Here is a 125,522-nt window from a genome sequence, read left to right as displayed (position 1 = left end):
TCATCCAATGTCGGCCTCATCAAGGTCTTTGTCTTGTCATTTTCCTTACTACAGAATTTGCTAGAATTTGACGGCTATTTACATTCGATTTAAAAAAAAAAACTTTTGAAAAACAGAAATATCAGCCTCAACCAAAATGAGTACTAAAAGGGCGCAGCCAGTAAGAAACAGTTGTTCCTCACGTAGTAACCTTGTCAACACTGACTTTCAGCGACGGTTCGCGCACCTTTCTTCTGCAAACACTGGAACTTCGCCACATCTGCCCGAGTATTGTTCTTTTTCTGCAGTGTAGGACCATCAACCCATTTCCTGTCGCAAGGCGTGGAGCACAATGCGTGGTTCATTGTTCATGTTGTTTCCATTGACACTCCGGCTGCATGGTGTTCGTTTGGCTGGCACATATAATCCCCAAATCTGAGATGTCACTTCCAGACACTTTTTTTTTGTTTTTCCTTGATATTTATTGATTTCATTCAAATCATTCATTAATCGGCCCATTCTGGGTGTATTAACATGAACAAAAACCAGTACAAATACAATTTAAAACACGAACAAATCCATTTTTCAATTTATACTGCAAATAATCTATCTTCAACCTAAATAACTCGGTTATGAATCAATCCTACTCACACGTACACACACACACACGCACACACACGCACACACACACACACACACACGCACTCACACACACACACACACACACACACACTACACAAAGTAGAACCCGAAATCTCCATTCTTTATAGACCCTTAATTTTTCTGTGAAGATCTTGCTGGAGAGTAGATGCAGTACGCATAATTATATTAGCATCTGGTAAAGTTTTGAACAAGCACTCGAAGTAATTAAATGGGTTTGGCATCTCATGAATATCATACCATCGATTAAGAGAATTTAAGATCTCAACAAATGTTGCACAGGACCAATGGTGAAGTAAACCACTGGAATCACGATTTTAACAAAGGACCCAAAAGAACCAAACTTCGACACGATAAATAGGCACTTTTGTCATGAAAACTGTTTAAATGCTTATCTTCCAAACCCCATTTCGTTTCCCTATTACAATGATTACTTTTAAGTACCATCAACAACTCCAGTAAAATACCTGTCTCTCCTATCTCTCCCTCTCTCTCTCTCTCTCTCTCTCTCTCTCTCTCTCTCATTATATCATGCTTGTTATATAAGAGTCCCGCTCGTTCGCACATGGGCGAAAGAGGGACTGAAATGAATACTCATCACAGAATAAAATCATTAAATAATGATTTATCAGAGAATGGGTAATTCGTTCCATTCATTTTGTAATATTTTCATTTTCAACATACAAACAATCAAGTAGGCTGCTATAACTATTCGCGTATAATCACATGATATTATGTAACTGGGTAATTCCATGCACCATAACTGACATTACAAGGCAGAATTTTAATGAAATTGGTGGAAAGCTTTTCTCTCAAATTGCACTTCTTTTTTTTTTTCACGCAGCAAATGAAAACGTTTTCGGTACATGACGTAACGCAAAAAAAGAAAGGAAAAATCAACATGTATAAGAGTGAAAATGAAATATCTCACGTCCCTGACTATTATCATGTTTACAGTTTATGTGTTTCATTTGACATTCATTTTCATTCTTAGAAACACCTGTGCGAAATAAGAAGCAATTTAAATATTTCCTTTAAGAGCTTTAACAACTTTGACGTTACGTAACTGACGTTAAACTTCAGGATTTTTACGCATACAAAATTATGATTGAGATTAGGTTTGTAATATTGTATAATTCTGACTTTTCACAATGATTTGTTTGATATTGAATCATGCCTTGGTTCATCGATTACAGATACACAAGTGAAATTAAACATATTAGTCTATTTTCTTTTTATTCTATGAAAGCTTGATAGTAAACATGTCCGTAACTGAATGACTATACGTAACTGACGTTACACATATTATATACTTTTGCTTTATAATTATGGTGTTTACACAGAGTTAATTTGTTTATCTATTAAACTGGTGCAGTAAAAGCCATACACTGACAGCTATATACACACGACATCATTGCTTCGTTTGCTACAGCTATCTTTACTATGGAACGTTTTTCAATGTGTTTGTTCGTTTGTGTGTGTGTGTGGGGGGGGGGGGACAATGATCTGCCCCCCCCCCCCATTCAACAGATAGAATTAGAGGAGGTTTCTGTTCTTGTTAATGAGTTAATAGGTCAATGACATGATTACATGGACATTTTTTAATGTAACTATATTGGTCTTTTATTTCGTTAGATGGTATTTTGTTATACATTGTGGGCCTGCGTTATACTTTGGTTATTTTTGTTGCATTTTCTGCTCCTATTACAAGTCAAAACAAAATACAATTACATCGTAGAGAATTGAATACAACATAATTAAATCACAAAGGAGCATAAAAAAGTACAGTCTTAGGTGATATACTACAGCATAAAACATTAGGATGGTATTATGAATCATAAAAGGCAATGTATAAATCATGTGTTATTAAAGGATGAGGATTACTTCAGCCTTCAACTTTTTGCAAGATAATTAGAAACCCTCCACCCCCCCCCCCCCAGCCGCCACTGAAATGTTAAAAAGTGCATGCTATTCTAAAGGTGCGATCACACATCGCCTGTTTAGATGGCGGTTCATGGCGGTTCGGCAAATCGTCGTGCTCCGCCAAAGATCGTGTTCACACCGTACACAAACCCTGGTCATCCGTCACTCATCCACCATAAACCCCGAGAACCGCGGAGAACCGCCAGAAAAATCAAACATGTTTAATTTTTCGATTTTGGCGGTTTGTAATGGACCGTGTTCAAAACGCCGCCCACCGTGTAAAGAACGGCTCCTCCGTGTTTGCACCGCAATTAAGATCCGTGATAATACCGTGTCAACACCGCCATAACTTTTCATGCAAAAATAAATGTTGAACATAAAAGAGAATAACGCCTCCGGCGATACTTCGTGGCGGAGCAATAAAAAAATGGGAAAAAGCAAAGATGAACTCATAATACTATACTAGATTGGGTAAATATTGTATTGAATGCTAAAGTTTAATTACTTTTTTTTATTTTAACACATAGAGTAAAACAGAAAATTTAATATTCAAAAAGTTGGTAGGTTTGTTGAATAATACATCAGTTACTCTAAAAGGCATGTGCATAATTTTGTTACAGCTTGATAGCTTAAAAGATGGCCAGCTACGTGAACCTGTTCTGCTTTCGTGATTATGTACTGTATGTCTTTTTGTAAAAGTACATGTTGATACAGACATGTTGAAGCTTAAGAGAGTAGAGGGAAAAGCGATGTTGAAACTTGAAAAAAAAAAACAACCACCATTATTATGTTACGTGAACCTGTGAATAAACAGGAAACTATGTAGATATGATATATTCTTCTTTGATATGTACGGCTTTTTATTGACTGTTGTTAGAGATGAAAACTTAATTAAGAAAGGAAAAAAAAAGAGATGTTGAAACAAGCAAGTACTTCTGCATCACTTGATATGTAAATCTGCAAGTGAATAGGGAATTTGTAAACTATGTTGGATTCTGCTGTGACATGTATGTCTTTTTAATAACAGTTAATACAGATATTTCAACAGTTAAAAGAGAGAGAAAACAGCATGTTGAAACTTGAAGACATTGCTTATTGCATCACTTATGTCAATCTGTATATACACAGGATGTTACAACGTTTAGCAACTTTTCTTGAAATTCTCTTTTTGTACCTAACTAAGCAATACCTCCTTGTTGTAACCCATTGAAGACGAGTGAAAGGGCTCTGATTGCATCCAACTACAATGGCTTGGTATGGACTCCTCCACCTTTCGGGGAGATCCGTGTTACTACCGCGCCGTGTTCAAAACGTGTTGAGAACGTAGTCACATCGCGTTTAAGTGCTTTCCGCCATCGTTGGGACACGGTTCACGGCGGTTTGAGAACCGCCATGAACCGCCATCTAACCCGGCGATGTGTGATCGCCCCTTAAGGGAAACTCCAAGTTCATTTGATGAAAATTAGTTTTGAAATGGCTGAGATATCAAAAAAAAAAAAAAACAAAGAATAACAACAATCCTAATAAAAGTTGGGTCCAATCTTTCATTCTATAGGATTGATTGACAGTTTGGGATATCTCAGCCATTTCAAGACCAATTTTCATCAAAATAAACTTTGAATTCCTCTTAGAATTTTAATTTAATTTTCGATTTTGTTTCTAGGAGTTAATAGACGAAATATTATGGCGAAAACGTATTGAGTGTGTCTCTTCCTCAGTGAGGAAAACAATTGGAATCATATTTAGACTTAGACAACTTGTGCCTAGACAAATCTTACAATTGTTATAAAACACCCTTATCCTCCCGCGTATATGGACTAGAAGTTTGGGGATGTACATACCACTCATATCTTCAATCTATATTTTTGTTACAAAAGAAATTAGTGTGTGCAATCTGCTTCAAAGGACCTACATGTAGGGAGCATACTGGCCCTTTATTTCATCGTTTACAAATGCTAGATGTTTACAGACTACACCAATTTGTAATTGGAACTGTAATGTTTGACCTAATTCATTATACTTTACCGCGGGATATCTCCGATTATTGTTTTAAAATTGAACATAATTATGATCAAGGTTTAAAAGTAATGTGAATTATAAATCAATAAAAATCAGATCTAATACAGGTAAAAACGCCTTGTCATAAGACCCAGGCAGTATAATTTGGAGAGAATTTCCTCATTATGTAAAAAAGATAAATAACGCTTTTCAGATATCATTGCGAAAGTATTTGTTATCAATATAATTATAGTAAAAATGATCGCCTATTATGAGAACATGTAAATATGTACATGTACAAGATCTCAATTTCATGAAATAAATGAAACTTAAAAAGATTAATGTATCATAATTCTTCTCATTTCAATGGAGCTTCTGCCGTTCTGTTTGGTCAGTTTTGTTGTAATCATTAAAAAGAACTTAAACTCGGAGCAAAATTTAACCCTAGCACGCAATATGCTGATAATCGTATGATAATCACCATCTCAAGGTGATATTTCTGTGGCAATGGGCGGGGCTTATAAAAACAATGTGATTGTTAAACTTCAGCTCTTTTAACCTTGGGGGGGGGGGGGGCTGTTCGAGACGATGACTTCCGTGGTATAATGGTTGTTGCCATTATTCTATATACCAACACACTAACTTACAGTATTTGGCTTAGGGTGCCTGGAAACCACAACAGTTACTACTGGCATGTCCAATCTTTTGGATTTGAAACAGCACGATCTGAATTACTGTGTGTTATACTGTACATTGAGACCTAATTCGAGCAGGGACTATACGTATTTCTTGCTGTCATAAATCCACAGGTGTTGCCCATCACGACGACCAAATACAGCGCATCAATTTTGGAATGACGGTGCAAATTAATGACGTCGTCAGGAGGGTCAGTGCACTTTTTTTTTTTTAGGTCGATCCCATCCACATTGTTTAACGTAACTGAACTACTACATTATGTGAACTTTCAGGGTTATTTTCTTACCAATTCGATTGGATAGCCTGAGAGACCTAAAGAATTCGATCTCCAGGTGTCTGAACATTATAGATGGTTCCGAGAACACGGGAAAGGGAGTTTTGAGGGGGCAGCTTGCTGTGTCTTTGTACGAATTCAAAAGATGGCAGTAAAGAAAAGCAACACAATCAGTGAAACTACAGTAATTAGAGTCCACGACGTTTTTCATTATTGTTAAGTGAGATATTGAACAGCAATTTGATGTGTTAAACGTCGGTCGACTACAAACCATTCTGTCTAGAAAAACTCCAATTGAAATCTAAAAAAAAAAAAAATGCTTTTCATGATCGCAAAAATATTTCATATAATATCATAGCTGAAGGAGCGCTAGTTGTTAAAGACAAAAACGAAATGGTCAGCGCATTTTTGAATTGCCAGAATAAAGTCGATCAGGCAGTGTTTTTATGGTGGTCAAAAAACAGTTCCAATACATTCGATCGGACTGACTAACAGCAACAGAATCGATATCTCTGGAGCATAACGCGTATACTACGTATACACACGACCACGTACAGAGACGTTTTTCATACTTCTTACTCCATACTTGCAGTATTATACACATCGCGCACAATCCCTATTTATTTGCTTGTTTTGATTATTTTACTATCTGTTTGTGTCTGTTAACATGTATGATCATAACATTCAGTTCGTGATTACAGCAGGAATACAATACCCTAGTGATGGCTGAGAAGGCTATGACATGAGTACCAATCATAAGAACAGGCAAAAAGTACATAATATCAGACCGATATTAGACCTACATTGTATATCAATAATCATTGTAGGCTTGGGACCACTTCACCTAACTTTTGTCGGGTCAATAAAGCAAGTTCAACTTGCATATCCTGGCCCGCACACAGTAGTTTCTGGTTCGAACTGGTTTTCTGTCTGGGGTCTTGCTCGGCCAAGATTGGACGAACTTTCCAATAACAAACCTTGTTTGACAGTGACTGGAAATAATTGTATTGCTGAAAGTCGTCACATCCAATAATATTGAAACTCTATGCGAAACACGGTCGGTCGGTCTTTCAAACACAATTGGGATCGATGTTACTTTAATACACCAATTTCTGACATTTCACATGATGTCAGTAGCCAGAAACAAAACTATGTTTTTACACTAAATGACCTGACCATCACATTTTGTTTGCAGTGAAATCTTTGCATGATGAGTCAAGTTTCTTTGCTTTAATGCTCATACTATATAATTGGTGACAACTCAGGGATAATACAGTATGCACGCAATCTACTGCAGTTTCAATGTTATCCGTCATGTATGTTACTGAAGTTATTATGATTGTATATTATTGTTTTGTACAATTTTGCCACCAGGTTATACAGGTATGACTGTAGAAATAATTAATCGAGTTGTAATAGCTTTTGAAATAATTGCAAAAATATTGTATATCATTTTGTAAAATTTTGTTCAGTGATGAATAATGTAATAGTTCCTATACAATCATGACAATGAAAGAAGAAACAATAACAACAAAACCAAAATATGCTACAGATTGAATTAGGCCCAGTGAAATTTGTAGTCATGCCTTACTACAACATTTCTTTTCATCTAAATTCTCTACACGAGCCATCAGTAGTCAAAAATAATACAGTAATCTATTTAGCAAGTCGAAAGCTCCAAAGCAAATTAAAGCCAAAAACAGGAGACAGAATCGAAAGACAGACATACACAAAGTGACTGGCGCCCTCTTATGGTGCTGACAAGCAGCCACAACTCTACGCGGATCATTGAACTCTTTAGGGCTCACACGGGTAAATAATTCCCCATAGAGACGTGTGTTAAAATTCAAATTTCAAAAAATTCTGTAAAATAGCTGGGAGAAATGAGGTGTTTCATCTTCACTAACCTGAATAAGTGAGATATTACCTTTCATCCATCAGATTGCCAGGGTGGGTTGTTCTGCTCTAATTCTGTCCAGGGGTCCGCAAAGCCAGACTACGAGTTCTTGTCACTCAAAAAATCACCTATTTTCCGTACACGTACCCAATGAAATATAGTCCCCTCAAATTCCATCAGAAAAGCTTTCATCTTCCAACCAAAATGCAGTTTGTAGAGGAATTCATACTCAATATCTACAGCTATTCAGCTTTTTGCCAAACTACATCATTGATTTTTAATTAATTTTTTTTCTTCATTTATTTTGGTATCTTTGGTACGAATTTGTGAAGGGGTCTGGGACAGTCCATTTTATTTACAGGTGTGAGCCCTTTAATTCCATGATTGTGGGCCATCACCAAAGAGATTTTTCTCCTCCCCTGGGGAAAATCTCTTTGGCCATCACAGGCTACAGCACGAAGTAAAAGATTGAAAAGATTGCGCGCTCTCTTATCATAAGAGTGATAAGACACAGATGTACACCCAAATGTTTGTGTTTCATAATTTTCGTCTCGAATATTAATCTCCCTTCTTACAATTAAAGACTCTGTAGTCTCAAACCCATGCCACGTCTTAAAGGAATTACACAATGCAAAAGCATGTTGACTTAATTGTGTTGATTCTAGATACCATCAAATTACCTATGTATATACATGTACTTTGAATACTTATGTGGTCAAATAAAATTAATGTCTAAATACGTGCCATATATTATCGAATGATAAATATTCTTCTTTATTTCTTCAGTAACATCATGTGTCAATCATTGCTAAAGTATCATAATAATGGTATTTAAACAACGACATTATAATGCACCTTCCCCACCTTGCATGTTTCTACAGTGTTACTAATAATGATTATGATTTTTTTAAAGATATTATACAGTGAAACATCCAAGTTCTGTTCAGTCTAGGGGAAGACGCATTAATTACAATGTCTTTTGTTAATCATATACTTTGCAGTGATTGACATTGCAGATAATGTCACTGACAGAATTTTTGGTTTGGAAGGATTTTTGCTGGTCCATCCAGATAATCTGAAGAAAAACAGGGAAAAACTTACTACCGGCCGGTACAAAATATATGGCCCCTATCTTTGATAAGATCGGAGTATTCTGAATCCATACAAGTCGACATGCATTTGCATTGCAGAGTCCCTTTGAGAGTGATGTTTTTGTATGCAGTGGAGTCGGAAGAAGACGTCTGGAAGTGCGGTGAAACAATACCAAAAGGAAATATCTCAACAAAGGGAACGACTAAAAGGAAACATTGCCATGCAAGGACAATGTCTTTTGTATCCAGAATTGCCGAGTTCTGTTTTCCTTTAATTTACCACTGCATGCATGGACTTTGAATAATTGCTTCTTATCAAGGTTGACTGTACTATTACTACTACTACTTCTACTACTAGGCCTACTACTACTATACTGCTGCTACTATACTACTACTACTACTACTACTCTCACTTTTACTATTCCTACACTCCTCCTCCTACTACTACTACTAGCATTACCACCACCACTACTACCACTACTGCTACTACTACACATGTATTACCACAGCTGTACTATCTACTACTACTACTACTACTACTACTACTCCTACTACTACTACTACTACTACTACTACTACTACTACTACTACTACACGCGTTTTACTACAGCTGTACTATCTACTACTACTACAATGTGCTAGGCTACTACTACTACTACTACTACTACTACTACTACTACTACTACTACTACTACTCCTACTACTACTACTACTACTACTACTACTACTACTACTACTACTACTACTACTACACGTGTTTTACTACAGCTGTACTATCTACTACTACTACAATGTGCTAGGCTACTACTACTACTACTACTACTTCTACTACTACTACTACTACTACTATACTACCACTATATTATTACTACCTACTACATTTACTTTTACTACAACATCATGCATCATCAAATCAGACAGGACAAGATATAGGACTGCAATACCCATTCTTGGAACAAATCATTTAATTTTTAATGGAATATCGACACATCTAATATACATTTTACCGAGACAAAGCAACAGGTCATAGAGGAACTGTGCAAAAACAAACACAAACATAAAGGAGTAAAGAAAGAGCAGCACAACAGATGAGTACAAATCGAAACATTTCACAATATTTATCTCAACTTTTCACATATACTAGTAGTAGTCATACATTTTGGCTTTATTCTCACTTTCCAGTAAAAGTAATGACAGATATACCCATTATGGATTCCCATGGTTTGACCTCCAGTCTTTTTTAATTCACTCAAAGGCGACACAACGAACAATAAATGCATAATGGCTGGTACGATTCCCCTGCTGTATTGCAAGATTCTCCCAACAGGTTTACAGTATATCAGCCTTCTCGTCAGTGTGAGTCCACAGGTTCGCACGATTGGTAGTTTTCTTCAGAAAATCACTATATTTTATGTACACCAATTCTAATGACAACACCGTGTACTTTGAGCCATTTATGAAATATGGGGGAAAAAATTGCTGAAACTATATCATTTTTACTTAGCCAAGAAGAGAATCATCGTGCAATCATGTCGGTATTTTCCAAGTTTGAGTGCATCCATTGAGTCATTTCAAAGGTATGGAGAAAATAGTGTGATTTAAGCATTAGATGGTGTAATTTGAGCATTTCAACCTGGCCTTTCACTCCCAAGACCAAAGACTTTCTAAGAAAATAATTGCCAGACAATGCATGTATAATGTTCTAAGAGTTCTAAAATTTTCAAGATAGGGAGGAAAACATGAAGTTTTAGCATCTTCACTTGAACTTCAACCCTTGACCCCATAGCCCAAACCTTTTCTCAGTCGGGCAAAACATGTATGTGTAGGTCCTTGCTTAGTTTCATGAAATGGAGAAACATACATAGAGATAAAAGATGGAAACAAATGCACATTCAGGGAAATGTATAGGTAGATAGATAGACAGACAGACAGACAGACAGACAGACAGACAGATAGACAGACTGACAGATAGACAAACAGGTAAGGCACATCTGGAATGGCAAACATAAAATACCTTTTAGTCTCAAGGAGGCAAATGTATTCTAGCGACAAGTTCTTTGATTACAATAGTATAATATGTCAAGTTGTGAAATTAACTAACAAATGAGTTTGAATGCAAACAACAACATAAAAACACAATTTTCAACATTTCTGAAGTAAGGTCATCATCAGATAGAGAAAAATTTAATCTTTTCAATTACATATATCACCATTTGCATAACAAAAAACACTTTTGAAGATATCATTAAAATCATCTCATAGACTTGTATTTTCATTGTCTTTCTTTTCTTTTAAGCAGCTTCAGTGTCAAATATCTCAAGTTGATAAAAAAAATGGATATATCGGTCATTTAAACTCTTCAAATATAATTCCGGTTGCACAAGCCAAAAACTTCTCAACCACTGTGATAAAATGCTACAGATGTCACATACATGCAATGTATTGGTCCCTGTATGTGGTGGGTGGCTTTCAAAAAAAAAATGAAACACAAACAAACCAACCCAAACAAACAAACTAACCATATTATTTCCAACCTGAGGAGTCATTGTCTGCACTTCTCACACAACCATTGCTCCATTGTCTAGTCGAAGTCACAAGCCCCCCAATGCCCAATTCCCATGTACATGTATTTTAGTGTTTTCATTCAACTCACACTCTCTCATCCGTTATTCTTTAGATCTGCAAAGGACAGTATAAAAGGTTAGGTATATCAAGGGGTGGGGGGGGGGTGGGTATTGTGCATACTCCATGATTAACCATTCATAGACCTGTACTATCTAAATATGACCCCATTTGTCTGTTGCACAATATTTCTCCACTTCTGGCGACCTCTTCCAACCACCGAGACCTCATTATTACAACAGGGAAGCTCTGCATGTGCTCTCAGTCCTTGCTTTCTGCATCATTAAAATGTGATAATACTGCAAATTCAGCATTTCCAGTCATGTGCTAAACTCCTTTCAATTCAAGAAAGGATTAGGATTGTCCTGATAAAAATATATATAGCACCTGACTAAAGATGTGCACCATTCAGAGTTCTCTCCCTCCTGTCTATACCAAAAAATCGCCATAAAAAAAACTTTCAGTATGAAACAAAGAAAAAAAAATAGAAGAAGTAGACGACTAATGCCTCTCCATCCCTATTGACCGATTCGGGTTCGTTGAGGGCAGCAGACATTTTATGGCACTGGGCGCAGCCATGAGCTCAAATTGCGGTGTCTCAGCCGACCCCCCCTGCTCTCCCCCACCCCACGGGCAACATATTTATCGCGCACTTGTAACAAAGGTTCGCGCACTAAGCAAGCATTCGCGCACTCAGTACGAGATGCCCATTGGCTAAAGCAACCATGCATCAGTTTTTCATTCTGCGCGCGTGAGAGGGGTGGGGAGAGAGGAGGGGGGGTCGGATGATACACCGCAGTAATGGCGCTGCCCATGCCAAAAATACACATAGCGCGTCACAGAATCGGTCAATACCTCTGCTGAAATGATTTGCAAACAAACTGTTCTGGATTCAATAAACATTATTAGTACAAAGCTCTATCTAAACCCTTGCATTGCTGTGGAAACAAAAACAAAACAAAACAAAATAACAAACAACAAACAACAAACATTCTGAAAGAAACATTCTAATCTATTTTTTTTCCACAGTTGCCTGGATATATACAATACCTGGTAGGATCTTCTATAAATTTTGCTCACAAGGCTGACAAACTACACAAATATATTCATGTAAAGCTTTTAACAACAAGATACAGTGGGAAGTCCTCTAATCAAATGTGAAGGAATGCATGGACCAGGCAAAATCATCATCTTTTATGTCAATGACTTTAATTTGCCAGGACAAGCAATTATTTTTCATTCACTAGAATCTGAAACTTTCTGAAATTTGGCATAAACCCAACTAAGCTAGTTATGACATTTTCTGCAAGATCAAAATCTTGCACAAACTCAAATACCTTGTTGCAGTAGCATTGATATTATACATTGATGTTATAACATGAAGGACAGTCACATTCACACAAACAACTAGAAATGTCGCTACAGCGACTGGTTATACCCCCGCCAAACAACATTTCATAAGCTTTGGTCAAAACAACATTTCATAAGCTTTGGTCAAAAAACTGAGGATGTAGTTAAATCCGCAAGATCTTTCCTTGATCTTCTGCCATTAATATGCCGTTACCATGGCAACGTACTTTCAGGTACTGTCGAAAAATGCGTCTTGCACATCTACAACCAAAGGCACACATCTGTACCAAGTTTCATGGAAATTGGGCAAAAACTGAGGAAGTAGTTTGCAACACAAAATTTTCCATCATTTTGGCTCATAATATGTGAGCTGTTACCATGGCAACATACTTTTTGTCACTGTCAAGAAATGTGTCATGCTGACCTATATCCTAAGACAAACATTCAATATGAATTCCATGAGAATTGGAAGAACACTGATGAAGCAGTTTTGCCATGAAGCATTTTGCCCTATATTTTACCAATAACATGCCGTTACCATGGCAACGCACTTTTTGCCACTGTGGAAATATGTGTCTTGCACATTAACATATTCAGATGAACATCTGTACCTAATTTCATAAAAATTGATCAAAAACTGTGGGAGGAGACGCAAGATTTGTACCCATTTTTGCCCATAATATGCCGTTACCATGGCAACGTACTTTTGGGTACTGTCAAAAAATACGTCTTGCACATCTACAACCCAAGGCACACACCTGTGCCAAGTTTTATGGGAATCGGTTGAAAACTGAGGAAGTAGTTTGCGACGCAAAATTTGCAACAGACCGACCGCCCGACCGACCGCCCGACCGTCCGCTGATTCCTATATACCCCCTTCAAACTTCGTTTGGCGGGGGTATAAAAATGTAAAAAGGAACTTCCATTCACTTCATCCAATAAGAATATCTTTGAATGTCTAACAAAAACAAATCACAATACAATGTACATGTGCTTCTAAATGCTTAAACATATTTCTCATCTGTGATACCTTAAAATCATATTACAAAGACAAGCTAGCTTTCCGAAAAAAAAGAAAAGAAAAGAAAATTGAGTAGAAGTGTTCAGAGTAGCACACCATACTGATCACTTCTTGTAACTATTGCATTGTCTACAGAATGTTAAAACATGAATGCACATACAATCAATGTCGCTTTGAGATGAATGAGTTGCACAAGTGGAAGTAACATGATGTGCAGGTCATATACACACGCACACACACACACACACACAGACACACAAAAACACATGTGCACACACACTTTCACTACCACAAACACACAATTTTATGAGATACAAAGGTGACATTAAGTTCAGCTTAGCCCGACAATTGGTGCCAATTATTCTTTGTTAATAGACTACAAGGTCTTGCCATGCTAATTCCTGCAGTTTCATGTTTTAGATATATATATATATATATGCAAGGTGCTTTCTCCCACAGATTCCCTCCATTTTACAGGTGGAGGGTGGGGGAGGAGTGCATGGGCAAACAAAACACCACCAACACCATTGTATTCCCTAAAACAACACCACCAAACACTCCCATGGTAGTCTGGAAAGGAACAAAATGTACGGGCGGTACCGATGAGTTCAGCCAGTTGCCAATATAAACATTTATAAAGCACAGTTAGCCCATGGTTACATACACAAATCCTGTGTTTGTGTAGAACAATGGGTCACATGGCTATTCAGAGTTTGCCAGCCCGCGGACGGTCAGGATCCTGCTTTCGTGCGGAGGTCATGCGAGGTCACTCTTTCGACGCAAGATCCGGAGGATGAATTGCCGTGCCTGGGTGTCTGCCAGCCAATCAGCTCCTTTCCCTATCCCAGATGTCCGCTCATAGTGTCTTTGTGACATACACACCACGCTTCTCTACTCCATGATGTAGGTCCTACCTACTTCAAGCGCGTGACAATGCATCCAATCGGTTTTAATGACAAGAAGCTGAACAGCAAGGAGAGAGTTTTTGAGATGGGATTGGGGTTTGTTTCTTGGTGAAAAGGCTCACAGGAAGGAAACAAATTGACAGAAGGTTGTATCAATCATGATTTTCATCAGAGAAAAGGAGAGATGTACTGTACCACTGATTTCCAGTTGCATATATTCTTACTTTTTCCACAAAACTGACATTTTTCCTTTTGGAGTGGGATGCCCTTCCAATTTTGCAGATGCTAGAAAGGAAGGAAGTCTTACAATTTTTAAGATAATCATATCTGATGCTTTTCTCAACTGAAAATCCTCTGTCATTATGCTGCCCTGATAAAGAAAGTTGTGGGTGCAAAAGCTGAACCAACTAAGATAAATGTATTAGATGCTTGGGCTCAAAATAAGAATTAGACTTTCGATCAAATAGAAGATCTTAAATGTGATATCAAAGTTATCTCTTGACTAAATGTTGAAGTCTTTGTGAAGCATGTTACTACATACCGTGTTCTAACTGACCTAGTGTGGTTAATTCTGTAAATATTACCACCTAAAAATGCTGTTTATTTTGTACACAAACAGTTCACTGTTCATACCTATTGTTTGGCCTGCTTGAACTCTTAACCGTTGACTATCTTAAAAGGTTTCTTTCTTTGTTTTTTTTTTTTTAATCTTTTTTCAAATGTTTGTGTGGTAGTTGGCTTTATCACTGCAGAAATTACTTTGGAAACAAAATGAGAAATATCACATATCACTGAATAGCACAGCACAGAGGAGTGAAAACTTATAAATACCACAAATCAGAAATTCAGCGCTTAGCAACTTCTATCTCATCTACATGGCAACAAGACACAAATATAACTAGCAACACTATGCATGACACTGATGATACAAGTACAGGGGAATTCCCGTATTGGAGTGATTATGTGGAATTGACAACTGTTTGTAGACTTAGCAATGGCAACTAAACTGTTTACATTCATTACAATGGTGAGTATCTCCCTTATTCTTGGGCAGTAATAGTGCTGATTCATTATGACATTACATCAAGACAATTTTGCATAGGATTACATACATGTGCAGCAGTGGGTCTGAAAAATACTAACAAAGGTCGCATGAAGTGAGAAACACCATAGGGCAGTGACAAGTGAAATCCATAATATTTTTGGTGACAACACAAATTTCCTCCAGTGCAGTTCAAATGACTGCTTCTTACACATACACATGCTTAGCAGCAACAAGAGTGTCAGACAGTACACGGCGTAACCCTTTGACTGTGACCTGTGGCAGTGTCCCATACAGGCGGTTCATGGCACATAGGATTCACGCATGCAAAGGATTATAACTGCCCTCTTTTCAAGTCTCCTCCTTTGCACTGGCCAAATGTGCTGCCTCTATTACACAAACCCCTCTTTTGAGAGAATTCCACACACCGAAGCCTGGCCGCCAGTACCAAACCAGAAGACGCAGCTGCTGGAGGCACACAAGAATCTCATTTGAAAGTTAGACATCTCCAGAGATTCATCCAACATGGAGCCACACCCAAGTGCGGAGGAAAAGAGCGCCCTCGTACTGTTGGTGAGGATCCTCCCACTTGTTTCAGCGCGCTCTCGGCAGGTGCATGTGGCTCCCACACGCCAAATTGCACGCAGGTTCCCAAGTCCAGCTCTACATCTCAAAGAGTCCGGTTCAGTATATTATGCCACTGGCCCTCAACCAAGGCAGAGCAGATGGAAAACAAATGGAGATGATGGAGCTATGCTCCTCCAATGCCCCAAAGTGTCACGCCTTCTCCGGCAGCCCCTTTCTGGATGTGCTCGCGACTTCGCCCGGGCTGGCGGGCAGCTTAAATGTCTGGCTCTGTATCTTCTCGTTGATTTCTGCCAGGACCACTGCGTAGATGAAGGCCTTGTCCGTGGGGATGTTGGCGTACATGTCAATCTCCTTGTCTTTCTCCTTCTGTTCTGTAAATCCAAACATCCAATATCGCTAACAATGAGTGCTTGACTTCAAAGGGTGTGTACAGTTCTGGTTGAGGTGAGGATTTAGTTTTTAATGTTTTTGAGATATTCACAAACCACTCTATAAGATGTCAAAGAGCATGCAATTCTAAGGGGTATCAACAGTTTATTTGATGAAAATCAGTTTTGAAATGGCTTAGATACCCAAAAACAAGGTGAAACAAAGAGATCCTAATAAAAGGCGTGGCCTGTTGCCTTTTATTATTATCACTTTTTTTGATATCTCAGCCATTTGAAAACCAATTTTCATCAAATAAACATTGAATCCTTCTTAAAATTACAAGCTCTTTCATATTTCATAAGAGGTTTCTCGTTATCTCATTTAGGAATATTCAAAACATGAATCCCCACCTCAACCAGTACTGTACAGTCCCTTTAAATCAGAAAACTTCAGATCAAATACTCAAATATCAAACATACTGGTGAGTGAAGAAGCAATTCTAAGAAAGGGCAATTTGAATTTGATTTTTCAATTTTGTTTCTTGCTTTGTTGAATTTCCATTATTGGTGAAAATTAAACAAACAAACTGCTGGTAATGTCAAACTTGCTGACACATCTAAATACATCTAAACACTAATGCTGTTAACCACAAAGTATTCAAAATGGCACTCGTCTTGAAAACGCCTACAAATAGAAATTCTATGATTTTCAAAAGTTGTATTTCGCATTTGGAGCATCAAAACCTTGTATCTCAAAAATACAAATTTTTGCTTTGTTTGTTTCATTTCCATCTGAGAATATGGCTGGATAGCCCATATATTCAGCTGAGATAGCTGGTCTTCATGGAGTCCAGTTGGATGTAAGGCGGGACCACTTCATCGGGTTATATACCTACCCTGCTCTTTGCGATAAACAAATGAAGCGGGATCTTTTACATGCATGAGACTCTTGCTTGTGCTTGTGACTTTCTCACACATGGAACCTCCATTTTATGTCCTATCTAAGGGACAGAGTGTTTTGCTTCTTACTAGAGGGGAAGGTATGATTACACACAACATTGCTCAGTGCAACCTAGGAACAGAACCGAGGTCCTTTGGATAATGAGGCAGATGCACTATCGACTGAGCTAACTCACTGCTCACAATTACAATACAATACGATACAATTTCTTGTCTTCATCAATTCATTAAAAAGATCAAAGTGAAGATTTGATTGAAAGACAATGGGAAATTTTGAAGACAGTGACACAATCACTTCATCCCATTTACATTACATTTACATTGTCAGTGACGGATATCGCTATGTGGTAATTAAACCGTGTGAACGGTTCATTCTGTACCATTTGGTCAAATCTGGCGAATATTTCACTGTTTGTTTGTGTAAGTTTTCTGCACTTGTTCATAGAGAGTTTTTTTTTTTTTTTTTTTTTTTTAAGCTGAAAGACAAAAGATAACAGGATACAGTTTGAAGGTATGCCTACTGCTCTTTCACTGTTTCATTTAAAATACAAAACCATTAAACATGACATAGAAGTAAGTATACAGAATACCGATGCCCGACATACCAGCACTCGTACCATCTTTGTTTTTATTCTGTGACCCCTTCGGTCGACCCCTCTTCACTTTCTTCTTCTTCGACTTGTCATCACCTTTGTCCCCTGACTTGGAGGTGGATATCTGCAGAAACAAACAAAAGAAAACAACAAAGCAGACAGATTCATTAGAACACCAATAACAACAGAGAACCACATATCACACTAAATGCAACATTTGCCTCAAGGTAGAGAAATGTTGCTTACCCTTTGCGCCTCTAACTTGCAGAATTGATTACTGAAGCAAAAATGGATAAAACATGCACACACTAAAGGGCACACATATTCTTGACTTTGAACTCCATAAAAATTTTGATGGGTGATTATGTCAGGATATCAATCATTTTGATCACCTTTTGTTGAAAGAAAATCATATTAAATGTGGCTGAATGAATGGAAATAGATCAGACACTCCAATTTTTTCTAGTCGCAGATTGACTTTCTGCCTTTACTGATAGACCAATGTCTCTTAAAAGCCTTCTATTGTGTCAAAACCCAAGTGCACGCATTAAAGGGAAGGTAAACCCAAAGAACAATGTGGACTGAGTGAAAGCAGCAACATTAGTAGAACACATCAGTGAAAGTTTGAGGAAAATCGGACAATCGATGCAAAAGTTATGAATTTTTAAAGTTTTGGTGTTGGAACCGCTGGAGGAGGAGACTACTAGAGGATATGACGTATGAGTGGACAACAATACAAAGAAAATATAAAGGAAATTCAACAAAAATTCACTTTTCTAGAATTATAAAAGAGCAATGGACCAACCGCTTTCAGAAAGCAGGGGGAATAATTGCTACTCTTAACATATGTCAACATCAAGTTGATGGAATTTGTAATTTTCATGAAAAATGGATTTTTGCAGAATTTTCTTTATATTTTCTTGGTATTGTTGTCCACTCATACGTCATAATCTCTAGTAGTCTCCTCATCCAGCGGTTCCAACATCAAAACTTTAAAAATTCATAACTTTTGCATCGATTGTCCGATTTTCTTCAAACTTTCACTGATGTGTTCTACTAATGTTGTTGCTTTCACTCAATCCACATTGCTCTTGGGGTTTATCTTCCCTTTAAATCAGATTATGTACCAATAAAAAAAAAAAAAAAGTGAAGTCAAACACTTTGATATCCACACTATGCATGCACCAGGACTGTTGACAGAATGAATATTCTTGTGTACTTTGAATCCTAATATGTGAATGCTGATCAAAGAGAGTGCAAGTCACCCTATTTAGGAAAGTTGCGTAACTTTAAATACACTGCAATGTTTTTAATTTGCTTATATGAATTTGCATCAAAGGATTTGCTACACTGGCATTTAAACATACATTATATTCATATTCAATGTTGTTAATACACAACATAATAATTGAATGCACTTAAAAATTCTCGGATATCAGAACTGTTACTACGCTACAGAAAAATCATACACTACACTACCTCATCGTATTACATAACATAAAATCCTGTCATATAACACAACATCCAGTCGATCTACTACTGAAAATGGCAAGAGAAGCTGTGACATGGTAGCACTAGTCATGCATGAAAGCAGAGGTTGCTGTTCAGCCATCCTTATCAACTGATATTAAAGCTGCCGTGGTTTGTTACACACAGGTCTACAATCTCACAAGACACATGGATACCAGCCAACAACCACCCAAGCTTGCGATCAGTGTGTAGCAATTTAAGTTGACCGGCTTTCCGTAACCTTTACTCAAATAGCTTGGAATACCGTGGTGATCTGGTTTAAAAAAAATAAAAAAGAATAATGATTGTTTCCTACCGAGACTCCGACACTGGAATAGTGTCTTTCATACCTTATCATTCCTTGTGGTTGCTAAGCAATGACACAGAAAGAGGTATCCCATGTCATGGCTGTACAGCATTACACTTAACACTTACAATCTATTGTATTCATTCATTCATTCATTCAGCTCATATCTATGATGAAAAACACACTTATCATGCTACCACTCACAAACACTCACAAATTATTTAGAAGACAACCTTTTGTCTCTAAGCAGGCATCATTTCAACAAAATTACACTGTACTGTATGGCAAACATAAAACACAAAAAAGAAAAAGGTGTGCAAAGGTTTTGGTATGTTTCATGCAAGTCATATCCGCATCCACACTGGAGACTCCTTTCTCTTCTCAGAATACCAACCCGCCGTAAATGGTTCTCAAACTCGCTGGCACTGTAGTAGTCTGGTCTCTCTCTTCTAACACGCTCCGTACGACGTCTCTTCACGCCTGTCCCATCATCATCTGGCGAGAATAAGCATAATATAATATGCAAGATGCGTAAAGTAACTTCCAATTACATCTTGCCATTTCATAAAAGCAAAAAACAAACAAACAAAAGCAGGACTATTTCAACACATCAAATTCTGTGATTTGTCAGCTTAGAGGTGTTAACTTATGTCAACACGTGTACATGTGTTTTACAAATTGGGTCTTGTAAGACAATTTCGGGAGTGGTGGAATTTGCAATCACGAATTATGTATGCTAAAGCATTTTCATGGCACCAAGTATTCAGGGGGAAATTTGCCAAAACGCAGTTGGCAGTATAGACTATGCAACATGTATTTGGCATACTGCACACTGTCCTACATTCAATCGTAAAAGGAAAGCAAAGTAGTGCAGAATTCTTTTTTCTTCATTATTTTCAAAAGAAACAATTTGTATGCAAAAAAGAGGCCATGAATAAGGAAGCTGTAAATTTTTGCCTGAAATATTTGGCAAGCAACTCCAGAAACGACAAACTTCAGACTCTATTGCACTCTCTGACTCCCCAATAAACTTCTCAGCAGGACATCTGAACTGTAACAGTGAATGCATCTGAACAATTGCTACATGCACATGTATACACCACGCTGATCACACAATGGAATCAGTCACTCTTCTTCTCATGAGGCAAACGGGATCTATTGACATTTTAATCTATGCATGATCAAAAGATCTTTGCAAAGAATCTTAAAGAAGGGCAGGAACCATTATTAAGAAAAGAACAAGAGGCCTGGTGGCATGGGGCTCACATGACAGGAGAGGGGTTTCACCTCAAAGGGCACAATATTAAAGCCAAGATTTGATGAATGGACTTTCCAGAACAGATATTGTGCGCTAAGGCCAGGGATATGCAATGTGCACATGCTCACAGACACAGGCTACAACAACCTGTGTAGTATTTCTCCACAGTGGGCATAGCAGCAGTTCTGATCATGGACCCAATATACATGGACATTCATTGTATCGTTAATTAATCCATGCACCTGTGCATCTCAAAAGCACCACAAAGATATTCTTAACATGCTTCACTGCTTTGATCCCATCATTGTCGCCGCCAGCAAGCCAGGAGAAGAACAAGACGGAGGTTTGAGAAATCTAAAACTATATGCGCAGAAGAAAATAACTCACAAAAACCAAGTAAAGTGAATGTGCACTTGTGGTGTATGTTAGGAAATCATGCCTCAAACAATTTCGCTTGGGAGAAGCAGGCAGTTTCTAAAAGAAAGCTAACATTTTGACAGAATGATTATCATTTGTGATCTCAATATTTCACTTTTCTGCAGCTTATTCCAGAGCAAAAATGGATGATAATGGTAGAGAACAGGTATATCTTGCCATTAGGCAAGGTCTTTTAATATATGTGTGCGAAAATGTTTGAATCAGCAATTACCCATCTTTTGACACAAAATTTGTCATGTTCTCAGGTTTTGCTGCTCCTCATCATCTGTATTTATTCAAAGACATTTCCGTCTGAAAAAGGCACATCAGCGAAACAAGACTGAAATGAGGGAAACGATTCTTTTGTTAGTGACGATACATGATCACACAATCGTTATTGTCCAGACACCTGAATGTACTCATTAAGATGCACATAATCATGTGTTGGCGACGATGATTACATCAAAGAAAGACTGCCGTGAACAGTCCATGTATATTAGATCCATGTTCTGATAAACCTGTGACTCCTGTGAGCTACAATGTACCATGAGATGTGTCATCTCATTCACTAAACTTACAAATGTACCGGGTCAGTGTTAAATTACCCGTAATATGAAAAGAAACACAGTGTTGGAACAGTATCTACAATGTATAATCACAGGATTTGCACATTATCACTCAAGATGAACTCATCTGGATTAAGAATAATTCATATGATCGAGGTTTACAAAAGCGTAATTAATCTTATTCAGAAAGACCACGTCATAAAGCTCCCACCAATATACATTTTAGAAATCCAGTCCACTCTTTTGTATCCCATAGTGTGGATGAAATGAAAATAAGCTAAATCATAAACATGAGTCAATTGCTGCTTCACAAGACAACAAGGTCTCAATTTTGAAACCAATGAAAGGTGACAAAACTGCTCCTGTTGAGTAAACTGTAATCGATACAAGTTCTTGTTTGCTGAGTAAGCAAAACAGAAAGTATCAGATGGAGCATATAATGTTTTTTGTGGTTTCTGTTTTGAAGTCATACCATATCTTTACTTTCAGATTGGATCTAGTGGTCATCAGTGTCATAACAGTTTTGGTCTATACTAGATCTTGCATATATACTCCATTCATCACAGATATGATGGTTAGGGTAACACATCACACAGTGAGACATGATTTTTTAAATGGATCTTTCTTCTGACTGTTTTGTTTTATTGTGTATTCATTTTGATTTGCTTGTTTGTTTTGTTTTGTTTTGCTTTGGCCACGGTTGTTCTACATTAACTCTGCTGTGAATAGATATAAGGAAATACTATTTCTATTTATTGCACCATGATTTGCCTATGGCTTATCATTGAGAAATTTTATCATATTGATTAGTTCAATGAGTCATGTTTGCAAATCAAACATACACTGTAGTAGCAAAGCACCAATATTATATTTCATAAAAGCATGCTTCACAAAATTTTCCTTTATGATATTAGGATATGACATGAGTTGAAAATTATAATCTTAACTGTGCATCATAGTTTCATTTGAAAAATTAGAAAAGCATTCTGAGAGCGCAGACCTCCGCCAAGCAAGTCATTTCCACCCCAACTCACATGATGAAAATTTTCCAATTTTCCAAAATGGATACCTTTTGTTTACGTCATCAGCTTCCAGCTGCGCAGCACCTCGCCCTAGCAGAGAACGCGCTTTAGAGCGTGTATGCCAACCTCAAATATGCACTGCTTTAACTCCCACGTTCACTGACCCTATCCGCAAAAAGAAATGAAATCTTTCAAAAATCCATAGAAATTCCCAGATGACTACCAAAATTCAGTCAGCTGTTCCTTGAGTCACTGTCAACCTTTTCTGCAAGTTTCATCCAAATCTGTCTACAACTTTTTGAGTTATTGTTCACACAGACAGACAGACAGACAGACAGACAAACAAACACTGATGAAAACATATTAACCTCCTTCCTTGGCGAATGTTGGAAAATCATTATCAGATAAGACCTTTTGACCCTGCATTTGAAATGTAGTTTGGAAGTCTTTACATTTTTATCTTTGTATAAAATGAAATAATAGATACTTATAAAAAGAGAGACCTAGTTAAACAAGGAACAATTCACATACCAACAAATTTCTCATTTACAATCTAAGTACTGTAAAAGTGGATATTTTCACATGAATTAATATTCGCACTCAGCCCCGTAAGATCAATTTTGCATAACTACTGGGACATATGGCATGCAAAAATATTCGCATGCTTTTATTCTCACGCTAGCTTCTGGTTCTACGAATTGCGCACAAATTTCCACACCTTATATATTTCCACTTATACAGTACCTTTTTTTTTTGTTAAAAAACTGATTTGGAATAAGCATAGCAAAATGAATATGTACATTATTGGTATAACAAAAATAACGTGAATGCATAGTGATATAGTGCATTACAATCATCATAATACACGCACTCATACTAGCATTATCATCTGTATGAATGACCCCAACCTACATTCACAAATTAGGAAAATTGTACCATATCAAGGAATAACTACCTCCATCTGCTTTTGACTGGATCAATCGTTTGCTGAAGAATGAATGGCCACATCTGCACAATTTGCAAGCCACGGGTACCTGAGTAAAGACAGAAATCATTTTGATCATTGCCAAGATGAAGAAAAAGTACATTGTAGTTGTAGTATTGCCTTGTTTGATAAAATTTCTTTAATGAGCAAAGTGTGAAAGAGAATTAAAGCAGACCAGTTCCTTGAGTTCATGCATAATAAAAGTGACAAAACAAAAGTGGGCCTCTGCTTTGACCTTCATTACATTTCACTCTCTTATTCTGTCCAGACATAAAGGGTAAGTCCAGGATGGTTTTCATAATTTCACATCATGTAATACATAAATTGACAGCTCCATTGTATAGATTTGTAGAATTTATTGTGGTCCTCGAGCAGATTTATATCAATACTCTGAAAAACCAAAACATTACATTGAACAAGGATGATGACATAGAGGCTCACATATATGTCAGAAATATAGTAGTTAATGTAATCTCATTACACCTTCTGTGTAAGATTTATGCATGCTTTCTTGCTTCCTTGAGCCCCCACACATGCATTCCTAAGGTGACGCTCTGCCGTGTCACCATCCTTGTTCATTATGATTTGCTATCAATTTTGAAAACATTCTTATTCCTCATCCCAAACACTATAAATTCTGAAACTCTGTACCCAGTACAACCAATATAGTTAATATAGTTGTTTAAATGTAAAAGTCTGAAAAAAACCCTCCGGAGCTCTCCTTTAAGCATGGCATTACTACCTTGTATGCAAGTACCAGGTATGCTGAAACACCCACAGATTTTTTTTTTTTTTTTCAGCTGTCTGAGTGTATGAGGAAGATCTAAACAAACATAAGTACATTATATGTGATTTGTGATGAGTATGAATATTGCACACACTTATAAGTGCACTCACAAACTTAACACTGAAATATTGTGCACGCGTACACTTGTAAACTTGTGTTAATTTACAGGTCTACACAACACGGAGATCCATGACACTGACTAATGTGATCTTACGGTAAACACTGAGGTCAAAGTTTTGTCCTCATTAGACATGGCATTCAGTTCCTGTGTTTTGCAAGTCTTTGAAAAACTGCATACAAAGGTCGTTGCAGTAGGAAATTAATATTACTGCCTCCCCCTTCCTTATGTAGGATATTGCAATATGTTGATTACATAATCAGGACACCCCCCCCCCCCCCCCAGCTTAATACTGGTTAGTGATAGGGTTAGGGTTAAGATTAGGGTTAGGTTTAGGTTTAGAGTTTGGGTTTGGGCTGGGATCAGGTTCAGATTTAGGAGTAGAGTCAGGGGAAGGGGCAGGGTCTGGGTAATTGCTCAGGGGAAAGTTATCCTCTACAGAACATGTTGATTAATTGTAAACTTGATATTTTTGTGCGAGTAATTTTTTGCACTTAGCCGGGTGAGATGAGCTTCACATGTTTTTAATTCTGCGGAATCAAGACACGAACTACTAGAACATACAGCAAGCAGAAATATTTTCAGAAGAGGTTTCTCATTATCTCATCAAAAAATGTTAGAAACCTGAAATTACACGTACATTGTAGGTCTCAACCAAAACCATATGCTCCCTTTAACCTGACACATGTGCCATATGTGTGATTTTGGTACTATACGCTCATTTACAAAATGGAAATAAAGTATTCTGCACAGGTCTATGTAGGCTTACAATGCTCTACACTTACCACTGCTTAATTGAAATGACTCAGGAGTATGACCTTTGCCCCAATTAAAAACTATCCCCAATAAAAGATGTCAGAAAGCGAGTCATCTGTATTCTACACAGAAGTTCAAAGGATGGGCCTACACACCACACCATCACTTGCAAAACCTACAATTTGATTAAAAAAAAAAAAACCAAAATTATCAACAAACTCAGAATAATTACATTGTATGTTCCTCTTCATGAATTCATTAAAGTCAGATATTCTGGCAAAAACCTTTCCACAAGGAAGCTTGGACAATAGTCCAGGGTACTAATATCTATATTGTATTATGTACTGACAAATTTATGAAGTTTTCTATCATGACCTTGCTACTCAAATCACCAGTTTATACTAAATGCATTGCAGTTCTCAGATATACAAGTTTGTATGCATTCCTTGTAACTATTTTGGGGTAAGTCTCTCCAGCAACCTTTGTTTACAAATAAAGTAAGTTTTTGAAATTTTGGTGAACTAGTTTAGATTTCAAAACAAATGAGTCCTCTATGATTGCTCAAATGAGCATTAGCAGTCATGGTAATGTACTGTAAAGTTCATCTACAACTGTACTTTACATGTAGAGTTTTCTTCACTGGTTTTGCAAAGGATTGCAACAATCAACGAAATATCTTCTTTTTCCATATGACTCCACAAATAGTTACATGTAGTGAAAGGCAGAACGAGCAAGAATTCTACTGAGTTACTACTCTAAAACAGTTGAATTCAAGCCTTTTCTCATGATGTTGTATTATACCATTTGGTACTTGAAATCAGAGTTTTGGTCTTGATATACACTAAAGTGTGAACTGGTACACACTGCATCAAGTGACATATATTTAGTAATTGATTCAGTAGAATTACACATTACCAGTGTTTCAGGGTGTTTGATATACAGAAGACATTGTATTTTGTTTTATCCATATTATAACCCAGTGATGTGAAGAAGTAAATTTGAGCAAACAAACACACATACACCTGTATGTACAAGTGTAGGTCTACAATCAACCTTGCCTAAGTTGAATCTACTTGGACTAAAGAAATAGCTATGACTTAGAGAAATTTTGACTTATGAGGAATCAAAACCAACAGAATATAAAGAGAAGAGAACTTGAAAAGACCTTTGACTAGTTAGAAGATGATTATTGGACTTCAGCATGGTTGACTGTATATTAACAAACTGTGTCGGACTCCTGAGGTGAAAGAAATTACAAACTTACAGTTTAGATAATGAATACTCAAGATCTTCAGCACAGAATGCCAGAATGTGCTTTTCCTTCACTCATCCATACTATTTGAGCCATTTTCTGTGCATTATAAAGAAATTCCTAAACTGATTAGATTCTACTAGCATAAGTTGGTAATCTCTCTTTTCTTTATGTATCATTCTCTCTAATATATGTACCTCTGCAGGGGGTCATTTTGAGCAAGATGTTTCTGTCCAAAAACTAGCTATTTTCACTGAACTTTGAAAGGAAACATACATTGGAATGCTGTTTGAAAACACACACATACACACACACAAAATTCATGAATATTACACACTATTTTAATGCCTTTTTTGCCCTAGTGACAGATTTTGATACAAACTAATGTGATATTATTTAACTTTTAAAATTCTATCATATTTTTTTTTTTTCTGTTAAAGGGCTGGAAGTGGAAGAGTGAGGTGGAGTTTACCAACTGGACCAACACTACAACAGACACACTAAAATTCTGCCTCAATATGCATGCACAGCACAGTGCAGTGGAACAATCTAATTCTGAACTCTGCTACAATTTGCATTCATCACTCATGAACATGAACAGGCTACATCACAGGGATCAGCAAATGCACAATGTGAATGATTTGATAAATGACACTACCATGCATTACCATCACTGTGGTTTTGTTGTAATCACAAAATATTCTGTTTTCTCACTTCTTTTTCCATACCGGGGACTACCGGTACGTTATTCACATTGACATGGCTTGACACAAATTAAATCATTTACACCCTGCACTTCTACGAACTTCTACGAAGATACTCAGCAGGATCCATAAGTCAGGATGTAGTGCTGAGGAGTTGAATTTAGGTGCTCATTTGCAGTGCATGCTTGTTGGTGCATTAAAAATATATGGTGCGAGTAAAAATCCAGTTCCTAAGTCTAGATGCTGAATGGAAGAGCTCCCTTGAAGGCCTCCAATGAAGTGGCTTCAAGGGCGTTTTTAGGAAGCCCATTCCAAGCAGTTACTGTGCGTGGAAAAAATGAGTTCAGATAGAGTTGGGTTCGGGTAGGAATTGCAAGCAACTTGTTTGGGTGATACTGTCGTGTGTTGCTAACAATCATGGGTGATGTGTAGTGCTGTGCATTGATGGCTGCCATGTTGTGCTGAATTTTGTACATGAGGAAGAGGCTAGCAGCATTTCTTCTCCTCTTCAGGCTTTCCCATTTAAAGGACAAGTTCACCTTCATTAACATAAGGATTGAGAGAATGTAGCAATATTAGTAGAACACATCATTGAAAGTTTGAGGAAAATCGGACAATCCGTTCAAAAGTTATGAATTTTTGAAGTTTTTGTGCAGTCACCGCTGGATGAGAAGACTACTGCAGTGTATGGTGTCACATGCGTACAACAATATAAGGAAAATATAAAGAGAATTTCACAAAATTTCATCATTAAAAAAGTACACATTCCTTTGACTCGTTACTGACATATGTTATGGGTAATATCATTGCCATTGCCTTTAGAAAGAGGCAAGTCAAGTGCTCTTTTATTAATGCGAAAAAAGTGAAAATATGTTGAATTTTCTTTACATCTTCTTTATACTGTTGTACTCATATGACATCACGAGCCTTAGTAGTCTCCTCATCCAGCGGTTCCAACACAAAAGTTTTAAAAATTCATAACTTTTGCATCGATTGTCCAATTTTCCTCAAACTTTTGCCGATGTGTTCTACTAATATTGCTGCATTATCTCAATCCTTATGTTAATGAAAGTGAACTTGTCCTTTAAAGGGAAGATAAACCCCAAGAGCAATGTGGATTGAGTGAAAGCAGCAACATTAGTAGAACACATCAGTGAAAGTTTGAAGAAAATCGGACACTCGATGCAAAAGCTATGAATTTTTAAAGTTTTGGTGTTGGAACCGCTGGACGAGGAGACTACTAGAGGTTATGACGTATGAGTGGACAACAATACCAAGAAAATATAAAGAAAATTCTACAAAAATCCATTTTTCATGAAAATTACAAATTCCATCAACTTGATATTGACATGTTAGGGGTAGCATTATTATTCCCCCTGCTTTCTGAAAGAGGTTGGTCCATTGCTCTTTCATAATTCTAGAAAAGTGAATTTTTGTTGAATTTCCTTTATATTTTCTTTGTATTGTTGTCCACTCATACGTCATATCCTCTAGTAGTCTCCTCATCCAGCGGTTTCAACACCAAAACTTTAAAAATTCATAACTTTTGCATCGATTGTCTGATTTTCCTCAAACTTTCACTGATTTGTTCTACTAATGTTGCTGCTTTCACTCAATCCAAATTGCTTTTTGGGTTTACCTTCCCTTTAAGTTACACGGACACAATCAGCCTGTCTTTCTAAATTCTATTGAATCTTAGTCTCGTCTCGTCTAGTATAAGTGGTGACTATAAAAATGAGAACGTCCAATTTAGACACTAGACTCCCAAGTAGACTAAGAATTTAAACAGAATGACAGGCTTCAATTTGGTAAACAAACAAATGCAAATGGAGGAAGCAAGCCAATACAAGACTCAAAAGTGAGAGAATTGCTGTTTGCTGTTTGTGGCAAATTCTCTGTTTTTACAACACATCACATTCATCACTCCTGTCAGTGACACCTCTTTCTTTCTTTCTTCTTTCATTTCTTCCGTCAGCCATAGGCGTAGCTGTATGCAGCACCATGTATGCATAATATATTCATACCAACAACACATACCGCTCAGATCAGGGTCCGATCAGACTTGTATACAGGTACAGGTATGGTATTACCAGACAGCATGGTAATTCCGGACATGCACATTTTTGCGTACTGATGACATTCAGTACGTGGGAGACTTCATAGAATAGCCTCACACAACGTTGTGTGGACCGAAATTGAAAAAAAACGTGACATAAAAATGTAAAAAACGCGAAGAAATTCACATTTTACCTCAGATTTATAGTTGACTAACCCACACCTCGTCATAGTTAATATTCATGCATGTTTAAATCACATTTCGTCACTGAAATTCTATGAAATCCCACTCAGCTCACATACAGGAAAAATGCTGAAGATTATAATAGAACAAGTTCACTGATCGATACCGAAAATTTGCAACTATCGTCCTATATAGACCTAAACACAAACGATGCGGAAAGTTGTGCGCTAAGGAAGGGGCCCGCAAGGCCTGCAACTCGTCACCTGCCCTCCCATAGACAAAGCATGTACAATTCGAAAGTCGATTTTTCTTAAGGTTTTATCACGTGAACTGTTTCAAATGTTCAAGATAGACATTTTATGTAAATTTTTTTCGTAAAATACGAAATTTGAGCCTCATTTGCCGATTTTTTCTTTGTCGTCCGCTCGGTGAGAATGTGTACGGTGATTTGTGGGATGAATTGTGATTCTGGTGCAAGGACAAGGTGCGAAAGATGTCGATTTTTCCATTGCGAAAATTGTGTCCGGAATTAAATGCGATTTTACACCCCGCAAAAAGACAACTTTTGGAGAGGGGTAAATTTATAGATCTAAATTTATTTGAAGTCTATTTTCCAAAAATCGGAGAAAATAATTTTCATAATTTTGCCGGTTTTTTAATTTTCAGGAGTTTGTGAATAATTCGTGCTATTTTTGCCCGAATTTTCGTCCACTAAGTACCGAATTGAGAGCCACGAAAAAAAAAGCGTCCGGTGATACGATCAACTCTCCTACGTAGATCGAACAGAGAGAGAGAGAGAGAGAGAGAGTGTGTGGAGGAAAGTACCTACAAGAAAACGAATATATGGGACTATTCTATTCATTATTTCCTAGTAGGGTTCAATGAATTGAAAGACCAATCGTCGTGTATTAGAGAGCGCAAACAACCTCAGTTAACTTTCAAACAAAAAGCACATTTCGTCTTACCTGGTTCTCGCAATTTGGACACTGCTTCACAACCATCTTTTTGATATTCTTGATTCTCGTTACTTTGCCCATTTTCAAAACAGAAGTCCGTAGTTGTAGCGTACAAAACAAAAGCCACGTAAGAAGCTCGAGTATGGGAATGTTCAAAATACGCGTGAATAAATTTACATACGATTGTACACCAAACATATTAGGTCATGAATATGCATGTTGTCATACTTATAATGAATATTCATATCATAGTGTCGTATGTAAACCCGAAGCTATGGGGGAATGTCATTCAAATCAAAATACCTCTGTAATTTCAAAAACTTAAGCCCTTATACCAAAATGACTTTTGACTTATTCATACACTGTACTAAATGTGGACCACATGATAGACCACAGATAGACCAGTTTGATTTCATTCAAAGTTTATACCATGGTCGGCGCAGCCGTGGGGGCCGTGGGGGCTCGGGCCCCCTTTCCCTGTGCACCATACAAAGGAATACATAAGTTGTCATCACGAGATGAGCTGAGGACATTTTTTTATTTTTTATTTATTTATTTATTTTTTTATTTTTTTATTTGTTTTTTTGCAAGATGAGCCTTTTTTTTTTTTTTTTTTTTTTTGCTTGTTAGCTCATGAAACCCGGAAGTGGGCCCCACACTTTTGAAAACACTGCGCCGGCCCTGTATACATATACTATTTATCCATGTCCTATAAATTTGATTCCAGTAGACTGGTACTTATATTAACGCGGTTTGAGTTGAAACAGTGATGGACAGTCTACTACAGCAATTTCTAAATCCGGCAACAACGGACCTGGAAAAAAAAAAATTGGACTGAACCTAACGATAACGTAATGACATTGTTGTTGTAGCGGCAAGAAGTATTATTGCCATGCAAATCAGTTACCAAATAGGGGTCCCATCCCTTGGCCAATTTCAAGTAAGGTACAGTGTTTTAATAGGTATGGCACCCCCAAAATTCCTTAGATAATCCCTCTGAGGAGAGTTGTAACATCCACACCAGCAATTGGCACATCATCCTTTGTGAGGCAAGGACCACTTGCACCCCAGCAGAGATGTGTAGTGAAAAAAGTCTGTGAAGTCAGGGACGGATAACAGTCGGTAAAATTTCTTTGTATTTGAGATTTGGATGATCAAAGGAAGTTGCATGAAACAGCAAATGTTATATTTTAGTCGATATCATTGTCTGTATATAGTACATAAAAGTGCCTCACGCACAGAAAGGTTACATAGCAGGGGATAGAATAAGAAGAAAGACATCTCGCAGATTGATATGATTCTTTCAGCCTCTCTCTAGTAAATATTGGTTGAATATATGAGTGATTTAGCTGCTATATCTGTTTGCAGATATATAGGCAGAATCAAACGCTATGTCATGTCTTACGTTGTTGCAATGAAGTGTCCTATTGTAGAATGGATGTAAGTCTGCTTCGGATACTATATGAAAATTTAATGTGAATTGCCTTTGCGGGAGCAGAGTGTAGTATAACGAGTGCTGTGTGATCAGATCCTAGCTGCAATCTTAGCTTTAATTTTTTGTGTGAACATGACAGCATGAGTCACAGTGCACTGTGTAGCATGTAAGAACAAAGAGAATACGATGCCCAGAGTTTGATATATACAAGTTCAGGTGTGTATGGGGCAGTGTAGGTGGACAATGTCATTGAGGAGGCAGTAAAACCCTCTGTACATAAATCGAAACTAATTTAGCCTTACAGACCCAGTTGCAGCATACATTGCTTGTGGAGTTGTATTGATGGCATATATCTTACAATTTAACTTACGACGTAGTTGTGGTATAATGAAAGGATTCTTCATTATACATTGTACATTTTATGAGGATATAAGCTCAGATGTAATGAAGAAAAGAGGAATTTTTACTTTTCTATCACGTTATGGGTCTGTGATTTAGAATAGTGCACCTCCTACAGAAGTTGTGTAGGAGCATCTGTATGTGCCTCTTTCAATGTTTGGGTTTGTAGCAGGGCAGGAAGGGATTAGCTCACTACAAAGAGAGGGCTGAACTTATAGGCTCTTTGTTTTATCACAGTTTTGCCTCTCTCTCCATTTCCTTCTGTATTGCACTATATGTAGTGTACTGTGGAAGTTGTTATCTTAAAGGGAAGGTAAACCCAAAGAGCAATGTGGATTGAGTGAAAGCAGCAACATTAGTAGAACACATCAGTGAAAGTTTGAGAAAAATCGGACAATCGATGCAAAAGTTATGAATTTTTAAAGTTTTGGTGTTGGAACCGCTGGATGAGGAGACTACTAGAGGATATGACGTATGAGTGGACAACAATACAAAAAAAAATATAAAGGATATTCAACAAAAATTCACTTTTCTAGAATTATGAAAGAGCAGTGGACCAACCGCTTTCAGAAAGCAGGGGGAATAATTGCTACCCTTAACATTATGTCAATATCAAGTTGATGGAATTTGTAATTTTCATGAAAAATGGATTTTTGTAGTATTTTCTTTATATTTTCTTTATATTGTAGTCCACTCATACGTCATAATCTCTAGTAGTCTCCTCATCCAGCGGTTCCAACACCAAAACTTTAAAAATTCATAACTTTTGCATCGATTGGCCGATTTTCTTCAAACTTTCACTGATGTGTTCTAATAATGTTGCTGCTTTCACTCAATCCACATTGTTCTTGGGGTTTATCTTCCCTTTAAGGGCTTTTTACACTTGTAAATTTTTGTTAGTCCCGTACCAACGGTGGGGCTAAGGGGGGGGGGGGGGGCTTAGCCCCACCGTTGGTACGGGACTATCCTTAGCCCACTTTCTGTTAAAACTCGTTTTTGCCAAAGTGGGCTAGCCCCACCGATAATCCCGTACTATCTGGCCCTGCAAAATAGCAGTGTTAGCACCGCAATTGCGGTGCCAAGCAAGTGAGTGTAAACAGAACGAAAAAATAATCCGGGGCTAAGCGACGGAGACGAAGTCCGACCCCCACTGACCAATCAGAAACGAGGTAATCAAGGGCTGCCGGTGCGTGCGTGTACGTGTACAGTGCACAGCGTAATCATAAATATTCATAGGATTTGGAAAGTCCGGGGCTAAGAAATACGAGTGTAAAAAGGTCAGTTTTCTCCTTAGCCCCGGACAAGAGATAGTACGGGACTAATTGGCCAGTGTAAAAAGTTGAAAAAATTGGTACGGGACTAACGATAGTCCTGGGTCAGAGAAAGTCCGGGGTTAAGAAACACAAGTGTAAAAAGGGCTTAATTTATGCAATGCTGGAAGAATTCAATTCAATTCAATTCAATTCAATTCAATTCATTTATTTTCATACTTCTCATTTATGAACATTACAACAGAAATCAAACAAGTTCTTTTACCTTGTAAACAATGTGCAGAAAACAAACAATATACATGGTGATAACACAATATAGTTACATGTAATGATAACTGGTCAAAATCGAAATCGAAATCGAAATGGGGTTGATCAAAGAAGCTTGCAGGTTTTGGCTGTTAATGGTAGTGAAAGAATACACTAGCCGGGTTCACACGTACAAAATAGCGGGATGACGATCGCGATCCACATCCCGAGTTTTTTTGCGAGCGTCCACACGTACCAAATTAGCGGGATAGCGATCGCGATCGGTATCCCGCTAATTTGGCGAGCGTCCACACGTACCGAATTATCCCGCTAATTGCCGATAGGGATAGCAGCAAAGCCTGCAAACTGGGTCACACAGCGCCCTTCTCTATCACTACCTGCGCGCACTTCCCTTTGTCCTTCGCAGAGGCCTCGCTGTTGTGATGTGCGCATTGCATGATGGGATATAAAAACTCGAGATTCTAATCCCGACCGTTCACACGTACCAGCGCGGGGCCAATTATCCCGCTAATTGACGAACCAGCGCAAGATTTCTTAGGATTAGCATCGCGATGCTTATCCCGCTAATTTTCGGGTTTTTTCTGTCCACACGTGCAAAAAACTCGGGATGACGATCGCGATGCAAATCTCGAGATTTGTATCCCGCTAATTGGTGTACGTGTGAACCCGGCTAATGACTCAGTTGAGCCAGGAGTATTTAGGATATGTATATACTGTACAAATTGTATGTGCACTGTTGAATAAGGTAACAGAATTAGTTGAATTGAAGAAGAAACAAAGAATTGTAACAAAGTACGAAGAATGTTCACATGTTATTATGTATTTGTACTGTATTTTCTGTTCACTTGCAGTGAACCAGGCTTAGGTGTAGCCGATGCATACACATGCCAGCTCGACGCTGCTAAAGAAGAACGCCAATAAAGATGCTATTAGTGTTTGAATAGCAAAGAAATTGGTGCCTGTGATCATTTAGCCTTTTGTCAAGGCCCTCTCGCTGTATGGTGAAGAGAGACCAGCTGAGTGGGGTTGCGTGAGGCTCGGCTGGGCTCGCTTCGCTCGCCCATTACAGCGAGAGGGCCTTGACAAAAGGCTAGTGATCATTGAGCTCGTCGAGTGGAGAGTCTGATTGGTGCACGCGTGCGTTTGTCATGGACTGAATCTTAACCACTTCTGGGCCCTGTTTCATAAAGCTGTTCGTAAAGTTACGAACGACTTACGAGCGACTGGTGATCAGTTCTTATGCCGAATTATGGAAATTCTGATATGTGTAGCACACAAGAACTGATCACCAGTCGCTCGTAAGTTGTTCGTAACTTTACGAACAGCTTTATGAAACACCCCACTGGTCTGTGTAGAAGGTTCGTCTGAGTGCGAGATAACGCTACAGTTGTTATATCTATATCACGATTTTTCTTCTTCTTCTTCTCCTTCTCCTCCCCCCTCCCCCTGGGACCCCCTTCTTCTTCTCCTCTTCTTTTATGATCCCAAGATACTGATATCATCATTATCATAATCTATTATCATTGCTATTACTTTGTTATCATCAGGTATACAGGGATGTCAAGTTCAAAACATTTTTATGAGTGAGATTTTCATGATTCGGCATCTCGGCTGGCGAATGTGCGCGCGAGCGAGGGTGTGAGAGGGGTTTTTCCACCTGTGGCCTCCCACGGTAGGGAGCTTTTTCAATTCTTAGCTCTTAATGGTGCGATCAGGTGCATACTTAAGTGACCATATATCTACTTATTTTTAAATACAAAAGGAAAATATACCTTCAATTGCAACTATCGTTTTAATATTTTGAGCTATGCTCATTATTATAGGCCCAAGTTGCAGACTTCGCCCGATGCGTGAGAAAAATGGGTGCCATGCGTGAGATCGTGAGACGGCCCCTAAATGCTTGAGTCTCACGCAGAATGCGTGAGACTTGGTAGCTCTGGGTATAGTTGTAGCTGGAATCCAAGTCCTCCCGACCACCATTGCTCTTACGATCATGTCATATTGTTAAAGAATTGTAAAGCTATATGGAAAGTTTCAGTTTCAGTTTCAGTTTCAGTTCAGTTTGATTTTATTAACTTCATGTCCACTTGTACACATATATAGAGATACACAAAAATACACAATAAAACTGACAAAATCGGGGACTTCTAATCTAGACATACAGATACACAAAGGAAATGACATCCCTCTACGTGTGACCAAAATCATATTTCGAGGTATACATGCAAGTTGCGGAGACCGTCATCAGTAAGCAATGTGCTTGACTGAGATGACGGCCTCGGATACCATGAGGTTGGTCCATGATACATAAGAAAGATCGAATGACTGGAACTAAAGGAGGAACGACAAAAAAAAAGTCACTTCAGCCTATAGTTTTTTATGTGCAGTGGATGGAGTTACTATGACAAGACGAATACGAAGGACAAAGAAGGGGATGCCTGAAGTAGAGAGAATGGCGAAAAGAGATTAGTGTTTGAAGGATTGGAACTATCTTCTAATCATATTCAAGAAAAAAAAAATGATTACCTATAAGGAATTCCATGTATTGAGAATTCGAGCTTAAATAGTAAAATGAGCAATAACATTGGAGATATTACTGAAATGTACAATGGATTAACAAGTGGGATTATTACCACTGATTACTAGAAAAACATTTTTTTTTTTAAAGATGATTTAAAACTGCGAAGAGAAACACTGATGCGTCTATAAGATCCTCAGACAATGAGTTTCAAACACCAGGTCAATAATGTCTTATGGATTTTTCTGCTATAATAAGTTTGGGATTTAATCAGCTGCATTACGGGTAGGATATTGGTGAATGGTGGAGTTTGAGATAAATATATCTTTAAACATTGCAGGAAGGTTTGGAATTCTTAGTGGGTCCGGGCCACGGGGTCAAAGCGAATGTTGAGTCCTGCCTGCATGTCATGTAAAGTCAGACAATGATTATTATGGGATTTTTTGGTTTCATATTGTGTTTTCTTTGAAATCGAACTGCATTCAAAGATGAGGTGATGATAATTAGGCACTCTAAATCTTCCTATAACCTACGATTTTGTAATGAATTCAAAACAATATAAAAAATGTACAGATATTTTTATTTGTGTTGTTTTGTGAATGATGGAACGGACAACAAAACAGGATTTATACTAATGACAACCAAGTGCAAAAATCAATGTGAGAGATTATTATACATGACCATAATCACCTCACCTTATTCTATACTTTTATGGCTACTTATTGGAAGTGGTCGGTGAAAATATGCATAATTTTGATATTCCTTAATATTCTTATCTTAACGTTCCTTTAGATGATCAACTGAATTTACTCTGTTCATCTGCATGAATTGTATCTATTTTGCAAGATGTAATAGGCCTTAAAATTTACATGTGGTTGCAGGACTTGACCCTCGTCTCATTCAGCACTTTCCACCTCCCTGGTTTCGATGTTGTTCGGTGCGTAAATAATCTTAATGAAACAAAACAATTAAGACACGACCAATTAGGCCTAGTTATCAACAACACGCCTCTCCGACCTTGTTTTGCTTATCACTTGTTTGTTGGTTTGTTTGTATGCTTTTATAACTTTTCTTTTTCTCCAAGATTGAAGAGTCTGTTGTCAGCTAAAAGCTGCCCGTGTGTGTGTGTGTGTGTGTGTGTGTGTGTGTTTTCCCCAAAAGGTCGTACATGTATACATGATTCTAACAAGCAGATAAACTCAACAATTAACGTTACCAAGTTATTAAGTTATTAAAGGGATGGTACAGTATTGGTGGAGATTAGAATTGGGCTTTTAACTTTTTGCGAGATACCAAGAAAACACTTATGAAATAGTACAGAGCATACCATTTTAAGAGGAATTCAAAGTTTATTTGATGAAAATCGGGTTTGGAATGACTGAACCATCCAAAAACAAAGTAAAACAGAGCGATCGTTAAAAAAGTGTGGGTCCCACACTTTATTAGAATCATTCTGTTTTGGATGTCTCAGCCATTTCGAAACCAATTTTCATCAAATAAACGTTGGATTCCTCATGGAATTACATGCTCCTTCATATTTCATAAGAGGTTTCTCATTTTCTCATCAAAAAATGTTAGAAACCTGAAATTAGGTCTCAGCCAAAACTATGACGATCCCTTTAACGTTAATAAGGTGTGTATCTCTTGCAGGTAACAGTCATGGGAATTAAAAAAAATCATGCACTCTCATAACATCTATGCCAATAGGTGGTCTTAAGATACGAGACTCTTTCACAGCTATGATTCTTCGATGCTGTACATGCAGTCACTGACCTGTTATTAACTATACATAGCACATAAACAGAAGAGCCTATACAGTTTACCAAAAAAAAAAAAAATAGTGGTGTGGTGTGATGTAAGTGGCCTTCATAGCAGGACATACAAGAAATCCAACCCCAAAATAGATAAACTCTTTACAAAAAGAAAGAGAAAAAAATCCATACAGAAGGTTAAATAAATGAATAAAATCGGATAAGAAATAGGGAGTATATGACATTTTGAAATTTCACATTTCTTCGGAAAACATTTCGTGACCAGTCCTTATGAATATTCAAAAGAGTGATTTATTGATGTCGTGCCCTCACACTTTTTTTAAAAAAAATGTATGTCATAATAAACTGATATTCGGGAAACTGTTACTTTTAGGTTATACAGGTAAAAACAAATTCCCACACCAAAATGTAATTATCAGAGTTAACATTTGTCCTTTTTTTATTTTGAGGCAAGTTTTATATTTATACAACTGAAATATGGGATTTTCTTCATTTATGTATATGAAATAAATGAGATGTTGCGAGAGCATGACACCATCAACTTATTGATTTGAATATTCAAAACGACTTGTCAAGAAGCGTTTTCCGAGAAAAAAAAAGAAATTTCAAAATGTCATAACTAGTATTTCTTATCCGATTTCGATCGTTTTTGTAATGTTCTGCACTGGATTTTTTTTTCTCTTTCTAATAAAATTGATAAAATTTTTGAGTGGTAGGGCTATTTGTTGAGGTGAGGATTCAGCCTTTAACAAAGTAAACTAAGACAAAACGATCCTATAATGAAAAAGGTGCATGGTTCCCACCACCTTTTATTAGGATTGCTTTGCTTTGGATATCTAAGTCATTTTAAAACCAATTTTCAAACGCTGAATTCCTCTTAGAATTATCATGCTCTTTCATATTTCATAAGATGTTTCTCATTATCAAAAAAGGAAAAAAAAGGATCATCATCAAAAATTGTTAGAAAGAAACCTGTAACAGCGTCTCAACCGAGCTGTACATCCCTTTAAAGAGTCTGAGCCAAAAAGTGAGTTGCAAACTTCATGATTTTAGTCTCTTTTGAATGTGCCTTTTTCTACAAAATGAGAGATCATTACGAAATAAAGTAACGTCGTTGAAGGTTCACTCCTTTCACAACTTTATATCGGGGGCATCATAATTCGTTTACTCCCAAATAACTGGGATGTCAGTAATTTTGTTACTGTGTTCACCAGTCTGTGTATATATATAAAAAAAAATATTATTTCGTTTACAAGACTGATGGCGCTACCTGTTTAATAATAATAATAATAATAATAATAATAATAATAATAATAATAATAATAATAATAATAATAATTGAATTCGAACTCTCTGAAGAAAAAACAACAATAAGGTCGAGAATCTTGGAATATGACAGATTCTCAAAGAAGAAAGCTACCAGCTCTCAATTCAGTAGACAAACGCAAGCTGATGGGACATGTTAGGGACGTTAACGAAGTATTGGACACCATCGATACCACATGCATAACAGACACAGACGCTCTACTTTATGCTGCAGCCAAAGTTGTAACTGAAGATCTTGGATTTAAAGTGCATTCTAAGCAGAAAGTTAATAAAACTGAGCCATGGTGGAAAAGACGGCTGGAGGGACAAATAACGGAGATGAGGGCTGCTATAAGTAAACTGACTGAGAGCGAAAAGAGGCACTGTAAGAAAATCAGAGGACTATCTCAAATTGAGAAAAGGTACAACGTAAAAGAAAAAGGGAGGACTGTCGTCATTGAAGAGCTCAAGCAGCGTGTGACGGCGAAGGCTGCCAAGGTAAAACGATACCAGCAACGTGTAACGCAATTCAGACAGAACAAACTCTTCAAGACGAACCAGGAGAGATTATATGAGGAATTGAGTGGTACTAGAAATCCCCAGGAGGAACATCCAGACCCAGTCGAATGTCAACAATTCTGGGGTAAGATTTGGGGTAATCCAGTTGAACACAACAAGGATGCACAATGGCTAAAAGATGTCAAGAGACAGCTCAAGCATGTCGAGAAACAAGAAAACATCTTCATTGATACACAAAAAGTGAAGAAACAACTGAGCAAAATGCCGAACTGGAAAGCAGCAGGACCAGACGCAGTGCATGGATTTTGGATCAAACATTTCACGGCAGTCCATGAGAGAATAGCAAAGCAACTACAGCTTGCTCTAGAGAGCGGGGAGGTTCCCCACTGGATGACCACAGGCAGGACGGTCCTCATCATGAAGGACAAATCCAAAGGTAATGTTGCCTCAAATTACAGACCCATAACTTGTTTAAACATGATGTGGAAGTTAATGACTGGCATCATAGCGAATGAGATGTATTGCTTCATTGAAAGGAAGGACTTATTCCCTGTCGAACAAAAAGGTGGGCGGCGAGGGTGCAGAGGAACTAAAGACCAACTACTAATTGACAAAATGGTGATGAGAAATTCCAAGAGAAGGAGGACCAACCTGTGTGTAGCCTGGATCGATTATAAGAAGGCTTATGATATGGTGCCTCATTCGTGGATCGATGAATGCTTGCAAATGTTCGGACTTGCAGATAACATCCGAGCTTTACTGACAAATTCTATGAAGGCATGGTGCACAACCCTCACATCGAATGGCAAAGATCTTGGTCAGGTGAGAATACAACGAGGAATATTCCAAGGGGACTCACTGTCACCTCTCCTCTTCGTTATATCACTCATTCCACTTACAAGCGTTCTGCGAAATGTATCGGCCGGTTATGACCTCGGAGGAAATCATGGCTCCCTCAATCATCTGCTGTTCATGGACGACCTTAAGCTCTTTTGTAAAGACGAGAAGCAGTGCGACAAGCTAGTTCAAACGGTTCGTCTGGTCAGCAAAGACATCGGCATGGACTTCGGCATCAACAAGTGCGCTACCCTGGTTATGAAGAGAGGGAGACGAGTGAAGAGTACAGGAATACCACTCCCCGATGGAAGAATACTACAGAGTTTCAGGGGCGGATCCAGGAATTCCGTAAAGAGGGGGCGTGTTTACAAAATTAAAGGGGGGGCGCATGCACCCCTCCCCCTATTTTTTTCTTTTTATTTCTTTTGTTTCAACAAAAAATAAAGGGGGGGGGGCGTGCGCCGGTTGCGGTCCTCCCTGGATCCGCCCCTGGAGTTTGGAGGAAGGAGAGAATTACAAATACCTCGGAGTGTTGGAATCTGATGATGTCTCGAATAGTGCTATCAAAGTGTCTGTGACGAAGGAGTACTTCTCACGTGTAAAAAGTGTACTAAAATCACACTTAAATGGCGGACACGTGATCACAGCTCTAAACACCTGGGCGGTAGCAGTTTTGAGATACACAGGAGGAGTGGTCGAATGGACGAAGGCGGAACTGGCTGGTATGGATCGGAAGACAAGAAAGATGCTCTCGATCTACAAAACCCACCAAATGAGTGCTGATGTCGACAGGTTGTACCTGCCAAGGAAAGAAGGAGGCCGAGGGCTCGTGAGTGCGTCAGATTGCGTTGAAATGGAGCAAATCAGCCTCAACAATTACATAAACAGCAGTGAGGAAAAACTCCTTCGAGCCGTTCTGGTTGAAAGTGGAAATAATGTAAACGCCATTGATCCACTTACTTTCAAAAGCCAGAAACGAACAGAAAGATCTGCAAAGTGGAGAGAAAAGCAGCTGCACGGGCAGTTTTGCAGAGAGACGGAGAACATCAGCAGTAATGACACATGGTTATGGCTGAAGAAAGGAGAACTGAAGAAGGAGACAGAAGGACTGATCATCGCTGCCCAAGAGCAAGCACTAGCTGTCAACAAATGCTCTGAAAGCCAAGATACAGAAGAGAGATGTGGATGCCACATGCAGGATATGCCGAGAAAGAGACGAGACAGTGCAACATATCGTATGTGGCTGTAGTAAATTGGCGCAAAAGGAGTACAAAAGACGACATGACAAACTGGCACAAGTCCTTCACTGGGAGCTTTGCAGAAAACATGAAATACCATGTGAGAGCAAATGGTATATGCACGAACCACAGAAAGTTTCTGAAAATGATCAAGTTAAAATCCTGTGGGATTTCGATGTTCAAACTGACAATGTCATCCAGCACAGGCGTCCGGATATCATCGTCGTAGAAAGGGCTCGACAGATGTGCACAATCGTCGATGTCGCGGTACCGGGAGACAGCAGAGTAGCCGAGAAGGAGAAGGAAAAGATAGAGAAGTACCAAGACCTTGCCAGAGAGCTTCGCCGCCTGTGGAATATGAGAACGAAGGTGATCCCTATTGTCGTTGGAGCACTCGGAACAACGCCAAAGCAGCTGCGACGGCACTTGGACGATGTTGGTGTGCCAGATCGAGTGCAAACGCTCCAAAAAGCAGCATTGCTGGGGACGGCACGAATCCTGAGAAAAGTACTGGAAGTCTAAGGTTCCAGGATGGAACTTGACGTGATATTAATCTCCAAGAGATATCTTGTGAAGATAGAGATAATAATAATAATAATAATAATAATGATAATAATAATAACAATAAACATTATTATTATTATTATTATTATTATTATTATTATTATTATTATTATCATTATCATTATTATTATTATTATTATTATTATTATTATTATTATTATTATTATTGTTTATGATGACGTTTATTGGTGCTTTTCTCAGTCTGTCAACCTCTTTTATGATAGGCATGCCTAGCTCGTTTTTTGTCGACACTTCGGGATTAATACACAATCATCAAATACAGTGTATCATGAAATATAGTAGCAAACTTGATCCTCGCAGGGAGGTGATCAACGCACTCATCTTGTAGTTTGCAGGCACAAACCCTTGTTGGTCGTATAGGAGTCTGCATGCGCCAAGACTAATACACGCACCACTACACTGTTGGGAGAAGTTTCAGCGAGTAGGCCAGGCCACTGAACTATTTATATCTGTGCACAGGGCCTATGGGACAGTGCCAAAGTGGTGCATGTAGTAGTCTTGGCGCAGACTCCCTTACGACCAACAAGGGTTTGTGCCTGCAAACTACTCATCTTGCGAGCACGTGATCGGTAGTTCTGCAACCAATCTAACAGGTGCATTGTGCACTTTTATACAGTTCACTATACTAGTCCCGCGTCCGGGGACTGCACCTGCAGCTTAGGCACCGAGCTGACTGAGCCGAGCCGGGGACACCGCGCCGCAGGTGCCTACCCGTACCCACGTACTCACAGTATACATAGCTTGTTTCATAGGTAACATCCCCAGATCATTTCTCTATCTCCATTGCAAGCTCCGATTCTTTGCTCATCTCGGCTGTTGGTTCGATATGGAGGCCAGTGCAGACGATACGTTTTTGTATTTTGGATTTGGAAGCAACCTTTTGCTCGAAAGAATTAAGCTGAAAAATCCAACAGCGGTTTTCGTTGATGTTGCGTTTTTGACGGTAAGGGAACCGATCTACCCATTGATATATGTATCAGCATAGATGTATGACACCACCACCAGCTTTTTCCAGGTGACCGGGGCTGGGGTGGCGGCAGGCGTGGGTCTCGACACCACCAGCCAGCCCAGACAAGCTGGGGTGTACGTGTTCGTGTGTGTGGTGACCGGGTGCGGGCAGTGATGTCTGGAGTAAAATTTATACCATCAAGTTTAATACATAGTGAATAGGGTCTATAGGTGGTCTAACGACAGTAACGTTAGTAATTTATCCTGGTTGGCTCTCGGGGTGCCCGGGTTTGCTTCACGGCATGTGATACCATACACATACCATACACCACATATCAAACACGCTTTGACAGATTCTTCTGGCAATGCCAATGGCCCTAACTACACGCGGCCGCTGTCGCTGTGCTTTGCACAGCTAGTTGTCTGGTCAGCTCAGGCTAGCATTGGCCCATGCCATTGCCATGCCAATCAATAGCATAATAAGATGGGGTTGGGTTATTTTGTTTAGTTATAATGATGTGGCATGTGGAAGGGTTTCAACCCCCAGGGCCAAAGTCAATATTTTGATTTTTAGTAATTATGAGTGATATGGAAAGACTAAAACGGGATGGGGAGCAAGCTTACTGTCTGCGTAGGTAATACTTCCTTCCATCCATGCCAGTCTCATTTTTCACTACAAATTTCCTGTGATAAATATGCGGCCTCAACTGGTCACTAATGGTGTCGCCCACAATGCCACAAATCTAACTGCTTGGGTCTCATGTTGACGATTTAACTTCAGTCTTACATTGTAGTGTAGGTCAACATGAGAGGCAGTATCATTGAAGTTGGGTTATTTTCCCCTGATTTTATCTGTATTTGTGCAGAATAGTGACCTCAATTTTAGGGTTTTGATATTGCCATGCAAGTGCTTCAGCAGTTTGAAAAGATAAAGAAACTTTCTGAAGTATTTGCATTTCCTGATGCAGTGGTATGACTACTCTCCTTGTTGCGAATGATATGGAGAAAAACAAAATGTGTGATGTATGTGTATTTCATGTAGCCAAGCAGGTGGTGGGTTCTCATTCTATCTTGAAATGGTCTTTTGCACAGATAAAAGGCAATGGTTACTTATAAGCGAAATTCTCCTGAGAGATTACGATCAAATATGTGAGGAGCATCCTTCAGTCTGTCAGTGTCAGATACACCAGTACAAGAAGATAAGAAGCCATGCCATCAGATACTGGTTGTATAATGTTCTCATGCAAGTATTTGCATTCTCTTCTCTCTGGTCTTTTTTTTTTTTTTTTTCCCCTGATGAAGAACTACAAGCTTTGCTTTGGCAACACCATCGGCAGCAGATGGCACGGAGGTGCAGCTAGTATCATGGAGAGTGAGGGGGACACCGTGTGGGGCGTTGTGTGGCGCTTGAAGCAGACCGACCTGCCCAGTCTTGATGAGTAAGAACAGATGCCTTTTCTGACACTATCAAACACAGGATATCAAAGTAGGACTGAATCCCCTTGTATTTGTTATCAAATTTACAGGCAATTCCTTTGTCGCATATTTGATGGCTGCATGATAAAGTCTCCAAAATTTTCATTGTCTTTAGGAAGTTAGAATATCACTAAAAGCAAACACAGCACACCATAATTCTAAGTTAATAATAGATTTTTAGTTTTTGTTTAAAGATCAACTTGAATTATGTGTGAAATCCCCTAATGGACAGCAATGGGGATAGAGTTCTTTGTTTCAGAGAGCCACAACATCCAAATTGCAATTGATTGACAAATTGCCCTACATCGACGTAATATTAAAGCACTGGATTGATCAGTGTTTGGTAGTAGCCATGATGAAAAATCATGGGCGTACATACTCGAGCAGGATTCGAACCTACATCCTGATCACCGGACAGGCGTCATCTCCACTAGACCACCGAGCTTTCGCCCGACATCAAGTGTTGGTTCAGTCAACACTTGCTGTCGGGCGAAAGCTCGGTGGTCTAGTGGAGATGACGCCTGTCCTGTGATCAGGAGGTCGTAGGTTCGAATCCTGCTCGAGTATGCACGCCCATGATTTTTTATCATGGCTACTACCAAACACTGATCAATTCAGTGCTTTATTACGTCGATATAGGGCAATTTGTCAATCAATTGCAATGAAAACATCTCGACGGAAGAATTTCATGAATTTGAATAACATCCAAATTGTTAGAGCATATAGACTTTTGCATTCCTGTAGATGGACCCACTGTCTTTCACTCAGTTACAACCTTGTACAGTCCATGTGTAATTTTACAGTGTAAAATTAGCAGAAATTACTGACCACAGTGCCTATAATTATGATGAAGTGTATGATTGACAGAGGTGGAATATGTGTTGATGAGCAAACCTATCAAAAGCAAAACCAAAGCTGAAGGTAGTGAAAACAATAAACTCAAATTCTACATGTGAATTTCACTTTCTGCAAGTTCATTGCATAAATATACATTCAACACACACACACCTGATGCTTTCTTTGGTCATTATGAAATTAAAAGGACTAACTGTCAAAAGAATTGCTCCTGATAGCAGTAACATGAACACTTTATTTCCTGTCTTTTACTGTTGTTTTCTGTTTTGTTTTGTTTTGTTTTTTGCTTCCAGATATGAATTCATAGTTATGGTAAAAAGAATTGGAATGAATACAGATTATTTCTGCATGATTTTTGGAATTGAACATATAGCAGACATTTCACATCTTGATTGAAATTTCTGCAAATGTTTGCACAAAGCACTTCACAACTTAACATGAAATATATAGTAAATAATTTGCAAGATAAGGTTCTAAGCAAAAAAAAAAAAAAAAAAAAAAGTCTACAGATTAACCTTTTTTCTACATTCATTACATTGCAATGCATATCTCTGAACTTCAAACATTTAACTATTTATCCCTAATTGCTAATACGTGTACATATGTACATTGTATCAGTGCTAGCTGGTTTTGTGTGAATAAATGGATATATTATCCTGCAGGCAAATACAGTATATCAAACTTTTCTTTAATTCTACTGCTTCTCATGCTCTTTTTATGTACCTTTTGTGAGAAGGTCTTTGTATACCACTTGAAAAGAGTACCAGTGTAAAATATCAAAGGTTATAACGCCAGAAATAAAAATGTCAAGAGTGATAACATTAACTTAGAAAGGTCGAATTGAATATGCTAGTTATGAAATTGTTGAGGTGATAATGTCCAAGTTATAGAAAAAACATAACATCTGTCTAAATATTTCATTCAAATGTCATTACCATTGTACATATTCAATCATGAATAGTATTTTCATTTGTGCTGCTGTTATGATTAACAGTGAAACACTAGCTGCTACCTTGCATGAGTAATTATACTCTGCACCGCAAGCTCATGCAAAATCAATTGATTTCCTAAATCTTGCTGGCTGCACTGACTTTTTTCTGTGCTTATTTCCAGTCAGGAGGGAAAAGATGAGGTGTACAATAGACTCCAGGTCACTGTACAGTCACAAGAGAGAGTGAAGTACACCTGTTGGACCTACCAAATGATTCATCTCATTGAAGAGTTGCCCTCGCCCCAGTACCTCTTGGTAATACGGAAGGGGGCGGAGCAAAACAAGCTGCCTGAGGATTACCGCAAGTGGCTGTATTCCATTCCAGATAATGGCTACGATGGGGATGTGGAGATCCTCCATGCCCTTGATATATGAAAAATTTTCCTGCCGTGTCAACTCATTACACTTCAGGGGATACTTAGATGAGGTTACTGGGATCTTTCCACTGGTGACAGCTGTAAATGAACTCTTCAGCTCCGGGTGACTGTTTAAAAACTGGAAAAGGAATGAGAATGCAACCTTGAGAAGGTTCTTTCCATTTAGGACTATTAAAAATTGTGATATGTGTGACAGCAGATATGTGTTTAGGGTAGAAATTGGTTATTGAACTTTTGCCTTTAAGTCTGGAACAGTTTTCTGGGATAAGGTACTTATCAATTCTCAAAACATAGCATTCTTATCAATTTAGTCCTTAAAAGTGATACTTTCAAATCATTGGTGATGATGGCTACCACTACCAGTCTATAGCAGTCATCGGCTTCTACATACAACCACTAATACTGCCCCTATGGGGATATATGACAGACCCTGGGTATAGTGGCCTCCTGTTATACAGGTGGCACAAAGCATTAAATAATTAGGTGATCCAAATAAATGTTGAACAGTTCTTCGTTATGACATTAGAGTTCTGATTCGGAGTAACTGAACAAATGTGGAGTGAGAAGACGTAATTGATGTCCACAAAAAGTCTTCATAGTCAGGGCATCATATCCTCAGTAGTTCTCATGTCCACAAAGACGTAGTTCTATGATTAACACAGTGGTGTATGTAGGATTAGAATATGAATATAAGGTCTTCACTCATACTTTCATCATCTGGAAACTTTTTCTCAATTTGGCATTACTTCAGTTACTATTGATAACCTCAAGCTCTGTCAATCAAGAAGTGAAAGGGAAAAGATGGGGGAAAGACATAGCCCGTCCCTCCTGATGGTCAGTCAGGAGTTTGCATTTGTACACACTGACCATGCTCATACCCAGTAGTTAATACCCAGAAAGTATTACTTTCGAACAACAAAGACAACTCATGCAGACATGTGATTTGGTGCTGTTTGGGCTCTTGTCCTCTGACCACACTGCATGTGTCTTGTGAGAAATGTGTCTTAATTCCTTGTTAGGGAATGAAAATCATGAATGTTATGATACATTGTAGATTTGATGCAATAGCAGGATGATAAATTTGTTGATGGTAAATGGGTACATGTCATTAGCTTGGAGACCAGGGGCGCATTTTTATGAAGCATTTTGTCTGACAAAGTTGTTGTACAAATTTGCTCTCAGCCAATCAGATGCAAGGATTTCAGCAGCTTGTAACAGTTTGTCAGAAAAATATCAGATCGAAACGCTTCATGAAATGCCCCCCAGGTGACAACCTAGTGGTGACTCGGTCTCCTTGGAGTTGGAGGAGAAGCAAACATGTTCAATTTTTTTTGGAGACTTTTTCCAGTCTTAAAGTGGTCTTTGCAGACGTCTCTGCAATGTCTTCTTAGTTTGCGGGCAAGCCACGGGGACTAAGTTTTTCGGTGACGTCTCTGAGACATCTCCACGACCTTACTGAGACCCATGGCGACCTGCTGGTGATGATGTGGAGATGTCACGGAGATGTCTCACAGAAGTCCCCGCGACTTCTGGGTGAATAAATTGTCACCTTGTGTAGATGTCTCGGACATCGCCATGGAGTCGCCTTCTTGCTGAGCGCACAAGCTATACTTTGGTCTTTCGAGTCTGGCAGTTGCGGCAACATCTCCTCCATTGAGATCATAGGCCCTTAACAAGGAAACGGTTTCATGATAATTGCAGCCTGACATATTTACTGTATACGCCAAATATTTCGCGAGGTTTTTGTTTTCGCGAATTTCGCGAGTCAGGTGCTAATCACGAAATTAAAGACACACAAAAATATTGACTCTGATCCCAATGTGGATGTGACCATGGACCTAATATACGTACATGGACTGTTCACGGCAGTCTTTCTTTGATGTACTGATCGTCACCGACACCTGATTATGTGCATCTTACTGAGTACAGTCGGGTGTCTGGACAATAATGATTGTGTGATCATGTATCGTCACTAACAAAAGGATCGTTTCCCTCATTTCAGTCTTGTTTCGCTGATGTGCCTTTTTCAGACAGAAATGTCTTTGAATAAATACAGATAATGAAGAGCAGCAAACCTGAGATCATGATAAATTTTGTGCCAAAAGATGGGTAATTGCTGATTCGCACATTTTCGCACACGCATATTACAGACCTTGCCTAATGGCAAGATATATCTGTTCTCTACCATTACTGTCCCTTTTTACTCTGGAATAAGCTGGAGAAAAGTGAAATATTGAGATTACAAATGACAATCATTCTGCCAAAATGTTAGCTTTCTTTTAATAACTGCCTGCTTCTCCCAAGTGAAATTGTTTGAGGTAGGATTTCCTAACATACACCACAACTGCACATTCACTTTACTTGATTTTTGTGAGTTATTTTCTTCTGTGCATATAGTTTTAGATTTCTCGAATCTCCGTCTTGTTCTTCTCCCGGCTTGCTGGCGGTGACGATCATGGGATCAAAGCAGTGAAGCATGCTAAAAATGTCTTTGTGGGGCTTTTGAGATGTACAGGTGCATGGATTAATTAACGATACCAAGGAGCTATTATAGCTCCTTGACGATACGATGAATGTCCATGTGTATTAGGTTCATGACAGGGAATGATTTTCCTGGTATCGCATCGCAATTTGCTATGCATGTTTACACCACTGCTACACAAATTATCTTTTGTGTAGCAGTTTTCTTCCATAGAATTGTACAGGATATGATTTGAAATATTGTTCATCAGTTGAAATTGCTAATCAAATTTGAGTTGAAAAATTATTCCCTGCATGATATGATGTACACGTGGACATTTCTCTGTTCAGTATAGGACTCCACGATTGCAAATTTAACCACTCCCGAAAACGCCCTGCATTCCCAATTCACGAAAATTTAGACTCCCGAAATACTGTACGAGCTGAAATTTTCGCGTACAGATATTTTCGCGAATTGGTCCTTCAAGGACATTTTCGCATGTTGTTAATTTCGCGGTTGCGAGGGTCTAACTAAACTTACTTATTTGTGCATTGTTATTTTCGCGATTCAAAGGCGATTCGCGAAATTCGCGAAAATAAAACCAGGTGCCGCGAAAATTTCAGCTCGTACAGTATATGGCGTATACAGTAGTTTGAAAGATCCATCATGGTATTTCACTACCTTTCATGCTTGGAAGATTTTCCATGTCTGTACCGTCCATATACAATATTTGTTTGTCAAAGCCTTCCTGATATGTCAAGGGTACTACTGCTGCACAAAAAAGTACTGAATATGGTATAGTACCATCCATTATAATTGAATAGAGTGTCTAATTAGCAATGAATGAATTTAGAGTTAAAGTGAGTTTAGACTGTGAAAATCTGTCAACTCAACAGCATGTGATCACTTATGTTTTCTTGAGGACTAGTATTGAATAATTTTATACTATTCTCTCCTATGAGTCTTGTGTTTTCAAAGTCATACATATCTTTCAAAATGTAATTCTCATTAATTGCCTCCATACAGGTTTCAAGTCATCACAAGTTTTTGTGACATATCATTCCTGTGTTTTAGTTTGTTTGTAAAGATTAATTTGCTAGATAGTACTGCATCGGCAGGACGTGTGTTGATATATTACGTATTACAATATTCTACTGCATTAGTTTTCTAGAGAGGTATAGAATGGGGAAGAATAAAGTGCCTCAGCTCTTTATTGGATAGAAGGGGTGGGTATGCAGTGAAAGGCTGCCTACACTGTAATACAGGGCACTCATTGATTAATTGAACCCCATGAAGCATCTGTGAGATTGTCAGAAAAATGTGATGCATACATCTGTGTTATTGAGAGGAACATGTACTGAAATTAAGAAGGGAGTGGCTTCAGAAAAGTTGGTTAACCCTATTCTAACTGGGCTATTTGAGACCAAGTTTTTACTGGGGGGGGGTCAATTTGGCCCCCCCCCCCCTTCAGATCTCGGCCACCGATCGCGCGATCGCCACGAAATTTTGCCTGAATATAGAGCTGGATGTCAACTACAAGATTATATGGTCATACAATAGAAAAATATTGCCTTTACACTATTTTTGATAAATTAATTATGCAAATTTGTGCATGAAATCATATTTTCACCTATAACTCCATTAAAAAGACTGAAGTATTGCTAAATTTTTGTGTCAGAATTCCTCAAGACATATCAAACAATTTTCATGTAAAAAAATAGCACAATCAAAATCAATTTTTTTTTATTTTGTTAATTTCTTATGTATTTTTTTTCTCTATCTTTTGTTTTCTATTGTTTTTTTGCCAAATTTTGTTGTAGGCACTTTTTCAGGCTTATCTACACTAGAATCGATTAATTTCAGTGGTTAAAAGTTGAAATAATCTAATTTATATCAATTTAACCAAAAAACACAATTTGCATTCAATTTGCACACGATATCATGAATTTGAGCTGTTTTCGGGTTGACATGCATATGCATAACATTACGTAACTTCAGAACGGTGTACCCGGACGTCGCAAATTTGATCTCAAAATATGCGGAAGACTTCAATGCAAAAAGTCGTGAAACGATACGGCAAAATCTTTGCGCGTTGCGGAATCGTGGCGCGAAACGTCGGGGGGGGGGGGGTCAATTTGACCCCCTGCCAGTTAGAATAGGGTTAATGTAGTAGCCATTGCCAGTAAAAACATGGATCTGTTACCCAAAACTACCTAGGTTTCAGTGTCAGTAAAGTTATTTTTTTTATATGAAGGCCATGGTTAGTCTTGCTTCTAAATGAGAAGCTTTGAAGAGACTTTGGAGACTCAAACAAATTGATAGATATGTAAGAAGTTGTATGTAAACATATCATAGCTTTTTCCAGGTCATCAGAGTTCAGACAAATAAAAAGAGATAGGAAAGTAAGGCAGAAAGGTGAGCAGTGGATAAAATGTGAAACTGGAGTTCATTCACATTCGCACAACTTATTACAATGTTCCTGATTTGTTAACTCTATTTAGAGACGTTTCACGTGAAACAATAGTAGCTTTTCTAAAAGCTATCAATTTGTTTATTCAGTTCTAAATACATGTAGGCAACTGTTTGAATCCTAATCACAACAGGTATACCCTTGGGCAAGGTATCTTATGCTAATTGCCTAGTCTTTCGGAGGAGACATTAATGTCGGTCCCGTGTAAAGGCGAGTCACACCATTTGCACGTAAAAGAACCTATTCACTTTTCGAAAAGAGTAGGGAGTTATCCCGGTGAAATAGTGCACTGTTTTTAGTTAATATGTTATATGAATGTTATGATTGAGATGTCCATTATTTTTACTGTGCATGTTAAAACTGTGTATGAACTTAGATTAAGCTAAACTGTTCGACACTTAAATAACGCAAACGTGTTGATAGTGTCGTTACGCATATATCAATAAATCAATCAGTCTGCATGATTACTATGTATTAGTGTTTGGCCAGTGTAGATAATTTGCCTTTGGTTTGTTTATTTCTTTATCAGACAAAATATATGGTACCTTCTCAGTTATTGCATCTAATGATACACATTTCTCTTTGCATCATAATGAAATAGGAGCAGAAGTTTTGCAGTGCTTGTCCATATTACTGCTGTTTTCCCAAATGTCATACCTGATGATTTTTGCCAAGTCCAGTACTTAAAGGCAGCAGTGTATTGCTTCGTATTGTGATATGATACTCTGTTGCTGTATACAGCTGTAGCTGTATATAGTTAGATGAGTGTACTCCTGAGCATGTAGGAAATTTTATAAGGTCTCATGTAAAGATGAATTCATATTTAAGTAAGCCTACTGTCATTTTTGCATATGCCAGTACTTCATACATATTGTTGGCTTCACCTGCTTTCAGAGTGCAAAAATTTCTTGTTTATTTGTTTCATCATGGACCTAATATACATGGACTGTTCACTGCAGTCTTTCTTTGATGTAATGATCGTCGCCGACACTTTGATTATGTGCATCTTAATGAGTACTTTCAGGTGTCTGGCAATAACGAGTGTGTGATCATGTATCGTTACTATTAAAGAATCTTTTCCCTCATTTCAGTCTTGTATAACTGATGTGCCTTTTTCAGATGGATATGTCTTTGAATAAAATAATACAGATGATGAGGAGCAGCAAACCTGAGATCATAACGAATTTTGTGTTCAAAGATGGGTAATTACTGATTCGCACATATTCGCACATGCATAAGACCTCAACCTAATGGCAAGATATACCTGTTCTCTACCATTACCTTCCCTTTTTGCTCTGGAATAAGCTGTGGAAAAATGAAATATTGAGATCGCAAATGACAGTCATTCTGCCAAAATGTTAGCTTTCTTTTAGAAACTGCCTGCTTCTCCCAAGTGAAATTGTTTGAGGTATGATTTCCTAACATACACCACAACTGCACATTTACTTTACTTGATTTTTATGAGTTATTTTCTTCTGCGCATATAGTTTTAGATTTCTCGAATCTCCATCTTGTTCTTCTCCTGGCTTGCTGGTGGTGACGATCATGGGATCAAAGCAGTGGAGCATGCTAAAAATGTCTTTGTTGCTCTTATGAGATGTATGGGTGCATGAATTAATTAACGATACGATGAATGTCCATGTGTATTAGGTCCATGGTTTCATTTCTAATGGTGTGTAGAGTAATGAACTGTTCAGACCTTGAAATTACTCTTATTGTCAGTTGAAAATTGCAAACATTCCAGTCAGCCACTTTATTGCAAATCTAGTGGGCTGTCAATCAAACAAGCAGCTCCAGGGAGACATGCATGCAAGACTGTGTTTGGCGCATGAACACACCGTTTATACATAGTATGTCTGCTGTGAAGACTACACTGTTGGTAGACATTAATGGAGGTCAAACTAAGCTGTGCCTCCTTCATGTGTATTGGAGATCAAATCCTTAAAGGCTTAATGATATGCTGCTTCCAAGGGTGAGCAAAACCTGACAGAAAGATGCTCTTGACCACATTTGGCCAAATGTGATTCAAGCTTGCTTGCATCCTTTACAATATGAACAAACAAATAACTCAGCAATTTCGTGCTCATTTCAGAAAAGTCAGTTGGTTAGACACTTCACTCATTTTTCAAAGTGACATAATGCATAGGCTTGCCTAATGTAACGACTACATTACAGAATTCATGTTCAATCAAAAAATGAACTTGTGTAGACTGGGTGACCCGGAAGACCCCTCATGCACACATTGGAGTAGCATTGGAGTGCTGACCTGTTAAAGTATACCTTGGGTTTGTCTAAAAAGCTTTTTTTTTTTTTTTTTTTTTTTAGCCTCAAAGGCTGTAATGTGAACATGTACTTGTGCTGTTAGTCCTTTCTATTGTGGAACAATAATGTAATCTTTATATGATGATAAGTCAAAAGACTAAAATATAAACATGTATTTGCTACTGATGGCTTGCTAAAGTGCACTTGGGGGCATATGGTTTGCAGATGAATCACAGAATATTTTGTGAATTGATTCATTTTGACTGCATTCCACTATCTGTTAGTGATGCTTCAAATATCATTTTATGAGATGGTGAGGGATAATGGGAGATATAGGGAATCATATGATCATCACCCTGTAAAAGTAGGGCTTACTGATGTCATGCATTTTGGCATATAATTTTTCAAATGATTGTATTTTGTCAAAGGGATGATACATCTACACTGCAGATTTATTGTCGAGCCCACCGGAGGTGTGGGGAGACCAAGGGATCGCCTGCGGTGTCTGTCCGTCCGTCGTCTGTCCGTCCGTCGTCTGTCCGTAATGCTACAAAACTTGAATAACTCTCTACTGAGGATTTCAATTTCAATCAAACTTGGAGGGAAGAGTGGTTATGCAAAGTTACACATTTTAGCAAACATGAAGGGCACCTCAAGGTCAAAGGTTACAGGCAGAGGTCAATGAACTTTAGGGCCCAATGTTGAGTTTTTAGGGCGCATTTCGTTTATGGCTCGTAACTTTTGATGTATCTGTCTGTTTGTGACCAAACTTAGATGGTAGATGTCCCTTGGGAAGTTGAAGGTTACCACAAGGTCAAAGGTCACAGACGGGTCAACGAACTTTTAGGGCCCAATGTTAAGTTTTTATGGCACGTTTTGATTATGGCTTATAACTTTTGATCCCTTTGTCCGTTTGTGACCAAACTTGGATGGTAGATGTCCCTTGGGGAGGTGAAGGTCATCACAAGGTCAAAGGTCACAGAAAGGGGTCAACAAACTTTTAGGGCCCAATGTTAAGTTTTATGGGCGTGTTTCGATTGTGGCTCATAACTTTTGATCCCTATGTCCGTTTGTGACCAAACTTGGATGGTAAATGTCCCTTGGGGAGTTGAAGGTCACCACAAGGTCAAAGGTCATAGGCGGGTCAATGAACTTCTGGAAGTTAGAAAAATACTAATTGTACGTGAATGGGCGAGACACAATTTGGCACTTGCCTTGTTTTTTATTGCATTTATCATAACATTGAAAAATGTACAAGGATCACAAAATGTTTTCATGGCCAACTCTTTATACATAATATAGTATGAACAGTAGCCTCTACATTTCTTTAAAAACAGAGTACAGGTTTGAAAAAAAAAATAGATTACCATAGATTGTTTGAAATTGTGCGTTGTGTACCATAAGCCCAAATTATTGGAATAGCACATTGCTACTATGAGAATATGAACTCTATCCTGTCTTTTTTGCAGAAATTAGTGGCAATCTGTCTTTGATTGTTTGTTTGTGTATGTTTTATAAGCATTCATGGCTGCCACCGGTACTCTCCAATTGGCATGTCATTACAAAACAAGGTCACAAAACTGAGTTTTTGTCAGCTCAGACATGGTACATCCAAAATTGTTAAGAAACAAAACAGTACATATATGAAACAAAATTTGATATACTGTGTGTTCAAGTTGAATTTTGCAGAGTAAGGAGTAACTGCAAGTACAAGAATGGTAGTGAATTTGCTCATTGTACACAGAAAAAAAGTTACCATTGTTGTTTTTTCTTTTCTTTCTGATTTATTTTCTCTGTTATTTCTGTGTTCATGATACTGAAGTACATAATTTATTGTTAATGCTCTGTCTCCTGTACATTAAATGTTCTCCATGTACAGGAGACTAGTTGCAGTGAGATTTTGATGGGGTAGTTTGGAATCTGAAATAGCAAAAGGTATATATTTTAATTATAATAATGTAGTTATATATGTGTGTGTGATCTCGGGGGTTTACCAAGAATGAATAAAAGATATATATTGACATATAACTAGTGTGCACTGTGTTTCTAGTGTTTCTTATAGCAAAAAGTATGATATTTTGTGTGGGCAAAAGATGTTTGAAGAATGTATCGATTACTTATGTTTTTATGCATTCATATGTCTTCAAATTATTAAAGAGAAACAGTGTTAGAGAGAAAGGAGAGGGGGGGGGGAAGGGAGATAGAGGGAGGGAGAGAGATGGAAGGAGATCAGAAACTACTGAGTTTATGTCTAAAAATGAGCAATGTTAAAGATACTTCATCCTAGAAGAGAAATTGTAAATGTGATCAATGGACCAATGGTAAATGGACATTGTAGTTAATTGTCGATCACACTTCATGTGGACTATGGAGCTTGACTGCCGAGTTTCTCCCAGAAGGTGTTATTAAGAGTCTCAGAAACTTTTGCATTTCATTTGAGTGAGTTTGTGGTGGGTCATAAAAACCAAATACAACAATAACTATAATGCAATTCAATCAAAATATGGTATAGCATATTTACAAAATAGTGTACCGTATGTGTACTGTCTGCAAGTGCACATGTAGGCCCTATAAATGTCGGAATTAACAAGCAGGTGTATAGCTCACATACAGAAAACAAATAATTGTCATCTACATACACAGTCATAAAAAAAGAAAATGTAAACAGCATAGCTAGGTTTATATGTTATCCTTGAAAGCATCTTGAATACACCATAGATGAGTGTTAACAAGTCAAGATCTTATGTGATGGAAAACTGGTAAGTGTATTTGATCTAAAAATGCAATTAAAGCCAATGTAGTGAGGTCTTCTGCTCATCAGAGAAGTGAGTACCTGAGTAACTGAAACTGTCAAAAAAAGAAAAGAAAAAAAGATGCAGGGTGCTACATAACGTTTTTGTTACCACTTGCCCATTCAGGCAAGCTGATTTTCAAATTGTTGCAGAATACTTGCCCAAACATGAATTTTACTTGCCCGAAAAGAAAGTCCAAAGGTGAAAGAAAGGTGGCTTCAAAACTTTTTGCTTGCCAAATTTGGATAAGCATTTTTTCTCAATGTTTTCAAAACACTTGTCCGAATTTTATTTCCACTTGCCCTGGGCGATCAGGCAAGTGTTTATGTAGCACCTTGAAATGTATAATTAATTTTGAATCGTAAAACTCGGTCAAGTTATCAACAAGATCCATTTTTGAAATGCTGATGAAAACGTGAGATGGAAACTTCAATGCGCTCCTTGTGATTCGGCCTGTGATATAGTCAGAGAGTGCAAGCACAGATATGCAAAACATGCATTGGCGAAGCAACAGGATAGGCTGTTTAAGTGCATAAATTTGTAATGCAAGATTTAAAGTAAGAAAGAATATTATGCAATAGATAAATTATTTAGATGAAGTGAGACAGGAAAGATCAAAAAAGTACAGAGGAAAGAGAAGACAAAGGAAAGTGAGTCAATTAAATGAATTAGAAAATATCATATGTTATTCATGTATTTTTACGTAACAATGATTTATGTTATCCAAAAAATATGTTTGGTTTTTGGTTTTAAATAAATTGAATTGAATTGTTATATTGGATAGCATCGAGTCCACTTTGCAGTGATACATCCAAAAACTATACAAAAGTCACTTCTTGCCCTCTGGAAAAGCCGTTTTATATACGTATGTTCAATCCCTTCATATTCATACAAGATATAATAAAAAACAACAAACAAACACAAAAACAAATCAAATGTATTCGTGGACGACAGTTGTCCCAGTTTGGGCACATATTGCTGACCGCGCGGCAGCCAAACTTTTATACGCTTTAGATTTGTGTGTTAACGGCCACCATACTATCGCATTTCGCACTGCTCGTTCCTAGTTCGGTCAGGGAGGTGTGACACCCATGTGGTGACACCTCCCTGGTTCGGTGGTTCCTGCGCGTGCAGCAAGTGCATGTGTTTATGTGTGTGATACTCCGTACACCAAAGATCCTAAATGTAGCTACAATGTACATGTATGCATCCTCTGGTGTCTCTTAGCGCGCTGCATGCATGCACGTCTAGCTAGCTACATACAGATCGTAAGCCTTTGATATTCATTGCGGCTGATTGAAGAGGAGTTTGAGTCCAGAAGATCGGAGCGGAGAACATCCTCCAAGCGGTTTTGTTGCAGCACAGGATGTCGCAAACCGATGAGAGTGACTACAGCAGCAGTGAAGAGGATGAAGATTATGTACCATCAGGTAAATGAGTGTACATCTTGGTTTCTATGCATATTGAAACGTTCTGACAGACCATGTCCATGGTGGATGACAACGCTTTCGTGCATTTTGCGTCACTACACAGCCCTGCCTGGCTGGCCCCCTGCCCCTGGCCCTGCGCCTGCCGCATACGAGCTGAGATGGATGTTTGCTTGTACCAAGGGCAAGGAGGTACTAGTAGTACATTGTATGGTTGAGGGGTCTAGATATCGCGCACGAAAATTTGAAATACTCTTATAATAGAAGTTATTCCATAATCGTACCTGAATTTCTCAATGAATATCACGAAAATGCAGAAAAATCACCTCCCAGAATCTCCTGATGATACGATGACGGAGTAGTGCGCTGTCGCCGTTTGTATGTCGGACTTTTTTTTATGCATTCACCTTCTCGGGGTATGTAAAGATCGCGCAGCTGCCCTATGTAGTTTCATGCGTGAAAGTGTCTGCCCCTCTCTGCGGCTGTAGCGTGCTTCGGCTTTCGTAGAATATTATCAACGATCGATCGAACAAATTACGAATTCTATCAGCTACGATCATACGAACGAGACAAGCGAGACGACACGTCTAGGCTACAACATCCTTAAAAAAAAAGATTTTAAGCTAAGGTAGGTAAATTATAAGGTAAAAAAATGGAAATTTAGTGAAAAATTTGTTCCAAAAAATTGGAAATTTAGTGAAAAATTTGTTTTAAATCAAAATTTCTTACCTGCTTTCTTCTCATGTTTAGCGGTTGTCAGGTATTTTTATTCCATGGGCGTATTGGCAAATTTTGCGCTTAGTCCTACGCGTAATATTGCTTGCTATACGCAGTTACGCTATGCGCGATCATTAAGTCCCTGCGCGAGACCTAGTACCCTTACTATACCTCCTTGCTTGTACCAGTTGTGTCCGTAGCTAGTATAGCTGACACATAGTCACAGGTGGTTGGTTGGTGGTGTGTGTGTGTTTCTCATAAGTCATATTATTGCAGTAATTATACAGGCAGGTGTTGCACTTTACATAGTTCTGTTTGGGATGTTGAAATGCTGATCTCTTTGCAAGGGAAATAAGTGTGAAATCAATACTGATTTATATACATTAATTTTATGTCTTTTCTTTTTAAATTTATACTTGTAATATTTTATAGGCCTATACACTAACGTTAGGGCCTATTAAATTTGGTATTCGAAATTTAATCTATTTTCTATTTTTAATCTACATACAGACTAGACCCAAAATTGTGAAACTCATTGGACATTGTGTCAGTTGAGTTGATTCAAAAGAAAGTTTATGAGAAAGCTTGATCCAACCAGTGTAATTAAAGACAATGTTCTTTGGATCAAAGAATAAAAGATAAAGCACATAAACTCTACTTACATAACACATATTTTACACAGATTCAGTCAGGAGGAGTATGTAATGATTTTGTAATACAAGACCTAGACCCCGTTTACAGTGCGAGGCTTGGCCGTGGCCGAGGCCACCTTCATTTCAGTGTAAACGCGCAAAAGGCCAAATGCGAGGCCAAAATTGGCCTCGCATTTGGCCACCCTCTGGAGGTGGTCTGATTTTTTCCATCGGGCAAAGGCCTTTGCCCGTCCGGCGACTTCGTCGCCACGGAATTCATTTGGCAAAGGGTCTGAAAACCAGACAATATCAAATTGCGTTTGTTTACAAGCAGAGCGCCACTACTACAAACTATTGAAAGGTTAGAATCAAAAGCGCAGCCGAGCCCTGCAGTGTAAACGGACAAAATTGCGGGGCCCAGCCTCGCAATTGAGGCTGGGCTCGGCCGCGGCTTGGCCCAGCCCCGCACTGTGAACGGGGTCCTAGTATTTATTTGAATCAAGATGTATATACTATTATTTCAAAACAAATAGTGAACATTATTTGTAGTTGCTGCACCTGGCCTGGCAAGCATGCAAATAGATATTTGTAGCACTCAGGCCTGATAATGTGATATGTCATATGGATGGAATGTCCTGATGATGTAGAGTCTATTCCAGTACTCGGTAATATACAGCCGTGTTGTTATGTTCTTTTCTGATTATCAAAACTAAAGGATCTGTAATAGATCTATGCTGTGCTGGTTTAATTGTCACTCAACAAAGCAACAGTCACTCTCTTTTGATAGGATGGAGTAAATTGTATTTTGATTTCTGCTTTTTTCCTCTCAGGGGAGGATGAAAGTTGTGATGAATTAGAGGATACTGTGGTAGAGGAGGGGACAGTAAGCTCACCTGGCCAGAAGAAAAAGACTAAAACAAAGAAAGAGATCTCAGCCAGTGACACAGGTGTCCGAAGGTAAGATGAATGAGCATACAATTGTACCAGTCTCCTTGTAAAACAGAGTTGGGAATTTTATGTTTTTGTTTTTTTTTATGCTTTGAAATGACCTACAATAATTGCCAAACACAGAACAAACATAACAGACAGATGACCAATCAATTCTAGTAGCACCAAGAAATAATGTACAAGCACCCTACAATGAAGAAAAAGCATATGTGCTAAGAGATTACGTGGGAAATAAAAATTAATACATTTTCTTTCTTCCCCCCCCCCACCCCCTTTGCCTACTTGTGGTAGACATTTATGAATTGAAAAGAATGAAGTCAATATGGTCAAGTATTATATAGTTTTCATCTATTATCATGGATTACGACTGAGTTTTGTTTGCTCCATATGTGCGTAGAATGTAAACAATCCTGATAGTTTCTTAGTTTTGGCATAGCATCTCGGCTTTCCTGAAATGTTTGAAAGTGAGATCTGCAAATTTATAATGAACTGGGAAAAATATCTTTCTGATGACTGTTTTGAAGTTGTTATTTGAAGAGGAGACAGGGTGGCAGTGGTATTCGAAAAAAAAAAAGAAAAATGCAAGCTTCACAAAACATGCCGCCAGACATATATTGTAAAGAAACAAACAACAAATGTTTCACTGATGTATTTTGTTCAGTCAGGCTTTATAGATTCCCATGCTTGAAGTGTAATCGTAAACTTTTAAACAAGGCAAAATCAATGAATGGTTTTGTATGACTATTTGTGTCAATCACTGTCCAGGAGGAAAGGTTGGAATGCCCTGGCAGATGTCGCCGCTGAAGAGCAAAATGAGGGAGGTGGAACAGGTTTGTTTCTCACTTTATTTGTATGCAAGTTGTTCTTGTATTCCCTCAATAACTTGTCTATGACTGAAAGACTGATAAACTTCTTTCTTACCACTTGGTGTTCTAGGACAAGCACTTGATCATTCAAACTGAACATTTTGCCAATAGCTTTATAGGGTTCTTTGTCTTTCAGCCTTTACATTCACTGTATTATTGCATTGTCATGCTCTTGAAAATGATACAATAAAAAGCACATTGATAAAGGCTTGGATTTTTTGTGCCGCCTCCTGAAAGGGTAACAAAGGCATTATTGTCTTTTTATTCTTTTTTATTGTCCTTCTATTTGATCACTTGTCCAACCATTCATCTCTCTCATACACCTTGAATCTCATTATCTGCAGGTTAAGGAAATAAATGTTCTTTGGAATTTCTTGGTACCCAGCCCAGGTATACTATTTGAGGTGTAGCTGTGCTGATTAGATTTTGGGCTAATCTCTCGTGTTCCGAGGTGCAAGGTCGCTGATATTGGGTTGATTTGCTATTATTTCAATCATTTCACTATTAATCCAAATAATGCATATTCTCATTTGCTCTTATCAGAACGTGAGTCACATCAGACATGACGAAAAATGCATTAAACCAGCATATTGATTTCTCCAACAGATAATGTTGAGGAACGATTGGCAGAGGCAAAAGAAGAGGAGGCCAAAAAGAAGGAGGAAAAGTTGAAGAAAAAGGCAGATGACCTTTGGAGCAGCTTCTTGAGTGATGTTGGGCAGAGACCCAAGCCCAAGCCCACGCCATCTCAACAGCAGCAGAACGGACAATCAATAGGAAAGGTACAACATGGTGAAACTCATAAGCTAATTCCCATCAAGGAAAGCCAAATCAAGGAACAAAGAGTATAGCTTGCTGACATCATTTTTTCATGCTTACTGTAGATTCATCATGCTTACATTTGTTTTTCCCTTCAAGAATGGCAGAGCACAATAGAAGCTTACCTGAAAATGTTTTTCTATCAAAGGAAAAGTGGCATATGTCCACAAGAGGTGCAAAATATTTAATGGAGTTGAGGTATCGTTTTTAGGTACACTTGTCAGGAGACGTGTGTGTGAAATGCGTGACTTGCAGACACATCTTCTTTGAATAAGGCCTATGTCAGGTGGAAAAACTAATGAAAATCTTGTTGTAAAGCTTTGTTTATGTTTTAAAATCACTGGAAAGAGGGGATATATACACCACAGGTACAATGTGCTGCTTGTGGGGAAGAGACAGGAAAGATGTCTCATTACCAAAGTTTAGATAAGAAATCAAGAATGCAAAAGTTTCCACTTTGAAAGCATATGAATTTCTATTATGTTTTTGGTTTTTATGGACTGAAGTGAAGATTATTATTGCAATCCGTATGGAATGGTGCTTGCCAGCATATCTACCTGACAGCAACAAAGTTGGTGTTTTTCAAACCAAAGTATTTTGCAATGGTAATCGAAAAAGTTTATTAATGCATTCCCTGCAAAACAGTAAAATGGATGCTTCCCAAGGTGTTTATTGAGGGATCATCTGGTCACCTGGTCTGTGCAAATTATTTTTTGCATGATCTTTTAATTCCATAAATTGTTACATTTTGCAAGCTTATGCTTTATGTTGCTTTGAAAACAAGTTCAGCACCCAGCATTGGGAAAACGGACAGGTCATGCGAAAATGTTCTTGTGCGCTAGTAACAAACTGGTTTATCTCCCTGTATGATTTCACTCGACTCTCTCTGTTTTATCATCAGGCAAAGGCATCAACACAATCGACAAGCAGTGCAGCATTGAGTGATAAAGGTCTGAATGGGAGTAAGTCCAGTGAGACGGTGAAGATCACTAAAGTGTATGACTTTGCTGGAGAGGAAGTGAGGTAGGTGAATTGCTGCAGGGATGTTTACTTTTTCCCCTTCTCCAGCATATTACAGTCATACAGCAAGTTGCATATCAGGTGGAGCTATAAACATTGTGAAGAGCAAATGAAAAAAGAGAAAGGTGGGGTGGGGCAACATGCATGCTGAATGCACAAAAGGCCGCGGCAATACTGCTACGGTGCCTCAAAATTTATTTGCACCAGAAAGTTATTGTTCCACATAATGCTAGTACTGTTGACTGTGTGAAATCCCACTTTCTGAAGTATAAATCTTTTATTTTTACAGTAAACAGCATTGGAGGGTGTAAAACTCCCACATGCTGAGGACATAAAGCAACAACACATGTGTGCTCTGAAACACCTAAAATGCATCTGTAGTTCTCAACTTCCAATCCTCAGAACTCTCTGTTAATATAATTTGTTCAGGTGGATGGCTAATATTTCCCTTGTAGATAGTCAAATATTTTTTTTTGAGATGAAAAAGATTTTGCACTCCGTATCCAAGAAGTGAAAGAATGAAATTAATGAAACTATTCCCAGCCATCTCTGTCATTTTTCTGAGCTTTTGTTGCAAGACTAGATAAATTGCAGTTGCAATGGTCATGTCATGTTTACATGCTGAAGTATTCGTTTTGAAAGGATCCAGTATTTGAAGAATTAGTTTGAAAGATTTTTGAAGAAATCGCAAAGTGATTTAACCCTAATCCCACCGGGTTTTTAGCTCACCTGAGCCAAAGGCTCAAGTGAGCTATTGCGATCGCCCTTCTTCCGGCATCCGTCGTGCGTTGTCCGTCATGCGTTAACTTTTTACATTTTCATCTTCTTCTTGAAAACCCCAAGACCGATTTTCATCAAACTTGGCAGGTAGCATCCCTAGGGGGTTAGGAACTCAATTTCTTAAAATGGGCACCATGCCCCACCCAGGGGGCCCCAGGGGGCCCAAACCCCCCAAAATTAAGGAATCTGTAAAAATCTTCTTCTCTAGAACCAGAAGTGATAGAGCTAAGTTAATACTATGAGTTAGTACATTGATGACTAGTTTCAAGTTTGTTCATGGCAGAATCAGGGGTACCCCCCTTGGGACCCAGGGGAGGGGTCCTAATGGGGCCTAAATTGTACATTTTCATCTTCTTCTTGAGAACTCCATGACCCATTTTCACCAAACTTGGCAGGTAGCATCCCTAGGGGGTTAGGATCTCAATTTGTCAAAATGGGCACCATGCCCCACCCAGGGGGCCCCAGGGGGCCCAAACCCCCCAAAATGAAGGAATCTTTAAAAATCTTCTCTAGAATCAGAAGTTAAAGAGCTAAGATAATACTATGAGTGAGTACATTAATGGGGGTTGACTAGATCCAAATGGGGGCCTGAATTGTACATTTTCATCTTCTTCCTGAAAACCTCATGATGGATTTTGTCAAACTTGGCAGGTAGCATCCCTAGGGGTCAGGATCTCAATTTATCAAAATGGGCACCATGCCCCACCCAGAGGGCCCCAGGGGGCCCCAATCCCCCCAAATTAAAAAATCTTTAAAAAAATGTGGGCCCTTATTGTACATTTTCATGTTCTACTTGAGAATGCCTGGTCAAATTTTAGTAGAGCTGTGAATAATTTAGATTAGTGACTGCGTGAAAGGTGAACTTGCGATACTCAGGTGAGCGCTAGACCCGCGGGTCTCTTGTTTGAGGGACTTAAAACCACCGGGGGGGGGGCTTTTTGGCCCCCCTTCAAATCTCGGTCATGGATTGCACGTTCCTCGCGAAAATTTGCACTAAGTTAGAGGCCAATGTAATCTACAAGACTGTATAGTTGGATTTTTCAAATTGTAATTTCTGTATTTTATATTAATTAATTTATGCTAATTTGTGCAAAAAATAATTTTTTTTGCCTATAAATCAAAAAAATAAAGCTCCAAGACTTCTAATTTTTGTGAACATATTCTTTTCAATATCATCAATAATGATATTGAAGCAAAAATTCGGCTTCATAATCATTTCTTATGTATTTTATTGTTTATTGAATTTCTTATGTATTTCTTTGTTTTTTACTTTTTGTTTTCGTTTTTTTTCATCAAAATTTGTCGCAGAAACTTTTTAAAGCATAATCAGGCTAAAATAAATCATTATCAGCCATTGAAAGTAAAAATATTTCATTTTATATGAATTAATTGCAAAAACACAATTTACATTGGATTTGTACACAAAATCATGTTTTTGAGCAATTTTTGGGTCGACAAATTTTTTTCAAAGGGGCGTGGCTTCAAAATGGTATGCCCGGGAGCGATAAATTTGGTCTCAAAAGTTGTGTGATACTTGGAAGGAAAAAGTCCTAAAATGTCGCGGCGAGAGCATCACGCGTTGCGGAACAATCACGCGAAACAACGGGGGGGGCAAAATGCCCCCCTCCCCGGTGGGAATAGGGTTAAAAGGGAAATTGGGTTCCTGTATTTTACATCTTGACAAGTGCAATTTATTTCATGTTTGCGTGCAATTCTGTAAACCTGGAGTATTGTACTCCAATTTGAAATCTGTGAACAGAGTGACCAAGGAAGTGGATGCAGCCTCCAAGGAAGCCAAGAGCTTCTTGAAGAAGCAGGAAGAGAAAGAGGAGGAAGTACCACAAGCATCATCAGGTGCAAGTACCTCTGCTGCAGCCTCAAAACCTGCTGCTCCTTCAGGGTGAGTATCTGAAACGAGAATAAAGAGAGGATTTTTTTATTGATGTATGTAAGGCTTGATCCACAACAGATCTACGCACACACTCGCACAAACGTGCAACGAGGCCAGCCACTTTTCTACATGATTGCGTTCTAATGATAAATTAGAATAGATTTTTGCTACACTAATGATAAGTTTTCAAAAACAACTGCTCTTTACTGACAAACAAAAAATGAAACATGGGTAAGATACGTATCATTTCAGAGGAAAGATTGTCCTTGTTTACATGTATGAATCACTGGCATTCAATCAATTCAGCTCTGAAAGCATAAAATGAAGTTCTAACAAATGGCTGCTCGACTGCTTTTCTGACTACATGATATCCCATATATTGCCCTTGCAAGGGTTTGCACCAACTATGAAATACCCTACATCATACCCAGTACTGTAAAAGTGGAAATTTTCGGAGTGTTGAAATTTTTGCGCAGTCAGAAGCCACCATGAAAATAAAAGCATGTGAATATTTTTGCTTGCCGTATGTTCCAGTATTTGATGTCTTGATTCAGCGGAATTAAAAACTTGTGAAACTCCTTTTAACCGGCCGAGCGCGAAAAATAAGTTGCACGGAAAATATCCACTTTTTTAGTACTAATTAAGTGTATTGTCTTCTTTGCAATGGTTATCAATGACTACACAGAGGCTGGAGTGACACTGCCTTTGCTTTGGCATGTCAGAGCTAGCTCCAAGTGATGCCTGCAAGGCTTTCTACTTAGAAAGATATTTGATCAGAATTTTATACATTTAACTCAATGCAATATCTGCGAACATTGAATACATTTGCTTGAATGCTCTTTCACCACTGAAGTAACGGTTTGTAGAATAATGGCTGTGATCTTGCCAGAGGCTTAGCGAAAGCACTCACTGAGATATGGTTTGGAATCATTGAGTGTTGTGTAAGCATTAGGTTAGAAGGTCATGAAAATATGTTACTTGTTTTGACTATAAAATAGATTCACTATCAAAATGGAGATGATTCAAAGCCATTCATGCATTTCTATGAGCAGAGGTAAGACATTTCGTAAGTGACAACTTTGTTTTGTTCATTGCTGAGACAATCAACCTCCGATTTGGACCAGTATCAGTCCACCTCTTAAGTAGAATCCTTTTCTTCTTTTTCTCGTATCACAACTGCATTGAAAGGAAAAGTGGCAAACTGAAATACTAGCAGAATGTGAGATACATCAATGCATTTCATAGAAAAAAAAAGTACTTTGCCTTATTTGCAGACAACCCCCCCCCCCCAACAAAACACCAAACAACAAAAACATTTATGATACCTGTTCAATCTGTTAGGGCAGATTGAATCATTTTTCAGGGGTCGCACTTAACTTTTTTTTTTAACTAGCCACGCGGACTACTTTGAATCAATTTTAACACTGAAGCAATATTTTGGCTAGCCAGACGGACTAGTAACTTCAGAATTTTATGATTTTTAGCTAGTCCGACGTGATTTTGGGTGGCGAATGGCCAGCGGACCATCGCCAATTTCGAACCCTGTTTTTATGTTACCTTCCCTGGAATTATTTCACTTATATTTAAGATGTATGTTTTATGTTCTCAGCTACTAGTATGCTTGAATTAAAAATAAAAAAATAGAATACATAAAAAAAAAAAAGTGTAAATATTTATATTGCTGGTTGATGGTAGTTAAATACGTGCAGTCATCCTCAGTTTCAAAATGAGTCTTACTCTTGAGGATCAATAATCAGCACTAGCTTGAAAGGGTTATGAAGTGATCAAGAACATCACTCTCCCTTTCCCCTGCAGGTTGAAGAGGGCTGGAGGAGGGCTCGGAAGCGTTCTGGGTCAGATTGGCAAAAAGCAGAAAATCAGCACACTTGTAAGTATGATGATAGTGGTGTCTGGCCTGAAATAAAAGCAAACATAATGATCCATTCTAAATTTCAGGTGCCCGATCGGGCCACCAAAAGATAAATCTTGTGGCCCAACACCAATTTTTAGTGGCCCTGGACCACTGGGCCACCTCTAATGTCAAGGCCTGATAATAATAATGATAAGTCTTGTACAGCACATGATATTGGTAATCTGTATCAGGGTTCTCGCCAGGAATTTCTTCACGCTTGTCGGCATTTATTCGCGCTTTTCTGGGGGTGGGTACGGGGTGGTACGCGAAGCGTGGAAGCCTTCGCTAATGCTCAAATCAACACAAATAAATCGCCGCTAAAATGCCAGTAAATGCGACATTTTCACGGAGATGTAATGAACGTTGTAAAGAGCATATTCTCACAGAAACAATGCAGAAACTCCATACCTTTTGTTGGCGGCAGTTCCTAAATAATAAATGACAGAGAAGTAGGTGCCGATGGTGAAGGTTCCGATTTCTTTTAGGCCTTTCCTGTTTCATTGTTGCAATAATTAGCCGTCTCTGCATCGCAACAACGCGCGCCGTATACCCGTGGTGTTTTTGCTTTCTCGCCGTCTGCTCGACCACGTGGTAGGCCTATTGCATGCAGATGCGCGAGAACCGATCGAGAACTTTCGGGACATCGTTGCACTTTCCTTTCTGTGTATACTGCGGTAGTTTGGCCGTGACATCAGATATCATACAAAAATGTAATGATGGTCATTATTCCGAAGGTTTGTTTAATCATAAAATGAAACGATTCATTACTGAGTACTTCGAAGGTTTGTAATCGAAAACAACAACACCAAAGGTCAGTACTACAGATGAATGTTCAAAATAAACAAAACTGATTTCGTTCGGAGATTAACAAACATTTTTTTCTTAATCATTTTCCGATCAACGAAACTTCAGAAAGGAATCTATCATCTATCATCGTTATTGTTTCGGAATAACAAACCTTCAGAGTAAGAAAACTAACCGTTTTGGGGCCGTTGTTGTATTCCGAAATTATACTGGCAGAACGTTCGAAATAAAACTGATTTCGTTTGGATATAAACGAATATTTTTTTATAAGATAATTAAGAATGTAGAGTATTATTTTACCATTATTCTTTCGGAGTAACGAACCCTCAGAGAACGAAAACTGTAACCGTTTTGGGGCCGTCGTTTTATTCAGTAATTACCGGTATACTGGCAGAACGTTCGAAATAACAAAACTGATTTCGTTTGGAAATAAACGAACATTTCTTCTTTATCGTTTTCCGATTACCGATCGTTCAGAATTAAGAATCTTAAGTATTTTATCATCATTACTCTTTCGGAGTAACGAACCTTCAGAGTGAAAGAAAACTGTAACCGTTTTGGGGCCGTCGTTTTATTCCGAAATTTCACTGGCAGAACGTTCGAAATAACAAAACTGATTTCGTTATGAAATGAACGGACATTTTTTCTTAATCATTTTTGGATTAACGAACCTTCAGAATAAAGAATCTAGCATCATTTTATCATTAATCTGTCGGAGTAACGAACCCTCAGAGTAAGAAAACTGCAACTGTTTTTGGGCAGTCGTTTTATTCCGAAATTTCACTGGCAAAACGCTCGAAATGACGCACTGATTTCGTTTTGAAATTTACGGACATTTTTCTTTAATTTTCGGTTAACGAACCTTCAGAATAAAGACTCTACAATGTACTATTTTATCATTACTATTTCTGTCGGATTAACAGACCCTTAGAGTACGAAAACACGCTGTTTTGTGCCGTCGTTTTATTCCGAAATTTCACTGGCAGAACATTCGAATTAACAAAACTGATTTCGTTGTGAAATGAACGGACATTTTTTCGTAATCATTTTTGGATTAACGAACCTTCAGAATAAAGAATCTACAATGTATTATTTTATCACTACTATTTCTGTTGGAGTAACAGACCCTTAGAGTACGAAAACACGCTGTTTTGTGCCGTCGTTTTATTCCGAAATTTCACTGGCAGAACGTTCGAAATGACAACTGATTTCGTTTTGAAATTTACAGACATTTTTTTTTCTTTATTATCTTTCGGTTAACGAACCTTCAGAATATAGAATCTAGTACTATTTCATTACTATTTTTTTTTTCTGTCGGAGTAACGAACCCTCAGAGTAAGAAAACTGTTACTGTTTCATTCCGAAATTTCACTGGCAGAACGTTCGAAATAACAAAACTGATTTTGTTTGGAAATTAACGGACATTGTTTCTTTATTATTATTATTTAGAATAATAAGGAATGTAGTATTATTCTATTATTATTTCGGAACAAACCCTCAAGGTAAACCCGTTTGGGGCATCGCTTTAATTAGAAATTTCATTGGCAGCGAACTGAACACAGGCTAACCAAACTGCTTTTGTGAATGTGAAAAACATTGTTAACTTTCACTAAATCAAGAAGTGATCTGGAAGGAGAACAATTCACGTGTTCAAGAAAATCAAAACTACGTCACAATATGTATACATGTCTAGGTAGGCCGTCATTGCTAAAGAGAACATTTCACTCTCTCCCGTAAAAGAAAAAAAAAAAGAAAATGCTCGGCAGTTAAGCGCATGAAATGTCAAAATAATCTTTTTTATATTACTTGAACAACCAAACATTCTTTATTTTAAATTGAAAAAATTATTACAAATAGATGAAGAATGTATGGTTCTTCATAACACGTCAAAACGTGGGCTTCTGCGTGCGGTATCCATTATTAATTTTACGCGGGAAAAGCGTAGCTCCTTGAAGCAAGAGCATGATAAAAGAAAAATGAATAAACACAGACACACCATGATGCTGGTGTAGAGAAAAACAGACAGCTTGCCCTAGATGCTTCCTTCTTTCAGTTTATTTTCTCCCCAGTCATTCCTATCGTTCTACTCTTATGAACCCCTGCCATGCACGGACGATGAACAAAACAAAATGTTACCGACGCTGCAATAAAAAAAAAAAGAAACACGTGCTCGAAGCAAATTACAAAAAAATGTACAGATACACTTTTCAAGATGAACAAATTGATGTTCGTAATAAAGAATTAAAAAAAAAAAAACACGACCACAGGCAGTGGGGAAACTTGATATCATGGCTTGTGGAAATTTCCACGACATTTCCACGAAAGCCAGGTGTCAGATAAAGGAATGCCGCGCGTACTGCCACCTTGCTTCAGTGGTCGTAAACAGCGTGTAAATAGCATGTAAACCAACTGGGAACATTGATGAATGATTATCCATTTATTTTCTGCCCATGAAGGCCCCCTAACACACCTGCTAACAAACCAAGCCAGAAGCACGTGGAGCATTACTTACGTTGAACTTGAGTTGAAAGACCATCATGACAGAATTACTATAAATGTCGGCCCGGAGAAGGAAAATGGAATATTCACGAATGACGTTTACAAATCCATTGAAAGTGAAAAGGCTCAAATGGAACGCATGGCTTTTTAAATAAAAAGAACAAAAAATAACCCGCTGAAACTACCAAAAATAAAAATAACAATTTGCATTTGCTTACTCCATCGCACGTTCTTTTTTCTTTCTTTTTTAAACGAAAGATAAGAGTTAATTTTCTCTCTGCGGCAATGCTTTGAACGCATCTAATATTTTGCGTCATTGCCGATGGCCAGCTTCCTAAAGAATTGATACGAATCCTTTCAAATATACGAAACAAAGTCTGAAAATCTTGGATCCTGGCAGTGAATTCCGGTGGTATTATAAATCCTGATCACTATCAAAATTTAATCATCTGTTCCTTGCGCCATTTTACCAACCAACTGTTCCTGAAAATGTCATCCTAATCTGTTCCCAAATGGTCACTTATTTTGCGAATAGAGAGACAGACAGGCAGATAAACGGAACAAACAAACCAAAGCAGCAAAAAAAAAAAAAAAAAATACAACCTTTGGCGGAGGGGGACATGCATTTCATATCGTTTGTTTTTGCGTAACCCGACAACAAGCGTGACAACAAGCGAGCACGTGTCAGCCTTCCTCAGCCTCCCTCGGCCTCCGACCCTCTCTTTCCGTCCTCTCTCTCCCTCTCACAATACCGTCGTACACACCGGCGGCTGTCTGTGGCCGGCTGGGTGCGTACAACCAGGGAGGTGGACCTCCCTGGTGCATATTGTGTGTGTGGATCCTGAATCAGAGCGCATTCAGTGAGCAAGTGTGTGATGTGCTGTACATGTACGTCGTTATGTTGAGCCGCGTTGTTGTGATCGGTGCGGTGATTGCGTGGATAACTTTTTGCGCTTGTAAACTGCTGCTCCTTTCGACATCTAGCTTCTTTTCTAGCCAGATAATAAAGAGTAAAAAAGGCGAGAAATTGGTCCGAACTTAGCTCGTCAAGCAAGTTCACGCGTGGTGTTACCCTTGTCGGCAAGTTCACGCGTGGTGTTACCCTTGTCGGCAAGTTTTACCCTTGTCGGCAATTGTTTCTTCAAACCGCACGCTTGTCGGTGCCGACAAGGGTGATATACGCTGGCGAGATCCCTGTGTATGCACATTACATACTTGAATGATTCTTCATTATACAGGTACACAAGATACTATTATATACAAAATAAGTAACTGCTCCCAAACCCTGTTAGTGGTTTGGTTTAACGTACTGTGTTACATTTGTTTGTGTGTCATGAAGTCACATTTTAGTACTACGTTAGATTTGAAAGCATCAAAGGAAACCATATAGTTCAAAGTTGTTTGTGTGTGCACTTATACTCTTCTTGTTAACATCAAATGACTAGCTTCATTGATTTGTTCAGTTTGTTTGTTTTCCAAGTCTCAGTAGTGCTTCAAGAGTGGTAATTCCACAAATTAAGATATTCATCTCAGTCATCTCCATACCAAGAGCTAAATGTGTAAATGGCATTACATTATGTAGAGTTGAAGCTTGATTTATAGCAGTGGATTCAAGACATGTAAAAAAGTTAATGCTTTCGTTGTTTAGGCTAGGAATATGCACAAATAAAGGGAATTTCAGTGCTGATCAGGCTTTATGTAAGAATTGTCTCATTATTAGAAGAAAATGTGTGCTTTTCTGATTGCTTGAGAGAAGTGTCTAAACCTGTTTTTTTATGACTTGGGCAGGAAAAATCACGCCTAGACTGGATGAACTTCAAGAAGGCAGAGGGCATTGAAGAGGACTTGAAAATTCACAACAAAGGCAAAGATGGGTAAGGACAAAGATTGTGGTTTGTAGGGGTGTGGAGACTATTCACTCGGGTGAAATATGGCAGGACACTGATTGTATTTCAGGAAGTATCGAAATTGGAGTCAACTCCTTGGTTTTCATGTTTTTAATCGCATGAATGCAAGATAAGTACATTTAACTTTGTCTAGCTTTGCACGTGGCTAAGGAACGACACTACTAAAAGAAATTTAAACAGATGTCGATTTGACATGGGGGGGAAGTTGGGGATTGACGATTTAAGATCAAATCTTACAAATTGAAGTATTTCTGTTATGGCTTGAGAAATATGAGACAATGTTTCATCAAATATGGTATGTGACTGTAATATTCCGTGGCAATTTATGTGTGATGTGGGAGGCAAAGTGTGATAAGAGTCAAGATTCTGAGTTCACATTTCTTCTCACATAAACTTTTCCTAAAAGTTTAGGAAATAGGAAACTCAGTTTGAGCCACAACACAAGATAATGTTGAAACTATTTTCTCTAACTTTGTGCATCCAAAAAGTGTTGTTTGGAGATTTCCTGAGCGCTCTAGACTGAAGGTAATGAAAGTCGGTTTCAGATATTGGATTCAACTTTTTAAGATTTCATTGGTGATATGGATACTTTATGAAAATTCCATCATTAATGATAAAGCATGATAGCATTATGTCAGCAATTGAAACAAAAAATATGTATATGTAGCAAAATGTAGTGACTGTTAAGTGTGACTGGGTTAAATCAGGGTTATTTTGTTTAGAAATATAAAGAGAATTCCATTAATTTTTCCAATATGTGAAAAGTACACATTCCCTCAAATTGTTGTTACTGACACATGTTAAAGGGTGATATTGTTCTCCCTGTTGAATTCTGTTCATGTTTTCTTTATATCGTTTTCCTGCATTGACATCACAAACTGTTGTAGTCTTCTCATCCCAGTAATGGTAGCACTAAAACTTAAGAAATTCATAACTTTTGAACAGATTGTCCAGCTTTCCTCAAACTTTCACTGATATGTTCTTCTAATATAACTGCATTCATTCAACCACACATATAATTGGGTGAACTTGTCCTCTTAATAAGTCACAGGTTTTGTTCCATTTCTCTTGCAGGTATGTCGAGAGGCAAAAATTTCTCCAGAGGGCCGATGTACGGCAGTACGAGATTGAGAGAGATATTCGACTGTCGCAGACCAAAATTCTCAGGTGATGGCTGCAGCTGGAATACTTGCCGGAACCACCGTCTGCAGGGATCCCAAATTTCTCCGTACTCTGAACTCACCCCGAGCAGCATTTCACAGCCAGAGTGACCCCTTCTTGAGACTCTTGACCACAGTAAGGCATGACCGAAGCTCCACCTCTTCGTGTACAGCGCTGTGGACTCAATACCATGAACCAGCCTCTCAGGAGCAGCATCATTTTTCTTCATCTGGATCAAGCGATGATTTTCGTGAATGCTGTCTGATCTAGTACAAGAAAAAACAGAAGAACAGACCGTCAGATGAGTGGCCCATGCACTTCTGAACCCAGCTTGAGTTGTGACACGCTTTATTGTATATCGGGACAAACCATACGATCACAATCCGCTGCAGTGTGGTCTTATCTCCTGCTCAGAGCATCCTTCCATAATTCCAGTGCTAAAACTTACATTGTTTGTATGTTGTAGCTTGTTCATTTGTTTTCTATCAGAGTAATGTTGTTGCATTTAACATCACTGGCTGTGATTGCTGAATTTTGGTTATTGTGCCAAGAAAATATTGCTTGTTAGATGTCCTTGTCTCCATAGTTTTATTGACAGTTTGCTACGCGAATATCCCTTCCAGAAAATTGTTGATTTTTTAATGAGGCAAATTCCACAAGAACTCCAAAATCCCTATGCAGTCTGACCTCTGTTATCTGTCCATGTCGGGACCAATGCTTGTTCAGACAAGCGATTTGTATGGATATCGGAAAAGCAATGTGCATGTTTGTGCCACATGTAGCTGCCAACCCAGCGGTAGCTAAGTAGGTTGTTTACACAACAACAGTGGTGTAATTCATAAAAGCCAGCCTGCTTAAAATCATACTCCTTGTCTACAGAAATTAGAACATTTCAATGTAAACTTCATAACATGTTTCTGATGGAAACGGTAGTTCAGGTTTTGTAGGAGTTTGAATTGAGTTTAAAAATCACATTTTTGTTTGTCTTGTCTGAGTGAACTCATCCAGTTAATAGTGAGGAATAAATAAGAGAGGGCAGGATAATTGCGGTCGGACTGTATTACAAAATTTTGTAAGTTGCTGAATTGTATGTACCAATCGTATAAAGTCTGTGCAGCGAGGTGAGTATAGACTATTCATGGACAATCTGAATACAAGTAGATTTGTTGTTGTGTATGCAATCTATTATATGACATACATGTAGAATAGTCTAAATACCATTCAGTGATATGACAAACATGATCAACTGATAACTGAAACCATCTGTAATGTCCTTTCATGCGCAGAATATTTTTGAGGATGTGCTGCCATGGAATAATAGTGATAGCTGAACATATGTGATGCTTCCCCACAGACAGAACATTATTGGGGCTGTTCTCCCAATCCCATCAGAGATTGCTTTGTGTATGCTCCGCGCATTGGCTAATTTTCATCATCAGAACACAGCAAATTGGGCTAAACTCTGTGGTCATAGGGGCATGTGTCTTGCCCATGATCCCATGAGAGGTAAAAGCATAGAGCCATTTATGAAACCGTAGTCAACTTGCACAAGTGTGCAGTGCTTTTAATGAGAAATATCCACACCAGTAACAGTTAAAGATGCTTGCAGTAGAGTAAATAAATGCTGGCAGCAAATTTGATTGCTACAGCAGATTTTATGCGACAGCCTGTGGATAAGGTGTTTGATTTGCTTCCCCTCCAAGATTATGAAATTTCTATCTAGACTTGGTTGCCATAGGCAGTGGGTTATGTAAGATAACAACTTCTCTATGCGAAAATTGATATGCCCAATGTGAGACAATTTGCTTTCAAGTGATGTGGTTTCCCTGTGATATTATAATGTGTGTGTGTGTGTGTGCGCGCATTTGTGTGTCCATGTGTCCTGTGTAAAAGAATGTACAAAGCATATTCAGAGGCATATGCTATTGGGGGGAAAAATTGGCCAAGATTGAGTAGATAATCTGTGAAAGCAGAGTTGCTCACTCTTACCTGAACGAAAACAAACAAACAAAAACCCAAACCCACCAAGGCATTGATATCTGCGTAGAGGGTATTGGAGAAGCCAGACATATATGTGCCATGAAGTTCATATTTTGGTCTGATCTTCAGAATGTGGACCTCGTGCATGGGTTTTCTGCCCACTTGGTAAATTTAAAAAGCATATACAATTAGTGTGCATAATTATGCAAAGTCCTTAATGTAATACGAGAATCATATTTACTGTTATGTTCTATTCTGTTGTGTGTATAAGTTGAGCCAGGAGTACAATGGACGTGCATGAGATACTAATGAAATAAAACCATGTTTATGCTTTGATCTAGTGTTTGTTTTCAACCAGTAGATTCAGTGATACTTGTATTGTGGGAAAATGATGCTTGTGTTCTATTTATGACTGGTTCAGCTTTGACACCTGACTGGTCTGAAAATAATGCAGAAATAAACTCAGTGGAACTGATTCTTTCCTGTATCATGCAGCTTTCTCATCTGAAGTAATTATGACACAGTTTGATCCAACCCTGCACTTGTATGTCTTTGTATAATTCTCCTTACGTCACTATTACTGGTAAATCCATATATCTATTCGTCTGTCTATCTATCTATCTATGTATCTATGTATGTATCTATGTATGTATGTATGTATGTACGTATCTATCTATCTATCTATCTATCTATCTATCTATCTTTCTATCTATCTATCTATCTACCTATCAAACGATCTAGCTAACTATCTATTTCTGTCCATGAATGTACCTATATGTGCATTATTTCTGCAATCAATCCAGCCACGAATTTATCTATTCACCTTTCTACCTGTCTATAATATAGACAGGTAGAAATGTGGATAGATAATTATATACATATACAATGTATATATACATGTATGATTATGTATATTATATCCACTCTCCACCTGTCTGTCCATCTATCTATCTTTCAAGCTATCCATGTATGTCAGTCTTTCTGGTTGTCCTTTCAGTCTCTGTATGTCTGCCTGTCTGTTGGGATGTTCACATCTATGTAGCACCTGCTCCAAAGTTAGCTAGCTGTAAACAAAGTAAAATATCTATCACAGGAAAATTCATGTGGCACAGACACAGTACAAAATCATCAGATTGCGAAAGACTTGATTCATAGACCCACTGGGTGATTTATGTTCATTAAAAAAAAAATGTGACACAGGTTAGCTAGAATGAGGGAGGAGTGGATGGCTTGAAGTCACTGAACTTTCAAATTCTCATCTTTTGATGCATACATGGGATGGTTTGAAAGCTATAAAGCTGACTGTAGGTCTACACTAAAGAAACACCAAAGAGGACATTCTGTTTTGCGATTCTGTAGCCTTTGACCTCGACTCCCAGACCACAATTACATGAAAACCTGGGCAAGAGACATTTCATGATAATATTTGCTGTTATCACTTTATTAGTCTTTTTCCCCTTTTGTTACGTTTGTTTTTGTGTCGTTACAAACGCCGTTTTACTTGTCTGATTTTCTTCTGGTACCGGTAGTACACTGTACATGCGATCTTTGGTACATGTTCATACTCCACAGGATGCATCGTGTGTGTGCACGTCCGATGTGCGAGTAATAGAGCTCTATGGCGAGTGTCGACTTCACGGAGCAGCTCCCCCTATTGCTCCCCCTATTGATAAAGCACAGGCAAAGATTTCACCTGTAGTACGTAGCTAGCTCTCTCTTGCTTGCATATGCGTCGAGGGATCAAGTCGGAGCTAGCGGTACAGCATCGACCATCGTAAGACGTTAGTGTACGTGCACAGCTGATGGTGTTCATCACACACTTTCTCATACACTTTCTCATACACTGGAGACGTCGGATCGTCTAGGTGGGTGGTGCATGCTGGCGCATGGCGGAGATGGTTGTCTGTATTTCGTGACTACTGTCTGGTAAGTCTGTGTCAATATTTACCTAAACCCTTCTAAATCACATTCTAAAGTCTTTACGCGACTCGTTACGTGTCTAGTTGAAGTACTGATGACACGATTATATTGTTTTCCTTGTAAGTTGTTAGTAAATGTACGTTTTGTCCCAACAACACGGCATCATTTTCGTCCAGAGGCAGAGATGCATTGAGTTAAATAACGTTGATGATGGTGACCCCACGTATAGACATTTCTGTTGGGGTGAGATACAAGTCAAGCAGCTAAAATAATTCGTATAGAACCCTAGGGTCCTAGATCTATAAATTCATCCGTCCATATCAATGATCATTGCTGTATCCATCAGCAGACGCCAATTGTTAATAGATTTATTGTTTGGTATTGTCAACATTCTTTTTAGGGGTCTGCTTTCTGTTAATAAAATTGTCTAATAAAAATAGGTAAAAACTAAAATGTAATAAATTTAGTCTAGGTCTAGTCTAGTAATTAATAAAATAGAACCCATACCCCCACAGCTATTTTAGTTTGGGAATTTTACATCTTAAAGTTGATGATCATTGATATGTATGTGTAAAATTAGGGCCTAGACTGTATTGTAAGCAAGCAGCTTAATAGCTTAGTCAAGTTAGTGGCAGTGCCTAGTGAAGTGGTGATGATGGTTGCGGTTGCAAGTTGTGCAACTAGGAGGGAAAATTCCCCCAACTTTTTCGTGCTTCCTCTGTCTGTGCTGCTTGTGTTTGGCTATAATTGTAGTGATTTGCTGATGTGATGTTGTACTGTAAACATGGTAATTCAGTAATATTTGGTGCTAATGTACTTTGTATCCACATCAATATCTCAAATTCCACGTAATCATTTGCTCCAAAAGCACAGGATATACTGTATGAGCTGAAATTTTCGTGGTGGTTTTATTTTCGCGAATTTCGCGAATCACCTTTGAACCGCGAAAATAACGCACGAATAGCTAAGTTCAGTTAGACCCTCGCAACCGCGAAATTAACAACACGCGAAAATGTCCTCCATGTAGCAATTCGCGAAAATGTCCTCCATGTAGCAATTCGCGAAAATATCTGTACGCGAAAATTTCGGCTCGTACAGTATACTTTTTGCTTTAAAATTCCAATCACTCATGTATGTAAATTTCAAACAAATTGGTCGGTAGGAAGCATCAGTATCAATCCCAATGATATGGCTTTTGCAGGATCAAAGTGTGTATAGTATTATAGGCAGTGAGTATGTTAGTGACTATGCCTGTTGAAATATACATGTACTAGATAAGACCTGTTTTAGTTTCAGCTCAAAATGATTACAGAAGATACAGTAGAGATTTACATTTTGAACAGCCATGACACTGTGTACTTGAGTTTACCCAAGTGGAGTCCATAGCTGCATTATATAGCAGAAAAAGAAATACTGTATATTCCATTGTTCTCTTGCTTTGGTGGCTATTTTTCCTTCATCCTATTTCTGTAATCTTTAACAGCCATTCAGTTTATTAATTTTTTTCTCCTTATATGTTACTTCAAAGAACTATTGTGTGTCTTGTTTTTTTTTGTTTAAGTGCAGGATTGAATGAGCCTATGTCTTCACATTTTCTTTCTGTTTATAATCCATACAGGTCGCACGCCCTGACCAGTTTCCATACAATGACACACAATACACACTTTATATAGTTGATGGCTGGAGTACATCAGTTCAGCATTTGTGCCATCAGTAGCCAGTCATGGGTATGGTCACTAGCTGCTGTGGGCGGCGTCCCAAGAAATCCCGCCTCCACAGCGAGCACGATCTCATGTCACCGACGCACAAGCGACATCGGCGGGACATCAGCGCTACCTATAGTGCCAATGACTTCGTCATGACGCTGGACCAGCTCAACATCAACCAGGCCACGGAGGAGGAGCTCATGACCCTCCCAAACATCAACCGCAACATCGCCAAAAACATTTTGCAGTACCGCAACCACATCGGGGGCTTTCGCAAAGCAGAGGATCTCGCCCTCGTGTCGGGTGTTGGTGCCAATAAGCTGGGCCTGATACGTATGGAGATTTACTGTGGGAAGTATGACCCCGGCTGCCAGGCCACACCCTCTTCCAGCCGTAAGAGTGGCCATCGTCCGGGTTCAGCGCCTGTGGTGAAACATAGCCCAGAGACCCGAGTAGATGTGAATAAAGCCACTCCAGCAGAATTGAGCAAGGTGTCGGGCATCGGGTCAGAACTTGCCCAGCGAATCGTGGACTTTAGAAACGAATACGGCCACTTTAAGTTCCTCACTGATGTCAGCAAGGTTCCCGACATTGGCACCTACTATTTTGAAAAGATCAGAAACTATCTGACCATTGACGACAATGAGAGCATGTGTAGCACATCAACATCGGTGTCTGTCATTGAGGATTTCTCCTCGGATTCTCTTCCACTCTTGCGGGATCGGCCGAACGGATCCCTGCCTTCCGGAGTGGGTTGTAAGAAAACTCAAGTCACTGCTGCCACGCAGACAGACTGCCCTGCTATGCCTACCCCATTTGCCACTATGCCAAGGAGAAAGAGCCGAACGTTATTGCGCCGTTCATCATCACACAGAATTGGCAGGGTGCGTTTGGCCAGTTGGAACCTCCAGCAGTTAACCCTGGAAAAAGTGAGGAATCCAGGTGTCAGAGAAGTGATCTGCATGACAATATTAGAAAATGGGTAAGCAAACTGAGGTTTCTATGTGATTTGAGTTTTGCAAAGGAAAGGTCCCCCCCCCCCCTCCCCTCAGCTCATCTAAACACTTATAGTATCAGTGTGTATAAAGGATTGTATCATCACTAAAATACCCAGTCAAGATTTCTTTTTTTTTCCCCTAGATGTTTATGACATGTGAAAAAAAATAGGCTCAATAAAGCCTGAACTGATTTCTAAAATCTAGAAAATAGTTTTACATAATTGACTCTAATGTCTTACACAGTGTGGAATGTCATTATTTCATGACAGTTGAATAGTACCTCTTGTACCAAATGGATAGTGGAGGGGATTAAGGGGATAAAAATGTTAGTGCTGTATGCCCATCCAAAAGCATGATCCTTTGCTTTCTTCTCAAGTTAACTGCCTTTTATCCAGGGAATTTGCAGAAAGTTAGCTTTAATGAAAGTCCACTGGTCTTATATTTTTTATTCAAAATGTAGCTGTTATGATTTCAGGAGAGAAAGATAAGTGCATTGCTGTACATTTTAGGTACCAACACTATCCAAAATTCAACAAAATGCAAGTTCAAAAGTTGTATAGTTTACTGTGTACGCCATATATTTCGCGAGTCTAAATTTTCGCGAATCGGGAATTCCCGACGATTTCGCGAGTGGTTAAATTCGCGATCGTGGAGGAGTGTACTGAATGGAGAAATGTACACGCGTACGTCACATCCACATTGGGATCAGAGTCAATATTTTTGCATGTTTTTAATTTCGCAAATTGCACCTGACTCGCGAAATTCGCGAAAATAAAGACCTCGTGAAATATTCGGCGTATACAGTATATTCCTTCGTCACAGATTTAGAGTAATTTTTGTAACTTTTTTAATACCATAGCTTCAAAACATTCTTCATCATTTGTTCCTCAATCATCATATTTTATTCAGATATTGATACAATTGTACATGCTGTTGTGCATAATCATTGTTATCCAAGTATATTTTTCAAGGATAGGTTAAGTATGGGTAATTAGATTGTGTAAGTAAGAAGTGTAGAATTCGTTTATTTTGGTTCATCAATTACATTCTTTTGTAAATTATATAACAAATGTAACCAATGGAAGCATCTTTTATCATAAAGGTACATAAACTATTTATTTGAGAAGTAATCTTATCTGACTTTTGATGGTCAAAACTTGCATTTGTGAGACAGGAATAACAATGACACCTTGCAACAATTTTCATAGTGGTCTCCCCAGAAGACTGCTTGTGTTTGAGACCAAGAATGAAGTCTTATTAATATAATTCAATATTTTAAAATCTTAGTAACTACAGTCTTTTATTTGGCACTAATTAAGAAGAGAAGGTTAGAAGCAATATTTATTGCGCAGTTTTTGTTCAATGCAGTCTAGCCAGAGTGTGTGTTGAAAAACAAAATGCTGTTATTTCCCGTCTATTATTTCCCACAGACTCGGCCTACTAGCTTGCCAAGATATTGTAGACAGTACTGCACTAGACGAGGTAAGAAGTTATGGGATAGTTTGATATAAACATTCTTGATTTGTCTGCATGCATACGAATATCTTCCAAGTTCTTGCCAAGTCACATCACTGTGGTTGGTCTCAAAGGACTCATGCACTCATTGATCTCACTAGATACATTAATTTTTGATATGGTGATCCTGATAATCAGTAGCATGCGGTGTGGTGTACGTATTAGGTCATGATGTCCAAAGTGTGTTTGTGTTTTCTCTGTCAGGATGTCGTAAGACAATACAGAACACACAAATGCAGCCTTTATTTTAACTTTTCACCTTGGCAGAATTGCTGCTTGTTTGGTGATCCAAGAAGGCTTGATATAGTAAATTCAGGAGTATCTTGTATCAGATCTCTTAAATCACTATACTCGGCTAGTTTGCAGGCACAAACCCTTGTTGGTCGTAAAGGAGTCTGCGCCAAGACTACTACATGCACCACTTTGGCACTGTCCCATAGGCCCTGTGTTGTTGTTGGGAGAGGCTGCAGTGCAGTGGTGCATGTATTAGTCTTGGCGCATGCAGACTTCTATACGACCAACAAGGGTTTGTGCCTGCAAACTAATACTCGGCTACGATCAGTTGGCCATATCATACAAGTAAGCATGTCTTTTTCTTTGCTGGCATTTTGCTACCAGTAAGTTCATGTTGATGGAGAGAAGAGGTCAAACATCTGTTTAGAACACATACAGCTGTAACTGCAAAATTCACTGAAAGCATCTGCATTGAAATTCTCATTTTCCGAGAGCATTCTTGTCCACAGATACGTAATACAATGGATACCAGCAGTTTTATGCACCAACACTACAATGTACCACTGTACTCTGTGTGCTTGTTAATCGTTCAATAAGATTATTCCATGTGTAGCCTGGGCATTTTGCAATATGTAGTACATTGAATACTGTGGATTGGTGTGTTGTGTGCATTTTGAAAACTCTGCAAGAATACCAATTTGTAATGTAATTTCTCTTTCCTATTTTTTTTTTAATTTATGTGTATGGAATCTCACTGGTTTAGGTTAAATAATGGCGCAGTATTTCTTTTCAATGGAAAGGAATAATTCAGAAAAAGAAGAGGTTTTCTCACTTCAGAATAAGGATTTGCTGTCCTTGTTCAGTGTTTTTATCTTAATCAAAGCTTAACGAAAAAAAGTTGAATTTAAGAAAGTATCATCCCATGTTTTCCATTAGATCTTGTTATTTTCTGTTACATGAGGTGATAGGCTATAAATTCATTTTACAAATAAAAGTTAATTTTAGCCCAGCATCAAATGCTCGTGAAAGGAATGGTTTAGTTTCGGGTGAGATGTGGAATTCAGATTTTAACTTTTTGTAAGATGATGAGAAACTATTTGAATGAAATATTAAAGAGCTTCGATTCTCAGAAGAATTCAAAGTTTATTTGATGAAAATTGGTTTTTAAATGGCTGAGGTATCCAAAATCAAAGTAAAACAAAGTAGTGCTAATAAAAGATGGGTCCCAGCTTTTATCAAGACCTCTTTGTTTTTGGATATCTCAGCCATTCCAAAACCAATTTTCATCAAATAAACTTTGAATGCCTCTTAAAATTGTATGTTCATTTATATTTCATTAAAGGTGTCTTATATATTATTTCACACAAAAAAGTTTTAAACCGAAGCCCCATCTCAACCAAAACTATGCCATCCCTTTGAGATAGTTACATCACATACAAGTATATTTGCATGTGTGTGTGGAGAATATGATACTTACAGGCTGTGATCACAGTGACATTTTATTTTCTTATCTTGAAGCCCATACATGGGTTAACAACTGTTGTACAGAACTGTACCTCTCAATGTAACTTTGAAAGAACACCCTACTTCAAAGCATACATCTAGGCATAATTAGAAAGAGAAAAGCCCAACATACACAATAAGATACATGAAACTGGTACATGAAGAAAAGTGTAGAGTATCAAATTAAAAAAAAAAGTGTTTGTTTGTTTGTTTTTGTTTTTGTTTTTGTTTTTGTTTTTAAGTGGAAGCAGGGGGCAACTGGGAATAACCAGATATTTCCCAATGAATGTGGCTCTAAATTTTTTTGACATCATGTTTTAGTTAGGATGTTAAGAATGATCACAAATGCAATTTTCAAAAGCAGTCAATGCCCAACATGTCATTTAAACATGAGCTAGGATGTGGAAGTTAGCCTGTGAAGTGATTATATTCTGTTCAAATGTCAAAAAGATAATGGAAGAAGCAATGCCTTTATTTCTGTGAATCGCCTGACCTTTGTGTTTTTTCCTCTTCAGTCTAAGGTGTGAGAAGGTAACCGGCAGTAGGCCAGATAATGCAACTGATTACAGAATGTACGTGGGCAAGAATGTAATGCCTTTGCCGGCGGGCCTTATCTAGAGTGGAACTGTGTCAAACCTTGCTAAGAGATTTCAGTGCAGTGTGTTTTTCACAAATTTGCAGACCTGGATATTGCAGGCTCTTTTCTTTGCTTGTTTTAAAAAACACTTTGGAGCTTACCTGGGCAAGCTTCCCTATGATATGCTGATGTTTTAGCCTATGACTGATGCAACATACAATTATAGCCACCCCATCCTGAGATTGAACTTGTATCTTCTTCACTTGTCCTTCCTTCTTACCTATCCCCCAACAAACAAACAAACAAACAAATAAACGTACAAATAAAAAGAAATATGTGAGAAATCTAATTAGTAAATAGAATGAACAGAGAGAGAGAGAGAGAGAAACCACAGTCTTAGAATCCACATTTTGTATGTTGCCAATCAATCAGTTTCTTTTTGGTCGAATTTCAACCAAAGGGTTTGAAGCATAGCAAGAAATTAACCACACATTTCAGGTCACCACAGACCTCAATTACTGGAAAAAAAAAAAGTAACATGCCAAGATGAAAACAACAGAAAAAAAAGAGAATAAATATGTGTAATGCAGGAAATGCCACATTATGTCAGTTTGTTGGAAGTTTGGATTTAGAGAAAGTGTGTAGATTGGGCTCATTGGTGAGGTTTAACATACAGTTGTAATAGAGGAAAATTGCATTCTCACCGTTTGTCTTAATAATAAATGTATGGAATTTATGACATTTTTCATATTTGAGTCACATAATTCTTGGTGTTATTATAATTGCTGGAAAACTTTTTTTTTAGCTTTTAAAGGTCTGTTTCGTCAGTCAAAATTCACAGTGACCTTTAGAGTAAGGATACAGTTCCAGTGATACAATGTAGTTTGATGCTCTGTAATCTGCAGGCATTACTCCTCGGTAGAATTAGATAGGCTCTACTTTCATACAAGTCCAAAGTCCTGCACAGTATGACAACAGGTACTGATAAAATGTTCATTGAACCACATTCAAGGTAAAGTCATAAATCTATTGTGAGGAGTGTTATGACAAGGATTACTGAGATTACTCCTCCTGCCTCCATAATCAAGGTAATGTTTGGGGGGGGGGGGGAGGGAAAGAAATAACACAGCAGTGTCAAAGAAAGCCTCAGCTTTTTATTTAAGCAGAGAGTGTTGCAAATCTAAATTATTGTTAAAAGCAACAAATGATGCAATCACGTGATGTTTTTTTTTTTTTTTTGCCACTTCAAACAAGATTAGACTACATGTAACCTTCGCAGGAGCACTGTATGCATTTGGCAGAGAAAGAGTTTACAGGTTTCCAGTTTTAATGATATACAATGTGTAGTGACCATTGAAGTCTTTAGTTGTCAGAGTATAGTCAATTCAGAAGGGTTCCACAAAAGTCATAGGTCTACCCCTAACAAAGCATTTCTACATGTAAGCCCAACATTATTAATCACCCAACATTGTATGTTTGCAGCTGAAGGCTTGGTATGCATTCTTACTCAGTAATGTGTAAACATTCTTTTAGCTGAGAGTTGATATTTTGTTGCAAACAAATGTTTCAGGAAAGGGCAGAAGTTCACAGGATATCATGTTTACAGGTGAACACTGATTTTAGACATCCTCTGACAACCATACAATTTATCTCTTGTGGTTTTTCAGTGTCAGAATCAATAGCATGCCCTTGACAAGGAGGTGAGAAATGTAGATTGATTTTTGTTATACTCTCTTTTTGTCTAATGTGCTATTCAAAATGATACTTCCCATCTGTATGAAAAGATTTTGATCTAAGACTGGTACTTTATTTTCACCATCTATAACTGTGAGCGAAAAGTTGAAAGGAAACCAAAACCTAAAGAGATTATGTGGATTGAGTGAAAGCAGCAACATTAGTAGAACACATCAGTGAAAGTTTGAGGAAAATTGGACAATCGATGCAAAAGTTATGAGTTTTTAAGGTTTTAGTGTTGGAACCGCTGGATGAGGAGACTACTAGAGGTTATGACGTCATTTGTGGACAACAATATAAAGGAAACATGAAGAAATTAAAAAAAAAATTCATTTTCATGAAAATTGCACATTCTATCAACTTGATACTGACATATACATTTTGTATTCAGGGTATTAACCACATGTATTCCCCTTGCTTTCTGAAAGCGGTTAGTCAGGTGCTCTTGCATTATGCTGGAAAAGTGAATGTTGCTGCTTTCTCTCAATCCACATTTCTCTTTGGGTTTTGGTTTCCTTTAATTACCACACTGGTATTATTTTGTGTCACAAAGTGTGTCTTCAGTTTTTGATGACTGCAAAATTTGTATTTAAAGTCATGTGGCTAATACTACGGTATATCCTTTATTTAAAGGCATAATTTACCATTTGCAGATTAAACAAAAATCCAGCTTTATTGCTTCAAAATAGTTCTAAAATGTGTTTTAGATGTAGAAACAACCAATGTAAAAATTTGAATCGTATAATAAGTGGTAAATGTTGTTAAATATACAAAATGTGAACAATAGTTATAATAAAAATGTTTCTAGACTAAACCATCTACAGTTATGGTTTATGGAGGAAAGTGGTGATATCTCCTTATATTTTAGGCTTTATTACACAATTTTTACATGGAATGAGGTTTTGTGATACAGCTGATCTTCACATGTGCATCGAATGTGATATCTCAAACATTTTTTAATCACTGCTCCCAGTGGTAAGGAGTAACTTTAAACACATTATATATGTACTTACATAAACTAAATGACAAAATCTTTACTCTAAAATATAGATTTATTACCAAACCTACACTGCAAGGGCTTTACAGAATAGAGTGTGATCCAGAACAATGTGCTGAGCACTCTGGAAGTGTGTCATGGAGTCTCTGTCATGAGATCTCTTTACAGTTTGGAAACAACAACAACAACAACAACAACAACAACAAACCTACATGTATGAAATTTCTGTTGTGGGAAGGTAAAATCAGAGGCAAACCAAACCAAACTCTCAAAACAACAACAACAACATATTCCGGCTCTGACTGGCAAACATGTGTGACTCAAAGCATCCAGCGGGTGACAGGTATGCTGAAAACAGTGTAGGCCTACATGAAACATCAACATCACCCTTGTCAAGACATGAACAAGAGTGACATATCACCTTTGCTGGGAGAAAAATGAAAATGTTTATGTTGAGCTGCAGGTGGAAGTGTGTTACTCCTGGCAACCTGCCACCCTCCCACCTTCACATTCCAACGTGAAGCTTTGGGGTACAAGCAACCAGAGAAATTAGATTTAAACCCAAACTCTTCCTATACTCTCAATTGAAATGGGTTGTGTAAAGTGTGTATACATGTGTTTGTACTTTACGGATAAACTGAATAAAAGGAAATTAAGCAACATCAGCAACAACAACAAAACATTTGTGGACAGTCCTAAACTGATATATATAATAATTTCCTGTTTTCCAACAACAACACCAAAAAATGATTGATATATAATCAATCATATACGCTCTTTACAGTACTTCATGATCATCAGGGCTTTAATAAGCAATTGAGAAAAGACAGGAATTCTTTTGCAATTAATTTTTTTCAAAACCAAGTTTTTGATACTTTTTTATAGGCAGGCAGAACTACAAAATGTGCCTGATTTTAGAGAATGAAGACACAGTATTTATGGATTTCATGGCATTTAGGCTTCTTTTTCAAATTAATTCGAATGTAGCAAGTCATTTTAAAGGACAAGTACACCTTCATAGACATGTGGGTTTCGTGAATGCAGCAATATTAGTAGAACACATCGGTGAGAGTTTGAGGAAAATCGGACAATCCGTTCAAAAGTTATGAATTTTTGAAGTTTCTGCTCAGTCATGACTGGATGAGAAGCCTACTATGGCTTGTGATGTCACATGAGTACAACGATATAAAGAAAAAATAAAGAAATTTCAACATATTTCCATTTTTCTCGCATAATGAAAGAACACTCAACTTCTCTCTTTCAGAAGGCAGGGGGAATAATATTACCCTTAATATACGTCAGTAACAAGTCAAAGAAATGTGCACTTTATTCAGAAAGTAAAGTTTTGTGAACTTCTCTTTTTATTTTCCTTATTTCATTGTATGCATGTGACATCATACACTGTAGTAGTCTTCTCATCCAGCAGTGACTGCGCAGATACTTCAAAAATTCATAACTTTTGAATGGATTGTCTGATTTTCCTCAAACTTTCACTGATGTGTTCTACTAATATTGCTGCATTCTCTCAATCCTTATGTATATGAAGGTGGACTTGTCCTCTAATAGAATAAAAGAAAAAATGGGTTTCATGTCATCCCTTTTTATCAACTTTTGAATTATTTAGTTCATCCATAGAAACGTTTCCGTATTAATTACTCAGCAAAGCAACTACTCAGCAGCAGTGTCCAATGCATTATCATCAACAAGACAGTGTTTTGGCTCTTCAGAAAAGATTTGGTGAATTTCAGCATTGTAGCTGCAAGTGTCATGAGACTGCAGGTCATTAATGAGGTACACATTGTAATCTTCAGAGTAAAAAGGCATTTTAAAAGGAACTATCCCCCTCTCCCTCTTTCTCTCTCTTGCTTTGCAAATCATAATCAATTGTGCTTCTGTTCAAAGGAATGAATATTGATTTTTTTTTTTTTTTCAGCCCAGAGAAGCAATACATAACCCAGAGCAATTTGTTTATGAGAACAAGTGCAGTACTGGAGCACAATCCACCTATGTTTCAAACAATGCACTGTACAATGTACAGGTGTATAAACACAATAGTCATGTAACAGGAAATGTGGAGGTTGCATTGTCTTCATAGGAGAACTTGGGGAAATTGGAGACGTCATTGTACATACATCTACACTGTATGCGTACCTCTTTGGACTAAGGGATTTTTTACATCTTGAACTAAAAGCTACAGGAACAATAAAACAGTAGTTTCAGAACATTTTGCAAAGGGAGTACAATGTAATGAGAATTCCTCACCCAATCACTATGAACCCCAGGGGGCATACAATAACCTTGTCATGAACTTGTTATGAACAGTTTTCTTCTTGTGGTTGGAATTCAAATTGTAGTTTTGTGTTTAAATCTCAAGTAAGCCTCAAGGAAAGCTGATTTGGGAATGTCAAAAGACTCCTCCCCGATTGTATCACGTACAAGGTGTATACAAGATTCCTATACTGTAAACCTATAAATTTTTGCATGCATTTTAATTTTGCGAGATCCAAGCTCGGGGAAATTTAAGTTCTTGTCTACACTATATGCATTGAATGCCAGTGGCAATTTGTGAAAATTTCATGCTGCAAGAATTTTATGCTTTACAGTATTTGAATACCAAAACTTTCAGTAGCCACGGTCACACTGGCAGAACTTGTCTTGAAATTATCAAAGTTTTGATTTTTTAATGTTTTGCCAGTGTGACTACAAATTCTCCCTGAAAACTACTCATGAAACTTTCCCCAAACACCTGCAAATCTTCTAGAATTTTCTGCAATCTGAATGCATGCAGCTCAAACTTATTTAAGTTTGTCAAGTGACTACCCTATGGTAGTCCACCTCCTTTTTTGCAGTGCCTCTGAAGCTGTCAGACAGCATTTGCTTTCTTCTTTGTTACGTGTGCGCACCAGTGACCCAAGCTTTGAGAACTTGTCGAGTCCTGAAACTTCAAGAAGTTTGGCCACCAGTGTGAACAGACATACTTCCAAAATGTTCTCAAAGTTTAACTTTGAGAAGTTTTGCCAGTATGACAGTGGCTAAAATTCTACACTTGTAGGTACGGAGTACAATGTATCTGTCAGTTTTATTAAATGAACTTGATAATGAATTCTTTAAAAGTATATACTAGATGTACTTGTACGTTGTGCTTTTTTATGAGCATAGAGTAATTTTCAAAGACATTGACTGGACTTTGTTTTGTTGAAAGCCTGCTTTTATGACCCAATGAATAACAAGTCCAGGCAATGTACAGCTACATGTCAAAGGTTCGGAATTTTGTCTTTGTCTGTTTCTCTTTGTTGTGAAGTAAGAGATAGAGTGATTATTGTCTAATATGCTGAGCATTTTATAATCATACAGGGGGCTCCTACAGCTGTATAAAAGTAGAATTAGTTGGATACACACACTATGGCTGTGTCTATCTAACCCAAAATATGTATGTATAGAACCATGTTTCAAAATACATAGGGTAGGCCAACATATGAACACAGTTTGAGAACATTTCTGCAGATGCAGCTTTTACACTCAGCAAAAAAAAAAAGAAAGTGAACACTTTTTTGAGTTCATATTTTTCATAGAAGATTTTAATGAAAATCATTGTATTATATACCATATTAAAGATAATCTCATTGGCTATCAACAGACTACGTGAATATAAAGGGACATTTTACACATGAGTGAACACATTCGTTTTTGTCCTCCAAGGCACAAAAGTAAAAATTGCAAAAATTAACATGTTCTTTTTCATCTACAAATGCCCTTCAAGATAAGGATATTTAAAAAAGACCGGTTTGACACAATGAGAGACATGAATGAAATAGCAAAAATAAGTTTCCATTCTCTTTATCTCTTTATAACCTAAAAAAAAAATCAAATTGGGAAACTAAAGGGGGAAAATAAGAATTTCATATCATACTATAATTTGAGCAACGTTTGTCTGTCTGTCTGTCTGTCTGTTTGTTCCTCTACTCCTCCCAGGTCCTTGGTCCGATCTCCATCAAACTTAGTGGGTGGATGCAGGTTGAACACAAAATTGCCCTTGAGGGGTTCATTTTTGAAAAGGTCAAGGTCACTGGGGTCAAAGGTCAAATAACTTCTAATCTTCGTCAGCTGCAATAAGCGAACACCCGATAGAGGGCGCTATGTAGTCCTACTCATAATATGGGGATTCCCAGGTGTACGCCTACTTATTCTTCCAGCAAGTTTGGCCAAGATGGGACCAAGGAGTAGCGCAAAACAGTTATTTGACCTCCGTTGACCCAGTGACCTTGACCATTTCTGGGGGAATCCCCATAGAGGATTTCTGGCACTCTACGGGTACACTGACTAGTCAACTCAAATTTCACATGACATAGGGAGTAAGGGAACAAAGATGATTAAATGAATAGAATATCTTTATTTAATTCTTTTAATTTAGTACTTTAAGAATTCATGAGTCAAATTCAGAACTAAATATTATTTACAATTTTTTTAATTTGAAAAATCAATTCAAATTCTTACCATTTAAATTGTTAATATTGCTTCTCTCATTTCATTTGAATTTGGATTTGACAGAAGATTCTTCATTTTCTTCCATTATTTTTAGCCTCTACTGATCTTTTGGTCTTCAAAGATATTATAAAGATCAAAGGTTTATTTTTGCAGCTTAATTCATGTTTTTATTGTGTTAATTTGGCTTTTGTTCTTATTTCATGGAAGAGCACTTATGCATGAATGACAACTTGTTCAATTTTGCAATTTTTACTTTTGTGCCTTAGAAGAGAAAAACAAAGGTGTTTGCTCATGCGTAAAGTTTCCATTTTAATTGACCTACCATGTTGATAGCCAATTAAATTACCTTTCATATGGTACAATGTATATAATACATTAACTTTTAGCCAAGTATTCTATAAGAAAATTTATAAACTTGAAAAAGTGTATACTTTCTTCTTTTTTTTTGTGCTGAGTGTAGCTAAAAATCATAAATTTTTGTAAGACAGGAGATGTCACTGCTTTGTGCGTTTGACCCTGGAAGTAGAGGTCAACTGATCTGTGAGGCATTCAGTGTAAACATAAATGGCTTTGCGTTAATATACCTGGCAGAAAGGCATATGTGGATCAAATGTGTTTCAAATCGTCCTGTTTCAAATCAGCATTTCTAGCCATGAATGAAACATGATTGTGTTTATCTATTGCCAGGAAAATGCCCCAATTCATATGGAATGGTTTCTAGAATGATTATTCCTCTAAAAAAAAAAAGTCTAGCTAAATGCACCCTCAATCAAATGTGCGTACTAAGCACTTGGAGCTACTTCAGGCAGGTGATAACTGAAGGGGTCGGTGCATTATAGTGTTAACCCACACTTTCGTGAAAAATGAGTTACATGCATTTTCACCATCCTGAACCACTGCTCTATAATCCCTAAAAATGTCATCTTGAAATTTAAGCAATAAATGGGTTTTTAATGCAGGCATCTTTTTGCCCCGAAAATTAATCACATCTTATAGGCAGGAATATAATGCTAAGCCACACTTTTCAAGATGGCGACCTCCATGGTAGCAGACAGAAGGGTGTCATAAAAATATCTAACTCTGAACAGTGAGGAAACTTTTTCATCTACAAAAATGAGTGATTCTGATTCATAACATAACTTGTACTCTTCTGCCAGTTATGAAAATGGAGATGAGATAAACATTAATGAAATTTAAAGCATTTAATGAGTATTTTTTGTTAATTTTTGTACTGTTGGGGTTAGCACTATTTTCATGCTAATTCTACTGATCATGACATTTTTCGCCAGTTTTTGTTTTTATTGAACTTATCAGGAAAATACCACAATCACCGGTTTTAGGAGTATTTTAGCATTGTTCATTGTGACCTATAAGAAAATTAATCAACATTCATGGTCTGTCCCAGCACCTTAAAGTTTCATTAGTGGGTTAGCACTTTATTCATGCTGACATTTCGCTTCACAAGGAAAGCTTCCTCAAAATAATTCAGTAGTTAAATAACTGATGGAATATATTCAAAATATAAATCTTTATTTGTTATGTGTGTTTTTTTTTCATCGAAATGGCTTATTGTAATAAGTGTATTGTCTCTAACTTCATGATTTTTTTCCCGATGCAAGTGTGATCTGAAAACGTGCATATGGGTAAGAAAAAAATATATGCGGATAGCTGCATGTTTGGACATTATTGTGCCTTATCTGTTAGTAATTCTTACAGAGTTAGATCACTAGTGAAACAACATTTGAAATTGTCATTGATTAATTTGTTACTTCTTTTTAATAAAATGCAATTTTGCTATGCTTTCACAGCCATATTTAGGGCATTAGCTATAGACAGAAAATGGATGAAAACAAAATGCATTTTTAATATCGATTAATTTACCTCAAATTTTCAAACAAAATCCTGCCGCTGTCAATACAGCTGTGCTTCCCTGTAGTTTCTTACATAACCGAGACACGATACATACAGGTTTAACATCCTTTGAAAGGATGTTACATTTATGATACAACTGCAAACATTATTTTTCAAATCTAACGCTGTCGTATAAAATTCATAGTTCCACGTTGTTGATACCTCTATATGGTTTCTCAATTTAAATCAATAAACGTTGAAAGCAATCAAAGCAGAATTTAAAGCATCAATGCTGATAGTATAGTGGGTTTTTTTTATGTAATTTAATTGTGAGTCAATAGCTCCTTTTTTTCAACTACTGCATTTACCCTTTAAACTCGGTATTTATCATGCATTTTTATGAAGAAGTCTACATGTTGGAAAGAAAATGTATTTGCTGTATTCTGTTACAAATTTCAGAGTTATTTTTTTTTTCACAGGGTTGTTTTCAAGATTAACTTACAAAAAAGAAAGTTTCCTTCAAATTAATTTGGAGATGTGTGATTGATAAAACTATTGAAAGCATATAGATTTTTCACTTTTTCGTGTATGTTTTTGTCACCGTAACACCTTTGACATGAGAACATTTTTATCTTGTTCCTAAATGATCTTCATGATCCAAATTAGTCTGAAAACGCATATAGAATGGGGTAAAGTGTATGTGCATAAACACACCAACTTGGTATAATACGTAGCCTATTTTGGTCTTATTCGGCACATTGCATTTCAGCATGTATGGTCTGTCCGAATATAAGAAGTCTATAAGTGTTCAAACTTCCAAAGATATTTTTTCCCAATTTTAACATGGATTTTTGGCCATGAAGAGTTAGTCATTCATTATGTGATAAGAACCTTCCTGCATAATTTCATACAGCCTGCATTTACCAACGAACATGGAGGAGGATTTATTGAGGCATGTACAGTCATAATTCTCATGCAACACTATTTTTTTTTTGTAAATTCGTTGTCATACAAAGAAGGATTTTAGAGTACTATTGGTGATTTTGATACCCTAAACAAGAAAACCAATCTAGCTATTAAAATAAGGCCTTTATGGTATTTTATTCCCTTTAACAAAAGACATGATAATCCCTGGAATAATGTTGATATGTACCATTTTACTTTATTTTCTCTGATCTAGATACTCTAAATTTAAAATGCGTTATATGCATAATACTGAAGAAGGGACTCTTTCCCTGCTTTTAGGCACACGGAAGATGTAAAAACCTCAATGAGATATAACCCCTCCCCCTCCCAACAAATCATATTATCATTTTGTATGACATTGAATGCTTAGTCTTTTAAAACTTGAATTGTTGAAATTGTTTAATATCCACATTTCAAGATGTCTTTATGCGTATATGAGTGATTCTGTGCGCGTGTGTGCGTCTGAAATATGTGCAAAGTTTGTCTTCACAATTCACACGGATTATACAATACAGACAGTTAAAAACAAGTATATCTTATTTTGATTTCACGTCACGAAGGAGGGAAACTCAAATATTACATTAATTTTCCATTTTTAGCGAAGAGATATTGATATTTTGTGAGTTTTCAAAAAATAAAGAGTATTTGTATACATGACGGATTTGGCTGCATTAAAGTGCTAAGCCACAAATTCAAAATGTGACTTGAAAAATCCTCTGGAATCCACCAAAATATCAGTGTAGTAAATTTCCCCAAGACACTATTCAATCTTGAGTATACCGAAAGGTTCACATACGAAAAAATTGGCCTTGTCGAGTCATTAACCTGATTTATGGATTTTTTCAAACTTTCGAAAGCGAATATCTCAAAATGAACATTGTGTGGGTTAGCACTATAATGCACCGACCCCTTCAACTAAACTTGCGTTTCTACTGGCAGTAGCCTTCATTTGCACACTGTACAAGTTTTGTTTTTATGCCCTCAAGTAAAAAATATGATCATCAAAGCCTGAAGTGGCTGACATACATAGCTAATACAAAAGATCCAATTACAGTAGGTTGCAATAGGGCCATGCTCATTGGCCTTGAAAACATGTGTACTAGTCAGGTTGAATGTTGCCTAGCAAGTTTTAATACCATATTCCACAGGAAACTTTGCACAAAAACTTGTAACTCAGAGTGCAAAGTTTCCATTCAAAAACTTCACCCAAAACATCGCATGGTGTTTTGTGAGAACATACACAGCACAAAAATCGCAAGTTTAATACCAATGTGACTTCTGCATCCACTCTTCCTTTCAAAATATAGTGCATGTTGAATGAGTGTTAAAACTTAGCATGGGCAGTTCTTCCAAAAACTTTGTGATTTTTTTTTTTTTGTTGGAGCTATTAAACTTCACAAGGTTTGTGTAAAAGTGTAATACTGTGAGTTCTCATGTCGCTCTTCTTTTTTGTAATGAGAATGCCCCCATCATTTAAATAGCAAAGTAGACTCTAGGGGAACAGTTAAGTCAGATAGATAATGACTTGAACTTTTCATAGCCGAATTATCTCAAACAGGTTGCATCGAGGCACTTGTCCTGAGCAACCAGACTTTCTGGCAAGGAAAAGAAAAAGTGATTGTAATGGAGGGACATGTTGGCAGGCATGATATTTACCACGTTGATTGGTAGCTGGTTGAATAGCATTGATACTAAGTTTAGAAATTATCCAGCTGGCACCTCACTCAACGTGTGAGGAGATCACCATTCTTTAGTCTGGTAATAACATTACGTCATGTCATGTGCTGCCAGCAAGGCACCTTGTTGGTTTGCCAGGCAAGAAAAGTCATTTACATACATGTATGTACGAATGTAAATCCAATGAACACACCTGTTCCACTTCAAAAGGCATTTTAATTTGAACAGCACAGCGCTTGATACAGTGTAGTGCAATAACTTCCTGATTATCCGATTGTTGGCAATATGATAAACTTTTCAGCAAAGTCGAACAGAGCTACCATGAATTATTGTCTAAGTTGCATCCCATTGTAGCAGTTTCAGTTTTCATGTCCTATTGTGGCATCGAGGAGACCATTATAGACATTATCCACTTGTTCCATTTGTTTGAAATGCCTTCCCTGAGACAAATCGTAACTCTTGACCTTTTGCAATACTATTAAAGATAATGTTGATGATTCCTTGGCTTTAAAGAGGACATTCCCTATTACAATGTACATGTGTTAGGAAAAAAACACAATCAAAATAAAAATTAAAAAGAAATATTTAGACTGGTCATCCCAAGTAATAACATGTGTTGGTGTATACTTTCGAAGACATAACAGTTCTTTTGATCATAAGATTTTAACAAATGTTTCATTTCAAAATCACTTATGATTTTCCATTTTATCCATGTCTTCTTTTGATTATTACACTTTGACAAAACTGATGGTAAAAAGCTACACATGTAATGCCAAAACCAGTGAGCCAGTGGGCTGATCTTGCTGTAACACACATTTCTCATAGACACCTACCCGACTATACTTGGGACTAGTCTCCAGCGGGTTAAATCAACAAGCTTCTATGAGCCATTGTGCTCATACAGGTGAGCAGTACTTTTTGTAGTACAGCCCAGAGAGACAGAGAGAGAAAGAAAAAGAAAAGAAAAAGAAACAACAACAGCAAACATAACAACTTCATAGCATGGAATTCAGTGTGGTATGATTCCTGCCAATACTTGAAAACGCATTGTCATAGTGTGGTACTGTATGATCTGTGCTAGGCTGCTATTCATCGTATCAAGATTCAGTGCATGTATATGACAGAAGTATCCATTGTTAATGCCCATGTGTTCGTGATAACTCCTTTTAATTGTTTGTCGAAGACTCGCCTCGGTTGGCTCAGTTCTGCCTCTTGAGGGGTGGCTGAACTCTGTGCTGTCACTGAACTGCCTTGATTAGATAATGATTTAATATGAAGAATTATATTAAAACCTTATCAATGTGCCATCACTGGTATGTTTTTGTTCAGCCTTTTCTTCTCATTGTTTATTGCCCCGCCGAACGAGTTCGAGCAGGGGACTATGAAACGGGCTTCGTACGTGTGTGTGTGTCCGTGTGTGTGTCTGTCTGTCCGTGTGTGCGTCCGTGTGTGATCAAAATGCTCAATTTGCTACTTCTCTGTCATTTACGAGCCGATTTTGATTCTGTTTGTTTTATATGATAGCACTACATGGGAGCTTTGAAACTTCTACACAGAATTTCAGTTGTGACCTTTGACCTTGACCTTTGACCTATATTGCACATTTTGCTACAAAATGCTACTCCTTTGCCATTTCTCACCCGATTTCGATTCCGTTTTTTTTATGTGATGGCACTAGTTTAGGGCTTCAAAACTTCTATACAGAATTTTGACCTTTGACTTCTTTGACCTTTGACCTTGATTTTTGACCTATATTGTACAATAGCTACAAAATGCTACTCCTTCGCCATTTCTAACCCGATTTCGATTCTGTTTGCTTTATGTGATGGCACTAGGTGAGGGCTTCAAAACTTTTAAACAGAATTTTGACCTTTGACTTCTTTGACCTTTGACCTTGATTTTTGACCTATATTGTACATTGGATGGCTACAAAATGCTACTCCTTCGCCATTTCTAACCCGATTTCGATTCCGTTTGCTTTATGTGATGGCACTAGGTGAGGGCTTCAAAACTTGTACACAGAATTTTGACCTTTGACTTCTTTGACCTTTGACCTTGATTTTTGACCTGTATTGTACATTTTGCTACAAAATGCTACTCCTTTGCCATTTCTATCCCGATTTCGATTCCGTTTGCTTTATGTGATGGCACTAGGTGAGGGCTTCAAAACTTCTATACAGAATTTTGACCTTTGACTTCTTTGACCTTTGACCTTGATTTTTGACCTACATTGTACATTGGATGGCTACAAAATGCCACTCCTTCGCCATTTCTAACCCGATTTCGATTCCGTTTGCTTTATGTGATGGCACTACATATAGGTGAGGGCTTCAAAACTTGTACACAGAATTTTGACTTTTGACTTCTTTGACCTTTGACCTTGATTTTTGACCTGTATTGTACATTTTGCTACAAAATGCTACTTCCGGTGGGGACATATATTACGCACCGCGTAATTTCTACTTTTCCTTGTGATTAATTATAATTGTCAGCATTTTGTGGACTGAGGACAAAGCACCTGTTGTATCTATGAAGAAATTTATGCATTGTGACTCATTTTGAAATATAATGCATACTACAGTATGTCTCCTATCTAGTAACCACAGTTTTACCCACAAAGAAGCATAGCTTTCCACATACCTGCTTCATGGCTTTCTTTTGTAGGAGTTAAGTCAGGGTGACTACAACAAGGTGCTACATAAGCGCTTGCCCGATTGCCCGGGGCCAGTGGAAATCAAACTCTGCAAGTGTTTTGGAACAGTGAGAAAATATACTTGCCCGAATTTGGCAAGCAAAAGTTTTAAAGCCACCTTTTTCTTTCACTTTGATACTCCGGACCCTACAAATCCACAGAGTCGACCATACAGGCGCCCAAAGATAATGAGTGATGCAATGCACTTTAATTGCATTTCAGCAACTTTCCAACACTTACATGAATTTAAAAACCCCAGTATTCAATGTAACACCAACGCACGGACGACCCAAGTTTGTTACTCCAATGTGTTTAAATGTAAGCATGCGAATCAACATGTGCTGTTTATTGAAATAATTGTGCTTTATCAAGCCCTTGACTTACATGTGATTTTCTATATCATTCTCTTATATTCTGGACTTTCTTTTGGGGCAAGTAAAATTCATATTTGAGCAGATGTTCTGCATCAATCTTAAAATTTGCTTGCCTGACTAGGCAAGTGGCTATAAAGTTTTGTAGCACCCTGCTACAATAGTTCATAGAATCTATAATGAGAGTCGCACTGTATGCACATGAACCATGCTGTTGTTGCAACTGAAAAAAAAAAAAATAATAATAATGATAGAGAGCTAGTGATCCCTGTTACCAGTAGATCTACCAAAAGTGCGATCATTACGATCTAAACTCTCTACTAAGGTATGTGTCACATTAATATCAGGACTAGAGAAATTGATACTGTTTATCTAATGTATGGCTCATCTTTCACCAGTATATAATATTTTGAGATTTTGGACTTCTCAAGGTGAACATGAACCATATTGACTATTACAAGAAATATTGCATCCCTTTTCAGGTAAAAATTCATGTTTTTTCATTACTAAGGTCATGAATATCAGTCGACTTGTGGATTTTGCAAAAATAAAAACTTCATGAAAACATTGTTAACCCTGTCATTTTACTGGAGGGCGATGTGATGGATGATCTAGATTTCCTTCTGCTTTGATGTCAAAGTTCATTGGTAGATGAACCGTGAATTTTTTTTAGGGTTTTAAAGGGCAAATTACAATCTTCAGGAATCCACTCAATTATAAATGACGCTGAAAGCACAGGGGGCATTTTCTATACATACTATACACTATATTTTGCAAAATTCTAATTTTCACAAATTTTGCAAGTTGGGTGCTATAATTTGCAGATTCCACAACGTGTAAAGATATTGACTCTAACCACCTCCCTGCTCTGATCCCAGCATGCATGTGATGTGCATGCATCTAGGCTTTCTGTGTTCATTATACACTCTGTGTTCATTAATACACTCTGTGATCACAAGTTTAATACATAACGTTTGCGAAATTGTCAGGAAGTCATAATTAGCAAAAAAAAAACACACCTAAAATACTGTAAAAGTGGATATTTTCGTGTGACTAATTTTTCGCGCTCGGCCGGGTAAGCAGAGATTCGGGTGTTTTTAATTCTGCGGAATCAAGACATCAACTACTGGAACATATGGCAAGCAAAGATATTTGCATGCTTTTTATTTTTGTGCTAGTTTCTGGTTGCGCGAAATGCGCAGAAATTTCATCACCGCCAAAATGTCCTCCTTTACAGTATATGGTATGTTTTTTACCTGGCCTAATGATTTAATAGTTATAGTGCAATTTCTTAGTGGGTACGCTTATCACTTAATTTTTCTTTTTCATTTTTTTAAAAAGTCATTTCATATCAGGTGATGACACTTAGATTAGGTCAGTGACTGCAAAGCTGTGCTGTTATCGTTGAACTCTGTCATGTTTGATGTGTTAATCATACTCGGTCGAGGGGAGTTCAAGTAGCCGGTCTTGTTGCCATCTTTAGACTTTGAAACTGGGGCTGCGTCATGTTTAATTGTGACGCTGCCGTATCCGAGATTCAGGGCTGCAGCAAGTTGGGTTCGGCAATGTTGCGTTATCAGGTGATGTCCTTGTTTGAAACTGGGACGATAAGCGTGGGTAAGATTTGCCATCAGGTGTCCTTGTGATATCACTCACGCACGCACACACGCACACACACACCTCTACACCTCTACATAGTGGATGCAAGAGTATTTAGTATCAGAGGCATCATTACGTGCTTGTATCATGAATTGGATATGGAGGGGAATGTAATTAACAGGTTTGACTCTGGAAGGTAGCGCATGCTTTATTTTGTGAAAGCGTTGAAAAAAAAAAAGCAACAGTGGACTTTTTTATAGTTCCCAATACAGACATCTTGTACATTTTTCAATGTAGGATACTTATATACTTGCCAATAATCTGCTTTTGAGGAAATGTTGCGAAAATGTTGATTAAATGAGGAAAGTTTGTGTCATATTGTTATATCACGCAACAGAAAACAGCTGAAGCATCAAAGTACATTTATTGATGATAAGATAAAAGTGATGATTATGGAATGATGACAACAATGGTATTTCAGGAAAATGATTGGTTTTCCATGGCAATTAATATAATAATATGAAAAAGTCAATATTGTTTGAATACAAAACTTATTTTCAACATATGTGTAGCAGGCAACTTGCTCTCACAGATTTTTTTTTTTTTTTTTTTTTTTTTTTGCATGCTAGCACGTAGTGCAATTCCAATTCCAAAAATGAAGATTACCTTTCAGGGAGCTGGTATTTCATCTTATGCCAGAAAAATGATATTGTACCCTTCCTTTTGCTCTCTGTAGACTGCAATCTCATGCTGAGACAATAAAATTCAGCTTTTACATAAACTTATTGTTATGAGAGTCCTGATTCAAGTTCATTGTATAATACTGGTACTCTTTGTCTGAAGGGTTACATGGTACCTTTTCATCTGACAAGGCCTGTCGTTCCTTGCTCTGTGTCGACCAGTGGCGGATCCAGAGGGGGCGCACTGGGCATGTGCCCCCTCTTCATTTTTTGTTAAAACAAAAGAAATAAAAAGAAAAACTTGGGGTGGGAGAGGGGCGTATGTGCTCCTGTTTTGATTTTGTGAAAGTGCCTCCCCTTTACAGAATTCCCGGATCCACCCCTGAACTCCACTATATCAGGAAGTGATTGTAGTGACTCATTGTTGTACACATGATTTGTGTCTCTCATTGTTTTGCTGTAACATAGGCCTGCTGTTTCAAGAGCTCAGTGCTTATAAACTACAAAATTTTACACAGTACCAACAGGCTGTGTTTTACACTGCCCAGATAATGGAATTATTCAAATGTATAGGCATGCTAGCCACGTAGGGCCACACTGAAAATCAAACCAAACAAGTGTGATCCAAGTCATGTTCCAAATCCTAGAGCAACATTTTTCTATCAGAATGTGTTGTTGTGGCAGTGTAATTATGCACACTAGATTAATGTAATTATCATGCTGCATTTATGTGGCTTGCAGCTGCATACACAAATTTATACATGGCAGCAACCACAACCCAGGAGTCATTCATGCACATTGTTGGTGCGAAATTACATTTACCTGGGCCCTGTTTCATAAAGCTGTTTGTATAGTTACGAACAACTTACGAGCGACTGGTGATCAGTTCTGATGTGCTATACTCATCAGAATTTCCATAATTCAGCACAAGAACTGATCACCAGTTGCCCGTAAGTCGTTCGTAACTTTACGAACAGCTTTATGAAACACCCCCTTGCAATGCAATCAGAACCAGCATAATCCACATTTAGCCTTTAATCATTTTGGCAGTGTTATTAAAACAATCTCACAGGGATTGTGTTATTCTGGCACGATCCATATCTTCTATCAAATTTTTTGGTGTTATAATGCTGCCTAACTGTGTAAATGTCTTTGTGGTTTGTGAACTTTACATTGTGATGGACATGGTTGTAGCATTAATGTTTGAATCATTTAGTGGCTGTGATATTAACCCATCTTGTCCTGAAAATCTTCCTGCAGTCTTAGCATATCATGAGTATAACTGAGACAAAGAGAGATGTGCTATTAAATACAAATTTGAACGAATGTACCAACTCTTTCGTGTAAAGTTGAATAACTTTTCTTGTAATGGTTCCTTGTTGAAACAGGTCTGTGCTGAATTGAACCACCCTAGACTAGGTCCTGTGAAAGCCTGGTCTGGCCCACGCGGGAACTGGACCAGCATCACAGCCACATCAGGAGATATCAAGAAACAGGTGAGGAATTCATCGGATCAGTTTCCCATCATCTTTTTTTTTTTTTTTTTTTGCATCTACAAGAAGAACATGATTGTGTTCTGGAAAAAAAACAAAACAAATTGTACAACATACAGCTGCATGTAATCACCACTGTAAATGCAGAAACTTTCGTGTTGTTGAAGTTTCTGCACGTTTCGTGCAACCAGATACTGGCTTGAAAATAAAAACACTAATATTTTTATTTGCATACGTACATGTATTCCACTGATCAATGTCTTGATTCCATGGAAAAACCATGCGAAATTCATCTTATCCTGTCTGTTTTTTTTGTTTTTTTTAAACAAGAAGATTATGCTGAAGTTAGAGAGTTCAGGCAAGATGTTCAGCTGCACTTTTTACTTTTTTCACAGAAATAGTAAGTTTTCATATAAATCTGATGACTGAAAATGCTAGATGTTTTCAGATCCATCTAGGAGTTCCTATGCATTTTCTTTTTCTAATTTTCTAATGTGATTTTTTCCATTTTTAAAAATAAGCCATAAAGCCTCTTGAAACTGCAACATTCATAATATCACATTCGCAGAGCATGTCTTAATATACAAATGATGCACAGGATAGAATGCGTTAGTGGAGATGTAGCCAACTCAAGGGTATTTACAATTGTGAAACATGCATGAGGTGAAGCCGAGTGCATGTTGCACTACATTGTAAATACCCGAGAGTGAGCTGCATCTCTACTAACGCCACGAAATAATCCTGTGCATCATTTGTTTTATAAAATGGGTCGAAAACTAACAGCATTTTTCACGTACCCTTGTGGGTCAATACCAGTCAGCTACATGTAGCACTAGCTCAAGTCAAAAAGTCAAGATGTCCGAAGATGTTCGTCCCAAACATATTCCGCACGTCGCACTCGGAAATCCCGCCCATAAAAGTACTGTGAGCATGTACGTATATAAAGAGTATACGTACGCCACATGTATCCACAAGAAAGGCCGGCTGGCAGCCTGAACTAGAAGTTGTTTACAGGATTGACAGCGCGTATAGTAGTGCGCGACGCATTTGTAACAACTGATTGAGTGCGCACTGCTAGTGTAAACATTGTGAGTCAGGCCGTGCATGTTAGTGAGAAATTAATGCACGCACACGTGACTCATTTCAGTGCTTCCAATTGGCTACATTCTTGAACCCATTTTATAATAATATAATTTGTAAAAAGGATTGCTCTTGAAGGTTTGTTAAACAAGTGAAAACCATGCTCATGCCCAGCATGTAAAACTGTGATCAAACTGGTTTGCAAATCATCTAACAGTACAAGAAAAGTGTTGACCAACTGAGTTTGAACAGGTAAAGAGATTTTAAGATGTTTGAATGCAGGCCTTCTGCCTTCCAGTTTCAATAATTGTGTCTGTGTTTGTGAGATCTTGGCAGTGGCAGAAGTTTTTGAGTTTACAATGTCCTTGGAAGTTTTCCTGTCAGAGTCATTTACCAGACCATGGACCATCTTGAGAAGCGATTTGCATTCTAGAGATGGTCTGAAGTGAAAATTCTCTCCACAGTGAACTTTCAGATCATTTCCATTCAGGGCTAATCTGTGATGTTTAAATGCATCTAGACAGCTCAGACAGGGCTACGCAGTCTTCAGGCCCAAACGAAAAGTTTTCTGACCCCTGATGTGTAAACAGGAGAACATCTTTTGATGAGGTGTTATATGAAGCCTAGTTTTAGAATAAGCATTGTGCAATATATGTACAATTTTGCAATGTTTACACAGTTATCAATTGCGAAAACTATTACCGGTACTTGCTGCTCTGTACTTTGTACATTTTTATTACTTAATATTGTTGACTGTGAATTTCTATAAAGTTTGCAATATTGATAGTGATGATGTACTCACATTTTTGTATACTTTGAAATGATGAATAGGGATCCGCAGATTTGTTTGTTTGTTTTTTTTTTTTAATTGTTGAGTTATTGCATTATTTTGGTAGGGTGTAGCATTGTGAATATTGTTAGATTTCGTAATACTCATTGAGATATACTCATTGAGATACAATGTAACTTTTTGCATGAAAAGTGCAATGCGTTGTAACAACTCAACAACTTTAAGTAACAGTATAGTAGACATTCTAATTTGACACCAGAAAGCAAATCATCCTTCACTCCTGCTATACAAGGTCCTGTGATGATTTTTATCATCATCTGCAGCTCTTCTCATGACATGGCTTGTGACAGTGGCGTGATTAGAATATCTCTGTTTTAAGACAGCTGTACCTGTACTTCTGTTGATTGAGTCCTTGTGTCAATCTGCAATAATTACACTCAAATTAGTGAAAAATAAATAATCATCTTCACCTTTCAGAATGAGAGAGTCAGCGGATTCCTGTGGGACACCAGCCAAGGGGTGCGGCTCAAGCACTCCTACCAGCTCAAGCTGACGGCCAACAGGACCATCTCTTCCCCCTCATCATCTCATCATGTCCCCTTCCTGGGCCGCTTTGCCCTGCTCCATGCAGAGCTCAGCGTGCTCTGTGTCTCCTTCGGGAGGAGAAACCAAGGAAACGGTCTGAATGCAGAGGTGAGGCTCCTACTAAAGTCAAGTTATTGGAGATCGCTTACCTTATTGTACTGCAGTGCACATATGTGAACCTCTCCGAACCTCTTTAGCAGTTCAAGAGAAACATGGGTTTTTAATTCTGTGTTTTGTTGGCTATACATCCCTTAAGAATATTATATATCTTGACTTTTGCTAGAGGGCATGATTTGATCATCATAATACTTAGAATGACGTTCTACCTACACACTATACCCTCTATTAAACAGGTAGGTCCTTCAGGAATAAAAATCACACACTACGATCGAAATTATTTTACACTTTTTATCTCAAAATACTCCAAGACAAGTCTTTATCCTGGCAAATGCCATCAGCCCGACAAGTTTCTTGGTAGACCCTTTCAACATAATTATTGCAAGCAAATTCCAAATGGTGGAAGATGAATTTAGAGCCCATTTGAGAACTGTGTTTTTCGCTTGGATGCGAAGGACTTGTAACACAGTGTCATGCCACCACCAGGAAACTGGAGTGTGTTGATTTCTCACCTCAAATCGACGAGTTGTCGTGACTCATTATTGTCTTGATTGCAGAAGGAAGACTGGTCCACTGCTAGCAGTGTTAGTAGGCTGTCATGGATGTTTTAAGTTTTATTGAATTGTGTGTTGCCATGGTAATAGCAGTGTTAAAGGACCTATGTAATGCAAATTATGCATGTTGACTTGTGTTGATTTATAATACTGTCAACATCATTTTTGTGGCCAACAGTGCTATATATTCCATAATAATGTTTATACTAAAAGTGTACATGTATTTTCTTTGAACAAATTACTTGGATGTGTCATTAAAAAAAAAAAAAAAAAAACCTTCAAAATCAAGATTCTGTCAGTGATATCATGTGTCAATAATTGCTTTAAAGTTCTAATATGATTTACAAAGACATTTTCAGCTTGGAGGTGATGGGGCATCAAGGAAATTCATTAGATAAGCCAAAGTGATTACTGGAAGTGACTTAAAGGACAAGTCCACCTTCATATACATTAGGATTGAAAGAATGCAGCAATATTAGTAGAACACATCAGTGAAAGTTTGAGGAAAATTGGACAATCCGTTCAAAAGTTACGAATATTTTAAGTATCTGCGAAGTCACTGCTGGATGAGAAGACTACTTCAGTGTATGATGTCACATGCGTACAACTATATAAGGAAAATAAAAAGAGAATTTCACAAAACTTTACTTTTTGAATAAAGTGCACATTTCTTTGACTTGCTACTGACGTATGTTAAGGGTAATTATTCCCCCTGCCTTCTGAAAGAGAGAAGTCAAGTTTTCTTTTGTTATGCGAGAAAAATGGATATATGTTGAATTTTCTTTATTCTTTCTTTATATCGTTGTACTCATGTGACATCACAAGCTTACTTAGTCTTTTCATCCAGCTGTGACTGAGCAGAAACTTCAAAAATTCATAACTTTTGAACGGATTGTCCGATTTTTGTCAAACTCTCACTGATGTGTTCTACTAATATTGCTGCATTCACTCAACCCACATGTCTATGAAGGTGAACTTGTCCTTTAAAAATCTGTGTATAATGTGCAAAGGAGGATACAGTGAAAACAGCAAATTCAGTTGAGACTGTCATGCAGATCATAACGTCAGGCCATAGATTCTTTATATTTTGAAACAATTGCAAAACACATAGTGGAATGTTATTTTGCATTGATAGCCAGGTTTCTGTTATCCTGAGGTCAAGTTGTTGTTTTTTTTTTTCATGACACACTGAAATTTCTGCTGGCATCATACAAACATTGAATTCTAATGTACATATTGCACCTGCTTCACGTGATAAAAAGTGATTTCATTTGTCATGTCATAATCAATTGTAGTCCATGCAGTTGCCTGAAGAACAACGTGTTTTGCCATGTACAGGTAATTAAAGTGATCTTAGTTGTACCCCGTTATAGCAGAGGGATCATCATAGTGGCATCATGCTGCTCTATTAGGGAAAGATTTTCCAGATGAGTGGGTGCATCTATGCTTTACATATGACTCAAACTTTAGTTGTCAAAGGACCTTTAATGAAATCTGTAAGCAGAAGATTAAGTATAGCCCTGCCAAATGCCATGGTGCTACAACAATTTTCTGGGAATATTAGGTCATTAGTCGCGTTGACCTTGGTGCTAAAATGGCGTCTGGTCACAAATAGATCTGCGTGTAAATAGTTACGATGTTATAGACTAGTTTGCCAAGTAAGATTATGACATGTGGTCCAGTCTTTTGAGTGTATTAACTATGAGGCTGGGAACTTCCTAAAAGAGCTGCTGCTGCTGCTACACAGTGACCCATTTCAGAGTCATGTGGGGATATGCACATGACCTCACTTCCCGCCACACGAAGAGAAACAGTGATAAAAAGTTTGATGAACTGTGATGGGAACGGGTGCTCAGGGTTCGCAGCAGTCCAAGCAGATTGGAGAACTGAAAAAGGTTCAATAAGAAACAAAAACAAAAGCATCAAGCAATTTTATACACCTGTATGCTGCTGGCTTGATACATAGTACCTATGATTCTATTGAGTATTACTGTTGCAGGTTCTTAGGGTGTACAATATGAGCTTGATTGTTCTGTAAGGTGATATTCAAAGCAAGTGTCCAGTGGCCCTACTGCACCATTCATTTCAATCCCCATTTCCATATGGAGTTTATTTGAATCAATCAGACGCACAGTTAATGGAAATGGGTGTCAGTTGATTCATATGAAATTGTCAGTGACGCCCCCTATATTTGAACATATGGAATCATTTTTTTTTCCATGGTATCACATACACTGTAGCAATTTACTATGCACTTTTGGTGTATATTTTTCATATGTTGAATGATTTTTCTGTAGATATTTGTCCATGTAGTGATATCTGTTTATAAAGTGCTATTCTATAAAGTATCATGTTATAATTATTATTTTAAAAGTAAATCTAGAATTGACCTTGGTGAAGGCATTTTTTCCTTCTTTTCAATTAAAGCATTCCTTTTTTTATTCTCTTCTAACAGGAGGTCCCAGTGTTGGAAGCAGTTGCCCGCACGATTGATCAGTACTTCCCAGGTAATAAGCTGCTAAAAGAAACAACAACAAACAAACAAACAAACAAACAAACAAACAAACAACAAACTAGCACACACACACAAAAACTAACTAACTACAGTGGTGGATCCAGGGGGGAGTGCATTGGGCGCGCACCCCCTATCTTTATTTTTTGTCGAAACCAAAAAAAAAGAAAAAGAAAAAAATGGGGGAGGGGTGCGTGCGCCCCCTTTAATTTTGTAAAGGCGCCCCCTCTTTACAGAATTCCTGGATCCACCCCTGAACAAACAAACAAACAACCCTCACTCTAGCCATTGTGTGTGTCTCCTAATATCTTGATGTGTTTTGCATTCTTTTGTGATGACGTCATGCGTATGATGCACTGTATTGTTTTCAGGATCTCACATGAGTCCCCCATAGGACCTCCCTTACTTCCTTCCACCCATGAGTAGGAAAGCAGTTTACCGGCTGACAGATTCATCAGGTGACTGCCTGGATCTGTGCAGATTACCCCCCCCCCCCCCTTTTTTTTTTTTTTTGAATGAATGCTTTCAAATATTTCTCACTGAGAAAGAGATGCAAAAATATATGGAAGGAAGTCAGTTAGCTGGAAGGTGTTCTTAATCCAGAAGCTCTTAATCTTTAAGGGCATTGATTTGTCAATCATCACTTTAATGTAATGGCATGTACATTGTATGTACTGTTTTTGTTTGCTTTAATTGTTTGTTTATTGTTGTATTTTGATCATTTAGGGTCTCATACAAGTGACTGCCTAGATTGATGCGAATTTATTGTTTTCTTTTGCTTGAATGAATACTTCCAAACATTTCTAACTGAGAAATAATGCAAAATATCATATAGAGAGAAGAAAGTCAGTTAACTGGCTGGTGTCATATTAAGGAGAATTCAAGTTTATGGATTTGACAACCCGTCACTCTATTAATGTAAAGGCATGTGCATTGTGTTTGTGTTTATGTGTAATAGTTTTGTTTGTTTGTTGTTTTTTGATCAGTGAGGGTTCCATGCAGGAGAAAAGTGTCAGTAATCTTCTCCAATTCTAGTCAGACATACCTTCCGAACATTTATCTGTGCAAGTACCTTGTAATCCTACATGTGCATGCTTTCAGGAAAATGTGAATCTTCCCTGTCCTTGAAATCAGGGGATGCAAATAGAATTCCATCAGCAGAGTGAAAACTAGAATGCTATTCTATCAATTGACCACTGTCTGTAATTGAGACCTTATACACACCTGTGTGATAAAGCTTGGTTCATCACTCTATCGTTAAAAACACTGCCCACCCATCATCCACTCATTTTAACAGCCTTCACTTTACCAGGTCACGTAATGACACCACAAAATATACTCAATCCAATATTTTGGGATATAGCCTGCCGAGCTACTAGCACGAAGAGCTGGCCTTTATTAAGAGAAATCTCTAATTATTAAGAGCAACATAATAAAAATAATTGCATATATGTCTTAACATAATTCATATCGATATTATATCGATCTTCTGACACAGATCCCGATTTCTTTAGAAATCGATATAACAAGATATAACAGGACTAATAAACGAAATAGCCCGGTGTGAAAAAAAACCAGAGATAAAACTTAATAAGCGCAAAACTCTGGAAAAACCCTATGGCTATGGCTGAGACCAAAGTCGTAAGCATAAACATCAATTTGATTCGTTTCTAATAAATTTATAAATTCGAACGTGCTAGCAATGGAGTGCAAGGCTAGAATGCCTCTTCTTCCTCTCTGCTCCCTACACAGGCATCTATCACCTTTCATATTCAAATTTCCCTCCACTCGCATGACGGATACAATGCATTCTGTCATGCATGCATGAACACAATTAAGTGTTCGCACTTATGCCGTCTAAACAATATTTGCCAGCTATACTGCGTAACGCAGGCAAATACATTTTCTCACGGATTTTCTGAAGTCTTGACGAACATAGTAAATGAAAGCAATGCATACCAACTGTATACAGTGTTGAAATGCTTGAAATAGGAATAGACAGATTGCCAAGCTTATGAAAAGATTTACAGGGGAAAAAAAAAAATTGTTATTATAAAGTGATGTGAATACAATAAGTTGGTCTATGGACTGTGCTTGGTAACGTCTGTCAAGTTGCATTGTCCCCTACCATGAAATGGTGTGAAAAAGGTGTCAAGATTGGCACAATAATTCATATTAGCTTCCTGTTTGAGTACAGTATTCAGCTGCGCTACAAATAATGTATGTGAATAAATCATATAGAAGACATCCTCTGATAGATCTGCTTGCAATGATTGCTTTGTAGGGTCAGTGAAATCAGTGTCTCTCTAATTAGGCAGAATTACTAATAGAAGGATGAAAATTTCCTGCCATTTTCAAAAAACAAACAAACATGTTATTCATTCAAATCTACCAAGTGAAGAAGAAAATGCCCACTAACCAGTACTTCATGATGTGAAGCTGCAAAATCTCCCTGACTTTGCAGGAGGCTTCCTAAAGACTTGGACATATTTTCATGTCCTATTTGCTCATTGACATTAAAAAACTGTAAAACAAGTGTTCTCCCATTTAACCTTTTCATAAGCTTGGCATTAAGATGATAAAAATGTAAAACAAGTATTCTGACGGAAAGCAGTCGGTGATGGGTTCGAGTCCCATGGTTCCTTTGTTTGTTAAATTAGAGATTAGCAGTTGTGATCTTACAAATTTCTGTTGTAGAGTGAGACAAAATGAAGAAAATTCACACCTCCACCTTCACCCCTCTAATTACTATTCCCTTGCTACAAGTATTCTCCAATTTGCTATTTGGAACCTCTCTGATTTTCATATGTAAGTGTTGTAGGCTTGCTTGCATATTGGAAGACCTGCACTATTCAGTTTTGCCCCAGTTGATAGCAATTGAATTGTCCATTCATAATTGATTGATGACATTGCTACCAAGGGGGTTTCCTGTCCTATTACCCACATTGTGCATCACTCTCAATACTTCATTTTTTTCCCACGCACCAGCCAAAGGATGGGGCATCATGTTGCGGACGAAATGTTTTCCCCACTACAACCGGTGCAGAACCGACGACAAAACACGAGTGTAGGCGAGCACAATAGCCGTGTTTATTTGGTAGACCTTCACATTTGCCCGAAAACCTCTGCTCTTTCACATGCACACTGCAGGCCTTTTACAGCTCCTACTGAAAATATTAGGCAGCGAAAAAAATATTTGAGGTAGTTGAAAGGTGTGGGGGAGGAAGGAAGGGAACCTGTCATATTTTCACAAGTCATCTCCTGAAAAACACTTCAAATACAGTTAGACCTTGGTTATCCAGCCAGCACTTTGCCGGATCTCTTTATTATCTGGTCATGGACTGGCCCATTGATTGTCTGTGTATTTTTAAACGTGCCAATGTCATGAAAAATTGTCACGAGTCCATAATAATGTAACAGTGCCCCATGGATATATCCGCAACACAACTTGCTTAAAAGTGTCATGCGTGAACAAATCTTCCTTATCCAGCCTTGTCACTTGTATCTGGAGTCCCGATTACAGTTGAACAGTAGTCTTTCTTCTTTTTTTTTATTGTTCTACTCAGATCATCTTTAACATGTTCCCCTAATCTGAAATTCATGTAGCCATTACACAGCGCCAGTAAATAAGGATAAATATCAGACAATCTTGGTATGTGATGTTCAGGAGTTTATTGGCCGTGACAGAGTCAGCCGCAAACAATAGCGTGCATGACACATGGAAACAGATCAGAGTATGGAAATCCAAGTGAAACAACATAACTAACATATAATCATAATGGCGCAGGACCAGTGAGGTTGTAGTAGGCTGTTGGTTTAATGTAATATAGTCTCGTTTCAATGTCCACCCTTTGCAGACAAGGAGTGCATGGCCATCGCCTGCGACGCCTTCCCAGATCAGGATGTCAACGGTCACTCCCCACTGATGACCGGCAGTTTCATCCAGGTATCACCAAGGGGTCAGTTGTCGAATGGGGTCCAGCAGAACGTCCAGCTGGTCTACACCAACAACCTCCTCTTCAGTACAGAACTGCACAAGAGCTTTCGAGGTACACAAAGTAAATTTGGTAACACTGGCCTCTCATAGAGAGATGAAATTTAGAGCAAGTTGTGTGATTGTAAAAATGTAATTGTTCATTGAAGTTTTCTTTCCTGCCAGTATGTCATCTTGTAAAACTCTCAAAGTACATCAGCTGTGTTTCAAATGTGTAGGTATTAGAACTATGTAAAAGGAGAATTCGTAACAAAGATATTCAAGAATTTAACATGATTTCTTATAAACTTCTCATAATTAGGTGATGATCCACGAGTGCCATAAATAGTTAAATGTATGCACAGACGATTTGTCCACTTTTCAGCAAGTAATTCAAGGAATATTTTCAGTAAGAAATCATGGTGGTTGACATACTTGGTGATTATTCACCAAATCCTTGTCATCTCCTCAGCTACAAAGAAGAGTGAAATTTATTCTTTTGGCATAATTCATGAAAAATTACCGGTATATCATAATGGACCTGATGATCACCACACTGAAAAAAAAGTAATCCTTTTAGAAGGTGCTTTTGTCCATAGACAAACAAATAATATTTATTTGTATTAATAGTTATGTAATATTTTGTGAATATTATTACAATGCTTTACTTGACGTACACTGTAAAGTCAAGTCAATAGAGCATAGCAATTTACAAGAATGGTGACTCCTGCTTTTTGTCAGAGATATTGTTATTTTCCTCTGCCCTTACAGTGTATTGAAAAAGATGTACAAAAGATTAAATTTCCAGGTAACTTCATAGAATTTCTCACTTGAATATAGTTGTGCAGTGTCTATGTGCTACTGTAAAGCAGATGGAAGAATGTGGTAAGGCTTGCAAATAAGAGCTGTGTAAGATATGCATTCATGGACTCAAAACCCAGCTTGTTGGTAGTCAGTTTGAACTAAATATTGACATATCCCACTGGAGACTCCGCAGCTGCCATCCTGAACTGATGGTATGAGATGTACATGTAGGTGGATTAAGTGGGTGGTGGCATTGTAAACAGAAGGTTACCGGTACTTTCTCTTGAAAGTGTGTCACTCACTACCTACCAGCAAAGAATCTTAATGTGTAGATGAGTATCAGTAGGCAGCATTATGATGTCAGGTTTTTATGAGTAAGTTTTGACACATGGATAACTTGCCTTCCATTCTGTGGCCCAGTAAATTTCCCTTTATAGGTTCTCAAGAACAGCTGAATCAATATTGAATGAATAACGAATGATAAATGGTTGCTGAAAGAATGAATGAATGAATGAATGAATGAATGAATGAATGAATGAATGAATGAATGCATAGTCCATAAAGGCCTCATCTGTTAAAAGCAAGCTTAAAAAAGAAACGATTTAGATAATTCTTCTTCATTTTCATCACGCCTTTAAACAGCTCCATATTTTGAGCTCAGGATTCATTTAGGTTAACTATTATTGTTAAAACCCCCATTCTTGCTATCTTATACAAGAGATAATTTTTGGTCTTTCCATCTGTTTTTTATCTTTCTCTGTCTTTTCTTTTGTCTGCCTATCACTCTCTCTTCTCCCCATCCCTCCTTGACCTCTCCCCTGTGCTCATGACATATCTCCTTCAGGATCTTGCGGCGTCGTCCAGGAAGGCTTGTCGCATCCGCTGATCCCGGCTGGCTGGAGTTGGGGTGGAGCGGTGTCTGATCACTGCTTGTCCTGGGCAGAACTCTTCTTTCAGTTATGATGATGCGCCCGTCTACCCGATGCCACAGAAGAAGGGAACGACAGTGGTGCTGATAGGTCAAAAAAGAAAAATGAAGAAAAAAATCGCCCTCCAGCCATAGCACTGTTGCAGAAAATATGTTTTATATATTGTCATCAATCAATGTCCTTCAGCAGTTTCATTTTCTATTGTTACTTTCCTGTCTGCAGAAATATAAAGTAGTGTCTCCTTGATCAGTTCTTTGAGTGAAATGTGCTTGCCTTTTCTTTGATCCAAGTCAAAAGATCATCACTGCTTTGATAGGCAGTGCAAGATATCTATCCATAAAGTATAACGCTTCCATCGGCTGCATCAATGAAATAGAAAAAGTCCGACTCATTGTCCGTCTGTCTGGTGACGAGAAATATGTTAGTTTTGTAGAGTCCTTTTGCAATGTTGATGAGAGTTCGCTGTTTACCTGACTCTATTCCATCATGTAGTGGATCTGTTTGCATTCTACGAATCAAAAGTAGTGAACACAATTCCTGCTGTACATAAAATTGATGATGCTGTTTTCTTTTCTTTTTTTTTCCTCAAACATGTTGTGCTTCTCTTTTTCTTTTAAAGCGCAGCAATGGCATTTATTAGTTTGTGCATCTAGCAAGTCCATATCTTTTTTTTTTATACCTATATTCCGTCTTTTTTGAGTGTGTATGTAGGAAAATGAACTTTCTTCATCGCAAGTGTTTCTAAATTTTGTAAGTCTCAGTGTGTGAAACAACTTATGTGGTTCACACCATGTGTAACTATGTTTGAGATTTGTGAAATGACAATTGCAGGGTCTATAGCAGATAGCAGAATTTTATTTTTGGATTCTTGGATTTTTTTTAGACACTCTATGAATGTAAAATTTTAGGATCTTGTTTGGTGAATTGCTTTCAAGAGATGAAGAAAAAAAGAAGATAATAAGTACCCATGCACTAGGATACTGTTGTGTTTGTTCATTGTGATGAAAAATCATTGGCTGAAACCTTGCTGAAATCAGTAGAGTGTAGTTTAGTTTGAAGACAGTAGTTAATTGGCACCCTGAATATTTGCAAAAATAAACGTTGATCCAAGTCGAGAACAATTATGGAGTTCAATTCGATCTCAAAGAGATTGGACCTCTGTTACAAAACTTTTCAAGTTGGACTATGTGTAGTATTTTATACATTAATGAGGAAACCGTTCAGTGATCCCTATATGTGTTTGGGATCAAATTGAACGCAAAACAGATACTGCATACTGCAAATATTTTGTGAAGTTTTTATTTTCGTGAATTTCGCCAGTCACTAAGGCTATTCGCAAAATTAAAGACACGCGAAAAAAATGACTCTGATCCCGATATGAATGTGATGCACACGTATGCATTTCTCTGTACAGTCCTGTACGCCATGATCGCGAATTTAACCACTCGCGAAATCGTTGGGAAGTCCCAATTCGCGAAAATTTAGACTTGCTAAATATGTGGTGTATACAGGATGGTATGTAGTGACAAAAATTATTGTCATGTCAACACTATTATGAAATTCTACCCTATTTGGTGCATTGGTATGATGATGAAAGTACACTGGGGTAATTTTAATGGCAAGGTCATGTAGAAAAATAGTGCTTTCAGATTTAAAAAAAAAGCAACAACAACAACATCAACCAAACATACCATTAAGTAAAATTACCATCTTTAATGCTATGATGAGGCTCAGGATTTAAATTTGCATGTGGTAGTCTTGAAGCTTTCACGATCTGTCTAGGTAATCAGGATGATGCCGCACTATTAGATATAGATACCATATTAGCCAGTGTATGAATAGCACCCATGTATCAGCCATATACTCAAATTCTGCCCAGATTATCATTAATAATAATTAGGAAAAAATGTAAGTTTGACACCTACAATTGCATCTGATGGCCTTGACTTATTATATTCAGAAGTCATCAGAGTTAGCCGAGTGCGAGGTATCACAGCTGTGAGTGAGTGCGTAATGCAGAGCTTGGGAGCTCGGCAGGACTTTGAAAATTACTTGCCATTTTGAGCCTCTAAACTAAACTGCTCCTGCAAAAACATACTGCTAGGATGATCTGTTGTAGACACACAATGCTTTTGTTAGCACCAATTTTGTTGTTCCTTGTGTATCTACTACTGACACCTTCTGTTAAAACAGTGGTTAATATTATGTATTTTACACCCAAACCTGAAGTTTGGGTACAGTAGTGGGCAATGTTTGCCCATGTTCTAGAATATTTCTTCTTCTTTTTTTCAGAGATAATTTGCTTCGTGCGTTTGTTGTTTCATGTTCATTCAAGTGGAATCAGCGCAATCTTTATCCTACTATTATGCCGAGTTCGTATTTTGGGATTACAGTGCAGATCGAAATAAGATGGGCTTAAGCTCATACCATATTATGTGTTCATGCCAGAGCTCAACCAAATGTTTGCAAATTTGTGGGTTTTTTCTTGCCTAGGTTCATGCTGTGTCTGTTAAAACACTAGAAGTGTATACATAGTACTGACAGTACTTGTAGCAGGTTGACATTGATTTCGGTTTTTGTTCTTGAGGACAGGGCCCACAACTTCTGAATCATTGATTAGCCAACCCATTTTAAGAATATTTGTATGACCACACTCTCACTTATCGACACACTGATGATATGCACAACCAACGATTTTAGGCCGTAGACTTGCCAATTTAGGAATAGAAAGTAATCATGCAGTCTACGTCTACTCGGCAGATAGGACCTACATTAATTGGTGCCGAAATGACATGTTCAAAAATTGCTTTATAATGATGCCCAAGTTGACACTAAAGATAGTATAGCGTAAGGCTTGAGTGTATGTAGCATGTTAACAATGTATGTATAGCTAGCTACAATTTGATTAAGAAATTCTTTATGAAGGTTTGATTTTTTTAACTTCCCATATTCAATACCCATGGTCTGGTGCTGTTGGTAAAATGTGTGTGATGCTATTTTTGCCTGTAGTGTAGCCAGCTGTAGTTAGCTACTTGTGAGATACAAAGCAATTATTCCAGGATGCTGGTACAAGTACGTAGTTACTAGCACAGAACAGTCAGTACGGAAATGTTTCAAGTGGGGATAATGGAAAGGTCCAGTATTGCTGTGTGTGATGTATATGACTCTTCTCCATATGGGCAGTTCAAGTCCATCTGGGCTTTACTACCACTGACCAGTGCATGGAGAAATTCACACTGCCAAAATATTTGCTGGTATGTCACGTTTGCACTGCATTCATTGCTGGCAGGTAAAGAGCCTTTAGTAAGGAAGGAACGGGACGGAAAGACAGGAATGCTCGTTGAATTTCAAGCCATTTCTATGTGATGATACACAACACAGTCAGGCTGTTGTGTGTGTACATGTCTCCGCTAGACTTTCGGCTTGGGTTTCCTAAAAGTATCATAGGATGAAGGGTGCACACTAATTTGTCAGTGTGTCACACTTACTGCGGCAGTGATGTAAATCCAGAAACTTGCCTGTATTCTGTAGAGCAAATTAGGTCTTAAACAAACCAAAAGCAAAACCAAAGCAGAATCTCTGTATTTACCATCCCAGTTGCTGTGATGTGATCATAGGTTCATTTGGGTGCAGAATTCTATGACATTCATACAACGTGATCTGGTCGAGTATGTACTCTCCAGATCAGCAGAATTGCCTATGTACACTGTTCTTAGTTATACAACTAAATCTAGCTTAAAGCATAATAATGCTCTAGAGAGAATTGAAGAAAAAGGTATGTTGTGGTGTTTTTTTTTTTATGTGTGTGATTAGCAGTTTAAAGGGGCATTACACTCTCATTAAATAATGAACTTGATGTCAAGATAATCAGTGATCATGTGCAGTCTCAGCTGGGTGTCATTTAATATTTTCCAACCTAAGAAGCAGGGGGAAAGTTAGTGTACTTCGGCCTGAAAATCAAATTTTCAGTTACAATTTCTAAAAGTAATTAAAAAGGAAAAGAAATGACACTGTAATGCGCAATTCAGCTGGTACATGTAAGTAGATTTAGTGCTCTTTTACTGCCACAGTTGATTCAACATTCATGTATAGACAGGGCTGAGTTCACAATAGAAAATTTAGAAATACAGTCAAACCTGTCTTTAATGGGCACCTGCAAAGTATGGTCTTGATTGGAAAAAAACAAACAAACAAGCAAAAGCAAACAAACTGTCTGTACTTTTCGAGAGCTTATTAAAAGAGCCCGTGTAGGAAACATGCAAGGAAATTAATTGTATGACAGGTACTGTACTTTGTGAAGGACAGTCGCTCTACCAACTTTTTGACCCTCTTCCTATTCCTTTCCCCTTAGGAAGGCAAAGTATGAGAGGCTTCTTATCGCTTTTCTATGGTGATGAAACCTTTGTTTGGAGTGTGATGATAATTTAAGCCTTCCTTTTTAGCAATCAAGCAATTTTATCAATTTCTCTCCTTTTTTTTTAAATGCAATTATTGGTTTCTATGTGACCACAAAAGAGGCATTGAATGACTTTGAGCAACTAGTCATAAGACCAACAGCTTAAAGTCAAGCAAGAGGGGTGAAGATTTGAGGTTGAGCTTAAAGTCACCTTTTAAGAATTGGGCAAAGAGGATAAAGTGCCTTTGCCTAGGGACACAACCCACTGCAGGAAGGGGACTTGAACCAGGAGTCTCATGACTGATAGTCCATGGTCTTGTATCCACTGAGCCACATCAGGCCCACATTTGATTGGGAGCAGGATGTAGGGTAGGTTGGAGACCTGTAGAATTTATGCCCTTCTACGTGTCATCTTATCCACTTCAAACAGTCTCTCTCTTCATCATGCCAGAAGCTTCTAGAGCTTATGATGCCTATTAAAATCAACCTCTTTCCTTCTGGTACCTGATAAATCTTTGTTGATTTTACACAGGTAATTCAGAAAAAGAGGACATTTCTTATCATTTTAAGCGAAAGTTTTATCACAGAACCTTGAGTTTATAATCTCATTTGGAATAAGTTATTCTGTGAAAATATCACCTTTTCTTTTTTTTTTTGGGGGGGGGGGGAGGTTCAGGTGGTTTACTGAAGTGATCTGATAGAATTTGTTTATTTTGTCCATTTTTGTTATTTGCAGATTACTTTATGGGGGGGGGGGATAAGATGTGCATGAGCATAAAGGGTGAAAAAAAAAGACAAAGAACAGACAGAGACAATTATTACACAGCCACTCCGATTGCTTAAACTTGCCTACCATATGAAATGTCAATTTTTGGCTGAAAATCTCTATTAGCTGATGTAAGACATCATAATAATTTGTACATGAATTATAGCTTGAATGCATTCTATGCACTGCTCACTTCAACATGCAATAATTTTTTAATTTTTTTTTTTAGTGAATACAATAGAACCATCATAAACATAGCTGTACATCTTGTTTGTGTGTATGTATGTGATTTTGTTTTGTTTGTTTCATTGTTTTTGCAGAAGAACTTGACAAAAGTTCCTTTTTCATGTTTGAGTAGAGTGAATGCAAAATTAAGTGGTGCTGTGATGAGCTCTGTGACATATGACTTTTTTGCTGTTTAAGCATTCACCTCAGAACTAGGATAAAGTCAGCAGGAAAGATCGCAGAGGCCAGGAATACACACTGTCATTGGTTTCAGACTTTGATGAGAAATTAGTACAATTGAGCATTTTTGTAAGACTAGTGCAGCAGTCTTAACCACAATTAACTGATTCTTGCCAATCTCCTTTGCCGGCATGCCTCGCGTGTCAACTAAACTGCACTTACCTGCTTGTAATTTAGAAAGCAAGATGGAGCAAGTTGAAAGTGTGTGTTGTCTCTTGCAGTGCAGATATGAATGTAGCTTCTTTTTTTCACAAAAATATACATTTTGTTATTTTTGCTGAGTATACAGTAATTACAATCCTAATTTAATAACTCTCACTTGTAATAGACAAAGAAATGTAGTGCACCAAAGTCTTAATATTTTTAAAGATATTTGCCGCACGCAGTATTAATTTAGAGATTGTTATTCTTTTCACTTGTTTGGGTGCTGGTGTGCAACTTGAAACATTATTCTGTTGTTGCCTGTAGCCCATTTTAGACATATGCATGGATAATCAACAGCCCTTTAGATTCCATGCATTGTTAAGATGTCGATGTGTATTTCTGTATCACATTAATGAATCGTAGGTAGCATCGTTGCCATGGAAATTTATAGCACTTGCCAAGACACTGTAATAGCTTTAGAAATGTTCAGCCTGTAATTGCAATAGGGTAAAAATCACAATACTCTATCTTTCCTTTTCTGTTTGTCTTGTTTTTGTTTTTTTTATTCTTTTATCATCCTTTTAGTTGCCTGCTATTTCCTTTTTGAAAGTATGTTTCCTTTTTTTTCACTGAATAGAAAGATGAGCAGTGACTTGTATGTATGTAAAAAGTTTCAGCAAATCTCTGCATTTACTAATTTGTGATTACAGTCAAATATATGCTATAGAAAGGATACACTTGCCAGGACTGTAATGAATAACAATAGGAATGTACAGGTTTTCTTCTCTGTGAGTTTAAAATCATGATTTTTTTTTTTCCCTCACTCAATCTGTCTCACACAAGATTGATACTGGACTATAAAATTCTTTCCTTTCTCTGTCAACACAAAAGATGAGAGAAGAAATCATTCATAATCGTATTGAATTAAGGATGATGCGTTGACATCCAGACCTGTGTACGTCTTTCTCAGAAAATAGGCATCCCTGTTTCATGCTGCTAACGTTTCTGGTTCTACAGTACTGTAAAAGTGAACATTTTCGCGGTGTTGAAATTTTCGCGCATTCCGCGCAACCAGAAGCTAACACGAAAATAAGAGCACGCGAATATTTTTGCGTGCCGTATGTTACAGTAGTTGATGATTTGATTCCACGGAATTAAAAACACACGAAACTCTTCTTACCCGACCAAGCACGAAAAAGTAGTCACACGAAAATATCCACTTTTACAGTATGTATTCTGTAGTAGAACCCACAGTGTCAAAGAGTGTAAAGTGTTATCCTGTATGAAAGCCATCAGTTAAATCCAGATAAGTTCATCATGATAGCATGATGTATGTGAGTACAATCTGTTGTGTAATTGACAATCAATTTAAAGTGCAGCACCATCAAATACTCCCCAGTTGTAAGTAAAATTAAATGCAACAATCACACTTTCTACTTGCTGTAGTCTGAGCTTGTCACTCAGGAAAATCAAGAGTGTATTATAAAGGGAGAGTGAGCCCCTGACCATCAAAGGAGTGTTTGCACAGAGAAAATCAACTTATTCAGTCCAAGGGAAGGAGGGTGTTCTTTTTGTCGGAGCTGATGAATGGAGTAACCTTCTACTTCTTAATGGTACATTGTAGGATACAAACTTTGTTGCACTGAAGATTCAACCATAAAGTGTGCTGAAAAAAAAAACAATGAAAGTGAAACCGCAATAAAGTAAAAACTGCTCAAATACAGGCACTTAATGAAGAATGCAGTTTCACACCATCTCTACAAAGATATAGAATGAAATGTTGAAATATACCCGTGTACAGAGAAGTATTAAAGTTAAAAGCTGCCACATTCTCTGCCGTCATTATTGATGCCAGTGATTTACGTACTTCCGCGACAGTGTTCCTTGCTGTTATTGATATGAGCTCATGCCAAAATTTGTCTGTATTATTTTGTTACTGTATGTCATGAGCGAAGCAGAGCAAGTTTTCCTTCAGGTGCGATGTTCTTACATGTGATACTTTGCAGCGTGATTGGTTGTCTTCTCTCATCTGCATACTTTAAGGATACTTTGACTGTCGTTATTGCAATTTCCGGTGTGTAGGAAAAGAATGGCCAGTGCTACCACTGAGAATATATTCAGCAATATTGCCGGAAAGGATCAATTGGATTTTCATCTTACATATTCTCATTTGCTTTCACTCTTTCATAGATGTCATAGTGCTACATAATATGATATGACATGGTAAATTCAATTCAAATGATGTTACTGCAAAGCTTGAAATATATATGTATATACTGCACCAAATAAACAATACTGTAGCATTTTGTATCATATGTGCTCAGATTTTAAATAAAAAAGTACAGCATATGTTTGCCATGAGAAGAAATGGAAAAAGGCATGAGATTTTCAATAGTGATATTGCATATATTTATCAGAGCTCAGATTTGTTCGAATATTGGTATCATTACATCCTTCTTAGAGCACATTGAGCAGATACATATATTTGTATCATGATTCCTTGCAGTTGATTTTTTTTTCAAATGGGATATTGGATATGCATTTGTTTTGTGTACTGATACAAGCAGGGTTGTGACTTGTATAAACTTATATCTTGTATAAAAGTATGGATGTATTTGCATTGCACTAATTTTTGTCAAATATCTCTAAATTACATGATTACTAAAAGGGCCTTTGTAAGTTGGTCTGAAGAAGACTAACGCAAGTCTCGCAAAGTGGCAGTGATAGTAACACTGCTGTAGACACTGCAATACATGTAGATAAATATATTATGGTATTTTCATATATGACCAACATTTCTAGAATGTAGCTAGTAAGCTTTGCCTACAGATGACATGCTCTATTTTAGGAACCCTTCAATTCAAGAAAAGTGCAAAGAGATATATCTAGCAAAACTGTAATATGAACATACACTGTCATTTTATATACTATAGATTGTTACAATTATAGCAAAATGAATGAAAATGAATAATCTAATGTTGTCTAAACGATTTCAAGTTCACTTTTTTTTTAATCTATGTAATGAGGAGTGTTTTTTTTTTCTTTTTTTTTTTTTTGCAATTGTGATCAAGTATATGGAAAATTTTTAGGAGATACTGAGAATTTTGATCTGTCCACTCCTCAAGTGATTACTAGAGAGGAAGTGAAACCTTTCTATTTTTGTTTTTCATTTCACCTTCCTGTTATCTGATTAATTTTATCTTTATCATTTACTTTTAGGGTGAAGATGGGGAGGCAATTGTTTAAAGAAAAGAAATATGTATAGATAAATATTTGATTTTTTTTTTTTTTTTGCAGGGGGGGGGGTGATTTCACCATTACATGGGATAGATGATACATATATGATTGGAAGAAAAGAAAAGCTAGACCCTCTCAGTAGTTTTTTACTGTTTGATATAAAGAGCTTACAAGTTTTATAGAGAGTGATTGAAATCTTAACATAACCATTATGGCATCGACCAGTGTAATAATGGACTTTTTTTTTTCCTCATAGTGCCACTCCAGTGTGAACGTTTAGGTCTTAAAGTGTAATGACCATTCTAAAAACAGTATTACAGTAGTATATTGTTAAAGAAGTCAGTATTAAGATAATTATATGATGGGTTACAAAGGTACAATGTGAGGTACTGATGCAAGATTCTTTAAAAGAATCTAATTATAATCACTACCCATTTATTAACTGCCTGTGGGAGTACTTTTTTATCACCAGGAAAAATCTGAAGGGGTTTCAACATTTTGTGTTTTGTTTTTCTGTTGTATGAGAAGGTATTTGTGTTGGAATATTCAAAAGTTTTTCATGGACCTTAAGTGAAACCCTGTTTGAACTTTAAGGTGGAGATAAATGTAACAATATTCATTAGAATTTACCCCCACACACAATAACATAACTATATGAAATGTATGATGACTAGAATGTGTGTCACTAACTAAAGCATGTATTACCATCTTAATTTATTAGTTTCATGCTTACTTAACAATGATATTGTTTTCCAAACAGATTTAGTTTGTACAAAAAAAAAAATGTTGATGATTATGAGACTCTTCTTTCTTGCAAGACATGTAAGAATGTGTGATTTTTAAGGAAATGTATCTCTTTCAAAGTTGTGCAGCTTTCTTTTGAAGTTGTGTTAAACTTCAGAGTTATATCATGTGCAAGCCCAGTTTGAGTACTCGGCAGTATGTTGCAGTCTCATGACCAGAGCAGATCAAATTGTATTTCAAGTGTGTATCTGTTTGGGACACTTCTTGTTGTATAACGTGATGAGACCTGTAAGGTAAAGAATGGCATAATTGGTTTTATTTGCTCTTTTGAGTTTCTTTTTTTATCATGTTTGCACTGTGATATCCTCAAGTGGTCCCAGGGGATTAGATTTATGAGTGAATCTATTTCTATTGTACCTTAACCGTGAGAGAGATTAATTAATG

General features: G+C 37.7%; 6 protein-coding genes and 1 non-coding gene across 7 annotated transcripts; 6 read left to right on the top strand and 1 right to left on the bottom strand.

Annotated features, from left to right (window-relative positions):
* Positions 1–15,155: 15,155 nt before the first annotated feature.
* On the bottom strand, positions 15,156–30,924 carry LOC140233138 (UPF0547 protein C16orf87 homolog). The gene is made up of 5 exons (XM_072313254.1): positions 30,853–30,924; positions 24,002–24,080; positions 20,178–20,278; positions 17,980–18,091; positions 15,156–16,417 (listed from the first exon to the last, which is right to left on the bottom strand). The coding sequence occupies exons 1-5, from the start codon at positions 30,922–30,924 to the stop codon at positions 16,236–16,238; spliced, it is 546 nt and encodes a 181-aa protein (XP_072169355.1). The 3' UTR covers positions 15,156–16,235.
* An 8,973-nt stretch (positions 30,925–39,897) lies between these two features.
* Positions 39,898–42,415, top strand: LOC140233237 (uncharacterized). Its single transcript, XM_072313347.1, has 2 exons — positions 39,898–41,449; positions 41,814–42,415. The coding sequence occupies exons 1-2, from the start codon at positions 39,898–39,900 to the stop codon at positions 42,413–42,415; spliced, it is 2,154 nt and encodes a 717-aa protein (XP_072169448.1).
* A 106-nt stretch (positions 42,416–42,521) lies between these two features.
* On the top strand, positions 42,522–42,926 carry LOC140233235 (uncharacterized). Its single transcript, XM_072313346.1, has one exon. The coding sequence runs from the start codon at positions 42,522–42,524 to the stop codon at positions 42,924–42,926; it is 405 nt and encodes a 134-aa protein (XP_072169447.1).
* An 857-nt stretch (positions 42,927–43,783) lies between these two features.
* On the top strand, positions 43,784–47,916 carry LOC140233135 (gamma-glutamylcyclotransferase-like). The gene is made up of 3 exons (XM_072313249.1): positions 43,784–43,932; positions 45,240–45,376; positions 47,382–47,916. The coding sequence occupies exons 1-3, from the start codon at positions 43,816–43,818 to the stop codon at positions 47,632–47,634; spliced, it is 507 nt and encodes a 168-aa protein (XP_072169350.1). The 5' UTR covers positions 43,784–43,815; the 3' UTR covers positions 47,635–47,916.
* Trnat-ugu (transfer RNA threonine (anticodon UGU)) lies at positions 45,908–45,980 on the top strand. The gene has a single exon. It is a non-coding gene; the product is annotated as a tRNA-Thr (tRNA).
* A 10,985-nt stretch (positions 47,917–58,901) lies between the features above and the next one.
* Positions 58,902–77,451, top strand: LOC140232481 (craniofacial development protein 1-like). Its single transcript, XM_072312575.1, has 9 exons — positions 58,902–59,051; positions 61,228–61,354; positions 62,111–62,175; positions 62,818–62,993; positions 63,932–64,053; positions 66,590–66,730; positions 68,537–68,609; positions 73,725–73,810; positions 74,918–77,451. The coding sequence occupies exons 1-9, from the start codon at positions 58,988–58,990 to the stop codon at positions 75,012–75,014; spliced, it is 951 nt and encodes a 316-aa protein (XP_072168676.1). The 5' UTR covers positions 58,902–58,987; the 3' UTR covers positions 75,015–77,451.
* A 1,383-nt stretch (positions 77,452–78,834) lies between these two features.
* LOC140233026 (endonuclease/exonuclease/phosphatase family domain-containing protein 1-like) lies at positions 78,835–115,441 on the top strand. The gene is made up of 8 exons (XM_072313135.1): positions 78,835–78,910; positions 80,523–81,592; positions 83,039–83,090; positions 103,878–103,985; positions 106,330–106,545; positions 109,564–109,615; positions 113,478–113,669; positions 115,242–115,441. Exons 2-8 carry the CDS (start codon positions 80,628–80,630, stop codon positions 115,358–115,360), a joined length of 1,704 nt encoding a protein of 567 aa, XP_072169236.1. The 5' UTR covers positions 78,835–78,910; positions 80,523–80,627; the 3' UTR covers positions 115,361–115,441.
* The last annotated feature ends 10,081 nt before the right edge of the window (positions 115,442–125,522 follow it).

The sequence above is a fragment of the Diadema setosum genome, chromosome 9 (assembly GCF_964275005.1).
Source record: "Diadema setosum chromosome 9, eeDiaSeto1, whole genome shotgun sequence".
Classification (NCBI taxonomy): domain Eukaryota; kingdom Metazoa; phylum Echinodermata; class Echinoidea; order Diadematoida; family Diadematidae; genus Diadema; species Diadema setosum.
Note: the sequence above shows the minus strand (reverse complement) of the source record. Positions and strands in the feature narration are given on the sequence as shown.

Bases quoted from the DNA above. Each gene is read 5' to 3' on its own strand.
- LOC140233138 (XM_072313254.1), bottom strand. From the start codon at position 30,924: ATGGGCAAAGTAACGAGAATCAAGAATATCAAAAAGATGGTTGTGAAG. The intron at 18,092-20,177 runs GTTGGTATTCTG...TTGTTTCTGCAG, and splicing joins TTGAGAACCATTTACGGCGG to ATATCCACCTCCAAGTCAGG. The intron at 16,418-17,979 runs GTATGTCGGGCA...TTGGATTTACAG, and splicing joins CAAAGATGGTACGAGTGCTG to AACAGAAGGAGAAAGACAAG.
- LOC140233237 (XM_072313347.1), top strand. From the start codon at position 39,898: ATGACAGATTCTCAAAGAAGAAAGCTACCAGCTCTCAATTCAGTAGAC. The intron at 41,450-41,813 runs GTACAGGAATAC...ACGTGATCACAG, and splicing joins GAGAGGGAGACGAGTGAAGA to CTCTAAACACCTGGGCGGTA.
- LOC140233235 (XM_072313346.1), top strand. From the start codon at position 42,522: ATGCACGAACCACAGAAAGTTTCTGAAAATGATCAAGTTAAAATCCTG.
- LOC140233135 (XM_072313249.1), top strand. From the start codon at position 43,816: ATGGAGGCCAGTGCAGACGATACGTTTTTGTATTTTGGATTTGGAAGC. The intron at 43,933-45,239 runs GTAAGGGAACCG...CCCCTGATGAAG, and splicing joins TTGATGTTGCGTTTTTGACG to AACTACAAGCTTTGCTTTGG. The intron at 45,377-47,381 runs GTAAGAACAGAT...GCTTATTTCCAG, and splicing joins GACCTGCCCAGTCTTGATGA to TCAGGAGGGAAAAGATGAGG.
- LOC140232481 (XM_072312575.1), top strand. From the start codon at position 58,988: ATGTCGCAAACCGATGAGAGTGACTACAGCAGCAGTGAAGAGGATGAA. The intron at 68,610-73,724 runs GTAAGTATGATG...TGACTTGGGCAG, and splicing joins AGCAGAAAATCAGCACACTT to GAAAAATCACGCCTAGACTG. The intron at 73,811-74,917 runs GTAAGGACAAAG...TTTCTCTTGCAG, and splicing joins CACAACAAAGGCAAAGATGG to GTATGTCGAGAGGCAAAAAT.
- LOC140233026 (XM_072313135.1), top strand. From the start codon at position 80,628: ATGGGTATGGTCACTAGCTGCTGTGGGCGGCGTCCCAAGAAATCCCGC. The intron at 109,616-113,477 runs GTAATAAGCTGC...CACCCTTTGCAG, and splicing joins GATTGATCAGTACTTCCCAG to ACAAGGAGTGCATGGCCATC. The intron at 113,670-115,241 runs GTACACAAAGTA...TATCTCCTTCAG, and splicing joins ACTGCACAAGAGCTTTCGAG to GATCTTGCGGCGTCGTCCAG.